We start from the raw sequence: 144,179 nt of genomic DNA, 5'->3' as shown, positions 1-144,179 counted from the left end.
AAAAAAACTCCAACTTTGGATCCCTACACTCTCGTTTCTACAAAGTAAACAAAAGAACTATTTCCATTAGCACAGGCTACGACCTAGTATTTCCAGGAACAGACCATGGTCTCTCCTTACTAGGGCCACACGTGGAGAGTACCCTGCAAAAATGAGACATGATCAAAAGAACGCCCAACAGCCCCATGAGTTAGCCCTCTGGTTCCTCTAACCAACCACAGCAATAACAATGGCAACCAGCTGTTGAGCAGGTATTATGTGCCAACACCCTACTAAAAAACTTACGTCATTTTACTATTCTTACCAATTTCAGAAAGCATTGCTGCTCCCATTTTATATAGAGGCTCAGAGGCATTAAGTTAACTGCCCCAGTTCACACAGCTGGAAAGTGGTAAATCTGAGACTCAGTACAGTTGGTCTGACTCCAAACGTTAAGATAAAGCACAGCCACCTCCTGCCTCAGCAGGGGCTTGTGAAAAGCCACAGATTAGATTCGCCTCAGATCCATTCCGATCTGAGGGGCCTGCTGCTCCCTGAGCTACTCATCTGGCTTAAGAAGCCCACAGCCTCGGGCCTCCACTCCTTCCCCCACAACAGGAACCAAATCCTCACACCCTTAAACTTAGACCGCTGAGAAACAAAGCTGTTGTACAACAGACAACATGGTTTTAAGCTTTGGGAAAAATAATTAAAGATTTTCAGGGCCAGAAAGAATGGATTTTAATTAACCGTGTTTACAGTTCCCATACTAAGATTAACTCTGACACTGTTTCCAGTTCCTAGACTCCCAAAGCCCCATGTTGCCTGGTCCCCTTTGGTCACAGACCACGCCTCAGCTGGGGCACCACTGGTGGCCCCCAGACCGCAGCATGAGCCCAGCACTGGCTTCTCCCAGAGAGAGAAAGCGGAGAGGGAAAGCGACAGAAGCCAGTCCAGAGCCACACAAAGGGGCCCTTCACTCCCTCTGGCTCCTCCCACCCTCTGCCAGCAGGGAAAACAAGGCACTCAGCTCCCGGCTCCGTGGAGACAAGGCCTCGGGGAGACCAGCAGGTGCCACACTTGAGACAATGAGCTTTACATTTCCAGAGCTAGCTTGTTCCAGTCAAAATAACATCTAACCCAAAGGCAAGTGGCCACCCCCTGAGAAATAAATCCGGACAGGGGCAATCAAAGAGGAAGCCGGTAACACGGGAAATGCCAGGCTACAGGAGGGCAAGGAGTGGTGCCCTCCCTCCAGTCCTAGCAGAGTGGCCAGAAAGGTGCAGCCTCCCCCAGGTTCCGGTCACTCAACACCCCTCCATCATCCCTTCCACCATTTCATTCCAGGCAGCAAACAGGCTGATACCCAGCCTTACCTCACTTTCCTTCCTACGATTCTGCCTACGTCCACCAGCCCTTTAAAAAAGGTAAAGAAAACTGTATTGAATTCAGCTAGTCAAGTTTCAAACAACTGGTTGCTATTTTTTAAAATAACCCTTCTTATTCAACTGGGCAATTGGGCTACTTTTAGGGGGTTTTAAAAAATGCCAATGTGTCTACATGTGCTTTGCTTTTACGTCTTTATTTTCCACAGGGTTTGAGTTTGGTCTTGTGGGGGTTTTAATGTGTGCCCTTACCTGTGGGCATTCTGTGATGCTTGTATGGAAGGCCAGGGTCTCTAAAGATGAACCCCTAAAACAGCAGACACACCTTGGCTTTGCACCCTCATAGCCAAAGAGAAAGCCTTCTGCAGCTTCTGTGAGAATATGAGCAAAGTCACAAACACAGGCAAGTGTCTAGAATGAGATGGGTGTCTTCTGGATTCTACAAACCAATGTACTTGTACAGCTTTTTCTGGTCTACTTGTTAGAAAGGAAATTCGGATCCAAAGATCTGACTGTCAAAAGTGCCCAGTGAGTTAGACAAGGCACTTAATGCTGTGATTGTGTGTTTGATGTGGCACTCCCACACACATTCTTTGTGGCTGGAACCAAAACATCCATGTCCAGGTTCTTCTCGGGAAATTACAGTGGTATTCTGGTCTTTTCACTCCTGTTAACACATGTGTACACACACACACACAGGTTCCTCCTCTGAATTCTCTGTGTCTTCACAAGCCCCCCAAAACCTCCATTCCTTTGTCATCTTGTGAAATGGCGCCCCTACCTCTCATGTCCCCTCACTTCACTGGTGTTACTGTAGGTGACTGTCACTAAGTAGCAATGGCCCACACAGAACCCTGATCTCTTGCCCTCACCCTTCAAGCACGTGGTCTGATACCAGTTTGAGGATTTGACTTTATATCCGACCCACACCAGTTTCTCCTCACTGATGTATCAGTGCACTTTACAACAAGAGTCCTCAAAATTCGTGCCTTCTATCAGGATTCAGAATGTATTAGTGGAATTGGCATTCAAGAAAAAAATAGAGAGAAATAAAATCACTGAAGTTCATGGAGCTAGAAAGACCCTCCCGAGGTGGTTAAATCAAGCCCTCTGTGTGCTGGAGTAATCAGAAAAACTGAACAAGTATATGCCATTGCCTGGGCCAGGGCTGTCCCTCCCTCCGGTCCATGCCCTGACCACCTTCTCTCTAACGCTCAGAACTCATCACTGGGATCCTCTGCTCTGGGACACTCCTCTGGTCTGGCTGAGGTGCCTCCCATGTGCATGCACAGTGTATGCAGCTTTTTAAGGTGAGCACATACCACACACTATCAAGATGTCCGGGCACACTCAAGGCAGAGACTGACAGTTTTTCCAATGTCCCCAGTGTCAGCCGGGGTGCCGGGCACTCAGGAGACGTTCAGAGAATACTTACGGAATAAAGGGTTGACTCATCCCCTAGTGATCTGCCATCCTTAGCATCTTTCTTTTCCATCGCTCTCCTCTCCCTCTATTCTTTCTTTCTAGATTAACTGAAGTTCTCAGTCTTAAGTATACATAAAGTCATCTGATAAAAATATGTTTTTCTGGCTTTATACCCTGCTATGGGACCTGGGAAGCCTGAGAAAAGAGCCACTGTGTAACTCTTTCCTGTCCTCTGGTCTCTCCCTCAGGTATTTCCTACGCTCACATTCCCTTTTTGGCCTTTTGTTTCTTGACTTATGTTCATGTTCAGTGACCTCCCTGACCACGCACAGATATGGCTTCTCCCTCTGCATAAACTGCCCGTGAAACTCAAAGGGATACACATTGTGGGGGGTCTATCCCATAGCGGATTCTTGGTTTTCCCTGAAAAAGCCAAGGCATCTCTTGAACTGGATGAAGCTACAGCAAGATCTGACATTCATCACATTTACTCAGAGTCGGGGGCCACATAGGAAGCTGTCTTACCCAGCAGAATGAGCATAACCCCAGCCAGCTGGGCCCGCCTGTACTTGGCCACGCCAGGTTCTTGGCCCATTCGGATGCAGGGGAGAACTGTCAGCAGCAGGAGAATGGCCGGCAGGCCCAGGACGGAGGCTGCAATCATCAGGGCTCGGCAGGCCTGCACATAGCCTGGAAGCAAAAAAGAAACAGGTGGGTTAGACTAAGGGTCCCCTTGGACTGTGCACCCTGCCCCACAGGAATTCCGTGCCACTGGCCTTCCTCCCGCTTGCCCACTCCAGGACTTAGGTGTTAACTGTTGTCCATGATCACGTCACATGTTCAATGTTTAAAGTGACTCAGTGACAAAAAAGGGAGGTTGAGGGATAGAGAGACTAAACAGGGATCCGGGTTTAGACCACTTCTCCAGGTTTTAAGGATGAAGGGGCCAGGAGTCCAATCACATTTTTATATCACCTTGTGAAAGATTCAGAATAAAACTCAAACCTCCCAAGGAGCCTTCTGTGATGGGTGGGCTATTGGTTCCAACCTGCTGTTGACACACTCTACCTGTGTGACCTTGGGCAAGTTATTAAACTGCTGTGCCTTGTCACTTTCCTCATCTATAGGGTACAAATAATAATAGTACCTGCATCTCTCTAACCAAATTCAACTAAGGTTAAGTTAGTTAATTTATGCAGTGTTTGGTATAGTACCTAGCACAAGCTAAGCATTCTAAAAAGGATAGCTATGGTTAACTGGTGTTACTACTCCATTATCATTGTTTGAAAGGCATCTCTCCAGCCCCAGGGATTCCTAGACTGCAGACACCTGGAGTTAGTTAACTCAGTGCCTGCTGTGTATGTAAATATACAATTATAAATGAAGGAATACCCAAGTTGAATAATATGAGAGAAGCAAAACTACCAAAACTTTATACTGTCAAAGGAAATGCCAGGTAACAACTCTATTAAGAAACAGGTTATGATATTACAATATTTATGTAAAATAAGTCTGATCTACTGGGAGACTCTGACAAACTTAAATGTATTGTTTCTCATTAAAACACTCTCCCTCCTCTAAAAAAAAGTTGTATTTATTACTCTTTTGGGGGGTAGGAGGACTCAGACTGAATTAGAGCTAGTAGCACGGCCTCAGGGGGGCAGAGTTCATGAAAAGGTCAAAAATGAGCCCCAGCTTCTGCCTCACATGCCAGGACCCTCACACCAAATCTGGCCAGCCTGATCTGTGCTCCAAGACGCAACTGCAACACTGTCTCTTAGCAAGGTACGCTCTGCTAGAATTCAGACTCCACCAAGGCACTCTTCTGATGACGGCCCATCCCAGCTTCTTCAGAATTAAAGGTAGCCAGTCAACCAAGTATCAACTGACTTGAAGATCTCCAGAGAGGACCCATAGAAAGTCTGGGGCAGGACCTCTGACCACAGCCTTGTGCCCCTCCAGCTTGTAGGAGAGCCAGGGCTGACACAAGGGAGACGGTCAACTAGAAACTGAGGTTCTGAAATTTAGGGTGTGGGCTGTCCACATGCTAGGTGTCAAGGCCACATCTGGAAACCAAAACATGGACACTGAGATCTCTCCCTGTTCCCACCCGAAGTGCAAAGGACAGGGAGAGCAGGAAGGAGTAGGCCCTCCCTAAAACATGCTCCCTCTGTCAGATAGCCTATGTTCTTTGCAAATAAACCACTGAGCACTGAATGCTTAGGAAACTTAATTTCAGGGAAAGGAAGCAGGAAATAATTTTATGCTTCAAAGATTCCTACAAATATCTTGCCTAGCTTTCAACAAAAAAATATCACTACCTTTTTTTGGAGCATCTACCTCTATCAAAAGACTTACATTTCTCATCTCGTGTAACCCCCAAAATAACCCTAAAAGAGAGGGGATTAGTTTGATTTTAACTTTTAAAAGAAGACCACCAGGGTTCCTAGAGGTTAGTAACCTGTTCAGATGACCCAGATCCTGTGCACAGGATCCAACACAGATCCAAGTCTGACCAAGGTCTACCAACACCAGCACTAAGGGAAGCTGGGTCCACACCTGGGTTCCCAAGAACTGCCATTCTAGAAGAACAAAATGGAGAAAGTGGTTGTGAATGCAGGAGTGGCATACATTGTGTACACCTACTATGTGCCAGGAGCGATTCTGGTTCCAGGAGAGGATGCATAGAAAGTAGGAGGTCACCTATATCTTCAGGAATTCCAAAGTGCAGTAGGCAAGGGGCTTATGAGCAATGAACAAAAATCAAGTCAAAGTGTGCTGTGATGGGAATAAGGGCCAAATACCAGGGCAGCAAGGAGGAAGTGGGGGAGGGGGTTGATTCAGACTACAGGGACTAATAGGAGGCACTTAAGGGGATGCTTAAAGCGGGAGCAGCAAAGCTCATCCGAGAGGGAAAGAAGCGCAGAGACAGGCTGCCAGACTGGAGGCCTCGGCCTGCTAGGTCACACCGAGTTACATCGCTTGTTAAGGATACTGGCATATGCGTTATGTTCAAATGCGCACGCCCACAAAGGCTAGCGAGACATAAGGCAATCGTGCACTATTGGCCAGGGCTGATATATCTGCGTGGCAGGACAAAGTTCCGAGCAGAAAATCCGAAGGGGCTCCCGCGACGTCGTCAGTCATCCCACTTGTTTGAGGTTTAAAAAATGAATTGGAACTAATGCTCAGACTTCTTAACCCGGCTGCAAGTGAGGATGGGCCCCTGGCCTCCGTCGCCTCGGGGGAGGGGGGAGGGTAGGAGGCCAGTCACTCCCTCCTTTACCCATTCCGAGACACAGCTGGCCGGAAGGGGGCGACCCCTGGGGGGCGCCCTCCAGGGACGCCCGTTCTTCCTACAGGGGCGGGGAGGCTGGGCAGGGCAGACAGACGCCCCCACAACAGGGGCTCAGGGAGGGAAATAAGACGGGCTCCGGGGCCTGCGGGAACCAACCTGGTGGAGCTAGGTGGGCCCTAACTTGCCCGAACGGCGCGCCTGTCCCACGTCCCACGAGGACAGGGAAACTCGCTGCAACACTTGGCATCTCTCTCTCCCCTCCTGGCCTGTGTGGATGGCGTCTAACGGGAAAGGAGGGCACCTGTGGGAGCAGGCAGGGCTAGGAGATCAAGTACTACTTCTGGTCCGTTGACAGCGGGAGTAGGGGGCAGCCTCGGAGACAGTTATTCACATGGGCTGGGATCCCAGTATGTGTCTAAGTCGTTAACTTCTTAGAGTGACTCTGCCAGTGGCCACCACTACCTTCCCAAATTCCAGACAAGAAAGCTGTGGCTAAGAGAGGTTCAGTTCTTCTACAAAAAGGTGAGACTCATGGTGTCAACAATAAGCCCAACAGGCTTCAAGGGCTCAAAATGTTTTGCCTACTACCCCCTTCCCTGTCTGCCCCAGGGATAAGGGTTTGGGAGCAGCCACTTGTTGGGCGGGGGTCCTTACCCGGCAGGATGAGGATGTCCACCAGGGGCTTGCAGTGGTATAGCCCGGTGGCCATGACGCAGTCAGCCCACAGCCCCTTGGAGCCCAGTTCATCCAGCTTGCGGCATGTAGGGATAGTGTAGCCGCAAGTCACCACCCAGTCATTGGTGGACGTGGTGACGATGATGCCGATCCAGCCTACGAAGCTCGTGACAAAGCCCACTACCTGCAGACACGTGGCCACCATCATCGTTGTCCTGGTGTCCCTGCGCCTCGCCCCTCACTCACTAGCTGTGCCCGCGCCCCAGGCTGGACCGCACCTGCCCTGGTGCCCCTCTCACGCGCTCTCGAGCCGCTGGCTGGCGACAGCCCGCTGCGGGACGCTGGAGGCGGCGTCAGGCCTGGAGAGGCTGTGAGCCCAGCTCCGACGGCGCGACTGGGGCACGGCTAGGAAGGGCACCAGCGCACGGCGCGCGGACAGGAGTGCGGCTGGGCAGCCAGCCCCCGCCCCCTCTTTAAACCCCGAAGCCTCTGCAGCGAGCGCCAATGGGAGATAGCCCCCGGCCAGCCGGCCAATCGCAGGGCGGGGTCCGGTGTGGGCCGTGTGGGGGAGCAGGGTAAAGGAGGGGGCGATCACACCCCCTGGCCGCGCGAGCATCTCGCAGTCCGTGTTGGAAAGTAAAATACCGTAATTCTATCCAGGTCCAAGAAATGCGGAGCGCCAAGAGGGCTCACATCAGGCGCGAGTTCTATTTTGTTGAGAAGTATTGCTCTTGCTGCCTCTCTCATCTCCATCCCTCTTCTGCTTCTTCCCGGCTGAGAGCAGGGACCCTGGTGCTCCCGTGGGCGTCCCCTGCAGTTCCTCCACTGGATTGTAACTGATGAGCTGGGAGTTGCCCTAAGGCACAGACGGGAAGCATTCAGCATACCACAGCTACAAGTTGAAAGAAAAGGATCCTTTCTCTAGTCGAAAATCATCGGAGGCGTCCATGACCGTAATAACGGTGATAACGACAATTGCAACTCATCTACCCAGCTGTGTCATGTACTGTGTGCATGCATTTATATTCATGTATTATCTCGTAAAATATCTCATTAACTAATTCTTCTAAAAACCGTTTGAAGTAGGAATAATTATTGACACAATACCCCTGAGGAATCAGTATGAGAGAGGTTGAGTTGCTCACTTCACGCAGCTGGGAAGGAGTAGATTCCATGGCTCACCACCCACCCTCTCACTAAGATTACCACTTCCTGAAAATTCATAAAGGGCTCATGTGTCCCATTTTTGACACCATGAAAGCTAGGCTGACTCCTCTGGGCTCACTGTAAATAAGTTAATGTCTGCACTCTCCTGAGAACACTGCCTGGCCCAGAGTGCTCTACAAATGTAAGCAGTCATCATCATCATCAACGTTAACCTACCTTCTATCCAGTAATTCAAAGAAAACCCGTTATGTGCATCTTTCCATCATGTAGAGAAGTCCTCCTTAGCCTGTATTTATAATATTAAAGAATTTTAACCCCCTCAGAAACAAATGGCTTATCTTATCCCTCCCTATCGAGCACAAAACCTTCCTACTCAACACTCTAAGACATGAATCTTAAATCATAGGTACAGAGGTTTCCCACAGCTATCCCTAATACTGGTGGTCAGGGCAAACTATCATGTCATCCAAGGAAGACAGGCCCTGAGGGGACCCCAAAGAAATCAAGTGCACAAGAAAAGGCTCTGTGATAGGTGATGGAGTGTCAAATATTCAATATCTATGTGTGTAGCCTGCATACATATCAAGGAGAGCACAACAGTTAAGAAAGAAGGCCAGGGTGCCTGGGTTCAAACCCTGGTTCCACTACTTAACTAGCTGCAGGACCAAGTTACTTTTTACCTTTCTGGGCCTTGATGTTCTCATTTGAAAAATGGGAATAAAAATAGTGCCTGCTTCACAGGTTTCTTGATGATTGAGTTAATATACATACAGAGCTTAAAACAATGTCTGGCACACAGTAAGTGCTCAATAAACCTAGGCTAGAGTTATTATAATATGATGATTCAGAACTCTTGCTTTTGTTGTGTTCTTTCTGTATTCATACAAGTTTGATTGTGGAAACTATGGGGAGGTCTGTCCAGAAAGTATCTAGCCATGTAACCTGAAAAAGGAAAGGCATTTATTGAAGATGATGCAAGAAACATTGTACATACGACAATGACACCTCAGTCCCCTTCAAAGCAGGCACCTTGGGGCCTCACAAAGTCCTCCCAATTGCCATTAGATGCCCCATCATATTTTCCTGAATCTCATCAATGGTCTGAAATCTCTTCCCTTTCAAAGGTCATTTTAGTTTGGGGAAAGGCCAGAGGTTGAAGGGTGCCAAATCTGGACTGTACAGGGACTAAGTCACCTGGGTGATTTGATGTTTCCCAAAAAAACTCTGCATGAGACGTGATGCATGAGTGGGCACATTGTTGTGATGAAGCTGCCAATCACCAGCTGCCCATCCATAGCTGCAGACTTCTGAATCATCTGAATAGTTTCCTCAGAGGAATGTTCAGTCTTAACACAAAATTTGATGCAGATTTGTTGCTCTACTCTCTCAGTCATTTTGAATGCACAGTACACATGCTCACTCAGTGACGTCTACAGCCCCCAAAGTGAAGTCATGGTTGTTCATACACTCCCATTCCAGTTCCTGGGCTGCCAGGTTACACTGATGTTGCCCAAGGCATTCTCATTATATTAACAATGGTTGGACTTTTTCTGGACAGACCTCATATATCCGTTTTATCAGGGAACTATTCCCTGTGTTTGGGAGCATTTCATCACCAGGGTCTACTAATCTGGATATTTTCAGATATTTCCTTACAACTTTAAAAAAACAGCTTTTATTTTAAGTAAAACATAAAATATAAAACTCAAGCAACATCATTTCATTGAAAAAGCATTTATAAAATTTGTGCTCTTGTGACTTCATTAGCATTTGACGTTCTAATGATAAAAATTCAACCAATACCCATAAGAATTCAATATTGCCCAGATTACTCACAGGTCACACTCACACAGCTATTTATAAAGCCAGATTTCAGAACTCAGGCACTAAATGGTAGAAAGAGTTGTCTGCAAGTTGTTAAGATCTGGAATGGAACCTCCTGAGTTCATATTCTGACTTCATCACTTGGGCTGTCTCTTAACCTTTGCTACACTCAGGTTCTTCATCAGTGAAGTGGGGACAGCAGATGCCCCTACAAGGTTATTGTGATAAAACTTAACTTGTACAAAGTGTATAGCACAGTTCCCAGCCCTGTGGACACACATAAATGTTAGCTATAGTTAGTATTATTCACAAGCAGTAAAAAGCAATTAGAAATATGTATTGCCTTTGATAGAGACTAAAGCAGAAATAATTTATCTATTAATGGGAAAGACTGTAAAATGAATGTCTAAATGCTCCCAGCACAGATATAATGGCCACACAAAGGAGGCCAGCAAAGCATGAACTTTTAGATGAATTAACCATAAGTAGAGAGAGAGCATGTCCCCTGAAAAGTTAGTGGGGCAGCCAGGAAGCACAGGCAACTGGGAACCAACAGGCAGATAGTAGAGGAGAACCCTCTACCATCCACAGGAGATGGTATGGTGGCTCCAAGGATGTGGTCTCTTTGGCAAGGCTCTCTGTATAGTGGGGAGTCCCTCAAGCTATCTTAGCTAAGAGACTTTCCCTAAAATCACCCACATTCCTTGGCTATGACTCTACTTCCCAAACCCTCCTTGTGATTAGAATCTGACTTCCCACACAGCATAACTTAACAAACTGACGTTTCAGGCCCACCGTGGTCCCAGGCACTCCATTCATTGTGAGAGTCAGGCTCTCAGGGAGCAGTCATCCCAGGAAAGTGTAGATAGTGAGTCCTCAGACCTTCCAGGGAAAGGTCTTTCCAGTAATTTTCTCTCTTCACATTTCTATAGTATATAACAGAACTACTAAGGTGTACCTGAGACATGATTCCAGGTCTTCCGGCCTTAGATCCAATAGTCTTTCCATTATGAAAAATTAAGTCTCTTTCCTTTGGCGTGGGCATAAGATCCTTAATGTTACTCTTCTTTGAAGATACTTAAAGGGGAGGATTAGAGAGCCAGTCAATGCCCTAAATCCCAGAAGTGTGCTAAACTGTAAACTGCTAACTGTTCTACGATTTACCTAAAATCTACCTTAAAAATGATCAATCAAACTAACAAGTGATTCATGTCCTACTGGCAAATGTGTTTGGCGACAAGCATGGAAAGCCCACGTAGAAAGCAAACCTTGGGCCAAAGGAGTGGGTTCACAGTGACTACTAGTGGTTGTCTTTTGTCATTGCATGGCTGGTAAAGCATTATCTGTGTAAAAGAAACAAGGTTAATGACAACTTCCCACATTCCAATGTGTGATTATTAGATCCAAATAAAGTGTACATTTCTCTGCAGAAACTTTCTTCATACATTAAAAAAGATTCACCTCTTCAGGAAACCAAACATATGAACACAGAGGGCATGTATGAAATTACTTAGGTGAGATAACTCATTTAAAAATAAAGTACTTTTTCCCTGGCTGGTGTGGCTCAGTGGATTGAGTGCTGGCTTGCAAACCAAAGGGTTGCAGATTTGATTCCCATTCAGGGCACATGCCCGGGTTGCAGGCCAGGTCCCTGTTGGGGGCCGTATGAGAGGCAATCACACATTGATGTTTTTCTCCCTCTCTTCTCCCCTCCTTTTCCCTCTCTCCAAAAACAAATAAAATCTTTTAAAAATAAAAATAAATTACTTGTAATAAGACCCCTCACTTGAAAGATAAATTTTTCTGGTGAATTTTAATATTGGAAAATACAAAAATTTCCACATACACACACATTTTTAGGAATATTATAGTATAAATTCATAGTGTAAACAAATGTATCAAACATAGATCTAAAAAAATGAAATGCCCTGTGAGTTTTGGAGTTTTGTCTATTTTGCTGATCGCTGACACCTGAGTGTGGCACAGTGCCTAGCAAACGTCCCCTTTATAAGGGTACTAATCCCATTCTTGAGAGCTCCATTCTTATGACCTATATGTATTTTGCTATGTATAATGCACACTTTTTGCCCAGTTTTTTGAGGGAAAAATAAGGATGCATACTATACATGGATATAATGATTATATGCCATGGGTATAATAATCCCATGCACAATGCACACAAAAACATGGGTGCATATTATACACAGAAAAATATGGTAGTCACCTCCCAAAAGGCCCCACCTCCAAACATCATCACATTGAAGATTAGGTTTCAACATATGTATTTGGGAGGAGACTCAAATAGTCCATTCATAGCAGATGGGAATCTGAAGACAAGGTGCAGGATGAATCAGGAGATGGGAATTAGAACCAGTCTAGAAGTGGAGAAGAAACAAAATAAAGTCCTTTGTGATCTCAGACACCCATCTATTGCCCTTGATACAGTGGCACCGTCTCCAGTAGAGGGGACATGCGGTGCTCAGGTCTCAAGTGGAAAGTCTGATTACCTGGAGATGCCGGCCCCTATCACAGCATCTCCAGGAAGAGAAGAACAGCAGCACCTTCACAAATTCCTTCTGCCTGGAATCTCAGACTCAGCTGCTGGGGGGTGTTGCCAGTTAGGGGTTCCATTTCTTGGCCTTCATGGTATAATTATAATGCCAGTCCTTTAGAAGCCATTTTATTCCAAATTTCCCCTGCTGTAGCTTGAAGATGAAGCAAAATAATGAAAACCTTGTACCTGGAGTATCAGGTTTGAGTCCCATCCAGAATGTTTTCCCTCTTCTGCCTTCAAACAGACAATTCTCTTTATTTGTTTCTCTATTAGAAGTTTCAGAATACTCTGGATGATGTATCCTATCTAATTCAACCTATTAGGTCATACTTTCTGAAGAACAGTAAAAGTCCTTAATTTTAGCTTATACTGGAGATCCTATTTTCTAAAAATGTAATAGTAATAAAGCATGTAAGTGCTAAAGGGAAAAATAAGAAAATTAACTACAAAGCAACACCATTAAATTCTCTTAGAAATTAAGAGCAGCTATTTCCATTCAGCTACCTAGAACATCAAAATACGGAACTATTTGCCCAACTTTAAGTCTTACTGCAAATGTATGAATTATAAAGTGATCAGAACTATCATGTGTCCTTCTGCTATTCATTCAATACAAACTATAAAATCATCAATTATGTTATAAACGCTACACTGCTCCATTAACAAAATTGCTAAAAGAGAAGCCTATGTCTCAATTGTACCAGTTGTTTTCTTTTGTATGTTTATTTATTTGTTTGTTTCTTATATAGATGAAGATTCCACTTTATGAAATTATCCTGAATGGGAACATCCTTGGGCACCAAGATCCAAGGGAAACATTAGAACAGGGTGGTTAGGGTGCCAGGTTGATGTCCTGGCTCCATTACTTAGTGGTTCTGTTACCCTGGGCAAGTTATTTAACATTTTGTTAAGTAACTCGGTTTAGTAACTAATATTCTATTTACTGCCAGTAAAATGGTATTAAGAGTAGTCATTATTTCATAACAGCCATGTGAATCAAATGCATTGCTATATACAAAATGCTTGGACAAGCACCTAACACATAGTAAGTACTCAATAAATATTAGCTTTTATACAAAGAATAGTTAATCATTTCATTGTAAACTTGTTTGAAACCAAAATAATCTTATCCGTCCTGTTACACAACAATGAAAGTCAAGACATTATATAATGTGGTAGCAGATGAACAAGAATTTGAAAGGAAAGCAAATGTCATCTCTTTTCTAACTACAGGATAAGGTGTTTCTAGTCACTCCCCTGTTTTTGCCATTAAGATTTAACAACTAGATACAATTTTTTTTATTTCACTGATAATGTTTTTGCAGAAATTAGCTTGGCCACTGGAGGGCTCTCACAGCCTCCTATTAATGCTATGTAAAAATTATTCCATAAAAAATAACATAAAGAATGAAACATACAAAATACCAGTCGCAAAACTGATACACTCTTTTTCAAAAGTAATCAGCAATATGTGGCAAAAGAATTTAAAATAACCCCAGCTGGTGTGGCTCAGTGGACTGAGTTCCATCTCGCGAATGAAAGAGTTGCTGGTTCAATTCCCTCCCAGTCAGGGCATATGCTTGGGTTGAGGGCCAGGCCCCCAGTAGGGGGTGTGAAAGAGGTAACCACACATTGATGTTTCTCTCTCTCTACCTCCCTCTCTTCCCCTCTCTAAAAATAAATAAAAATAAAATCTTTTAAAAAAGAATTTAAAATATGTATATTCTTTGATCCAGCTTCTAAAAGTCTAAGAAAATTTATTATTACAATGATCAAGTTTTTCAATTTACATTCTGTGTTCTACAATTAAGTAGGCATGTTATAAAATATGAATTTCAATATCCAAATTACTACATTTTATTTGAAAATATCTGTACACTTGCAGAATAGTTTTTAAATATATACAAACATATTAAAAAAATATACCCAGAAATGTTAATAAGCAGGTCCACTGGGCGTTGGGATTGAGGGCTGTTCTCTCATTTGTTATTCAGGCATTTTCCAATTTTTCATAACAAACATGAGTTAATTTTATAATAAGAAAAAAATGTAATTTTTTAATTTAAAATATTTTGTAGTTTTAAGTATTTCTTATTATAAGGGTCTATAAAGAGTACTCATGTCCCAATATACTATGTGGCCATCCTGACGATTAATTAGGTCCCTATCTCATTGGAAATCCTCTTTACCTTCAACATAGTTCAAACCCATTAGGATACAAGACCACACAGGCCTTTTATGACACAACTTTCACAGCAACCCCTCCCCTCCACTGTGCAGACCCCTACCCCAAGCAATGCCCACAGCGGTCATAAAGAATTTCTCAGCAGTTCCTTACAGAAAAACACCACACTTTCTCATTCCCTATGAAGGGCTTAACACCTGTCCTTCAACCTTCAGGACATGACCTTCTCCACTCAGCTACTTTCCAGTCACACAAAATTAGTTAGCCCAAGAACTTCCTATGACCGTTCTGAAGGGTTTCCATGATGCCTTGAATTGCCAATGAATTACCCATATTACACTGTTTAGTTTCTAATTTAACCATGTGGATTGTTTTCTTCTGAAAGTATAATATTGCATTAATCACTAGCTCCCAACATATCCTCACACAGTTCCTTCTGACTATAGTGCTTTCCAACACAGCCACAGCTCTCCCATCCCCCAGTCACATCTCTCCAAGTTCCGTCCAGGTATCATCTGAAACAGGGACACTCCTCACCCTCCGAGGAGAGCTAGATGTACTCCTCATGTTCCCCTAGGCCTCTGTAAAAAACTTAGCCACACTGCTTTGAAATAATCTGGGTAGGTGTCAGGGATTTTTTTCAAAGACAGAAGTTGTCCCTGATATTCTGGTAAGTCCAGTTTCTAGCAGAATGTCAGTGTCAGGCCAGGGCAAATAGTAATAATGGTTTTTGGAGCTAAACACCTTCCCTCAAAGCTAGCCAAACTAAAGTTCCAACATCAATGTATTGAATAAAACTCTGTGGTGTAACACAAGATCATTTGGGGGAAAATTCTGGCTCTATCCTGTAGTAAGCAACCTCTTAGATGACCCCTAGTGACCCTCATCTCCTGGTATTCACAGGCTTGTGTAGTACTTCCCATACTGCTCCAGGGTGAGTCTGTATAAACAATAGCATATGACAGAAGCAATGGTATACCACTTGCAATATTGGGCTATAAAAAGACTGTAGCTAAATAGAAGAGCTGTAAGCAAAGTAAATAACTAGGAAGCTTCAAGCTCTCATTCTCCACAGAAACACCAAAAAGATGAGAGAGAGAGCAAGAGCAAGAATGAGAGCAAGATGGAAGGGAGGGAGGGAAGAAAAAAGAAAAGAAAGGAAAGGGAAAAGAAAGGAAAAGAAAAGACAAGAAAAGAATAGGAAAGGAAAGGGAAAGAAAAGAAAAAAGAAAAGAGAAAAGAAAATAGAAAATAGAAAGAAAAGAAAAGAAAAAGAAAAAACAGTTGTGACCAACTTTGTCATTTTTCTGGGGAATAGTCAAAAATTTATAGCAACCAAGCCAACATCCCAATCAAGAAAAAGCCATCTTCAATTTTTTTTAAGTTTTGGGGGTATTCAATTTGCCCTTTTCCCTACCCAATGCAGCAACAGTCTTGATATGGAAACAGTAGCAGCCCAGTTCCCAATTCTCCCCCTTAAACAAGAGGGAGCAGAGCAGACCATATTTGCAAATTATTGTGTACATCTGTTCTGAGCTGTTTGGAGGACACTTGAACTACTGACACAGGCTAGTCTTCAATTCACCCGCCTTGTAAGTCAGGGGGAAATACCAGTGGGTACTGCTTGTAAAAAATGCAAGGTGGACTACAGATTCACAGGTGCCTGGGGCAAAAGATTGAGGGTGGAATCAATAGACTAAGGACTGAAGGCGAAACAACGAGATTCTTGGGGAAATTAGGACATTTGAAAGCAGCTGTGTAAAAAGGCATACACATGCCCAGGTAAGATGCATGCTCAGAAAAGACCTGAGAAGGCCTTAAGCTTTCAGTTTGGGCTGATTCCTAGGATCAAAGCAACCCAGCTGTGCTGAAGGAGTGCCCCAACACAGAGCCAAGCTCAAAGACCAGGGGAAGTGATTGGATTTTTTTTTGCTTTTCTGCTTCTCTTTTTTAATTTCTTTGTGGGTTTTTGTTGTTTTGCTTTGTTGGGCTCCTGGCATTCAAGGAAACCTGTCAAAACATTATCTGAACATGAGCTATAGAAACAGACATTTCAGTGACCACACACAATAAAGAATACTCTTTGCAACATAGTATGGAAAAATGAACTACCACAGCTTTCAATAATAAGAAAAAAAATTTAAAAATTAAAAAAAATCCTAAGGAAGAAGGAAAATCTGATTTCCAGTTACCATATTACAACTGTCAACTGCTCAATTTTCAACAACAAAGAAAAAAAATCACAAGGCATGTGAAGAAACAGGAAAATATGACCCATTCCAAGGAATAAAATCAACAGAAACCATTCTTGAAAAAGTCCAGACATTGGACTTACTACACAAAGACTTCAAAACAACTGTGCTAAATATGCTAAAAATCTAAAGGAAAACCTTCAGGAAAAACTAAAGAAAATCATGCAAAAAACAAAATGAGAATATCAATAGATAGAAATTACAAAAATAAGCCACACAAATTCTGAAGCATTATGGAAGTCCTAGGAGAAGAGGAAAAGGACAGTAGAGATTTTTTTAACTTTGCAGATTTGATGAAACACATGAATTTACAAATCCAAAAAGGTCAATGAAATGAACATATGAAAAAAGGACAAATGGTGCAGCCTACCAGTCCTCATGTCTGGACCTGGTCTGGTGCAGAGACCTGGTCTGGTCCCTGGGAAGGGACACAGCCAGGAAGGGAGCTATCCCATTGTCCATCACGCTCGTCACACAACGCGTGTTGGTGGGGAACCTGGTGATAATCCATTCCTAGATGGCCTGTTTCTGGGCCAGGGTAGTAGCAGAGCAGCACCCTCCAGCCATCTATTGAAAGTCAGCTATTGACAAACAGGTTAAAATAATTTTTTAAGTAAAAAGTAGAATAAAAAAATTTAAAAAGATAAAACAGTAAAATGAAAAAACAAAATTGACCAAAAAAATATCTTTAATTAGATTGACTAGAAAACAAAAGACACAAATTCTTTTTTTTTTAATTTTATTTTAATCATTGTTCAAATACAGTTTTCTCCCTTTTACTCCCAATCCACCACCCTTCCCAACCCTCCCCACTTCCCTCCCATTACCACCCTCCCCCTAGTTTTTGTCCATGTGTCCTTCAAGTTTGTTCCCGTGAACCCTTCCCAATGTCCCCTGAAATTCCCTCTTCTCTCCCCTGTGGTCACTGTCAGCCTGTCCTCTATTTCAGTGTCTTTGGTTATATTTTGCTTGTGTCTTTGTTTTGTTGTTTAGGTTCCTGTTAAAGGTGAGGTCATATGGTATTTGAAAAGATACAAATTCTAAAACCAGAAATAGAAAATGGGTGCATTTCTACCTATGGTACAGAAATAAAAAGAATTTTAAGAGAATACTATAAACAATCATATGCATCAAATTAGATAACCTTAATGAACAAATTCTTAGAAACACAGAATCTGTCAAAAGCCATTTAGGAAGAAAATCTGAATAAACCCATAACTACTAAGATTACATCAATAATGAAAAACCTCCCAACAAAGAAAAGCCTAGGACCAGATGTCCTCATTGGTTAGTTCTACCAAATATTTAAAGAATAATTAACACCAATCATTCTCAAACTCTTTGAATAATCAAAGCAAAGAGAACACTCTCTAATTCATTCTATGAGGCCAGGATTATCTCAATACCAAGACCAAAAGCACAACGAAGAGAAAACAAAACAAAACTACAGACCAATATCTCTTATGATGATTAATGCAAAAAACCTTGACAAAATCCTAACAAACTGAATTCAACAGCATATTGCACAATATCTAATATATTAACATGTTGTATATGTTAAAATTATACGTTATGTCAAATATATTTCAATTAAATAAATAAAAGCATTTGACAGAATTCAATGATAAAAAAACTCAATGAACTAGAAATAGAAGGGAACTTCTTCAACATGATAAGTATGCCATATATGAAAAACCCATAGTTTGCATCATACTCAATGGTGAAAAGCTGAAAGCTTTCTTTCTAAGATCAGAACAAAATAATAATGCCCGCTTTCACAACTTCTATACTTCTATTCAACATAGTATTAGAGGTTCTAGCTAGAGCAATTAGACAAAGGAAGGAGGGGAGGAAGGGAGAAAGAAAGGGAAGGACCAAACTGAAAAGGAGTAAGTAAAATTATGTTTGCAGATGATGTGACCTTACATGTAGAAAATCTTAAAAGATTCTGTCCTCCCCCCACCCCACACACAAATTGTAAGAGCTAATAAATGAATCCAGCAAAGTTTTAGGATACAAAATCAACATGCAAAAATCGATCATACTTTCTACATATTAGCAATGAACAATTCAAAACAGAAATTAAGAAAACAATTCCATTTACAATACATCAAACAAAAAAATACTTAAGAATAAGTTTGAGCAAGGAGAAAGATTTGTACACCAAAAAAACTACAAAACACTGCTGAAAGAAATTAAAGAAGATATGATAAGTGGACAGACATCTCATGTTCATAGATTGGAAGGCAATATTGTTAAGAGGACAACTGTATACAAAGTGATCCACAGATTCAGTGTGTCCCTATCAGAATCCCAATGGTGTTTTGTGTAAAAGTAGAAAACCCCCTACTAAAATTTACATGGACTCTCAAGGGACTCCCAAAAGCCAAAAACAATCTTTAAAAAGAGCAAATTTGGAAGACTCACGCTTCAGTTCAAAACTTACTACAAAGCTACTGCTTTGTACTAGCATTAGGGCAGGTATATATAGACCAGTGGAATAAACAGACAGCCCAGAAATAAAGCCTCACATACATGGGCAATGATTTTCAACCAAAATGCCAAAACCATTCAATGGGGAAGGACAGCAAACGGTGGGAACTGGATGCCCATGTGCAAAAGAAGGAAACTGGAAACCCTTATACCATATACAAAATTAACTCAAAATGGATCAAAGATCTAAACATAAGAGCTAAAAATATAAATCCTTAAAACAAAAACACAAGCGGAAAGCTTCATGACATTGGATTTGGTGATCATTTGTCGGACATGACACCAAAAGCACAGAAAACAAAAGAAAAACTAAACTGGCCTTCATCAAAATTTAAGTTTTGTGCATCAAAGGTTACTATTAAGAGTGAAAAGGGTGGGGGAGGGGAATGGAAACAACTGTATTTGAACAATTTTTTAAAAAGAGTGAAGAAAAGGTAGCCCAGAAAATGGGAAAAATATTTCAACTCATTTGATAAGGGATTAATATCTAAAATATATAAAGAACTACAACACAACAACAAACTCAATTCAAAAATGGGTAAAGGACTTAAGACGTTTTTTCAAAGATAAACGAATGGCCAATAAGCACATGAAAAGATGTTCAACATCATTAGTCACTAGGGAAATGCAAATCCAACCACAATGAAACAGCACTTCACATCCATTAAGGTGGCTATTATCGATAAAATGGAAAGTAAGTGCTATGAAGAACTGGAAGCCTTGCGCATCTTTGGTGGGAATGTAAAATGAAGCAGCTGCTGTGACAAGTTTTCATGACTCCTCGAAGTTACACATAGACTTACCATATGACCCAGCAATTCCACTTCTGCATGTACACCCAAAACAATGAAAAGCAGGGATTTTAACAGATTATTTATAAGTCAATGTTCATAGCATTATTCACAATAGCTAAAATGTATAAACCCAAAATGTCCATCAATAGATGGATAACCAGAATGTGGCACATTACATATGTATGTGTGTGTATGTATATATACAATGGAATATTATCCAGCCATAAAAAGAAATTGATACATGCTACAACATGGATATACCTTGAAAATATTATGCTAAGTGAAAGCAGACACAAAAGAAAAAATATTTTATGATTCTGCTTATATGAGGCAAATGGAGGGACAGAAAATAGAGGCTCTCAAAAGATACAGGTGAACAGGGAGTTGTTCCAGATAATAAAAAAAGTTCTGGAAATTTTGAGTTACACAACATTGTGAATACTTACTGCCAACTGAATTATACTGTGATCTATATTTTGTCACAGAAAAAAAAATTGGAGGGTCTGGTAACTGGACTCTAAGATGGTTCCCCAATGATCCCTGCCTCCTGGTATTGACACCCTTGCATAAGCCCCTTCAATGAGTATTGGCTGGACTTAATGGCACATCCTAATAAGAAATAGGGTAAGGCAAAGTAGGACATGAGTCTAGGTCATCAAAAATGGCGGCTTTACTCTTTTTCTCCTTTGAGCCACTCACAGGCGGGGAGCCATCCACATTATGGAGAGCTCCATAGGCAGAGCTGAGCACAGAGGAACTAAGTGCCTGTCAACAGCCACGTGAATGTGACCTTAGAAGCAGGTCCTCCAGCCATGAAGCCCTCAGACGATTTCAGCCCCAGGGAACAACACAAGTGTACTCCAACTTGCTCCTGGATTCTGCCCCTCAGATACTATGTGCAGTATTTGTTTTAAGCTGCTACATTTTGTTATACAGTGACAGATAACTAATACCAGAAGTGGGGATGTAAAAGTCCAAGCATCATGAAAGAGAAGAATCACTAAAAGTCAGTATGCATAAAATGTCATGCTTTTTTTTTTAAAAAAAGGCCTTAACTACCGAGTGTGTAATGAATCAGACTTTAAACTGAAAAAGAAAAAGAAAATGTCAATTTTAAGGGATAAGCTTACACAGGATACTAAAATGGCTTGAAACAATTTATTGGCATTAAAAGTTTTTATTTGGAATTTAATCCACAATCTGTACAAGTTATTTACAAGGCATGAAAATGGAAAACAGCACAAAATACAATTGAGGTATAAGCTAAGAGCACAGTATGTCATGTTTCAATAAATATAATTCAAAATTTGTAAACTAAGTGACCAGATAGATGAGTCTTGTTTTATAGTAAAACCATATAAAATATTTTATTTCACGTGAGGTAGAGGACAGTTTTGTGTCATGTAATACAACCAACCACAGCAATTTTAACCATAAAACTGTACATCATTGGCAAAATTTTATAATGAATTTATGGTCAATGTAGTCAACAATTTAACAGTTGCAGAACAGGTAATTTCATTTACTGCCTTCACAGATTAAAAAATTCAGAAATAATTTAGGACTACTATGTTGGCTTAAAATTATGAGGATAAACAAATATGTATAACAGGATGGTTAAGAGTAAGTATATTTTATTTTTCCCTAACTATAATTTCCCACAAGGTGTCCTAAATTTAGCAATTTAGTAGGACTTTTTTTACTAGAACTACTTTAAGTATGCTGTGCTTTATTTTCAAGTGAGGTATGTATATTGAAGAAAATCATAAATTTCTTTTACATTCAATGAATTTAATACCCTATTTTGTTTTCTGGGCTTAACTTTTAAATTTCAGTGTTTACATTTGATCACTTTCTAATTCAAAAACAGTAGCACTATATAAGACATTTAATTCTATTACTAAAAAACAAACAAAAAAAACAAGCCCCAATTGCATTATGTAGTTTAAAGCCATTTAAAATTGATATTTTAAAAAAGACTGTCCTTTTAAACAAGATACATTGTAGAATACCTATATAAATTTTTCCAATAATGGAAATGCTTAAGTATTCTATACTAGTAAAAATTAAGCTGTTTAAATCATTCAATCCCACTGTGTCCCTTATTGCTGACAGGTTCAATAAAAACTATTAACAAGTAGTTCCAAGCACAGAAACAGATGTACAGTATAAGCACAACTTGTCATTATATTTTTCATGTCCTGCCGTGCAGATTAAATGTATAAAAGCAAATAAAAATGAGGATTCTTCCTTAAGCAATCAAAACACAGTCTTTTCATTGAGAAGAAAATTTTAGAAGCTGATCAAAAACCTTCATCACCAGCTTTCCAATTGATTTTAGGGAAATATCTTGAGCATGTTTCATATTGCTCGTTTATCATTTCACTTTCCTTCAGAGTCCACAGGTATGCAGATACATTGGTTGTTCTGTCACTTCTAATAAATGAAGAACCTGCATATATTGTACTCAGTCTATTTCACCTACTTTAGTAACTGGTTTGTAATTCGATATGTACAAATGATTTTCTATTCCAACTAGTAATATATTAAATATGCTATAAAATTAGTTCAAGAAGCATAAAACATCCTAATTTTCATGGACACAGAAATTCAAGCAAAAGAATATGCTTTACAAAACTAAATCACAAGCCAAACTTATGTTGTTGGTCAAATCCTTTCATAGCATTAAAAATTAATTTGTGAAATCAGGGTGGTTTGGAGCTTCCTCAATGACAGCAGATTTTACATTTACTACCTTTATAGATTTTGTTTCTTTTCCTCATAAAGGTCAGAGTACAGGAACTGTGATCACCCAAGTTAAACATCACCTATCACCCCTAAGCTAATACTCTATATTTTCTTCCTTCTAAAGATGCTCCAGCACTCTGATAGGCCATTCCTTTAATGCAGCTTTTTAAAGTTAATATTTTCATATTTTTCCCAAGAAGAATATTATAAAATCTGAGGAAAAATCTGCTTGCCTAATGAATAGCACACAAAAGCAACACCAAAACAAACTTTAAGATAGCAATCAACACACAAAATGAGCATGCAAAGAATAGAAAAGTTTGTAAGGGTAAGATAATTTAGCAGAGGCCACTTTTAAAGTACTACAAAAATCTCTGTAATCTCAAGCTATGTGGTGCAATTTAACTTAAAATTACTTTTCACTAGAATAGGTATATTTACAATTGACTAAAAAACTATTCTCAAGGAAGTTAGACAGAAATCTATGGCAACATCAATGTATCTTTGGGAAAATGACTACACAATTTCATGTGACAAGTTTTCATCATGGGAAGGAGTAGAAAAAATATTTCACTCAATTCTAAATTAAGAGTTTATGATAATTCAAAGGTGTTTAAGCACTGCTTAGAATTTTAAAGTAACATTTCAAAGATTAAGCAATTTAGAAATTGTGGGTTGAAAATTAAGTAAGCTTATCGTTTACTAAATAACATAACTAGGAAGATCTTGAGTGAATTAGAAAAATAAATGAAATTATAGGGGCTTAAGTTTGTCTCCCAAAAAGCTTAGCTGTGACACAACTAATTCACAACCAAAATGAAACTTTATCATAGAATGTCCTTGATTTTTCTTTCTGCGTATCTAAATAAAGGTGTGTTATTTTAAACATTGCTCCTGTACATCATTTTTTAAACATTTGTTCCTCCTTGAGGAGATTCCAAAAATCAACAAATTAAATTGCAGGATTAATACAGTAAAATCTAAATGTCAAACAGGAAATGCACATTTAGATCACATTCTAGTGAAAAACTATACTTTGAGAATTCTTTTAGGATACACTAGTACCATTAAGCAAAACATGAAAATAACTTGTTAGGTGATAACCTACTGGGTTTTGAAGTTCTATACCATTACAGTACCTATTACGTATGTGGGGAATAGTATGTAAGACTAGCTTATTTTAAAAATAGATTCAGCTCTCAAGTAATTTCATTTAGTACCTTAGGCAAGAACATGAGAACATAAAAATCATGGGATAATAGTATCAATTGTAGCTTCAGGAAACTGCCTTTAAAAAATGCATACTAAAAATTTTACCTAATACCTTCTAAGCCAAGAATTAACAAATACCAAATTTTGTCATTAAAGGACGACACTTTTCTGTGCAAAAAAAAAAGTGCAGATGTTGCCCTTCTCCCAAACTATGTGATTCCTGTCTTCTAAAAATTATCTAAAAATCTTTTAGTAGCAGATAACTAAACTTCCCTATATTAATCTATCATAAACTATATCAGTTGACTATAAATTCCTGATTTTGACATTAAGTAGTAATTGAAATGGTCCATTTGTGCAAATTTTGATAAGACTTAACATTTAAACATACAAAAGTCAAAAATAACCTTCAAGGAGTTTAATATTTTACAATTTAAAGGAAAACAAAGGCATCAAGGAAAACAAGTCCATTATATAAATTTCAGTAAGCCCCATAACTACATATAAAAACTGTACAGGAAGATTATGAATTGTATAAAAACTGATGTACATCGATGGTATCAGTTTTTCTCAAGAACAGTAACATTTCAACACCACTATTAACAACATAAACAGAAGTCCAGAAATTTTTACATTTATTCCCTCTCCTGAAGTTTCTGTGTTAAAAAAAATCTAAATATAACCATATTAAAAAAAAAATTACAACTGCCTCTTCTGTTTAGCAGCGGGATTATAATGAAGCATATTATCCTTCCCCATTATGTCCATGGGTGTGCCATAACCTCACCACTAAAATTCTTTTTTTGATAAAATCTCTCTCATAAAACTTTAAAAAGTAGAGAACAGAAATTCATTCCACAATATGAATAAGATAAAAACAAATCTTGCATATAATAATGAGTATAGTGTATCAAAAAAGATTGTGTTAATGAAAACAATGGAGATTCAACTCCTTGAATATTTCTATATATTTGAAATATGATGCCACCATTGTACCTAAACTTGAGTCTGAAATATGGGTAACAAAACTCACAACTATTTTCTATCACTCAATGCAGCTTTCAAGAAGTTGTAATCTTACAACTGTTAGATTTGCACTAGAAATATAGGCAGATTATCTAATAGTTGAAACAGAGTATTGTTACTAAGCTGTTTGGGGAAAAAGTACAAAGAAACATACATTTTCATTCATTTGGAAATGTAAAAATTTATGTACTAATATATAATCTCTTCACTTTCTCTGATCTACAAATGGATAGAATGCCTAATTATCTTCATGCAGGTAAATTGTTCAGAATTCAACTAGCAAAGCAAACAAACAAAAATAAACTCTGTCAGAACATACAGATGAATCTCTTTAAAGGTTTCTATACTTTAGCAGTCTTTGATTTCAAAATTTGCAGCTTTAACTCTTTTATCATCATCTCTAACTTCTGTCTTGCCTCCCGTTCCTGTCTGAGTTCATCTTGGAGTTCTTGTCTGTCAGCCTCAGCATGGTCCAGTCTCTGTCTGAGCTCTGCCAACTGTGTGATTTAAAAGACTGTGTCAGTTTCCATTCAGTTTCTGTTTCCATTTAATACTCTCATCACTGCAAAGATTTACCTTCAAATTACTCTTTACAAAATGAACTATGTCACACATATACAATTCCTTAAATATCTAATACTACTAATCTGACTTTGACTTGACACTGAATGAGGGAAAAAACAATGGGTCAAGAGAACTAAATTCCTAGGGTATTTTGCCCTGCACTTTAGTGTACCTCTCATCATCACAGCCTGCTCACCTTAAGTGTTATTCATGTTCTCTAAGTTGTGAGCTCAGTGCTTTTAAACATAGTGGGCAACAGTTCATGTTTGTTAATTTGTCCATTTTAAAGCCAATATATTATATTAAAATAATGTAATACTTGATATTCCAATATCTAGAGATTAGCAATTTTGGCAACTAAACCACAGAAACCCAATAAAAGTTTCAAGTAATAAAGCAATCAAAGTCAAAAAGTCATCTTGGTTTGATAGAAGCATAAAGCTGTTTAACAGAATTATCCATTTTGAAATCTAGCAAAATGAAATGAGCTTGATAAAATTAATTTATTTAATAGAGAAGGTAAGAGCTTCAACTTCCACGTTGAAAGGGCAACACTACACAAACTGAGTAATTCTTACCTGTGCCGCATATTCAGCTTCTTTGTCTTTTTCTAAATTCGAGTCACAGGTACATTTTTGCTTCATTACCTGCTCTAATTTTTTCTCTAAGTCTTTCTGTTCAACACAAAATTCTTCCATCCTTTGAGCATGTTCATTCTGCAAAGATTCAAGCTCTTTCTGTAAATTTTGCTGTTCTTCAGTGAGTTCTTTCATTGCTTTTGAACTACTCAACATTTCAACTTCCTGTAATACAAAGAATCACAATACAATTTGTATTTTAATTCCAGCAAATTAAAAAATTTCAATTCAGGAAAAAATACTACATAAAATACCTAAAATTCAGGTGTCATAGCAACTCTGTGTAAAAGTGATTGTCTTGAAAAACTTTTCTCTAAACATTTATAAGTACATTAACCCTGGTGGGGTAGCTCAGTTGGTTAAACATCGTCCCATATGCCACGGTTGCAGGTTTGTTTCCCCAGTCAGGGCACAAACAAGAACCAACCAATGAATGCATTGATGGGTGGAACAACAAGTGGATGTTTCTTTCTCTTTCTCACTCTCTTCCTCTAAAATCAATTTAAAAATTTTTTAAGGTATATTAAAATTGCTTTTGAATGTAAAACTGTGAATAATCTTAAACAAGTTTGCAGCAACTGGTTTTGACTTTTCCTAAGAATATGCACAAGTATCTTTTTATAATGGGATATTAAATTAGGTAACTATTTTACCATCTCAAGTTGTTGCTTCTTCTGCAAAATGGAGTTCAATTTTTCCTGCTGTTTTACATAAGTTTTCATTACTTCTTCCATGATTTTTCCCTTATCGTCCTCACAAATGACATCTCTGACAGGAAGTGGAGATGAAGATGAAGCTGCAGCATCATGGTCAATTCCCACCTTGGTTGTGTCTCTGATTGAGTTGCAAGTGGTAGACTCGGGTTTCTTTTTACTTACAGAATTATTTGAGATTGATGGATCTTAAGAGGCAAAAATAAAGTAACAAAGTATGAATATCACTCTGTTGAAATGTCAGATCAATCCATAAATGAAATTAAGAAAATTCCATTTGCAAATGAAATTAAAAAAAAAAAAATACCCAGGGGTAAATTTAACAAAAGTAGTACACAACATGAACAATGAAAACTAAAAGACACTGAAAATAAATGGAAAGGCATCTCATGTTCATGGATTAAAAGACTTAATATTGTGAAGATGGTGTCATGATCTGAGTGTTAGTGACTCCTACCCACCTTCCCATTCATGTTGAAATCCTAACCCCTGATGTGATTGTATTAGGAAGTTTGGGCCTTTGGGAGGTAATTAGGTCTTACGGGTGGAGACCCTATGATGGGATTTATGCCCTCATAAAAGAGACTCCACAGAGCTCTCTCATCCTTCCCATCATGTGAGGACCCAGTGAGAAGATGGCTATCTATGAACCAGGAAGGACGACCTCACCAGACACTAAATCTGCTCATATCTTGACCTTACACTTCCCAGCTTTTAGAAATAAATGTCTGGTATAAGCCACCCAGTCTACAGTATTTTTGCTACAGCAGCCCAAATAGACTAAGGTAGCTAGTAAACTAAGTTAATCTACTTTTTCAATGCAATACCTATCAAAATCCCATCTGGCTTTGCAGCAGGAATTGACAAGCTGATTCTAAAATTCATATGGAAATGCAAGGAATACAAAAAGGCAAAAGAATCTTAAAAATCCCCAATTTCAAACCTTATTACAGAGCTATAGAAATCAAGACTATGAAAGAAGCCAGACAAGAAATGGCTACACATTGCACTACCCTTTTATATTAAATGTCTAGAATAGGCAAATCCATAAAGACAAAAAATGGATTAGTATTGAAAGAGGCTGGAGAAATGGGAGAATGAAGAGTAACTGCTAATGTATTAAGGTTTCTTTTGGGGTGACAAAAATGTTCTTAGTTATGATCACTGTACAACTTTGCGAATTTATTAAAAACAACTGAATTGTACATATTAAATGTGTAAATTTTAAGGTAAATTATAATCCAGTAATTTAAGTCACTAGAATACACTAATTTGTGAAATAAAATATAATGCAAATAGAACATAATGGTAACAGTAATTAAGTGCCGTATTTAAATCCAAAGAAAACTAAGTTTTAAAACTCTCGAAATTAAAGTACAGAAATCCCCCACCAAGAATCTCAACTATCTATGAAAACAGTTAAATGACTAGAAAGACTCTTCAACTGCTCCCACGAAGCTGAAATACCTGTCATACTTCCCTAAGCTATATGCAAAGCCCTGCTGCTACATGGAGGTTATACACAGGCAGCATTTGAGCGAACATATCTTGTTTGGCCCACAGTATTATAAAAGGCACTGTAACTAGGCAGCTTTTTTTTTTTTTAGATGTCCAGCCAGCCTTCTGCATTTGTGCCATCTGCCTGGCTCCCACAGCTTTCAGTTTTCAACCCTTCCTTATACCATGACTAAGTTTCCCTGAGTCCTACACCTAACTACTCTTATATATACTTCCTAGCATTGTAAGTTAAATGGTTTTTCAGTTCACAGCAAATTAGAAATACTTGAGACATAAAGATCTTCTGAAGAAATCTGACAGCCAAGAAAAGGCAGGAGGGGGGAAAAATAAACAAAAATCGGTGGCAGTATGAAGCCATGCAGCCTATATAGCTATCTCATTAGCCTCCATAGCTACCATCATTCTAGAAAAGTACAGCAATTGAGGTTATAAGTAGTCACTCAGCATTTTTTATAAGAAAAGCTTCAGCTATTTGAAAAATTCTCTTAAATAGAAATCCTCTGGAAATGCTAAATGTGTTTATTAGATATTTTATTTTAAATACCTAATACTTTTTAAATACTCACCTAAACGGTTACATAATTCTCTGCTTGTTTTTAAATCCATTTTCTCCTGTTCCTCCAGTGAGACATCTGGATAAGACACTGTTTTGTGATGTTTCCCACTACTGTGGGGCTTCTCTGACTGTCTTGGTATGGATCTACTTGCCTCTGTCTTTGTGACCTCTTTAGGCTGGGATACAGCAGAAGTGAGTGACACATTTGGGGCAACCACTTTATCACACATGTATAAGTAGTAGCTGAAAACAAAGAAAGGCATAAGACACATTACATGTAAGTAAAAAGTAAACGTGTTACATCTATTTCTATGGTTAAACAATTTTTTTCAATCAAAACAGACAATATAACTCAGAAAATAAGGGTCAAAACAGAAAAGAATTCTTGAAAAAGTCAGTGTTTTAAACAGTAAAAGCAAAATCATGAGGAATTTTGTTATTTTACAAAAAGTAATTTCTAACACTAAAAGGATACTCACTAGAAAAACACATCAGTTTCTTCTCCTTCCCTCAAAGCCACCTGAGAACTAAAAGCATGAAGCACTTAACAGCCCTAAGTAGGTAAGGTTTATGCCAGAAAGAAAACACTATATGCTTCTGTTTTCTTGCCCATCACCCTGTAAAGCAACAAATCCTTGCTCTTTTGTTATGGTGAGGCTGACTCAATCCCACACAGCATGGCTACGGCCTGCATAGGCCCAATGAGCTCTCCACACCCTTCCTTCTTAATAGCTCAGGGAGAAAAGAGGCAGCTTCTGGGCAGCCCTCCTTGTATCAAACCCCACAAAACAGTCTTCCTAAAATATTTTAGTACTATCTATGTATTTGATAAAACAGCAATAATAAATTGTGCAAAACTATGATCAAAGGGCCATCTATCAATTTTGCTTGAAGTCCACATAAAATTGTTCAGTATATCATCTGAGAAACTCATAGAACAGATATGAGCTATGTATTTAAGTACCACATTAACTGTAATTTGTATAAACTTTAGCCAAAAGATACAACCATTTAACTTGATATACTTTAACATGACACTTTATCTCCTAATCTCTAAATAATCTCCTCTTATATATCATTTTCTTTGTATAGGATACATCTATTTTGTTCCTTTTTATCAACTAGATGAATTCTAAGGATGAAAACTCAGTATTCTGCTAAGAAAACTGACAGGTTTAATACTGTCCAAAGACTGAGTTCAAATGAAGTAAAATGGAATTGTGCTAATGTAAATAAGACTGAGATTCTTCATCACTATGCTTGGTGAGAATAAGGTACATAAAGATTTCTTTTTAAAATATCAAAGTTGTACATCAAGATTTTGAGGAACTGGTTTACCTCTTGAAAGGAGCTAAGGAAATTAAAACAAACTTTCATTTTTTACTTCAAGCAAAAATGAAATTACCTATTTCTAAGAAAAAACACATAGAAACACAAGAAAACGTTATTTAAAATGTTCAACACAATTTACGATTCATCTCATGGATGAACAAGAAAGCTTAACGCTAACTAATGAATTCCCAATGCCATAGAATAGTATCCAATATATAGATGCTGGCTGAATATATAAATGAATGAATAAATGAACAAAGACTAAACTAATGTGACAATACCCACTCACCTAGGGTGTAAAAATGCATGTGTCTGAGAAACATGGTCGCTTTCCTGCTTTATAACAGGATACCATGACGGTAATTCCATTCCTGATGGTGAATCTATCTGTAGAAAAATGTAGAAGGGAAGAAGTTTATTGAAAGGAGATGTGATAGTTAAAATTTTAATATGTCAACTTGACAGGGCCATAGATATCTCTGGAGACCTGAAAAAGAAGGTTATATTAAGAATCATCTTCTACTAAGGCCATCTTTCCTTAAAAGTACCATGTCTGGTCACTTGAAATTCAAAGAGACTGCTCATCCCATCATGAAAACAGTTTCATGTTAACAGGGATTACCAGAATTGATTTCATCCAATGTCATACTTATGAAATGTTTTGAAAATCCATTTTAACTAACAGTATTCTGCAAATGTACAGCACTGTTTCGGATTCTTCTTCATTCTGCTACAATCAGCTAGAATATAATGCATTTACACAGTACTTGTTAGCATATAGATAACATTCTATAGCAGTAAGCACCCTGCCAAACTGTGAAACCACTTTGTCTGCTAACACCCACAAGAGAACCATATTTCCTCACAAACTGTACCTGTCAATAAAGGAAAAGAAGGTAACTGTCTACTTATTGAACATCTATCTGATAAGAACATTATACAACCCACTTAATTCTAACAAATACATCATTAAGTAGATATCATGATCTCTATTTCACAGATTAGAAAGCTGAGGTTCAGAAACTAAGAAAAGAAAAGAATAACCTGTGTTACTAGCTTCTCTATTATTTTGGTTTGCTTTATACTTTGTCCCCCTCCCTACATACACATTTCATATTATAGTAATTATCCTGCCTTTCTGGGAAAAGGGTACCTTAAAAGGGGGCAAGCTTACTAATGGAAGAGGAAAGTGGAGCTGAAAGAACACCTTGTGTAGGTGAGCAACAAAGATAGGAAGTTAACAGACAAATCTAGTGAAGTGAAGGAGAAGGGAGTTGGGGAGGAGAAAAAGGAAGGACAAGACAAAAAGGAGAGCTGAAAATCCTGACCCTGCCTCTGAAAGGGTCTGCCTCTGCAACCAGGTCAAGTGCATGGAGAATGACATCCTCATTTGATGATGCATGAACACTGCCCTCAGGGGACAGCCACCACCAAGAACTAGGAAAACTGTTTTGCCTGATGTCCTAATTTCCAGTTCAGAACCAAGAAACTAAGTAAAACAGAATGGAAACATCTCCAGATGCTAAGCAGTTGTGATTAAAACAAAACCAAATTCATAAAACTGTCCATGGTTTGATTAGGGAGATCCTGCTATTGGAGGAAACCAATGAGGAAGAAACTAATCAGGAAAGGAAAGGCCTGACAAGCAACCCACTGCCCCAACACAAGGGGCTGAAGACAGAAAGAAAACAGCTTTTGGAGCACACATTATACAGCCACCTGACCAATCAGGAGATGATTTAGGGCCAATTAAAAGCCAAAAATAAAAATATAGTCATTTGTATTGGTAGATCAACATTTTTGTTAAGAACTATTGGGCAAGGAACTTGAAAGACTAACAATACCGTAAGATCATAGGAAAAATAATGGTATTTTTTTAAAGATTTTATTTATTTATTTTTAGAGAGGGAAGGGAGGGAGAAAGAGAGAGAGAGAGAGAGAGAGAGAGAGAGAGAGAAACATCAATGTGCAGCTGCTGGGGGCCATGGCCTGCAACCCAGGTATGTGGCCTGACTGGGAATCCAAACTGCGACACTTTGGTTCGCAGCCCATGCTCAATCCACTGAGCTACACCAGCCAGGCAAGAATGGTATTTTGAAAGGATTTAAGAGTTACATATTCAATGAGGACCTCTAAACTCTATGAGAGTAAAATTTTTTTAACTCTACAATCTTGATCAAATATTCTAAAAAAGTTCAGAATCTGAGGCAAAATCAACTGCTTATTAATAAAGAAAACTATTCACTAGTCTGCGTAGTTTCTCAGCCTACAGCTTAGTTCTACCAGTAAATTAGAAAAGGAAATGACTGCTGGCAACAAAAATACTCAATGACAGATGCCTGGTGACAGCTGAGTGTAAAGAGGGGTGAAGTACAGGACGCAAACATAAAAAACTATTCAAAAAGCAATACAATTTGAGGGCTTTACTGAGGGCCAAAACAAATGATTTAATATATCTCAATTGTCTCCTACCAACATCACAACAGAGTAAACTGATATTTAAGAAGTCTCCAGCCAACACAATAAATTATATTGTATGTTATACTATATAAATAGTATATCACATATAGAACATACCCATGTACCACATAAAAAGATCAAAACTATATGACATTTCAGAAATAACAAAAAAAGTTTAAAGTTTTAAAGCACACGGTTAGCGCTGAAAAAAGTAGCTTCCTTATCTAGAAAATTCACTTAGGCAGAACATTTGTCACCCCAACACTGTAAGCTAAAAGAGGTGTTAATTAGCATGGATAAGCTCATGCTAACACATCAATGCAATGTAAGATCAGCTTGAATTAAATGAGAATTTCTTTTCTAGAAGTCACTTGTTAAACTCATTATTTAGAAAATAAAGTAAGCTCCACTTTAAATTCATTTTATATTTAAAACAATCATGGATATACTGCTCAAGAAATCAATTGCTACTAGATTTTAAAAATTCAAATTACTAAAATCATTTTACATATTCAAAAGTTTTTCCTATTATGAATAACTGGAATCTCAAATCCTTTAAGATTTTATTTATTTCTTTTTACAGAGAGGGGAAGGGAGGAAGAAAGAGAGGGAGAGAAATACCAATGTTGAGAGAGAAACGTTGATAGGCTACCTCTCATATGCACCCCAAATGGGGACCGAACCCCATTGGAGGTGCTTATGAGCATGTGCCCTGGCTGGGAATTGAACTGGCAACCCTTCGCTTTGCAGGACAACACCCAAACAATTGAAACCACAGGTCAGGGCTCAACTCTTCAGAAAAGCAAATTCTTCTTCAAAGATCTTGACTTGAAATCTAACTCAATTTTGATCACTTAAAAACTCTACAGCTTGATTTGTGTAAGTTTTACTTTTACTCAACTTTTTACTTTTATCTGCTTTTAAGTTTTACTTGACCCAAACTCAGTTTATCTTTACTTCTATATGATGTCTCTACACTTTAGATGCCACCTTAAGTAAATGTTAGAGCATTCATATTCAAGGTGGGACAAAAGTAGGTTTACAGTTGTTTGTATGGAAAATAATACAATTAATAAATAATAATACAAGAATAAATTGTGTTTTGCATACTTCAAAACCTACTTTTGCTCTAACCTTGTATTTTTAAACATCCATCCCTCTCTAGTTTCTGTCCTTTATTTGATTTCCCATTCTCACACAATCCCACTAAGAGTCACAGACTAGGGGTCCTGAAGGAATCTTCCCTAAAGATCACCTAGTGCAGTCCCCTAGCCAATGTCTGAATTCCCTATTCAAAATCCCTGACAAGGGGCTGTCTAGTCTCTGCTTGAAAAGCATCTTGGGGTCAAGGACTGTCTTTCTTACTTACTTTTACATTTTCAGTACCTAGCACCATGCCTGGCATGTAGTAGGGATTCAATAAATATTTGTTGAATGAATTCTGAATAACAACATAACTCATTAACTCCCAGGGTGGCCTTTTACAAGATTATGCTGCTATCAAGAAATTCACAAATAGACTCTTACATTCCACATCCTACTCTATGAGGTACCAAAGAGGCCAAAGGTCTTTGAGATGTATTTTTAGAGATCAGATCTACAAATTAAATAAAATAAATGGTATGGAAATTCATAATGTTAACCATAATAAAATGTTGGGAGCTAATTCTACCTAATATGCTCGAGTAAGCCATAAACACATTTAGAACAAATTATCTTAACTGCATGTTAAAAATAATTAAGAAAAGCACATATTATACAACAGAACATTCACAGGCATGCCAGATTTTTTCATCTATTCTGCATTTGTTTCTACATACAAATTAGGTCTTCAAAAAAAAGAACAATATAAATGGCACAGCAGTAATGCTACTACTGATCAGGAATAAAAATTAAGATACCAAGAGATGAGCATTTGCAATCGTTTATCTTACCTTTCAATATGAGACTAATTTATTCCCTTTGTGTATTTAAACATTAAAAGAATATATTACATTACTTGGCAAAGAAGTGAAGTAGATTATTTAGTAGCTTAAGTTAGAGCCCCAACATTTTAAGATGCTTTTATCACCCATCTTCCCCACCATTATCTACCACAAATGAACAGATGGCATCCTCAACTGAAATATAAGAAAAATTTCAGACACTTCATTTTCTTCTAAAGGTTCTTTCTCTAAGTCATAAAACAACCAGTGACATCTATGAAAGTAAATTTTAAACATTTCCAACATTGAAGAGGTTGTTTTAAATAAGTAAAAACTAGAGAAATGTTTTATTGAAAGTTTCTCTAAATTTCAACTTATTGTGCTATATATATATGCCAGAGTCCTTTGATAATCAGATTTCCTAATAAAGAACCACTGTATTTTGATAGTGCTTATTAGTCTCACAATGAAATAATTCAGATAACTTGATTTCATTTACAAAAAAACCAACAGGCATTTTTGTCCCTACTTCTAAGATACAAAAGCAATTCCACCCACTCAGTACTATTCACATGCAAACATTCCAATTGTACTAAAACCAAACAAACAAACTTTAAAACTCCTAGACTTATCTTCAGTAATAAATTTTGCTTTTAGGTTGCACTCTGTTTTTAATTACAGTAACAGATGAACATTTATGACATTTAATTAAGTCTAATAACAAACATCAATGAACTAAAAAAATCAAGACAATGCTTCAAAATATTGATGGGATTCCCAAATTCCCACCCAAAAATCAGAATTAAATTTTTTAAAACATATGGAAAAAATATTTTTGAAAATATAAAACATACCTACTTACATTTTGGTGTTTATAAGACGGTAAGTATATGAAGCGCTAATAGACTGCTAAATTTAGCAGTCTATCCCTTTAATGGTGTGATTACATAAGAAATAAAATATATGGCATATTAAATACATATTACAATATAAATCATTCCAAACCTTACTAAACACATGACTGAATACATAGTTAAGTAGTAACTCTTTAGCTATAAAGTGAATATACCTGTTAGTGGTCAATAAATGATTTCAGAAGGACACAAAAGATAACCTACCAGACAGCTGCCAACAACTCTTACTGAAAGAAACTGAATCTTCAGTTTAGGATCAGGTTTCCTCAGTGCTTCCAATATGTTGTGAATGAGTGTTTCAACAACTAAAATAGGAATAGTGTTACAAGGTAGCAAATAGCTACTTAAGGGATTTTAAGGCTTAAGTCTTGTACCTCATTTCCTTGTAATTATTAAAATTAATCAACTTGATGCAAAACTAGAACAGTATGATCTAAGTACCTTCACTAACTTAAAGACAGATCTTCAGGAGTTACAGCAATACCTGCTGTTCTCACACACTAAAATATCATACCACCTACCTCACAAAGCCAGTTTTAGGTTTACAGTGCTTAAAAATGCTCCCAGAAAAAACAAAGGCTCACTTTCTTGTAATGTGCAACTATTAATCTTAAATCCTTCGTGGAAACAAAGCCATGTTAAGTCAGTAGTAGAGTATCACTCCCTTTACAACTTGGAAAAAATAAAGAACTGACTTTTTTAAAATCCCATTAACTCCTGGAACTCTTAAAAATAAAATTTTTGTAATTGATTATGTAGTGCCCAAACCATTTAACATTGCGATTACCTGGAAATCTCCATTCACATGACTTCCACTAAAATATTTGTTGTCAGTTTCAATCTGTATAAATATAAGGTTTTCCTCCCATTTCAGCATATATGCTTTAAAAAATTATAATCTCAGGGTTTTTTTGCCTTCAACTAATGTAAACTGACATTGGCAAATTTTACATTAACTGATTTTACTATATGCAATGTACCCTATTTTTTACTGAGTCATTGTTTTTAAATGCTGGTAACCCACTAAATTGACTGCAAGACTCTCCTAGCTCTTTCTCAACTGGGATTCTCCAGAGAATGAAGCCCAAATGCCCCAACACATCCATTGTATACAATGAATTAACTTCTCTTCAAAACATCTAGAACAGGACTATATACCATCCCTGGAAGAAATGACAAACCATCACTCAGAATCATTTTCTGTAGGGTCTAATTCTCCTCTCATGGAACCCCAGATGAGAAAGGCTGCATAGATAACAAATTGCAATTTGAAAAACACTATTCTAAGTGAACCGTCTTAAAATTGGCCCCAAATATTACTATTTCAATTAGTCCTGTATTAATAACACTTGTGCATTCTATAGATGCTTCTGTACAACAGATTTACAAAGCATTACATAGGTAAAGGAATAAATTCCAACAGTAACTATCACTCCATAATAAAATTCAGAGTTTTCTTTTTTCATTATCTACTTACAATTAGGCCTATATTACTTCCATAATCACACCAAAAAATTTTTTTAACATGAATTAAAACTCCTAGTATTATTTACCAAATGGTGTTTAGTAAATTTCTTACAAGATTTTTTATTCTTTGTTCCTATACAGTAAATAAAATACGCACTTTTAATACTATTTGAAATCTCAAAATTCATTCATTATCACAAATGAAAACAGCCACTTTGCTTTAAAACTAATCCTATCTTCCTCTTTGAAAATCTTTGGTAACTTTATACGGCAACTAAGATTCTTCATTCAATTACCCAATGCTTTATTAAGCATCTACCACATTCTAGATTCAGAAACTAGATGAATTCCTGCCTCAGGGCACCTCCATGTAGTCTTTACCCACTATTTCTGTGACCCATTTGTAAGTACAGAAATCAAAATGACTTTTAATTGTCTTTCCTATTCATTCCTTCTTGCCTACAATGGTGGTGTAATACTTTATTTAGTGATTGCAGAAAACTACACCTTAAAAAATGTTTAAGGTTTAATTACATATTCTTTTTGCTTTTTGTAATCTAATAAAATACTTAAATTATTTTATGTATTTGAACCCTCAATAGATCAAAATTCTGTATGGGAATAAAATACAGGTTTCAAGCCATTACTAAAGCTATTCCCAAACTAGTTTTACCTCTTTTTGAACAAATTGAGTTCTGGCTCCACAATCACTTCCCAGTCCCAGAATTCTAAAGAGATTGAAATTAACCTAATTCTTGATTACTTCCTTATTCTCCCAGTGGCATAAATTACAATGTATGCATAGCTATGAGAACACTATTAGCTGACTACACAATGATTCAGACCTATACTTTTTTCTTCCTTGAAGTTTCATTTTTTCAAACCAAAAGAATAAATTTTTAAGTTTTTAAAATCATAAACCTTTTTAAAAATATTAACATTTTTAAATGTTTTACCATTTTTTAATGGTAAATGAATACAGACTCTGTATTTCCCAAACCATAAGGGGGCACTATTCACAAAGCCACTGTAAAGATTTCACTGAAATGTTCCTCCTATAACATAATTCTCATAACCAGTTTTGCATTTTCTTCTTGCATACTTCATTTTAGTTTAAGTAAGTATCCAACTAGTGTAACTACTACGTACAAACAACTAAGAGTGAGATACATTTGAACCCAATACTCACCAAATGTCTTAGAAATAACCACATAATTCTAGCTAAGTCAAGATGCTTGGGAAGTAAAAAGTCCCCAAATACATACTAGCAAATATTTCAATAGTTTAAAACACCATCTTGCAGTTCTAGACTCTTAACTCCCAAAATGCGTCACATCCATTCTCTCATTTGATCAGCTACCTATTCAACAGTTTATTCTCAAATCATGTGTTTATTAAAGGTTAAAACATCACTTTTCCAGAAAATTCCAAATATTCTAAAATAAAGTGTGGTATTATCAAAAATGTATTTAACTTTTTTTTTAAGTTTTTTTTCACTGAGTGCCTTTGACATGTCAGGCACTAAACTATGTTCTGGGAAAACAGGAAATAGCCTCTAAAATCATGAAGATAATTATTAAATTTTGGAAAGTTATACAAAAACATTCATACTAGTCCCTCATAAGAGCACAAATACTTTGATTCTAACCTATCCTCACCTGATCAAAAATTACAGTAATAACAAAATGCAAACTATATACTGATACAACAAATCATCAAATCTACCAGTCATTACTGGAACACATTTTGTCCTAACACTACCTTTTGTAGTTAGTTGCCCATTTCCCTGATATATTTCCTTGCTTCCTCAACAAGGAGGTGTATTTACTTCTTAAAGAAAAGTGTAAAAGCTTACAAGAGGGAGAGCTTTTTTGTACGATTTTTCCAAAGATCTCTGCAAAAACTAACAAAGGAAAATGCAAAACTAAAAATAGTAAGCTTTAAGAGAAATGTTTTTAAGTTGGTATCTTTAGGTCATCTATTTGTATCACAGATAATCTATAAGACTGCTTTTCCCTCAGCAGAGTAAAAGCTGTATTATTTTTCTTACCTAGTAATCAAGTCTAAATGTTAGAAATCTAACTATTTAAAAATATATACACTTATAAGAACATACACTCTTTAACTTAGTGAAGACTATCAGATACATGCTATAATAGTAAAGAATCACCAATAATTATCAAATTGACAAATGAGCTTTTCTAATGTGCTTCAAAATGATCATAAAATCACCCTTCAAATTTTATTTATAAATGATCACTTTGCTTAATAACCTTTACCTATAGACAGAAATATGAGTCAACAAAATTAGAATTAGATCTAATAAATAATACCCACTGAGGACTTGGAGAAAAATCAGGAATATGATATTCTTGTATATATGTGTATACTATAAAATACAATTATCACTTTTCTAACAAAAAGTACAAAACATTCAAATGATACCAAAAGAAAAAAAGTTTTGTAACACCATTTTGCAAAGCAACCTAGGCATATATACTAAAAATCAAGTACATTTTTTGTGGTGGTGACCTGGGTAAGGAAGTTCAAAATATATCTTTAGCTTCTTCTACAAAGAATACAGTCAGTTTTTCACTTAGAACACTGACCTTAACACCACTTATTTCTCCCATCTAAATATAGCTAGTATCTATGCAAATTAAAATAGCTATTAGCTATGCAAATAGTTTGGTGATAATTACTAATATAATTTCCATCCTTAGAAATAACAGTTGCTACATTTCAAACAACTGCCTATTTAGTTTCAGGTTATTTTTAAATTCAGAAACAATACTTTGACTACTCAGAGATATAACATTATATTAGTACCCACACTAAACAGAGTCCTTCATATGAAATTAATACATCTAGTATATTTTTTACTTTAAAAAAAAACACAGTCAGTCAGCATTTTAAAATGACCTTCTTCGGGGTCTAATTTGGTTTGTTTGACAACCAACTCATAGAAAATAATGACAATTCCCTCGTCAGGGACTCTCTCCTTGCCTCCTTCCAGTTAAATACCTGAGTCCATATACAAGTTAATACAGATTTTAAGAACTATTTTACAAAGCTGTATTTTTTTTAAAAGTTAATGTTTCTCAAAATTCAGTTTCTGCTACTGGATTAGCTTTAGAGGAAAAAAAGTTAAAATTCCTAGAATTCAAGTCAGAAGACCTGCATTGAACTCCTAATTCTACCACCTACCAGTCATCTGAGAAATCTCGTTCAACAGACCTTCAAAAAAAACCCACCTCACTGTTTTGAGGAATGAATTTTTTAAATGTGAAGTGGCAAGCACAACAAAACCACCACTCAAGTATGTATTACATGCAAACTCCCCCAAAATCTCCTTTATTAAGGGTTACTAGAAATGTTAAGTTCCCTAAAATTGCTTAAAATCCATATACAATTGTCAACAATACCAAAATACACCAGTGGCCAAAAAAGTAGCAGCAAAAAGATGGGGGGAAAATCTCACATCTTCTCCAAATAAAAACTGAATTCAAATTATTAAGTTCTGAGACAATAAAGGGCCATATCCAAATGAAGGATGGTTTCAATTTTAACCAAACCCTAACACATTCAGTTTCACTTAAGTAAATTCATCATCTTTTTTTTAACCTTCATCATGGTTCTCAGATATTTTCTCACAAACACAGAGCAGAAACATTAGGCAAAATAGTTTATCGCAAAAATGTTTATGCCAGAGCAACAAAGACTAAAGCAAGAATATCTGACAAATATTGTGGTCACCAACGGACTGTCAAGGTAGAATCCCTTCATAGCTTAGGGCAAGACATCATAAATATCAAAAGGGACATTCCATATTTTGAGAATAAAGATAATCTCTAAGCAGAAGCTTCACCATGGGACCAGGCCAGCTGTAAGCAAGTCCAGCAATGTGGTTTGAATTCAATCCTGCTTCAAAATGTTATAACTGCACCTGAAAAATATGAACTTACCTAATAGCCATAGGCAAGGAATTTTGAAGGCATGCCAACCCTCTTTGAAAAGCAGTAAGTAATCAACTAGCCTGACTTAAAAGTTCAAAATTATCTTCATGGTGCTTCAAAAGCAAATCACTTTCTTGAAACTCCACTCCACTAAATTTCACTCAAAACCTCACAGTGCTGAGATGTCCCACCCGCTACCCTCAGGCCAAAAGCGGTCCATGTGTCTGAATGCAACCCAACACAAAACTGTAAATTTACTTAAAACCTTTTTGTGCTCATCAGTTCTCATTAGAGCTTCTGTACTTAATGTGTAGCCCACGACAACTCTTCTTCTTCCAGTGTGGCCTAAAGACATCAAAAGGTTAGACATCCCTGCAGCTTAAAGGTACCATAATAAAGCACAAGACACCAAATCTTAGATTCTAGCCCAAGTTCTTGTCTTGCTGTGGCCAACCTTGGCATTTAACATACTTCATTCATTTCTTTTGTGAAGTAGAAAGGGCAGAAATTATTTCAAAAAATGAAAACCCTGTGGAAAAATTAAATTGTTAAAATGGAACATGGCCAACCTTTCACTGTACAAATCAAATTATACATGTAAAACTGCTCAAGAACAATGCTTGCCACATCTTAAATACGCAGTATTAACTATTACACTGATTTTAATCAAGTAGAAAAATATATTTAAAAATCATACCAACAAACCAAATATTTAGTAACCCAAATCGTATTACCCAAGCATTCAAACCCTTAGAACAAACATATTAGTTCAGCCTACCAGATAATGCAGTGGGATAAATAAGTTTAAGATCTCTTTCCTGACAGATTTTCATGTTAACATTTAGTCTAATATAGTTTATTTATTTAGCTGTGATAATTTTTAATTATTTTCTTCAAAAAAAATTTTGTTTGGTTACTAGAATCACAAATCTTTCACTTCCATTTGTTTCCCATTTCTGATCAAGCCTGAGTACCCACATTTATAAGCAATGTCAAAATCCTAGACATACAATTGAAAAACACTGCTTAGAGCCCATCTCCAGAACTGTTTTGACTAGCTATTACACCATTTGCAAATGGAGAACATCAAAGTGTAAATTGCTTTGAATCCTAGGGAAACAACAGATTTAGTCATCAAAAAGCAGGGTATGTGAAAAAGATAAGACATCACTGGAGAAAGAAGCCCCAAACCCTCTACTCCCTGGCTATATAATCTCAAGAAAACCACTTTATCTCTGAGCCTCAGTCTCTGTATCTGTAAAATGGGAATAATCTTAATCTTCTCACTAGGTTGTTTGGAAGCTCAAATGAGCACACACATAGGAAAGCACTTTTATAGCCTAAAATGTGTGATATAAACATATTAAGTACATCTGTATATTTTCTTCTCACATGAGCCATAACAGTTCCTTAACACATTATAAACTTTTGATCTCAAAGTAAACTATTATTGTTACTCAAAATTGCTGTTTTTTAAAAAAAACTTGCCTTAGATTGAGTTCTCTTTCCATTTCTCATGCTAAACTTCTCCTTCATTTCTTCTAAAACTATCTTCAGTTTCTTTTCTTCAGGTGTTCCTAAGTATTTTTGGTTCACGTGAAGATAGCAATGCCATTTGGCTGATTCAAAGCCCCAGTGGCAAGTCCTTTTGTCAGGTGATCTGTGGGAATGCATCACAAAAGTCTGGGGCGCAAACATTCCACAGCACTCCAGACACTGAATGCACGGAGCATCAGGCTGAACATAAAACTGGGGTGCAAACAGACCCTGACATTTGCCCAAGCATTCATGTTCCACTTCAAAGGCACTGCCAGTTTCCTTTAACTGAGCCAATGAGTTTTTAGCAGGAAGTATGCTACCATTTTGAGGAAAAGTGCGTGGCCGCAATAAAGCATTACATAGTCTCTGTGCATCAGTTAATGTAATCAGCCCACAGGATGGGGCATTGAATGGAAGTATTCCCAGGACCTTTAAGATATGAAGTTGGTCTGAAGTACATCTTGAACAATAAATGTACAATTCGTCACACACTGTATTTATTTGCTGGAGTGAAAATTCTCGGAGAACAGAATTTAAGACTTGGGGCAAACAGAGTCTCTTTTCTCCTCCAACCTGAAAACAAGAAATAGACTCCCCTTCCAACACAGTCTGGGTGAGTTCTGTGGAGCTATCAGAAGGGATGAGCAGTGGACCAGGAAGAACCTGAGGAGATGGAAGAGGCAGAAATACAGGTGACATGTTTTCTTGGGAATACCGAGCGGAAAATGCTGCTGGTCCACCCAGAGAGCTCTGACTGCTTAAATGGAATTGCGCCAAAGTATGTTTCAAACTGGGATTTAAATGAAGAGGTTCAGGCATCGAGGTACAGGTTTGCTTGACATGCTCTCCATCAGTTTCCATCGGCGCTTCATAGTCATCCAAGTGTTCCTTCTTTACTGTTGGCATCTTGTTTATCAACATTTTTCCATTTGCATGAATGTCTGTCATCCTTTTTTTCACTGGAGGGCTGCCATCACCTCCCATCCCATTCATTTTTTTATTTGAGCCTTGAACCAAGGAGAAATTTGTGTGTAGGTTTTCCATTGGTAAAAACTATTGTGTTAAATAAGTGAGTCTGACACTTGCATTGTTATTTAGCTGCGTATTTGGAAAAGAGTAATGTATACCAATATGTATGGTAACTTATGTATGGTAAGTTACATAAAATTTCTATGGTAACTCATAGAAAATTTAAATTTCCAAAGAGAGATCCTAAATTACTCAACAGGTTTTGCAGCTGTTTTGGTTCTACGCTTATACTCTAGTTAATTTCACTGCAAATGCTATAAAATTTGTCTCTGATAAGAGAATTTTAAGAGGCACACCTCTGAGGAAGCCTTCGTTTTTTTTTAAATTCTTCAGAAATATGTATTAAAATAAAGTTACCAGTTCTCTCAAGGTTTCCAGGTTCGATGCAATGGTTTGGTTTGCTTTTAACAAAGCAAGTGGAAAGTTCGTAAGATTACTTGCACATAAAACCTAGACACAAACACATAAAAATGATGCACCCAAATTTAATTTTTGGCACAGAGACCCCAAAAAAGGAAAAAAAATATCTTCTCTAAAAGTGATGATCTGTTGGTCTGTGTTGACAAACTGAAGGCTTGTATAAATTCTCCCACCAATAAGAGCCTCTGACTCCACTTGAACTTCTACAATTAAAGATGATTTAAAGAAAAATTGCCCAGTTATTTTCAAGAACTGCTGTTCATTCTTCTTTTAATTAATCTGGAAGAGAAGGGGGATGGGGGAAAGTTACATTTGAATTTGCTCCAGAGGCCAAAGGGTCAGTTTGAAACCAGTTTCTTAATCTTAAACTGAGTTCACTTTACCAAAGGTGACACTTGAGTGATTTCTTTAACTGTAACACCAGTTAACTAGAAGAACCTTCATTTAAATAGGAAAGCAATCTGGAAAAAAGGTAAAGGGAGCAGTAATGTCCCTCACAAGGGAGAGGGCTACTCCAACTCAGAATAGGAAGAAATTCAAACAGATCATCTCTCCCAAAACTCAGTACCAGAGGCTTCTCAGTTATGCCATTTTAACTAAAATAATCCATTACTTCATCTCCTTTAAAAAAAAAACACCCAATTTCATCCAAAAAAATCTGATATAACATTATCTATCACATGTAAGGAAGTTACAATTAATTCATTTAGCCAGTATATGCTATTTTTCTGGAATGAATGCAGGCAAAAATTAACTTTCCTTTAATAGACGGGCTAATTTGCTTACTGGAAGCCAAAAAGCTATGGCCTCCATGCCTGGGACTCTCTATCCTTGAACACCACTAATCCGGGACAAAAAGCACAAGGCAGACAGACCTCACAAAGAATGCAAATGGAGGAAGAGAAAAAAAGGAAAGATTCTTCTTCCACTTCTTTTCTGAGAGAAGATCCAAAAGAAATCCAACACATACAAATTTTTCCCTCCCAAACTCCCCGCAATTTACCGTAAAACAGACCCAAAGGGTTAAGAACCAAGGCCACTAGCCAATGTACTGACTTTCGGCCACCACAGGAACACCTCAGCCAACGAAAACCAAGGAAGAGAGCAGAAGGCATGACCTAGAATGGGGGAGTCCCCCAAAACCTGAAATCCTCCGCCCACGCAAAGCTACCCACCCATCTCAAACCCGAGGGGGAGGAAGAGTGGAGGACAAGGCGCCCAGAACGCCTTGGGGTGTGCAAGGGGGTAAGGGGAAATGGAGGAAAAGGAGTCCTCCAACCCCACCCGCGATCTCGGGACAACCCCAAGTGCCTTCCTAACACGGCCTCACTGCGGAGGCCGCGCAGAGGACTGTGGAAATCCCCCGCGCACCCTCTCCACGGGAAGTTCTCGGGTGTCACCCCAGCACCCCTAGGGCTATACCTATGCTTCCCCGGGGCCAGAGGGAAAATGGTCAGGGAGCTGGTGGGGCGCCGAGCCGGGATCCCCACGCCGCCGGGCGCCGACTGATCAGGTTGAGCCCGGGGCATCCCCGCGGAGAGCAGACGGACCCGCGGGGGTGGGGGGGGGCAATGACGGGTGTCCCAGTCTCCAGGGTTCCGACGGCTCAGGTCAAGTGCAGCGACCTTCCCTTGCCCATGCCCACCACCCGGGTCATTGAGGCATGATCCCCCGTAGGATACCCGCCCCGCGCCCCCCATGGCCCTGACCCCACCCGGGACTCGCGCATCCGGACCCCCGACTCCGGCCTCCACGCCCCAGGGGAACTCGACCAGCTTTGTTAATTCCCCGCTACCCCTGCCTTAGCCGTCGGGCTCCTCAGGGGTCGTGTGCCTCCCGCCGTCTTAGCCGCGTCCCCCCACCAACCCCCAGTAAGCCGGGACCGCACCTGTGCCCGCCGCCACCGCCGCCGCCGCTCGCCCGCTCCCTTCAGCTGTGCCGGCTCGGCTCCGAACCCCACACACATCGCTACACACAGCCCTCTGACGTCACCGAGCCCTCGGCCCGCCCACGTCACTGCGGAGACACACGGCTTCCCGCAGACGCCGCCGCCGTCTCCGGCCGCCCGGGGGAGAGCAAGGGCGGCGCGGAGGGGGAGGGAAGAGGAACGGAGCCAGCGGCGGCAACGCGCGCGCGCGCGCACACATGGGCCCCTGTCGCTGCCGTCTGGCGTCTCCCAGCTCCTCGGGGACGCGCGCGTGCCTTCCTCCGGCCTATTGTAGCTCCTCAGGGCTCCCCCGCCCAGTCGCCCAGTCGCCGTGCTCGCGCGGACCTGTCCCTCCCCCACCCCCCAGGCGCGCACCCCATGCTCCTGGCCCTGCGCGCCGTCTGGGCGGCTGGCGCTCGATGCTGTCTGCGGTGCGCTCCGAGCAGACAGGATGTTCCCTCCCCGCCCCACCCCCACCGCCACCCTCCCTCCTTCCTTCCTCGAGTCGCCCAGCCCGCTGTCTGGGGCCGCCACCGCCCCACCCCCGCCCCACTCGCTGCTCTGAGGTGACGGGCCAGACCCGGGGGCGCCCTGGCCGTTCGGTGGCCACGCTACTGGGAGAGAGGGGGCAGGGCGGCCACACGGTGCACTGTGCGCGACCCCAGCAGCCGGCTGGGCGGAGGCTGGGCACGTCCGGCTGAGCGCCCCTGCCCGAGGTCAGGCACGGGCGACCCTCCCCCCGCGGAGCTGCAGCTGGTCTGCCCCGCCCCGGAGGCAGCCGGGTGGCGGCCGCCCTGCGGCGCCCCCTGTGTGGGCCCAGCTCCCCGGGGCGCGCCAGAACTGCTCCCCGCCCCCGCGGGGCCTCCCGCCTCCGGCCGCCCTGCCAGCTGCCTGCGCTTCGCCCCTCCCTGGCGGCCCCTGCCTGGCCGCGCAGCCTCCGCCCAGACGCCTTCCCCGGGCTGACCTCCATCCGCCATCGGGCCAGACCCGAGTGCCGCCTCAGGTTCCGGCGAAACCCGGGGGAAACTGTGGCTCCTACTTCTCAGCCTTCCTCCCCAGCACACTGCTCTCTCAGTTCCAAAATAGAGGTAGAAACTACATGTTTCTACAGTGCATAGCGAGGGGTTTTTGTTTTTTGTTTTGGAGGGAAACTTGAGACCTGGAAAGATACGATTTAGGAGCTTCCGGCTGTGCCCCTCGTGATGGTCTTCCTTGTCAGTGTTCCCAGGATTAGCAATTAGCATATACAACTCTACGAAGCTGCCCCGGCATATTTAGAAAACAACAAGAAATCCCATTTTCTCCACCCCACCCCGAGATTAGGAACAGAAATAGTCCACCGAGTCACAGCTCAGAGTTCAGAAGGCTCAAGCTTCAACCCTTTTATTATTTTTGCCCATTTTCGAACAATGTCGTCTTATTTTACTGCTTCGAGGTGGCTCTTACGGGGTCCATATTTGGAGGCTGCCGTAGATGTTTCTCCTTTTCCTCCCAACGGGCCTACCCAAGTCTCACAAGCCTCTTATTACCCCCACTCTCAAGTTCCTGTCCTTAGGCCCCCACCGCAGTACTCCCAGGTCGTGCCCCCTCTCCCACCCCCCACCTTCCCCTCCTTCTAGACTGTCTCCCTTTCTGAACATGAATAATTCCACAGTACTTCCCATCTGTTATTGCCATAGAGACAGAAGCTCGGCAAAGATAATGATGTTCTGTGCAGAGCCAGTGGGGGGAGAACAGCATCTGCGAGTGTAGGGGTTAGACTCTCTAACCGCAAGAATATTCAGAAGGCTGGGCTGAAGATGTGATGTGGAAGACTGGAGAGTTCTGAGACTTGACATCCGGTCAACTCCGGCGCCTGGCTTGTGTCTGGAGAGAAGAAACAATTTTTAGAAAGCGAAATGACACTTTTTGGTATGTTTCGTACTCATTTTACCGGCCATAAAAATAATTACTTGCTAGCAGGTCAAAAGGCCTAAGGACCAACATAAATTGAACAGTAAATAGACTTTTAAGAAATCAAACACATCATCCCCTTCCTGTTCTTTTGATTTGCTTTCCCCAGTAATCTGTTTTTGGAGGGAAGTATCATTTTTTTGCCAGGGATTTTATATACAATAGTTTGAGAAATAATCGCAGGCAAATGTGGCAAGAACCAATCAAGTTTTGAGGGGTTTCTTTTACATTATTCATCAAAGTATAAAATGTAGCAAGTTAAAATTCACTTTGACTTTGAATTCCCAATATCTTGGCCTCAAAGGTACAGGTTTGAATGCAATTGAAGCAGGGTCATTTACACAAATATGTTGCAGATAGGAAGGCTCACACTAAGCCACATTTTTGCAGACCAACTTAAGCATTTTCAGAAATTACCAGTAAAATTAATTGAATAGTATGAATTTTTAGACACCAAAACAAATGATAATTATTCTTTATCTCAGAAACAAAATTGAATGGACAAACAGAATATAGGCCTTAGAAAAAATAAGCACTGTGATGTAACGAATATTGTGGTTCCCACATACTGATGGTCTTGATTAGTGTTGAATAGTCAAGTTAAATATTGGTTAGTAAAGAGCTGTCAGATGGGTTTCCCAGGGACTCTCACTGCACCTTCTTGACTGCCTGCAGATGCTGAGCAACGCTACCTACCGTGAGAATGTGTGCCTGTGTGCACATAAGAATTCCAAATGAGTGAGGGAGTGAGGGGACCCTACTCATAGTCTCATCTTCCATCAACTAGTACATATGAAAGATCCAAACTAACTGGTCCTAGGTAGTCTAATTTCTTCAGTAATTATATCCATCCGATAATAATAGAAACCAAGTTTAGGGGTTATACATTTCAAGACCAGTTCTGCTCTGTGACTTGAGAAATGGTTTAGGGCAAATGCTTTCCTCTTGTCCCTTTTTACTGATCTACTGATAATAACCTACTAATTTTTATTGAATTTATTGCAGTGACATTGGTTAATGAAATTATATAGGTTTCAGGTGTACAATTCTATAACACATCATCTGTATATTGTATTGTGTGTTCACCACCCCAAGTCAAGTCTCTTTCCATCACCATTTATCCTCCCCATACTCTGTTCTACCTCCCCTCATTCCCCTTTCCTTCTGGTAATCACCATACTGTTATCTGTATCTGTGAATTGTTTTTGTTTTGTTTCACCTAATCCCTTTACCTTTTTAACCCAGCTGGCAACCCTCCTTCCCTCTGACAGCTGTCAGTCTGTTTTCTGTCTATGAATCAGTTTCTATGGTGTTTGTTAGTTTATTTTGTTCATTAGATTCCACATATGAGGGAAATTATATGGTACTTGTCTTTGGCTTATTTCACTTATGACCTACTAATATTAATTATGAAGAATATGAAAATAAAAGGGTAGGGCAAAAGAGCAAATATTCAATGTAAAGTATTTTTATGTTTATGTAAGAGGGGGAAGAAAAGTCAAATAAGTGTTAATGGAACATACAAACACTTGCTTGCGTTTTGTTTACACCTTTGCTCTTTTCCAAGGAAGAGAAATCAGTGTGGCTTGATGGTTCTAGTACTTTCTTTCCCCCTTTCCTTGATCCTCAACAACAAATTTTTTTAAACTTTTTTAACAAGTGCTACAAATTTCTTCAATTTCACGAAAGAATCTCAACAATTTCCTTTTCCAACTCATTTTTTTCTGTAGCTTTTCATTTATTTCTACTCATCAGAATTACGATGATGAGCAGAATAATGATGATGCTCTTTAACTTTCTCACAGCACTTTAATCTTTTTCCTACCTATCCTCTTCCTTGTGCACTTTACTCCCCATGTTAGTTTAATAATACTGTCCCTGCCAGTGCAAAGTTCCTTCCCCTCATTGACTAGGCTTTCTCCTCAGGGCTACTTTCTCCTCTGCCAAGTCAATACTGGGTGTACAAGATCCCAATTCCCATTTTCATGCTTTAAATTAGATGAGAACCAGATGTTTAAGAACTATTGACCTCTTGTTCCTGAATAGTGTCAGTTGTTTTTTTTTTTTTTTTCCCCAGGTTTTAACTTGGTCTCTGTGGAATTGGAAGGGAAGTAAGATGAAGAAAGCAAAAGGAATAGCCAGAAACAGTAAAACAGAGAAAATGCATGTTAGAAATCTCTGAATTTGCAATGTTTAAATTGCAAAAAAGTGTAAAATCAGTGAAACCAACACATTAAGTGTATTTCTTTGGCAATTCTAGGAATTTCATGAGTGTTTAGAAAGTTTGGCAAAGTTTGATTTAATGCAAATCAGCGATCTTTTCTCTGTGGTTGCCCCTAAAAAAAAAAAAAGGAGTAATAATTAGCCCTGATGTTTAAGCTATAATTCAAAACCTGCAAGTTGAGAGGTGTTACCTAATATGTAGTGCTGGACTATAAGTAGCTCAAAGTGCTTCACAATATACAAGAAATTCCGTTTTTAACAAAAGAGAAGCCCAGGCAGAGTTTAGGTCACATGCCAAACCACTTTGCTGATCAGGGGCAGAACAAGCGTTAGAAACTAACGCATTTGACCCACATCAGTGGAGTTTCTGTTCTCCATTTCCTCATTCCTCTTAGGGGTCATTCAAATTAGATATAAGGACAGATTCAGATTTGCCAAAACAGAGTAAATATTGAAACTTATAGGGTGGGTAGGTAGCATTATATCAAGCATTGTGGTGTACGTATTTACCACAGTAATACTTAACCCCTACTATGCGCAATATTCTCTGACATTTTATTCTGCTGTATTGTTTCTTTGTATTTCAACTCACAACTAATGTATTGCAACCTACAGTTTAAGAACAATGCGTGAGAAAATAATAATGTTAACATTTATATAGTGAGCCCTGGCTGGTGTGGCTCAGTAGATTGAGCGTTGGACTGCAAAGCAAAGGGTCACTGGCTCAATTCCCAGTCAGGGCACATGCCTGGGTTGCAGGGCAGGTCCCCAGGTCACCAGTGGGGGGGAAGGGAGCACATGAGAGGCAACCAGACATTGATGTTTCTCTCCCTCTCTTTCTCTCTCTAAAAATAAATAAATAAATTTTTAAAAAAAGAAACCCCAATTAAAGAATAGCAACATGGCTCTCTCCCTTCCTCTCTCTCAAATCAATAAAATTAAAAAAAAATTTAAAAACATTTATATAATGTTTACTATCTCTAAGCTCTATTCTAAGCACTTCACATATAATAATTCATGTAATCCTCACAACTCTCTGAGGTAGTAGCTACTATGACCCCACTTTATAGCTGAAGAAATTGGTACACAGTTGTGCTCAAGATCACATAGATAAATCCATCCACTTGGACTGTGAAAAAGATTATACATGATTTTCAAATCTGAGTTCTATGTAGGCCTAATCGGGTTGTAAAAAATATAGGATTAAAGTTTAAATTATAAAAGACCCCAAATAGACAAAGAAATTCTGAGAAAGGAGAACACAGCAGAAAGTATCACATTTCCTGATTTCAAGCTCTACTATAAAACTATAGTAATCAAAACAGTATGATATTGATATAAAAACAAACACATGGGCTAATGGAATCTAAAAGCCCAGAAATAAATATATAAACATATAGTCAACTAATATGGGACAAGGGAGCCAAGGATACTCAATGGAGAAAAGACAGTCTCTTCAACAAATGGTGTTGGAATAATGGGATAGTCACATGTAAAAGAATGAAACTGGACCCATATCACACCATTCACAAAAAATAACTGAAAATGGATTGAAGACATAAATGTAAGACCTGAAACCATAAAACTCCTAGAAGAAAACACTAAAATAAAAAAAGTAATAAAAACACTAACTTGAAAAGAAATCTGTACCCCCCCCCCATTCATAGCAACATTATTTACAATAGCCAATAGCCATGGACACAACCTAAATATTCTTCAATGAATGAATGAATGGATAATGAAGCTGTGGCATATATATACAATGGAATATTATTCAGCCATAAAAAAAAAACAAGGAAATTTTACCATTTGCAACAATATGGATGGAACTTGAAAGCATTATGCAAAGTAAGTCAGACAGAGAAAGATAAATACTGTTATGATCTCACTTATATGCAAAATCTAAAAAAGAAAAACCAGCCTGTTGCAGCCACCGACCGGCAATAACCGCGGAACACTGCAGATGGCTCATCGAAACACGAGAAAAACATACACAGAGACAACCAGGTCCTGTGGGGAAGTAGGAACAGAACGGCCACTCTCTCTAGTGGGGAGTGCCATGGCCACCCTCCCTAGGGGAGAGCGCCCCTAAGGGAGAGCGCCCCGTTCTCCCGCTTGAGCAGGCTTTTATTGGGTTCATTTACATAAGAATTCAGGTAAAGCTCATTACTCATTGCCAGGAAGTAAGGATCAAACAATAGATAATAAGGAAGTCTGAGGGCCTATTTTGAGTCAGGGTCAAAGAGCTGTAAAAACTTTAAGGAACAACTTACTTCTTCCTTGGACCCTTATCATTCAATTGAGAGCATTCTAAACAAAGCAGGTTTCATAGGATCTTACATATTCTTTCTTAGGCCTGATCACCTGGGGAACCTGCCCTTTCCAGCACAGGGCTGCACCACTCTCTGTCATTGTTTCAGGCTTAGGTGGAGCAAGGGAAGTAAGGCAGCCAAGAAATTAGGAGATTTTCTCGCAGGCAATGAGGACTCAGACTATGTCAAAGCCAAGGGGCAATCGTCCATCACCCCCTTTTGCTGTAACCCCCAAAGTCCTTCCTTGGGGTCCTCCCACATGATCGTGCCTGTCTTAGATCGTTCCCCCCTTGGGGAATCTTACCTGTCATTGGCTAACCAACCAAGCATTGGGGGCCAGTTATGGATGAAGTAGTAGAAGCAGCACTCCTGCCAGGGAGATAAACTTGTCTCCTTGGTGGTTTATGGTTCCAAGGTCATTCCCTCAGCCTTAGCCTTGGTGGGGGTTACAGTTTCTGATACCAGACAGGGCAGTTCCCAACACCAGCCCTGGCTGGTGTGGCTCAGTGGATTGAGTGCTGAACTGAGGACCAAGGTGTCGCCAGTTCAATTCCCAGTCAGGGAACATGCCTGGTTTGAGAGCCAGGTCCCCAGGAGGGAGCCCATGAGAAGCAACCACACAGGGATGTTTCTATCCTTCTCTCCCTCCCTTCCTTTCTCTCTGTTAATAAATAAATACAATCTAAAAAGTAAAAAATAATAAAAAATAAACTCAAAAAATAAAGTCAGACTTGTGGTCACCAGAGGATGGAGTGATTGGAAGAAGGTGGTCTAAAGGTACAAACTTCCAGTTATAAGATAAATAAGTATTAGGGACATAATGTACAACATGATGACTATAGCCAACACTGCTGTGTGATATATAGTAAAATTGTTAAGAGAGGAAATGTTAAGGCTGTGATTAGAGACAAATATTTTCTTTATTTTTTCTTTTTATTGCGTCTATATGAGAAGATAAGTAAATGTTAATTGAACCTATTGTAATTATTTCACAATATATGTAAATCAAGCCATATGCTCTATGCATTAAACTTCTATATTCCAATTATTTCTCATTGAATCTGAAAAAAAATTTAAGTTTGGTATATGATTTGAGGGTCACTAAAGATTCTGTCTGCCCCATTACCTTTCTGACATAGTGTTTGAAATTCCCATAAGGAATTTATCTCCACTAACATCCAAGTTAAACTGATAATGTATTACTTAGAAGGGAATAAACATTTCTTATTATTATTATTAATTTTTAAACCTCACAACTTTGCCTCAAGTTACACAATATTATCTCCACTTCTCAGATGAAAAAACAGATATTCGGGGTTTATCTGAAATATTTGCTACAGTTTGCTATATATTACAGATTAATTGGTCATCTAGCAGAATCCTATTTTAATCATACACAAATGAAGCAACTTGGATTAGAGGAGAATATGGAAATAGAGTGTATTCATTATATGGCTCAGAAGGCAAAGCCCAGGTAAGGGACCAAAGTGGGTTGTCCTGAGCCACCAAAAGGCAGAATGAGAACTGTAGTGGCCTCCCATGGGGTTGGTTGCCCAGTTCTGTGTCTTTTCCTAGCTCTGGTCCCTCCCTCTGAATCACAATGACCACAGCAACAAAGCTTCATGCAGCTGTGATTGACTTTGCCCAGATCACAGCCAGCTGGACCAAGAATAGACACCAGAGCCAAGCTAGGCGCACAAGCACCTTCCTAGAGATGTTTGCAGTGAGCACTGAAAGAGTCTAGCCTCAGCCTGGCTAGTGTACTGAAAGGAGGAAATATAATCTCAGGAGCTATTCGTGGTCATACTTGTTGTACTTGCAGTGAAAAACCATTGTAAGGCAGTCTGCTGAGAGAAACCCATATGAGGCAGATGCAAAGAGAGGATTAGATAGAGTGCTGGTAAGACTCAAGTCTTAGGTTGCAGTTTGTCCCCAGGCTGAGCTCTATGCCTGTGTTTGGATGTACCTACAATCTTGAACCGATTCCTCTTTTTTTCTTGAGCCAATCAGAGCAGGATTGTTTCTTGCAACCAAATGAGTCACAAAGATACGGAAGAGTGGGGTACTGGCAGAAAGATCTGCCTACTTTAGTCTTATGTATCACTGGACTTAGTTATAACTGACAAATCTCACTAGCATTAGATATATCAACCAAAAAAAAAAAAATCAAACACTCCATTTTTTTGCCTGTGGGCATACAAAATATTTAAGGATTGTTTTGCTTCTTTTAAATGTAGGCTTCTCCAGGCCAGTGCTATTCAATAGAAGTTTTTGCAATGATGGATATATTCTATTATCTACATTATCGAATAGGGAGCCCCGAGCTGCATGTGGCTATTGAGTACTTGAAATGTAGCTAGTGCAGCCATGAAACTGATATTTTTTTTTTATTTAATTCTAATATATTTAAGTTTAAATAGCTACCATATGTGGCTAGTGGCTATCATATTGGACTGTACAGCTTTATAATTATCGAAAATAGGTTTTCTGTGACAAGATGCACATAGTAAACTTGGTTTTCAGTGTAAAGACAAGAATCACAAGAAAACTGGGAGTAGCACAGAAACACTAGGGGCAGCTATGTAGGGCTTGGCCCAGTCATTGTAAACTGCATCCCTTCCTCCCACTCCACACAACAACTTGGGAAAAGGATATTAAGAGGGAAAAAGGGTAAGAATTGCCTGTAAAACAAACAAAAAGAAAGAAACAAAGAAAGGAGTGAAGAAGGGAAGGAAGCAGAGAGAGGCAAAACCATTTTGAAGAGAGAAAATGGTTCTCCAGTCAGAGTAAAATTTAACTGCACGCATTGACAAATCAACAAAATATGTGTATCCCTCAGAAGTCATAACTGGTCAGAAAGATTAACAAGGCCATCTGCGTTGTGAAAATGCATGCATCAGCCTCAGGGAGCCAGAAGGCAAATTATGCATTTAACCTCCCTTATTCTAATATTTTACCCATGAAACAAACTTCTGATTATAACTGGGCTACCCAAACCACTGGCATTGGGGAGGTCTGTGCCAGTGCAAATGTCCCGGTTACTTTCTAACTGTAAATAGGTGCATGGCATGCTGGTAGTGCACACCAGATTCTTTGAGTTTGATTAGAGTGAACCGGCTCACAGACCAGATCTGATCTTGTTTGTTGACAAAATCAAGTATCATAACCTTCAAGGCAAAGGGTCAGGTTCTAACTCAGATAACATCAGCCGGTCAGAACTGACAGGCAGTCAAATGACCTCCCTACATACTGCCTAACCTGTCCCACGAATTTGTCTTCAAAGCAGGATTCCTGAAGTAGGATCAGGAGAAACTCTAGGTCTCCTCAACAGACTCTGCATGAACCAATAAGAATAGGAGAACCTGAGGGGTTAGTAATGGAAGACTCTTAGACAGATGGAGAAAATTAAAAAGGATGGATAGCAGGAAAAAGCAAGGGCCGGCAGCATTCTTATTTGGAAGTATTAAGGAGACAGAGTTGAATATCCTCTTTAAGAAAGTCATTTGGGGAGGGAGTATAGGGGTTTAAATGGTAATGGAAAAAATGCAATAATTTTTTTTAAAGATTTTATTTATTTATTTTTAGAGAGGGAAGGGAGGGAGATAGAGAGAGAGAGAGAAACATCAATGTGCAGTTGCTGGGGGCCATGGCCTGCAAGCCAGGCATGTACCCTGGCTGGGAATCGAACCTGCAACACTTTGGTTCGCAGCCGGCACTCAATCCACTGAGCTATGCCAGCCAGGGTGAAAAAATGCAATAATTTAAAAAATAAATAAATAAAAGCTACAAAAAGAAGTCATTTCATGATACCCAGAACTGACTGACTAAAACAAAAAGTAGCATACACATTTTTTTAATTGGAAAAGTTTTTGAAAAGGAAAAGATTTTTGGCCTTTTGTTCCACCCATTCATGCTTTCATTGATGGCTTCTTGTATGTGCCCTGGCCAGGGTTGGGACCTGCAACCTTGGTGTATCTGGACGAGGCTCTAATCAACTGAGCTACCCAGCCAGGGCTAACTAGAAAACTTTTTATTTTTATTTTCTCCCATCAAAAAAGAATCCATGAAGTCCCCAAAATGATTTTTCTCAGTGAGATTTACCTACACCAGAGGTATCTGAAGATCTTGTTAAATATATATGCCCTGACTGGGTACATCAGTTAGGTAAAGCGTTGTCCCAATATGCCAAGACAGTGGGTTGAATCCTCAAGGCACATACAAGAAGCAACCATGAATGCATAAATAAGTAAACAACAAATCGATGTTTCTCTCTCTCTTTTGCATTCTAGCTTCCCTAGCAGCAGTCAAGCCCCCCTAACCTTTTCTTGAAATAAAAAAAAAAATTCTAGAGATTTGAATATTTCACAGAATAACATTTAAATCCCTTCATACACAGTCTCACAAATTAACAAGGAAAAGAACAAGGTCACAAGGCTCAACTATTTTTGTAAGCTAATTACAGAAGTGAAACTTTTTATCTCTTATATGTTTATATATGAAAAGAGAACGTATTATACTCTTGGTGTTTGGTAAGTGAAATATTGAGAGTCTAAGTGAAATGTAATGATAAAATATGTCAGTGTAAGTAGCAAAATTAATTTTTTTTCATACCCTTTGACTCGACAGTTACTCTTCTAGAAATTCATCCTACCAAACTTAGCAAATGCTTATATATACTTTTGCGTTTTATATATAAAATATAAAAGTATATTTTATACTTTTTTACACAAAATGGATTGGGAGTGGGGATCTGAACCATATGCTAGCCAAAAACCTGAACTTAGCCTGACCCAAAAAGCCTGGCCCAGATGGGCTGATACTCATTATCAACCCAAGGCCAATGAGATTCTTCTCCTTTTACAATTTAACACACAGGTGGCAAACACAAAGCCCGCTGGCCGAATCCATCCCTCCACCTTGTTTTATCCGGCCTGGTACCTTGTTTCTACCTGGCAGCAGTGCTGAGCTCTTTGCTTAACTGTTAAGGAGTAGTTACATTTGTACAGTCCTGAAATTACATTCGGCCCTTTGAAGGCAACCTCGAGGCTGCCTTTTATAAAATATAAAAGTATATTTTATATATACATGTATCAGTGTTGTTTACAATACAGAAAGATTAGAAACTTTTAATATGAAACACATCAATCACCATGCATGAAACTCCTTCATTCTCTTCTAACAGAATCCATCCTGCAAAGAACAGTCCCTTAGACTATTCTTTGAGCAAAGGGTAGTCACAAAATGGATTGGGAGTGGGGATCTGAACCATATGCTAGCCAAAAACCTGAACTTAGCCTGACCCAAAAAGCCTGGCCCAGATGGGCTGATACTCATTATCAACCCAAGGCCAATGAGATTCTTCTCCTTTTACAATTTAACACACAGGTGGCAAACACAAAGCCCGCTGGCCGAATCCATCCCTCCACCTTGTTTTATCCGGCCTGGTACCTTGTTTCTACCTGGCAGCAGTGCTGAGCTCTTTGCTTAACTGTTAAGGAGTAGTTACATTTGTACAGTCCTGAAATTACATTCGGCCCTTTGAAGGCAACCTCGAGGCTGATGTGGCCCCCAATGAAAATGACTTTAACACCTCTTATTTAACAGAAAATTACAGAATTGGCCAACTGGAATTGACATACACATTATTCTTTATAAATAAATTATAAAGTTGTATATTAAAACCTCAGGAAGTAAAATGATTTGCAAATATGCCTAATAAAAGTATAAAAGTTAGCATATTTGGGGGCTATAAGATGCACTCCACCCCCAAATTTGAGAGGAATAATGGTTAATGCTGCTGTTGAGTTCTGTTTACAGTTACATTGGTGAAATATTGTTATTTATGTTATTAAATATTTTACCACATTTTTTTGTTTCAAAAGTTTTTTTCCTATTTTCCTCCTCTAAAATGTAGATACGTCTTATGGTCTGAAAAATACGCTACTTCCCTAAGCAAAATATTAATGCCCCAACCAGTGTGACTCAGTTGGTTGGGCATTGTCCCACAAAATGAAGGGTTGCTGGTTGATTCCCAGTCAGGGCACATGTCTGGGTTGCGGGTTGCAGGTTGCAGGTTCAGTCCCTGGTCAGGGTGCATACAGGAGGCAAAAGATTAATGTTTCTCTCTCTTTCTCCCTCCCTTCCTCTCTCTCTATAAATAAATAAATACTTAACTTTTTAAAAAAAAGAAAGAAAAATATTAGCAGCACTGTTGTTTTATCCATTTTTGTCTCAACCATTTTTACCAGTTAAATTAGTTACAGGAGGTGGTTAACAAATTCTTTCCATTGATAGTATGGGGAGTAAATATTGGTAATAAAGCCTTATATTCACAAAGTTAAATATCTTGGACTTTAAAGCTCAATAGAATTGGCTTCTGTGGTATATGAATATTGATTGCTCTGTTACCAAAATCATAGACTGCATTTCTAATAAATAGATTTTCTTTACACAGGTCATATAGATTTTAAAGAAACCTCGCAGGTTCATTAAAGGTTAATAGAAATGTGAAATTACTGCCCTGAAGTTCCATTAGCCACTTTGTTGATTTTAAATAAATCAACTTGTCAAGTAAAGCTCTATATAATATTTTCCTCGTGTGTTTTAGTCACATACTCCTGGATGGACAAGTGCCAACAATTCAGCATGTTTTACACATTTAAAAATAAATAAAATAAATACTGCATTACCATAATCTTAGGAAAATAGAGAACAACTTGCCCATAAGTGTTACAAAATTACTTAATTGACAATTGTTCACATTGAAGTAGACTCCTAAGACCCTCCATGAAACATACACTGCAGGGATCGTGGTGGGCCAAAATAAATAGGAAATAAAAGTCCAGTCTCCTGCAGGCCTCTTTAACTCCACTAGAAGTCCCACACCTGCCTGAATGTTCAGTTGAGACCTCTACCTAAACTGGAAGATCTGGTGTCACCTCTTCTGGTTTGGGTCTTTGCTTCCAGAAAGTGATGCCTGCTATAACACCTGCTCCATTGATTGTCCACATATCAAAGTGTCAGAAATATGCATCTGCTGTTAATCAGCTGTATCCAGTTTCTGCCCTTCAGTATATAACTTCTCGGCACTTTAACTCTTATCAAAGCACAGTTGTGAAGAATGCTATTCCTCAAAGATTGCCTAAGGCTCAAAGGCCATCCACTCTTATAGGCATGCTACTATATTCTGTCCCCTTTTTCCTTGGATCAAATCAAACCATCAGAAATGTTCATACTTAAAACAAGGAGAGTTCCCCTCCTCAGGAAGATTTTGGCATTATGCTCTCCATCAGCATAAGAGATTTTCTAAGAAAAAGCCACTTGTCATTTACTGAGATATGACAATACCTCATTTGTTGAGGATGACAAGGTGTTCGCTTTATGAGGACCCAAGTGAGACATTTCTGTTGGGCCACAGCTGTGTTGCTTCTGACTTACAAAATACTAAAAAGGTTGTTACTAACCATGTTTTCTTCCAGCTCCTTAGAAGCTCAGAGCCTAATTTGTGCACGACCTCTAGCTGCAGTTGTGTGCTGACTCTACGCCCAGTTTGATTTGATTTCCCGCCTTTATTTCCCATTGCCCTCATTTCATCTATGACACAAAGAATGAGGGTGTGAGGGAGAGAAGTTGGAGGTAAAAGAAAGAGAGATCAGAAGTTCTGGTTAATTTATGGCATGTGTGGATTACTTGCACATACCAATATAAAGGCAATGACCCCCTTGTAAACACTAAGATGACTTTCAAGGTATTTGTACAAAGAGAGTCTCTGAGCTACGAGAGAGAGAGAGAGAGAGAGAGAGAGAGAGAGAGAAAGAGTGAGAGAGAGAGAGAAAACCCTGTTACTATTTTCATTCATTGTGTCCACATAATTTGGTTAAGGAACAGAAAACCACTTCATTTACTTCTAGTCACTTAGCAGTGGAGGATTTCAAGGAATACTGTAACTGGAACCAGGAAGTCCTGAGGCACCTGGATAGCCTGGTACCACCTGCTTTCCTTCTTACTTTGACTTACACGTGACTTCCTTTCACATGAGCTCTTTCTATCTTCTGCAATTAAATCATCAAGAAGCAGACTCTCATGATCACCGAATATCTTTCTGAGCCAGGTTATGTGGGTCAGGCCACACCGGGAGTGACAGTCCTGGGTCAGGTAACCACCTGTTGCTTAACCTGCTGGAACAGAGGGTCATGGACATCAAATGTGACTGCCTGGAAGAGCCTTTGGGCAAGGCAGCTTCTTTGGAGGAATACAGACAAGCCAGCACTGACAACATCTAGTATGCCAGGGAAGAATTAGAAAAAAACGTGCTCTCTCCCCTTAACACCCACTGAAATTTGGGACAGCCTTCGAAGCTGGAATCAGTTCCCAGATCTTCTGCAAAGCTCTGTCCATCTCAGCCTTTCCATATCTCACAATCATTTACATCTATCACCTTATGTCTTAGAATGCAATTTTAGGGTGTTAGATCTTCATCTATATTATAAGATCTGGTAGGACGGAAAGTGCACTTTATTTGTGTCTGTATCCCCCCACAGGGCCTGGTGTAGTTCCTTTCTATGGTACTCTCAGTAAATATTCGTTCTTGACAATGCAGAAGTTGATATAGTCAGCCTTCCTGATCGCCTCCCAAATAAATCAACAATCCTATCTGGTGAGTAAGACACTGAAACACACCAAAAATCCTGTTTTGTTTTGTTTTGTTTTGTTTTGTAATAGTTTCCTAGCACATTCTCATATTTTCTCTAGTATTTAGGAAGAATCTCAGAATTATTTTCAAACTGAATAAGAATCAACCAGTCACAAGGAAGACAGAAGAAGTAGGTTTCTGGCTTCTTCCTTAGGTCCACCCCCTTTACTCCCTTTCAGTGACTGGGAAGTCTAGATATGCCCTTTGCCTGCATGTTTAAAATATGCCCTTTGGAGCCAATCGATGTGGCCACAGACCTGACTGGGGCACTTCTGACTCTCCAGCAGGATGGATTTCCTGTGCTGGCTGACACCCTTGGTGTACAAATTCTTATCGTTAAATCAACATAGGCTCCCTAAGGGATTGCTTTTTTCCTGGTAGTACATTTCCTACACATTCTTGCTTTGTCAGTTTGGTAAGTATAACATTTTTTAATCCACTCTGACTAGGTGCTAGAGTTCTCTACTGACAGGTGCTGAGTTCTCTCATTCAAAGATATGAATAGGGCCAAAATTGTCCTTCCAAGAAAAGTCGAGATTCAGCTCAGGTAAAGATTTAGGTCTACTGCAGGGATCATGAACTTGGCTCAAGGATATAGCCTGGAGCTGTGTTCTTTTTGCTCTCCGGGGTTCACTAGCTTCTCCCCCAACCCCGGACATGGAATTTGAATGCCTTCAGATAGGGCGTGTGTTCTTTGGTTTACCAGGGCCCTACCACTCCCTGTCACTGGCCCTGGCACACATTTTCACACTTAGCACTTACAATCATTCACAGTGGCCAGCTGCCCTGGATCTTCTTGGGCTTGGAAGACTGAGACTAACTCCATGGGCCCACACAGAGCAGGCTCTGCGGCAAGCCAGAGGGGCCTGGGCACCTACACTAGCTTTCTGACTCTGAGTACAGAGAGCCAACCCTGTGGGACAGTGGTGTGGGGGACAAAGAAGCAGGTGAATTAAGCCTCTCTTTACTTTGGAATATATCTCCAAACAACAAGAAGTCCTTTTAAACCACAGTCACAATGCCTTCGTCATAGATTAAACAATTAACAATAATTCCTTAATATTACCAAATATTTAGTCAGTGTTCACATTTCCCTGGTTGTTTCATAAAGCTTTGCTTGTTTTTATAGTTGGTGTGTTTGAATCAAGATTTACATTCTATGCTTGGGTGTGTTTCTTGAGTCTTTTAGCCTGTAGATGCTCCTTTTCCCTTGACATTTCTTTGTGGAAGAAAGTGTATTGTTTGTCCTGTAGAGTTTCCTATATTCTGATTTTGATGATTTTATCATGTTCCTGCTCCCTCTGTTTTCTTTTGACTGGTAGTAAAATCTAGAGACTTGATCAGATTATGTGCAATTTGTTAGCAAGAATATTTTACTGGCAGTGTTGCATACTTCCTATTTACATCACATAATGTGTTTGTCTCTCTTTTCTGTAATATTAAGATTAATCAGACTCCAAGATGGAGGTGTAGGTAGACATACTGAGTCTGCTCACACAACCAAAAGAAGGTCAACAACAAATTTTTAAACAAAAAACAAAAACAACCAGAACTGACAGAAAATCAAACTCTATGGAAGTCCAACAACCAAGAAGTTAAAGAAAAAACATTAAACAAAAAAGGAAGAAAAAGACACATTCATCCAGACCAGTAGGAGGGGCAGAGACCAGCAGCCAGGCAGAGAGGACTCACGGCAAGGCGGCGGCTGGAGGACTAGGGTGGGCGAGATGGCAGCTGGCTGACCTGGCAAGGCAGTGGCTGGCAGACCGGGTAGTCCCACATTCGATTGCGGATAAACTGGGAGGAACAACTGGGGACTGAGACAGGCCACACAACCCAGAGCTCCAGCGTGGGGAAATAAAGCCTCAAACCTCTGATTGAAAACACCTTTGGGAGGTGGTGGCAGGAGAGACTCCCAGCCTTACAGGAAAGGTCGTTGGAGAGACCCACAGAGTCCTAGAACATACACAAACCCACCCAAATGGGAATCAGCACCACAAAGACCCAGTTTGCTTGGGGGAAGCGGCAGAAAGGACTGAAGTCTGAGAAAGAGTAGAGCAAGCACCATTGTTCCCTCTCGGACCCCTTCCCCACATACAGCGTCACAACCCAGTGACTGGGTTGCCCCACCCTGGTGAACACCTAAGGCTCTGCCCCTCACTACATAACAAGTACCTGAGATTAAAAAAAAAAAAAGCCCAAATGAAAGAACAGATCAAAGCTCCAGAAAAAATACAACTAAGTGATGAAGAGATAGCCAACCTATCAGATGCACAGTTCAAAACACTGGTAATCAGGATGCTCACAGAATTGGTTGAATTTGGTCACAAATTAGATGAAAAAATTAAGGCTATGCTAAGTGAAATAAAGGAAAATGCACAGGGAACCCACAGTGGAAGGAAGGAAACTGGGACTCAATTCAATGGTTTGGACCAGAAGGAAGAAAGAAACATTCAACTGGAACAGAATGAAGAAACAAGAATTCAAAAAAATGAGGAGAAGCTTAGGAACCTCCAGGACATCTTTAAACGTTCCAACATCCGAATCATAGGGGTGCTGGAAGGAGAAGAGGAAGACCAAAAAATTGAAAACTTATTTGAACAAATAACGAAGGAAAACTTCTCTAATCTGGCAAAGGAAATAGAAGACGTTCAGGAAGCCCAGGAAGCTCAGAAGTTGGACCCAAGGAAGCACACACCAAGGCACATCATCATTAAGTTATCCAAGATTAAAAATAAGGAGAGAAACTTAGAAGCAGCAAGAGAAAAGAAGACAGTTACCTACAAAGGAGTTCCCATAAGACTGTCACCTGATTTCTCAAAAGAAATCTTGCAGGCAAGAAGGGGCTGGAAAGAAGTGTTCAAAGTCATGAAAGACAAGGACCTACATCCAAGATCACTCTATCCAGCACAGCTATCATTTAGAATGGAAGGGCAGATAAAGTGCTTCTCAGATAAGGTCAGGTTGAAGGAGCCCATCATCGCCCAACCCTTATTATATGAGTTATTAAAGGGACTTATCTAAGAAAAAGAAGATAAAAAACATGAATGTAAAATGATAACAAACTCAGTTATTAACAACTGAACCTGAGAAACAAACACAAAAACAAAAACAAACTAAGCAAACAACAACTATAACAGGAATAGAATCACAGAAATGGAGATCACATGGAGGGGTATCTGCGAGGGAGTGGGAGGGAGAGAGGGGGGAAGGTATAGAGAATAAGTGGCATAAATGATAGGTAGAAAATAGACAGGGGGAGGTTAAGAATAGTATAGGAAACATAGAAGCCAAAGAACTTACATATACAATCCATGGACATGAACTAAAGGGGGGGGGGATGCAGGTGGGAGGGAGTATGCAAGGTAGAGGGGAATAAAGGGGGGAAAATGGGACAACTGTAACAGCATAATCAATAAAACATTAAAAAAAGATTAAACATTTTAAAAGATTAAAAGATTAAAAGATTAATCAGTGTTTTCAGGTGTTGTTGGCCTGATCTATGTATTATAAAGTTCCCAGTCAGTTTTCAGCAAATGATTTCAGTAGCCACTGATGATCAATGAATTTCAGTAGCAGTTACAGTATAATTTATTCCATCCTCATTTATTATCTGAAAATGTTTTTTTAAGAAGAACTCTCTCTTACCACCTACTGGTTACCTTTAGGTATAGTTTGTTTTTCAGAAAAGGCAGGATGTTGATTTTTTTTCCTTTTATTTGCCAGTTTTCAGAATCATGAGCATCTTTTAAAGATTGGGTTTTTGGGTTTTGATTTTTTTTGTTTGTCCTTATGCACCCACGGAGTTCAGCATATTTTACCTATCTCAGTCCATTATAGTCTGTTTTTGCTCAAACTGTGTTCCACTTTGGGCCATGGGGGTTGCTTCGTCTTGGAACGAGTGACCCACAATCACGTGTGTTTATTTCTCATATGATTATGAGTTACTTTCCAGAACTTAAAAGATGGTTTGTTCTGAGTTAGTTAAATCTGGTATTTATAGAACAAAATGAGTGTAGGGTAAGTGGAGGCAGTCTGGCTTCCTCACGCAGGCGTCTGGGTGACCAAGGGAAGCAGTGTTCCCATAGCCTTGGAGGGGCCTGAGAAGTAGTGTTCTCGTAACAGCCTTGCGACTGGGTCCGATAAACTGCTCCGGTAACATGAAGTGGGCTCACATGGGCAGACTTATGTTATGTTATATAATTTTCTGGCTTTTTTCTGGCTTTGTTCACCTCTAGTACTTAAGCAAGTAGGGGCTTCTCACTAGGGACACACACAGCTTGGAGCGTGCGTGGCTCAGCCACCCGAAAATAAAGGCATGTCAAGCATCCCCACGGCTCCATGCACTTTCTTCCGTTTCCGAAGCTAGAGTGGACCTGCCTGGCCTTGACAGGCTGCAGCACAGTGCGCTCTGGCATTGAAGAGGACTACCTTCTGCCATGAAACCCAGCGCGGTGCAGGGCGGGGCGGGGTGGGGGGGGGCAGCGGGCTGGAGCTAGCTCCGACTGGTGGAAGGCTCGCGCCACTGGTGATGCGCTGGTCATGGTTTTCAGATGCTGCTCTGACTTTCACTCTACAAGACTGAGGTTGGCAAATGTCGCGTTCCCACTACCCAATAAGCAGCCCTCTGAAAAAATAATATCTGTACCTCCGTTAACCCTTATAAAAAGTGAAGTAAACGAAAAAGTCACCAGGAACCCACAAGAGCAAAAAAAAAAATGCAAGAGATAAGGCCAAAGGGAAATGCAAGACTGACAGTATAGGGAAGCCCCAGGATGGCGGGTATGGTCAAGTCCAGATAGGTGCAGGGGGATGAGAGACGACAGAAAAATGACACATTTTCTAATGTGTGAACGAATGTGAGACCCCATTGTGTAGTGAGAACGTTTGAAGATGAATGAGTCATAAGTAGGTAAATAGAAAACTAAGCAAAAACTTTAAGGTACTTATTAATTCCAGAAAAAAAAACCAAAAAGTTATTTAAAAAAGGAAATCATAATGCATTATCTCGCTCTACTGTGGATAAAATTGGCATAGTTATAATACTGTAGGCTATTAATAACCAAAATTATGGAAATGTGATATAACCAGGAGGAGGGGGTAAAGTGTGTGTGTGTGTGTGTGTGTAGGAGAGTTGAACTTTCATCTTCCATAATTAGATGTCCTTAGATAATACATACATCTAAAAACCTTCAAAAATAGTAAGAATACCTTATTTAGAATTATGGAGGTAAAATGCAAGAAAACACAGCTTGAAAAGTTACAGGTGGTCATTCCCAGGAAGTGGGAATCTGGATTGTGGAGGTGGAACAGAGACTTTTATTTTCATTCCCATTTGGTGTTTTAAATTATGTACATTTATAAAGAAATTTTTCATTAAAACTTGTCACGTTTCTATGTCTCTTTAATTCAACTACTTCTGCTGCCAGGAATTCAATTTCAGTCGTGACTTGGAGTCCTCCCCCTCCCTGAGGTCATGCAATAGATCCAGACGGGCTCCTGTGTCCTAGAACATGTGGGGCAGGTCCTCTGGGCTCCAACGCATGCAGGCCCCCACGCCTTGCCCAAGCCCATACCCTCTTCAGTTCTCGGACTAAACTTGGGCAGAGGAGTCTTCCACTGCTGTCAACACCTCTCATCAGAAAGGCGTTTCACCTCTTGGGGCTCCACTTGGAGTGGACTCTCCGCACCTACTTACAGAATCCAAAAACAGGCAAGGGTTCCTCTCCTTCCTTATTTCCTGGCACTTTTCTGCCCGCTCTCCCCTTTTAAGCCTCTAGAAACGCAGCCTGCCCCCCTTCACTGTAGTGGGGGTTGGTGGCGGGCAAAGAAGGCACCAAAGAGCACCTAGGGCACGCTTTCATCTCTCCCCTTTAATGTTTGATTCGAGGAATTGACATTTTCCCAACCTTCTGTCAAGTTCTGTGAAGAGTTAGCTTCCAGACTAGATCTCATTGCCTCTCACTTGGCCCCTCTGTTTGCCCACCCTCGAACAAAATTCCAGGTGCAGCTGCAGCTAAGGGGAGCCTACTGTTAGCCTTTCTTTCTTACTGGTGTTGTTATATGTGTCATATTTTACTTTGGCTGTACTCGTGTAGTCTGCACATTGTTACAACTTGTATGGTAATTTTGTTTCTCTCCAATGATAATCACCCCCACCCCCTTACTCCCCAAAGAAGTGTGATAAGTGTGTCCTTTGCCTTAAGAGCCAGTTTCAAAATAGCAATTTCCAAAGGGGCGCGAGTGCACCCTAGGGGTACACGTGGTGATCACTGGGGTACGGGAAGGAGATACCAGGATCTCTATTCATGTTTGTTTTCTATTTTTGTGTGTTTTCTAATGTACACAAAGCATACTTGTCAAATAAAATGTTTATATATTTGGGGGGTACATTCTCACACTTTTTAAAAACTGATGAAGCATATGAGACAAGGTATTTGAGAGTTATGTTCTAGGGCATGACTATCCAACAGAAACACAACCATGAACCACAAATGTAAGCTCCATGTGTGACTTTGTCTTCCATAGCCACAATTTTTTTAAAAAGTAAAAGAGGTAGAATTCATTTGAATGTATTTTATTTAACCCAATATGTCTAAAAAACCATCTCAATATGTAATAAAGATTAAAATTACTAGTGAAATATTTTACCTTTTTTTAAAACTGACTCTTCAAACTCTAGTGTGCAGTTTATAGAGACAGCTCATCTCAACTCAGACTCGCCTCAAGGCTGTCGCCCAATAATAGCACACGTGGCTCTCGGCCGTGTCGGGCAGTGCAGCCTGGGGCGGTCAGCGGGCGTCTTCGACGGGTCCTGGCTCTAGAACTGTTTCTCACGGTGGCAGATCTCCTGGGGTTGAGAGAACTGTGCCTGCCTCCTGCAGCATGCCTAACATGGCAAGGAGAAAAATAAAATTCATTGACCATCTACACTGCACTTAAGTATTTTTTATGTCCATTTCATTTCATGTTCTAGCACCAGCTTTGAGAATAGCAGGCTTCTTCGCCCAAAGCCCTAAACTGCAGATTCTTCTGCATGACACTGCATCCTTTCCTCTGAAAGCTACTGAACTGATCCCACTCGTTGCTGTGTAATGCTGTTGCCTGTTGAGACCTCTTTCATAGAGCAAGTGGGCAAAGTCTGTGCAGTCGGAGCACAGGGCAGTGGTGATCCCCTTCCCCACCCCTAAAAGAACAAACAAATGCAGACTTTACCACCAGCTCCCCCACTCAATGCCCTCCTAGACTCTCCAGCTGCACATTGTGCTATTTCCCAGTGTGGCACTTTCCAGGCTGGGGCTCCTTTATGGGAAGTCAATCTGCAGTAGATTAATTAAACACTGTATTGATTTTCTGTTCTCTGAGGTACATCTAAAAGGGTTGTAGTCTCAAAGTCCCTTCTCTGAGTTAGTTGAATATTTCCCATTTGCAAATGTGTTGCTTAGAACTTTGTCAGATGGGTTCTGATAACCCAGACATCTTTCCACCACCGCTACCACCACCTTCATCACTTGGCATAAAATCTAACTTCCTGCCTCTCTGAAAAGACAGTCATGGCAAGAAAAGGGGGAGGTAGTTCTGCTGGTTTTCAGGTCATGTTGATTTAACACTTCATGACTTATGCATCCTGGCTGTCTTGCTTGTAGGTTTTCATCTTTGCATCCTGTGAAAATACCTTGCAGGGGTGTTGTTCCTCTTAATCAGCTAATGTTTGTAAGGCGTGTTACAGATGAAGGTGCTGTGTCAGTGCTAAATACGAACACCTGGGTCCCCTCAAGCTGTCCTTTGTCTGCCTGCAAAGGGGTTTTCAGAATAACATGAATCATGACAGATCTGCATTTGGAAAAAGGCTTGGACATCCCCTGCCCCCCACTACATTTGAATGTAGATCATTCGAATACACATACTTGGGGATTAAGAGTGGCCGCAAACACAGGGCATTTTATATTTGCACAGGTTTCTGATCCTGATACAACAGTGCTTTCCCCCCATTCATTCCAAGGGCTGTGATGCTGGGGAGGGAGAAAAAGAACTTTTCCTGTGAATTGTGTTGCCTTAGTGGTAGGCCCTTCACCTTCCCGGTATGGAGCAAGTAATGTCTTTTTATTTTGTTCAGTGTGTGGGCGACTGAAACAATTTAGCTGAATTCCCAATGTGTCTGAGTAGGAAACCAAATTCATTTAAAATTACAGCATGTTAAACGAGGTGTTGAGTAATGTTTCATGAAGAAAAATTTTAAATACCAGTTTCATTTGCTTTCGTTAACATGTTCACTAAACCTGAGTTTATCAAATGTCTACACGTGTAAAGAGTCATGTTAAGCAACCTTATTTTTGAGGTGTTGATTTCAATGGCCCATCCACCCTTGAACACAAACAGAAAAGGTTTTCTTTTAGAAGAGTGAGTGGCTGTCCAGTCTTTGCTGTTTTCTAACCCTCTGCCTTCAAGCTAGGTTTATAGTTTAAATAAGAAAACTGGTTGACATGGAGCAGAGAGAACTTCAGGCTTCTATTTTAACAGGTTTATGAAACATGTGACTTTTTGGTACCATTTGTTATTTTATAAACAAAAATTGAAATATAAACTTACAGTTTAAAACACACTTTATACTTCCTCTCAAGTCCACTAAATGGCGGTTACCTGCAAGTAATTTATAGTCATGTTAATAATGTTATTTTGGCTGATCCAGATCTCATTCTAAGACGATAGCAAATGATCCTTCATCTTGTCATTGCTTTTGAATGTGAGAACATCTTAGGTTTATTCTTAATAATCAAAATTCCTAAATGCTCCAACAGGATCTTCAGTCAATGTAAATTTACATAACTCATCTTCCACTCAACTTGTTTTTCTATAATTAGTGCAGCCGTCACCAGGGAGCCGCATGCTTGTGGGCAGGTAGCTATGGGTACAGCAGGCAGGCTTCAGTCAAACGTCTCGCCCTAAACCATCCATCAGCCTGTTCCCCTCACTTCGGATGAGCTGGGTTCTGTTAAGGAGGAATTTGTTTCCTACCTAGCAGGCCTGCCTTTTCAAATTTCGACTACCATCCATAACTTACAATTCCTTCTTCAGGTCTACTTTGCCAAAAGATATAAATAAATGAGTCTCTGAAGAATTTCTTGGTCAGGCCAGTTTCCAGCCTGCGTACATATTTCTCTTTATAGCTGCTGTGTTTTTTTATCAAGACAGACCCTCATTTCAAAATGTAATTATAATGCTGTTCAAAACATCACCAAGCCGCATGATAAGTACAATGACACAGCAAGCTTCAGGATAGTAGAGCAAGTGTACATCTTCACATTGTTCTAGCACATATAGTCTTCTTCTTCACCACTCTCAACCACCTTTTTCTTTAGCTTTTCACGTCATCTTTCTCAGTAGTGCTATACATTCAACTTTTTCAATTGTCTATTCTATCATTGCTTCATTTGTAATACTTATTTCAAGGGCTGAGTAGCCAACATTTTAAATCTTCACAGTAAAAAAAATTTCCCTTAAAATAATAAATGGACGAGGGAAAAGCTAGTATTGATAATGAGTGCTTAGTCTGCGCTAGGTGCTGTGGAGTAAGCAAACAATTGTGTATGGGCCATGATACTTAGGACATAATAACATATTCACTAAATGTAGACCAAGGGTTTCCAACTCAGATGGGAAGGTGGTGGCAACTCACCTACATAAAAAGTTCCATTACAAGGCTGTTGACATATGTGCAGTGACAAGTAAAGGATTCTTACTGTGTGTGTTTTATCTGTATGTTTTCTGAATTGCCTGAGCCACAGAAGATCTCCAGTTTAGGGAACTCCTCACAGGAGGACAAGGTGAACCCAGAAAGTGAGGCCCTAGGCTAAGGGTCTTTGAGTGTGCACAAAGCAACTTCAAGAAGGCCACACCGGCAGTAGGGCAGGAGGGAGGTCACGTGGAGCTGAGAGAAACAAGAGGAGAGCCAAGTGCTGAAGCCAAGGTTGTAACAGGCAGAGGCCTAGGCCTGGGCCTGGGCCTAGGGCAGGGGGATGAGGTCTCAGAGCCCCACGCTATTGTCCACATTAAGAGGACCAAAAGAGGCCTCACAGGACACATGAGCCAAAAGCTAAGGAGTCCAGCAGGTAGCTGAATAAGGAACCAGGAAACTTGGTGGACAGATCCCGGTAGCAAGGAGGGACCGAGAGCCTGAGCAGGGCCCTGCTGACTGGCAGCAAGGCACAAGGGCAGAGAGAGAGGGAGCTGGAGTGCAGCTGAGTGGGGAATCGAGGAGGGAGGGTGAACAGGACTTAGCAGCAGCAGCCACCACGACAAGAGGAGGCTGTGCTGGCGACCTTCTGAATGTCAATTCAGGACTTCCCACCTGGTCCATCTCAGCCTGAAACATATGCTGATGCTCTTCCAAAGGTCAATGCGAGGCTTCTCACCTGATGAGAGTCAGTCCGAAAGAAACTCATCCCGCAGCATGGTGGAAGCTGCTGGGAGGCCACCAAAATCTGCCTCCTCTTCCTGGGTGCACAGCCGGCCGACATTCCCCACCCTCCTTTGCTCTAGGAAAGGCCACAGGACTGAGCTCTAGCCAAACTAATGCTAGCCCAAGTGAGGCAAGTCACTCCCATGCCTGGCCCATAATGCCTCCCACTCAACTAAGCCTCCCAGCCTTTCCCCTTCCTCTGGTTTGAAGATGGAAGGGCCCCCGCTCAGCCTGGGTCCCTCCCTGCTCTGGATCCAGAGCATCTGTCCTGAACTGTTAAGAGTGGAAGATCATAAACTACTATCGTCTTACAGGTCTATTTGTTAGAGCAGTGTAGCCTCCCCTAAGTAACACTCAGTGAGACCAGAGGTTTACCAAGGCCCCAAGAGGGTTATTATGGAGGTGATGCCCCAGGCCATCGCCTTTATGTGTGTGATATGAATGACCACCTATGCATATGCATAAGACTGTTTCCATGGTAACACTAGGTCCACTAGTTTGCATATCTGTCCTTTGTTTGGAACATAGAAAATATTCCTACAGATGCATCAATCTTTCCTATAGATGGTTTTAGAAATGGCAGTTACGTCCTCACACCTATACCCGTTGAACCTACAATGCCAAAAGCAATAGTTCAGCCCAGTCCACCATCATTTATCACACCGCCTTGCCAGATGCCAGAGAGCGCAGAAAACAGGAACCTGGGAAGGAGAAATCAGAGGTTGCTTCTAACAAAGCAAAATTAATAGAGAGGGACTTTGTAATGTTACTCCAGGTTTCAAAAGGAGACAGATGTTCTTGTAGGTGCAAGAGTCACGCCAGCAGGGAGAGTATGAAGCCTAAACGTAGACCTGGAGATGTAGCCATAGGATATTAACCCTCACAATGCAAGAAGTCCAGTTTTTTAAAAAAATAAATTTAGAAATGAACACATTAAAATAAAACAAACAGAAACAAAAAGCAAGAAAGTTTCCCTTCTTTCCTCCCCTCCTCCACCCCAGAAGGCCCGTGTTTCCTTCGCCTATCTTAGCAGCAGACACGGGCTGAGGGATAAGAAGAGCAGTTACTCAGGGGGTAAAAGAGTTGGGCGGGGGGCGGGTGGGCAGAGGGGCAGGGGATTCTGCTGTTGTGGCACCCATGTGAAGACTCCCAAAGGCCCAGGGGGGTGAGCCCCAGAAGTTGTGTGAGCTACCAGGGCCAAGGATTCTGAACTAGATGTGCAACGCCTCTCTTTTCATCCCCACCATCCGAATCCTAGGAAAGCCTATCACAAACAGCCTGGAGTACAGAACTCATTGAAAATTCTCCTGGGTTCTTGGAAGCTTGGCAGAGCTTCAGAACTAGACCCTTTCCCCCACCCCCACGGGCCCATAGAAAGCTCTTGGGTTAACCCCAGTGGGCTCAACGCAGAGACAAAGGACACAGCATAGGAATCACAGTGCTGGAGGAAACATGTTCTCTGGGTCTTTGGGTCTTCTCCCAGGGAAGAACTGAAGTCTCCCTCTGTTGGCCAAAGAGAAGAAGCAAAACATCCTGTTTACCTCCAGAAGTCATCACAAAAAGTCATCCTGTCAAGGGTTCCTCTGTCGGGGGTGGAGGAAAGGAGGTTGAGGTCCATAATTCTAGAACGGTATTTCCCAGATTTGCCATCTACATTAAACTTGACTCCGAGTGGCTTTTGAGTGTTTCTGAGAACCAAATCCACCCTCAAAGTATAAAATGTGCTGCCATTGAGGATTTCCAATGCTGTTCACCTGGTTAAGGGGACAGAGGCAGTATAAGAACCACCTTTGTCTTCAGGAGAATCTGCATTCAGGAGAATTCTCCTACGCTAAATTTTTCTTACAAAACAGAAAACGAATCATCAGCTAAAATCAGCCTATGCTTTTCAGTCTCTGCAATATTTCAGGAGTCTCCTTTCCCTTGCTTGTCACTCGCTATGCCCGAGTGATTGGGCCCTTCTCTAAACACTTCCGTTTGCATCAGTGCTGGGGAATCCCAGAAAACCCCAGCATGATTCACGTTTCTGACTGCAGCACGAAGTTTCTCCAGCCCAGGCCAGCACTCAGTGTGTGGGTGAAGGCCTTTTCCTCTTGCCAATCTCTAAACTTTATTGAAGCATAAGAATCATCTGCATGGTCGACTAAAACCTGCAAGTTTCCCTACCAACCTCAACTCTTGGGGAAGCCACAAGCCAGTGGGAACGAACTCTCACCCATGACCAGAGCTAATGGTTGTTCACTCTCGAACTTATTTATTCATTTGATAAGTATCTCTGGAGGGTGTCTGTGCCAAGCGTTGTTCTAGGGCTGGGACTGCCATGGTAATGAAGCTGACAGACCCCCTGTCCTCATGGAGCACACGGCCTGGGGGAGGGGGCAGGTGGTAATGAAAGAAACCAGCAGATACACGATCATACATTGTGAGAGATGCTGTGAAGCAAAGCGCAGCGACACAGGAGCAGAGGGACCCACTAGACACTGTGGCCTCGGGCTGTCCCCGCTGTGGAAGCAACACACACCCCTGAAGGATACCAGGTGCCAGTCCCGAGGAAGGGCAACGAAGGCGGCAGTATCACAGGCAGAGCACAGCACACGCCGAGCTGCTTCGGTGGCGACAAGCGTGGCAGAAAACGACTGCTGAGAAACCAGGGACAGGATCTGCTGTCTGACTGCACGTGGGACCCCTGGCCCACTGAGACACTGACGTTGTCGCAGATGGCGGGCCTCAGGGCAGTGCGGCGCGCCAGGTGCCACCGCTCCCTCCAATGAAGCGGAACAAGCCGGAGAGTGTGGAACGACAAACGGGCGGAGCCATAGAGCATGACCCCCGAAGCAGACGGGTTTTCACACACAGGCGGAGGAGGAATGCTGCGCCGTGGCGTGGAGGAACCGGGAGGCTGCCGAATCCCGCGAACCATCAGTGGGAGGGCGGCAGAAAAAGCAGTGGCCTCAGGGGAGAGTCGAAAGGGGAAGGAAGTGTACGAGGCTGAGAACACTGGTGTTCACTCACCCAGGCCGGAGGGTCCCCGTGAGCACAGGAGAAATGTAAAGAGGGTGGAGGGAAGGTTGGGTTGGGGAAGGTGAGAGCAAAGGACAACGGCAATGAGAGTGCAGGGCCGGCTGCCTCACTGCGGTCACATCTGGGTGTCACCACAGATAGCCTGCAGAGGCGTACAGCTAACTCCAGCCTGTTTAAAAGAGCTAACCTCGGCAGTCAGCGAGTGAATTACAGGCGTGTGTGTGTGTTACAGAAGACATCCTAGTTTCCTGGCCATCGGCAGCATCCTGGACTTCTTGGGAGGGAGTCCTAGTTAGGTGAAGAGGCCAGCCTCGGATTATTTCATTAGGTAGGCTCACACCAAATGTTAGACATAGGAACACCTTCTGATAGGCTACCACACAGTTCTGAGTGCTTGAAAGAAAGGGAACCTGGACTGTCTGAGAAAAGTGTATTTCGTAGGTCTAAGAAATGGGAGGGTCAAGCATGGGTAGATAGAGCACGGCATCCTAGGAAGAGGCGGGCAGGGTGAGGCAACCAGGTGCAGAGCAAGGACAAAGCAGACCCACCGTGATGGCCATCAAGGAGTCAGTTAACAAGACTGAGTTTGCACACCAGTGCACTGGTTGTGTGTAATATCTCAGGGGACTCAGGCCTTGGAGCAAACTTTATATAAACTGTCTAGGGAGGCAACAAACACTAACGCCATATGCACCTTGTAAGTTACTTAGCTTCCCTAAGTCTTTTTGTTTTCATTTGTTGAATAGGGATCATAGTACATATCAATACAGATTAGTGTTCTCAAAATTTAAGTTGAGACCAGCCGGAGAGGCTAGCCTCACGTCACACCTACAAGGAGCTCAGTCCAGTGGCTCTGGAGTGGGAGGCATGGCCAGAGGGTTGTTGGGGTTAAATGAGGTGTGCAGAGTGTTCGGCATGGGCCTGGCCTGTGTTGGCTCTTAAAATCCATGAATGCTATTCCTCTTGGGGTGCACCTAACATCAAGGAGCAACTTTTGGGGGAAACCTTAACCTCCTTTGTCATTGCTAAAAATCAAACTGAAGTAAAAATGCCAGGCCTTATAACTATAAGGCGCAAGCTTTCCCTTCTATTTCAAAATACAAAAAGTAACTCATATTTTTAAGGATGTCTACTTGGTCAGTGGGCAGATTTCATACATCCCAGTTACTCTTACTACTAGTTACAATGTGCAGATTATAAAGTGGCATCAATAGCACAACAACCTAAAGAAGTTGTTGATGAAAAACCTGTGAAGGAGAAGGTGTGAGATTTAATGCAATTTACAGCACATTGTACAGTCAGTTATTTTGGGCAATGAAGTAAATGCCTGGAATTGAAGGATGGTGGGAATTAATTTTCAGCGAGATTACCAGCAAAATGTCTTTTCTTTGTAAACTGATTTCAACTACCTCTAGTACGAAAGTTTTGTGCAATAGCAATGTGGGTGCCAAAAAATATTAATACTTCCCTTCCCACCTTCTAAATTCTTCAAGGCTGGGCTACTAATCAAATTATCAGAGACAGAGTAACAGGAGAAAATCAAAGTTGAATATATGTGCATAGGGAATTCACATAGACAAGATCATTCCATGAAAATTCCAAAGACAGTGAGGCAACATTGGATATCTGGACAAAGAAGAAAAGTGGGAACGGGGTAATTAAATTTCATAAGTAAGAATGGGCAACTTACAGGTAGTTGAAGAAGAATGAAACACACTGGAGGAAAATCCTTGCTAGGCAACTCAGAAACAACGGGACACAGGGGCTATCCAGCCTAGGCTGCCCCAAACCCTCTTGTTTACCATTTGTAATTCAAACTAGGCTGAAGTGGACATCCAAAGATCTCCTTCCTGAATCAGCTTTTCTCTGTCTGAATCTCACGAGCAGGAAAGGAAGGGGGGCTATGTCGAAGGCTCTTTCTGAATATTTTCTCTTCCTTCTTCCTTCCTCCCTCCCTCTGCCCCTCCCTTCTTTCCTTCCTTTCTTTTTTCTTTCTTAAGATTTATTTATTTTGAGAGAGAGGGGAAGGGAGGGAGATAGAGAGGGAGAGAAACATCATTGTGCAAGAGAAACATCGATCGGTTACCTCTCAAATGTCCCCAACCCGGAATCTGGCCCACAACCCAGGCGTGTGCCCTGACTGGGAATCGAACTGGCGGCCTTTCCCTTTGGGGGGCAATGCCCAACCCACAGAGCCACTCCAGTCAGGGCCTTGTTTCTTAATAAACAGCTTAAAATTAAAATCCCCAAAAGTAGCTTCAGGGTGGCAAAATTTTGCCCTTCAGCAACACAGTCAAAATTTTTCTGAAATCATGTTTTTAATGAACAATCTGAGTGTCTACAAACATTCATGGATCAGCCTTTGAATGACACTTGTTAATGCCATGCAATATTTAATATAGGAAGTCCCACAACTAAAGCATGTGGACAATTTCTTAGATTTTGTTTTAATTGAATTCCTCTGTATTAAAATAATCAAGAACAGCCCTGGTTTTATGTTCAGCTAAAGATATCTTTCACAAATGGAACAGTACCCAGAAAGCATAAAATATGACGACACTCTTGCTCCCTATATCCCCAGTGCAGGGCACACAGTAGGTCCTCCTTTGTGTTTTATAAATACGGAAGGTCTAACACCCAGAACGATTAAAGAAAGTGAAGCAATTCTGTAGAATCAAAATATACACGATCAACACTGGTAAAATCTTGGAACCTCTTGGTAACCCGCCTGTCGTGAACACACTGCCTCCTCCAGAGGAACAAGGTGCTGGCAGCTCAGGCCTTCTCTACAGCAAGACTGGCCCCTGGTGGTGTGACGCAGACAGAAACACCATTCTGAGGGGAGCAGAGGCACGACCGTCCCCTCCCATTTCCATGTTTTTCAGACCTCTTTACTTGGGGTGGAATGTTAATTTTTACTTTAATCATTGGATAAATCCTCTACCTAAAGAGATAACATACACACAGTTTTGTTTTAAACTTAAGCCAACCTTCCTAGAATAAATTTATTCCTTATATCATTAAAAATTCCTTATGATAAAACTTTTCTCGCCCTGGTCAGTGTGGCTCGGTTGGTTGGAGTGTTGTCTTGTAACCAAAAAGTTGCAGGTCCGATTCATGGTCAGGGCATGTCCCCAAGTTGTGGGTTTGATCCTGGTCCCAGCACCTATGGGAGGCAACCAATGGATGCTTCTCTCTCACGTCAATGTTTCTCTCCCTCCCTCCCTCTCTAAAAGCAGTGAAAAAAATGTCCTTGGATGATGGGGGGAACAAAACGCTTCTAAATCCTGCAGAATCAGTATAGTGCTAGATACAGTCAGTATAAAGTCTCCAATAAATAATACATGAGTTAAAAATTTAAACTTAAAAGAAAAATTTAGCAAAACATCAAACCATTGGCACATACTCAGATTTCCTCATTAAAAGTTTCAAACTGGGTAAACTTGACTCAAACTGTTCAAAAATGTATACACCTTTCATAATCCTTAAATTTTAAAATCTGACGTTTAAATAAAAACCTAGAGACCCTAGAAAAAATTTATTTGGAAAAAAACGTAAAAGGCCATAAAAAGTGTCAGAATTGGGCTCTTGTACTTAGGTGCATTTGACTCCTAAGTACATTTTGAATGTAAACAGTCACCAGTAGTCACCCACATTGCAGACAGTTAATATCATGTAAGTTTTAAATCTGGTTATGTGGCACTACCTCTAGAAACCCAGCACTTTCCTTTTATGGAAAACACACACACACACACACACACAAAGCATCTAATTTTTTCAAGGATTTTGCTAGCAGCTTTCAATGGGCTCTTTCTCACACAATTAGAATTTGCTTCTGGCTAACTAGACTTGAATTAAAGCTCACTGGATTCCAGTGACTCCATCTGTCTTATTACAACTTTCAGATAGCCTGGGAAAAGTCACAGTACACAGCCACTTAATTCTTAGATACTTGTAATTCCATTTTCTTCTATAAAAACATTGAAAATAGTAACTGGGGTAAAAAAACCACTGTTATGCCCTGGCTGGTGTGGCTCAATGGTGTGATGCTGGCCTGTGGACTAAAAGGTTGCCGGTTCAATTCCCAGTCAGGGAACATGTCTGGGTTGTGGGCCAGGTCCCCAGTTGAAGGTTTAAGAGAGGCAATTGATTGCTGTTTCTCTTTCACATCATGTTTCTCTCCCTCTCTCTTCCTTTCCCCTCTCTCTAAAAATAAATTAAATATCTAACAATATTTTTAAAAATGGACACAACAGACCCTTAAAAAAGACACCATTAAGCCTATAAGGCACAAATTGCTACATGAAGGTGAAGTGTACTGCCACATTTCACATCCAAAAATCACTCTCAGATTCTGAGCTAGATTCATTTTAATTACAAAGTCCAGAGATGGACTATACAAATTTAATCTAAGCAGAAAAATTGAACAATTCCTCTTTCCGTCCCCATGTAAAATCCATATTCCTGAGCTCAAAAGCCAAAAATGGTCATATGTACATACATATATATGTAATATACAGGATCTAAGATTTCATTCTTACTGCATATGAATTCTGAAAGCTTTGTGGAATCTACCATAAACCTGAAAAATGTCTAGCACAGATTAATTACACGTTAAGTAAAACTGACAGGTTTTATTGGTGAAGCTGATAAACTATCATGACCACATAATGTATGTTTTACTGCATTTGTCTTTTATCACTGTTGTGAAGATGAACATCTTCCTCAGCTGTTTTCCATCTCAAATGTCAAGGGTACAGGTCCTATCCTTTTATTAGCCTCATTTAGCACCACGGATAATAGATTCCAAGTATATTCTGGAGCAATAAACTCTGAATACAAACTGCTAAGACTGTCTGGGATATGGCTTTATACATTTAACTAAGCCCTAAAGTCCTAGAGCCGAGAAGGGTCACTCCACAAAGGAGACCATCAAACGCACTGGACGGTTCACTGTTGTCCAGGTCCATGAGTCATTCACACATGTTCTTTGACTAGTCCCTTCCCCTTCTCTCCACCATTCCCCGCCTCCCCTCTGGTCACTGTCAGTCTGTTCCATGTTTCCATGCCGCTGGTTCTATTTTGCTCACTAGTTTGTTTGTGTTCATTAGGTTCCTGTTACAGGTGAGATATGGTATTCGTCTTTCATCAACTGGCTTAGAGCAAAATTCCAAACCCTTAAATTCTCATTTTTCTTTTGGAATACATTTTGATATACTGTAAATAAGTTTCTGGTCTGTTACATAATTAAAAATGTTCCAATCTTGATGGGTATTAAACATTTTATTTGAAGATTTTAAAGTAAAAAAAAGGCACACAAATACAAGACTACATTATGATGACCACGGCAGTGTTCTACATGACAAAAGTCAAAACAAAATTTAAAAAGTGAATGTATAAAGCAAAGTACCTGACAGCCAATTCAGGCTGCATACACATAAAATGATCCGACCACATGCTTATACAAAATAAATTTTTTCTCAGAACACCAAAATTCCAACCATTCTATCAACTGCCTTTTTCCCCTGGTGAGTATTTTCAGTGAACTTCTATATAATATAAAAATAATGGTCATGGCACTTAAACAGAACACAATTAAAAACATATTTGTAATGCAATTCTGTATAAAATATACACAGTAAATCTTACTAGTTTTTTTAAAAAAAGATTTAAAAACAAAAGACCGCCCTGAACAATAGTTAAAACCTCATCACAGAAAATTGTTCATCATTTGCAACGTTACTGATAGAAAACTGATGGACTTTTTTTGAGAAGATACCCAACTTGAAAAAGTCATTCATTCAAAATGTATTTAAAATAGTAGATAAAAGAGTAACTCATTGCCTACCCCTTCTCAAAGTGTTTAATCATGAATACTCTTTCTAATATTTAACTACAGGACAAAATAAAAGAGTAACTCAAAGTTTTCTCAAAACGTGGTTCGAAGACCCAACAGAAACCTAGGGTTGGCCCTGTAATGTGCTTTTACATAAACTTATTCCACACTCTAAAATTTTAGAACTAATGCCCTAGGGGAAACAGTACCACTTAAAAGCAAGGTCATAACATACTTCTGACATAAGACGTCAGAATTTTCCGTAAGTTTACGATTTGAGTGAATGCTGCTTTTTGTTTTAAAACAAGTCTTAGGTATTAAGAGAAACATATATGCTTCTTAAATAAACATGTGGATGTATATAAACATTTTTCCTTTGAGGTTTTCATTGCTTTCAGACTTAATTATTTAAAGAAGAGAGTACATGGTCAGAAACTTTGGAAAAATTATATTTCTAATGAAATGCAGCATCCAAAAAGAGATATTTTATTAAGTGCCTATTGATTTTAAATCTTTCTAAGTTGAAGATTCAATAGCCTTCCCCCAAATTAAATTTTACTAAGAGTGGGCAATTATAAGTAATTTAGATGATTATGGTTACTTTTTAAATCCCCTTTCATAAAAAAATGTTTACAATAAACAACAGAAAGATGCTATCTCTGGCATCCTTTTAAATAATACACTGCTAAACACTAATATTAGGAAAACATGATCTTAAGAACGCTGCCCCTGAAATGTGTTCTACTCTGCATTCCATGTGTTACCTACTGAACACAAAGTCACCTAGAAGAGCTGGGAAGGGATGTGCGAGTGCATGCAAGTGTCAACATTTACTCGTGGTCCTACTTTCCACGGATTTCACTGAAGACTCCATAAACTGGGTCCAAAAGTATGGACAGTGTGTTTGGGGTAAGAAATAAGCATGTTCGATACATTATTTGGAAGATAAATTCATGTATACTATAAGGAAAAATGGTATACATTCCGTCTCCACTGGGTAAATGGAATGTTTTTACAAGTTTAGTAATAAGTAAGTGCCTCCTTATTTAATCCAATCACAAAAAGCAACTGTGTGATTTACTCTCCAATATGAAATAAATATTACCATTGCACTTTTTTGTATCTACTTTAAATTTCTATTTTTTCCTTTCTATATACTGAGACATTTTCCATTCAACTGCATCCTGTATCCTTTGATGTACATTTGTTAAAATCCAGGTAAAATTCTGGTTAAAGTGACATATTCAGAAGCTAACCCCTTAATATATTAAAGAAATCATTTGCATCAGTTTTTCAAAAATAGCTAATGATTTAGAATCTGATTCTTAATAAAATGTACCTATCTTTTTTCCCCAAGAAGCATCTGTATTCCCCAAGTCTAAGCAAGCAATACGTTTTATTACCAATCAATTTAATAATGTTGCCTTAAAAATGAGTAATTATCCAAGGCAATATAAAATTTACAGTTGAATTTTTAAACAAAAAGAATTCAGAAACTAACAGGTAATATAGTAAGTTGCTATATTTTGATTTATTCTTTTACTCCAAAATTAAATACTTAAATGACTTAAGGAAGAATGACAAAAATCATGGGAGGCTTATGATGTAGTAATGCCTGTTGCATGTGCTGTAATGCAACAGACACTTTTTAAAAGCAGTGGTAAGTAGTTCCTTCAAACGAAAAAGACAGCTTTGTTTATCATCAGTAGACTGCTGGGTTACCAGTATTCTGACATGATTGTCTGGAAACTAGTCTCAATTTCTTTTCATAGTTAAACTTGGATGTAATTAACTGACTCTTATAGTCAACAATACAAGGTATTGAGTGCTTTTTTTGTAGGTGGCAAATATCAAATGGTTCATTATATCCAAGCCGGTAATGAGTCGTCCATGCACTGAACAGCAACACAAGCAAAATGCACAGCTGAGAAGTGAGGATCAGACGCACTCCTCCGCAGACATCAGAAGAGGATTGATGTACTCAAAACCCTCAAATTCGGACTGATCAATCTTCCTCACAATATCACTGTTGGAACAAAAGTAAATACGTTTTCATGATTGAGATTTCTTCAACTTTTTATTTAAATGGTAAAATAAGATTAAGAAACAAAAATTAAGGTTAATTCATATAAATTATGGAAAAGAAGTTTAACAATTCTAGTTAATGTTAACTTTTGATCTGAATAGCATTCCTAATTACAGGTAAACATCCAGGTCTGAATTAGTATTCAATTTAGTATTCACCTCAATAGCCAGGTGGGATATATGGTGAAGAGAAGGCCCAGAAGAAGTTAACTGAAAGGAAAAGGCAACAGGAACGAGTACACTGAGAGACCTGCAATATGGAGAACACCCCAGACCGGAGCGAGTCACAGGGAGGGGAGAGGCTGCCATTCTGCTACACCAGGCTTCTAGTTAACATATACGATTGAGTGGTATTACTGAATGTTTTCATATTTAATGTACACATCATACTGCAAAGCACAAAGTTACACAGGATGTGGTCTTATCCTTCAAGGAGGGGAGGTACCTTATATAACAGAAAGCTACAAGAGACAGCAGCATCTGCTAAGTTACTGGACGAGCTAAGTCCTGTCATAACCACAGTTCGAAAGAAAAGGGTGGTGGCCGCTCGGACAGCACACATACTAAATTTGGAAGGACCCAGAGGAGACTACCACGGCCCCTGTGCAAAGATGACACACAAATTTGTGAAGTGTTCCACATTTTTTGAGAAGTGCAGATTGGCAGTTTCAGAACAGTCCCGGGGGGATGCGGAGTACAGCAAGGGAAACATGGTCGGGAACACTGTGGTAACTCTGTATGGTGCCGGCTGGGTACTGGGAATGTCCTTGTAGAGTGTGTGATTGTTTAGCCACAGTGCTGTACACCTGAAGCTGATGTGAAATGATTCTGAATATAAACTATGATTAAAACAATTTTTTTAAAGATTCAAGGAAGCAAAACAAAACAAAAGGTGACTTCTAATTGGAGAAATCAAAAAAGGGGGCATTCACTTCATTAAGCACATACTGAATGAAATTATGAAATATTATGCTAGGTCTGGGGAAATGCAAGTAATTTATTAGAGCTGGAGTCCAGGAATAGAGGGTATTAAAGTGGCAAATAATCCTAATGACTAGCTCAAAAATCCAGTAATGTTTACTCTATGGGTTTAACCTTGATCTATCAAAGATTGGGGTGCATTTAAGATAGCTCTGAGAGGTAGGAAAGATTTTGGTAGGTAAAAATTGAGTGGGAACATAGAGTAAATGGCACAAGCAAAGGTTGACAGCACACTATCAGGGAATGGTGAGTAACCGGGACTGATCAGAACACAGTGCAGTGAGAGACATGAACAGAAAGTCAGGCTACAGCAGATGGTGGGAGGCCTTAAGTGCCAGCCAGGACAATAGATTTTACTTGCCAGGTAATGCAGGAGTTGCTAACAGTTTGTGATGGAAGGATTTAAAGAACTGGAGTGGTGCTTCATGAGGTGTCAGAGTGGGTTGCAAAGCAAAGGAGTCCAATGAGGAGGATGGCATAATATTCAAGGTATGATCTGAAAGAGGTCTGAACTGGGCTTACTTATGACGATGAGAATGGAAAAAAAGGATCTGATATAAATGATGAAGTACAGGTAAAACAGACATGAACTTGGCAGCTGAAGGGATTATGCAGTTTTTTTAAGGAAAAGGAGGGATCAAAATCACTGATATTCTGAATCTGCATGCAGGAATGCATTGTGGTACACTGAGCAGAAAACAGTAAATAAAAACAAGAGACTCGTTAAGAACAACAGAAAGAGACCATAAAGGGTCATTACATCAATTTCAGACTTCGTATGTTTGAGGTGCTTGTCTGATAAGCTAGGGCAGATACTAGACAAGCGAGTGGAAATGCAGCTCAGGGCAGGAGCTAGGTGCTTCAGAAACCATCACTCATTTATTCTTTTTTAAAACTTTTGTTTATTGATTTTAAGGAAAGAGAGGCAGCAGAGAGTAGGGTGGAGAGAGACAAGAAGACATCAATTTGCTGTTCCACTTATTTATGTATTCATTAGTTGATTCTTGCATGTGCTCTAACTGGGGATCAAACTCACAACTCTGGCGTGTTGGGACAACACTAACCAACTGAGCTACCTGGGCAAGGCTCATTTATTTTTCATAGTAACCCTGTTAGGTAGGCAGTATGAGAAGAAACAGGCTCAGAGAAGTTATGCAGTTCACACGCAGATTACCCAGCTGGGAAGAGGTGGCATCTGGATTCAAATTCCTATCTTTTAATGAAACCTTTTAAAGTATTCTTTCTAAAACACAATGTTACTCTGAAATAATGATTTTGGTACATATTTGTCTCCTCTGGTGGACAGCTTTTTGCAAGACTGGCCTACGTTTTGATCATCTTTGAATGTCTAGTACTTAGAATAGTGCCTTTTGCTCAGTAATTGTTAGCCAGGTTAGCTAGGAGTCATTTTTAATAGCTGGTATCCACGCTACAGGGCTGGCTGAAATCTCCAAGGTACAAACTGCATATAGCAAAGAGAAGGTTGTCATGAACAGAACTGTGGAACATGCTGCTCTCAAGGGGACGGGGAAAAAAGATGACAAGTGGTCATAAAGATGCAGTAGAACCAGGGTGGGCAGTGCCAACCAAAGCAAGGCCATGAGTGCCTAATGTTTTTTTTTTTTACAGACATCGGGGGGATGTCTACAAATGCCTTACAATTTAAAAATTAAGAAGGTAATCCAACCTTCGGGAGCAAGTTAAGTTTTAAAAGTTTGTTCAAGTGTTGGCAGTAATGAAGTGCAACACAATCAGTGTTGACTATTTTGAAGGCATTTGATAGAGACACTGCCTATTTTTCTATTATCATGTGCATCTATGAGCTATCTTTGAAAAAGCCTGCACATGAAAAGAAAATGAGAAAAATAATGTGGTGGTTCAAAGAAGAGCTAAGATTCAGGAGGAAAAAAAATTAGGCTATCTGAACATGTTTATAAGCAGAGGGCAAGAAGCTGAAAAAAATTTTTAAAAGGTTGAGTAATCGAGGCAAATGACAAAATAAAATCCTGGAGGAAAATAAGAGAACAGGTCCAGGAAAATAGGAGAGCACCTCTTGCAAAAGAGGGAAGGCTTCCAAGAATATGGAAGAAAAGGCTGAGCAGAGTTAAGGAGCAACCCTGGGATGCGCGGTGGCCTAATGACGGGTGCACGGGGAGCAAGTTCACTCAGGGAGGCCTCAATCCTTGTCATCAAGTTAAGGTTAGACCGTTAAGAGTAATGGAGGTGGGGTGGGGGGAGGCGTGTAGGACTGAAGGCTTCTAAAATGCAGAGACAATTTAGGACAGCTGCTATGAAGCATGAGATAAAAATTAACAGATGTAAATGACCACCAAGCTGTAAGGCCTCCTTGAGAGAATGAACCTGTAATGACAGGTAATGATCAGAACACCCCCAAATTATTCTAAACCACATTTTAAAAAGATTTAACAGAAACACAAAAAATATGTCAGATCACTGCTGGCTGGACTTGATAAGTGGCTGTAACCTTTTTAAAAGGCAGTTTGGCAATATACATCACAAACTTTAAAATTTGATGCCCTGTGACCTAATTCCCTTTCTAGGATTCTGCCTTAAAGGAATACTCGGGAACTCACAGACGGCCATCGCCAAAATGGAAAACAGTGCAGCACAGTGGGGAGAGGACAGGCCTCAGTCACTCGGATTTGGGTCTGAGTCCTGGCTCTGCCACCTGGTTGCTGTGCAACTTTACTTAACCTCCATGAGCCTCGGTTTCCTCATCTGAAAAATGGTGATGATGATAACTAGGTTTACAAGGTTGTTGTGAGAATTAGAGATAATGCATGTAAATTAAAGTAGAAAATGGCAATTATTGTCATAATTTAAAGTGAATATAATAGATTCAAATATCCAGTAACAAAGTGTTTACATCAATTATGGTATAATCTAATGATAAAACATTACATAGCCACTAAAAATGGGACTTTCAAAGGACTTTATAAATAAATCAGTCTATAGGATTACTTACTCGTCATCTGGAGTGAGCTGGACAGGTTCATTAGTAAACTGAGAATCAAAGTTGTCCAAACCAAATTCCCCAGAAATGTTTGGTTTAAAGGGAGGTACCACTTGCTTTTGCTCCATCTAGAAAGACATATTGGATGACAGCTTAAGCTTGCCTTCTGAGAGAACTTCCACCTCTACGTTTCTCTTCTGTCCTCAGATGTTTCCCACTCGTATACAGTGAGTCCCTACACTAGCCTTTACAATACTCACAATGATGGAAATAATTTACAAATCTAAACACTGACGTAGATCTCAATGAATATTATAACCCGCCCCATTAAACTAATATTCTAAGCTTCTACTGTTTTAAAAGCTTCTCAAAAAGCACATTAGAGAGTGGTTTTAAGCAATTTAGGCTGTGATACACTTGTTTTTCAGACTTCTTCCCAAATAATAAAATTTGGCCCAAATATAATAATAAAATCTAATACAGAAAACAATTATAATTTACGTACCATATCCCAATCGACATTGCGGAAGAATGGGTGTCCCTGAATATCGGCAAATCCTGTTTGAGGATGACAACCCAATCGTTCCTTTGGGTCCTATGGTGGAAAGAAATGTTTCAGAAAGGGGTGACTATCATGCTTCAAAATACATCATCTTCGTGACCTGTGTTTTGTGTCTACTGTATCATTCCTGCGTGTCTGAAATCAGAATGGTCTTTCATTTCTAGGAGGTACAATACTAGATTCGAATGGGTATCTGAAGCCTGTGACAAGATTCCCCATGGCTCTTTCTCCAGCTAGTTTGTAATTAAAGCGGAGCCAAGCCATCTTTCCTTGCTAAAGAAAAATGGGAGGAAAAAGAGACCAGCAGAATCATTAGAGCGGCATGCAGCTATGTCTTTGGTGTGAGTTACAGTAATAGTCAAACTCTGCAAACCCCCAAACTTCACACATTTGTTCTTAGCTCAGTTTGGGAGCCCCATGCCCAATTACAGCAACAATCTATACTTAGTGTACAATAATGACACAACCGTCGTTATCTGAATTGCTGGACTGAAAAGGGGCCTCAACTTGGCTTATTCATTACTGGAAAATGAGAACATGTTCCCATTTTTCCCCCCAATAAAATGCATTTTATTTTGCATGTTAACACCTCTTACCTTCATTTTTCATTGTGTTAAAGCTTAGGTTTCCCATTTAAATCTTTCCTCATTAAGATTAAAACAAGCTTCAATTTCTTATTCATCATTATCTTTTTTTTTAAAGATTCCATTTATTTATTTTCAGAGAGAGAGGGGAAGGGAGGGAGGAAGAGAAACATCAGTGTGTGGTTGCCTCTCTCACATGCCCCCTACTGGGGACCTGACCTGCAACTCAGGCATGACTAGGAATCGAACCAGAGACCCTTTTGTTCACAGGCTGGCACTCAATCCACTGAGCCACACCATCCATGGCAAACTCATTATATTATCTATTTATTTTAGATGGTAAGTGCACATTCACCTACATTCTAATCTACCATTTATTTAAAATAAGCTTTGATTGCCAAGATCATTATGATATACTAAGAGGTATACATTTGGTCTTTATCTTAGGTTCCTGACCTGAAGCTTCTAAAACCCTTGTAATTTCCCGAGAGACAGGAGTCTCTTTTCTTACTCATACCAAGTCCCTTTCAATCGTTCCTGAGTTTACGCTAATAAGGTGACTCTTGGTGGGCCTCTAAATAGCTTCAGGATGGGGTCTCACTGCCAGGGAACCAGCCACGTAATTAAAAGGGTTGGGCCTTTCAGCCCAATTTCCAGAGGGGCTAGAAATCTGAGCTCAATCACCAGTGACCAATAATTTAATCAATCATGCTTATGTAATGGAACCTCCACAAAAATCTCTGTCCCATGGGGGTCACAAAGCATCCGGTGGGCAAACACGTCTACGTGCCAGGAGGGCGGTGCGCTCCAACCCCACAGGAACAGAAGCTCCTGTGCTAAGGACCCTTCGGGACCTCACCCTATGTACCTCTTCATCTGGCTGTTTATTTGTATTCTTTGTAATACATGGGTGATAGTAAGTAAATGGTTTCCTAAGCTGTGTGAACCATTCTAGCAAACTAATGAATCTGAAGTGTGTGAGGGAGAGGGAATCCCCAACTTTATTAGCCAAGCCAGACAGAACTGTGGGCACCCAGTACTTGTGACAGGCATCTGAAACGAGGATAGCCTTTTTTAAATTTTAATCTTCACCTGAAGATGATCACTGATTTGAGAGTGGGGATTGGGGAGGGACAGAGAGAGAGGGGGGAACGTCAATTGGTTGCCTCCCATATACATGCCAACCGGAGGCTGAACCCACAACCTAGCTATGTGCCCTGACCAGGGACTGAACCTGCAACCTTTAGATGTACAGGACGACTTCTCAACCAAATGAGCTACCCAGCCAGTGCTGAAGTGAGGATCATCTTGTGGAATTGAGTCCTTAAACCTGTGGAGTCTGATGCTAACTCCAGGTAGGTAGTGTCTGAAATGAATTGAAATGTAGAATACCCAATTTGTGTCTTGAGAGTTGGAGAATTAGCTGTTGCTGTGGAAAAAAACCTACATATTTGTCTTATAAATACTGTAACAACAGCTTAGAATCATAACTTTAGATAGATCTTAAAACTCTGTAGCCCACCATGTGCAACAAACAACTGAATGCATGCAGATTTGTCAAGAAGCAAGAAAATTCATTTCTTCTGAATTTTATCTAATCATAGAATTTTTAACATGAGACTTTGCAGAGAACACTACTGCACCATGTGCTCGATAAGAAAGATATTCTATGAATACTAATTCAAAGGATATTGAAAATTGGAGCAGAAAGTATAATTCAGTCTATCCCCAAAGACGCACTTTTTCCCTAATTGAGTACATGGTCTACATCATTTACATTTTAAAAAACCGTATGTAATATCCAGCTGGGGATAAATTATATTGGCAAAATGGAAAGAACAACTCATTTCAGTATCTAATGCTGTCAAATCACTCTTGGGTGAAAAGACAAATTCCAGATCTAAATTAAAAAATTACATCCTCTAATATTTTGGAATTTTGCATTGCTTGAAACTCTACTTACCAGTTTCATTTATATAGAAATAAACCACTAAAGATTTTTATACATGATTTATACCTTGTTAAGAAAATTCTTCAGGACACTTGCTGCTTTTACAGACAGAGAACGTGGTATGCGGATTTGTTTTTCCAAAATAACTAGAAAGATAAAATAACGGCATTATATTTAACTTTCACATGGTCTTAATCTTAATAAATTTTTATTATGAGATGTTTAAGGCATTTTAGCAGGGAAAAAAATAAGATATCACATACACTATTTAAGTGTGTCGTGTACTTTCCCAGTCCCATTTTTGTCCTTCTTCCTACGAAATAGCCTCTAACTTAACAGTTTTCAATCATTGACATGCATATTTTATTCTTTGACTACCTTATTATCCCTTACTTCCCTCATCTGTAAAACTGGAATAGAAATAATACATGCTTCACAGGATTGTTAAAGGTTTAAATGAGTTAATATCTAGAAAATGTCTGTCACATATTACTATTTTGGATTTGACTGCACCCCGCCAAATTATTTTTCAAAGATGTGTCGACTTTCACTCCTGCCAGCAGTCTGTATGAGTTCCAGCTGCCCCACACCCTCAGCACTGGTATTGTAACACTTTAAAATGTTTGCCAAATGCACAGAGTACAAGAGAGGAGTTCATTAATGTTTCAATAAGCATACCCCTAATCACTAGTGAGGCTGAACATCCTTCCTCATATTCTATGGCCATTTGGGTTTCCTAATTACGTGAAATATTTATTCATATCCTGTGATGGCCTTTAATTATTAAATGCAGAATTTTTAAAAAGATTTTATTTATTTATTTTTAGAGAGGGAATGGAGGAAGAAAGAGAGAGAGAGAAACATCAATGTGCAGTTGCTGGGGGTCATGGCCTGCAACCCAAACATGTGCCCTGACTGGGAATAGAACCTGTGACACTTTGGTTCACAGCCCGCGCTCAATCCACTGGGCTACACCAGCCAGGTAAATGCAGAATTTTATGGCAGTCTTCACACTTCTTTGGACTGTGCTGGGGGTCCCTGTGCTTGTCTGCTTGTTTCTGTTCTGTTTAATTCTTTGTATTCCCAATTGCAAAGCTTTTTCTTCTTCTTCACTTTTTAACACCGCGTATCTGCTTGGTACTCCTCATTTTTCCTATATTGTTCTTGAACTTATGTACTCAGCCTTGGGATCCTGAAAGGCTGTCCTCTCTGGCCACAGGATTCCCTCCTCCAATCCCTGTTTGCAACATGCAATCTGGAGGAAACTATGTTTTTGCATGTGAGAAGCCAACTGGCAAATGGGACTAAAGACTAGAGTAGGATGTATATTAAAAAATCGAAGCCTCATCCATTGAGGAGTACATTACCCAGATTACTTTCTACTTTCTTACTCAAAGTAATAATCGGAGCCATCCTCATTCATGCTCTAGCAGGGGTGTCCAACTCATGGCCTAGGATGGCTATGAATGCGGCCCAACACAGAATCATAAATTTACTTAAAACTTCTGTTTTGCTCATGAGTTTTCATTAGTCTTTGTGTATTTAATAAGTGGCCCAAGACAACTCTTCTTCTTCCAGGTGTGGCCCAGAGACGCCAAAAGGTTAGACTCCCCTTTGAGTATGTTATTAACCGAGAATCTCTGCAAGATACGGCAGGTTACCTTGGAAGAGATAATCCTCTGTGTTCTGATCAGGGTTATCAGAGCTCCCGACAATGTCAAATGGAGACCTTCCTGCCATCATCTCAAACATCAGGACTCCAAGGGCCCACCAGTCAACACTGAAACCTTCAAAGAAGAAATTTTAAACCAATAATTTACCTAACCTGCATTCTTTCAAGTCAGTAATTTGAGATGCATTTTTACATGATGAAAAAATAAACATAATGAGAAAGTAAACTCTAATTGCATTATAACTATCATGATCGGCATAGATACAAGCATATTTCACTTATTAACAAGGGGGGATACCTAACAGATAACTTTAAAAATAAAATGTGAAAACTGAAACATTAAGTTTCTTTTCCTAAATAAAGCTGTAATTTCGGATTCACAGCCTGTATCTAATATTTTGTTTTGAGGATATAATTAAATTGCACTTGAGAATAACCTTCCGGGGTCTGAAACTTCATTTTCTGCTAGCTAACTGAAGATCCTTGAAGGACCTTGGAATCAGAAGTACCCATCCTCCTTCACATCTGCTGAAACCCAAAGTCCAGAACCAAAGCAACCAAAAGTTTTCTTGCGATAAGCATAGCCTCCAGTCCCTGACAAGCTGTCAACCTTCCCACCATCTTTCAGGTTCCTGGCAGAAATACCCAAGGAAACCTGAACAATCTTCTAGAGGTTCATGACTCTGGAGTCACGTGGATCAAGTTTAAGTTCCTACTCTGTCACTTTCTACTGGTATGAGGTTGGGGAAGTTGTTTAAACTTTCTATATATTAGTTTCCTCATCTGTGAAATGGGAATAGTGCTTACCTTATATGATTGAGAGGATTAACTTAGATAATACATGTAAACTGCTTAGAATAGTGCCTAGTACCTTTTAGTGCTTGTCACTAATAAAATATCATTCCAATTTGTACCCCCAAACACTGCCACAGTCCCACTGTCTCCAATTTTATAATCTGCTATTTAATGTAGGTTTTAAGAGGATCAAGAAAGTTTATATTATTAATAATATCAGCACTGAAATACTACAGTGCACTATAATGCAATTTGCATCACATTTAACCACCCTTTTAGCACATAGCTAAAATACCACCTATTAATTTCTTACCATAATCTTCTCCTCTTAAAATTTCAGGAGCAATGTAATTGGGAGTACCACAGAAAGTGCTGGTTGTATCTCCTGGCCGTAATCCTTCCTTTTATTAAAAAAGAAAAAGAAAAAAAAAAAAGAACAGTAAGACCCAAAATTCTGTTTTACACTCACCTCTTTTATCTCATCTATATAAGCTCAGCATCTGTAGGTAATACATTAAGCTTAAAATAAAATATCACTAGCACAGTTTCCTTTATTATTAAAATCATGGATTTAAACAGCTTAAAGAAAACCTGTCCTCACTGGATGTTGATAAAGAGTCAGTTCAAGTAAGATAAAAATTGCATTTAGAATAATTTATATTCAAGTAAAAAATTAATAGAAAAACTTAAATTATACTAGAGTAAAAGGAATATTTTGTGTAGAAAAGAAGCACTTTAGACCCCACTGCTTAATACAACCTCTACTGGCATTGTGATGTTTCCCTTCTAGTTGTGGCTCCTAAGGCATCAGTTTTTTGATTTTGTATTTTAATAACTATAGGGTGGAGAAAATTAAGGCAAAGCATACTAATATGTACCAAAAGAGAAAGTACACAATGACAAATGGAATAATCAAGAAGTTATAATGAAGTATGTATATTCCTAACAACACAGCCTCAAAACACAGAGAGCAAAAAGAGACCAAATTGTTAGGACAGTTTCACAATCCCTGCTAGGGACTGAATGTTTGTGTGCCCCCCTAAATTCTTACGTTGAAGCCCTCACCAACAACCTTGGTGTGCCAGGACAATGCTCTAATCAACTGAGGTTCCTGATATGTCCCTCCAGAGGCATTTTGGGCATGGTATAAAAATCTTTCTTTAAATTTTAGTCTACTATATATATACTTCTACAAACATCTGGAAGAAATATTTAGTAATATGCTGTGACCCCTAGGATTACTTTGTGATTCCTCATAGGAATATAGAAGCTATTGTATACACGAGGAAATATGACTGTGACTTGGGTCGTTTTGTACTATTGGCAATGGCTGGACAAACAATTTAATAATAAATGGCATATATTTTCAGGGCAAAAGTCAGAGGCAAGGACGCAGTCTGTTAACTGGTAACAGAGCTACGCTAAATCATTCATTTGGTGACTGACTACCTAAACGTAGGCCCATCAGCTTAATTACCTACAGCATAAGAAAGATGTTATTAAAATAGCCCTGCTGATAAAAAAAAAGTTAAAGGCACATTAATTCATAAAATGGTCAGTTTTTAAGTCCATAAAAATCAATGCTCATACAATATTTCAAACATAAGCCTGAAGATATTCATTCAAGTTTTCATATATGCCTCTAGTTTTCACTATTCTAAAAACTCTTTATATAAAAGCATCTAGTGAGAAAGTGAAGAAATTAATTAAATTAATTAAACCTAAAGGACATATTTCTGGAGAAACGATGTAAAAGTTTTTTAGTGTTTACATTTCCCAAGGAAAAATCTACAAGTAAATGAAATTCACACAATATTTTCCAGAGGCCAGAGTTTAGGTAAGTTTAAATACTGTTTCTAAGTCAACTAAGTAGCTCCTGAAAAAGGAGAAAAGGCAGAAAGAGAGGTAGGCAGGAGAAGCAACTGGCAACCCTATTGAGTAAGAACTCTTACTTGGTTGAGAATCTCTGGAAAAATGAGAATGTGTAATAAACCAATATGATTTTTCATTAAGAGTAACAAAAGATTAAGTAACTTTTCTCTAATAATATATTCCTGGCAAAACAGGATCCCCAAACTTTGTAAAATAAAAATCAAAAAGACAAAAAAGAAAGAGAGGTAGAGACAGAGACAAAGTCTTAAATCATTTTTGTGAATTTCACTGTTTAAGTAATGAATACCCATAATAATAACTTAAAAATATATAGAAGTAAACAGAATATGTAATGTTGTATAACAGACTAACACATAATAGAATGCATAATAATACATCCAGAATTAGATAATTCTATACCTTAAAACTTTACTTAATGTTATAAGCATTTAACACTGTTAGGAATTTTTGTAAACATCTTTTTATATGACTTCATATGCTATGTTTTATAGTCATTCCATAATTTCCTTAATCATTCTTCTTACCAGTGGCCATTTATAGATTTTCTGTGCTATTTATCACAAAATACAACAAAAAATTTTGGTTTTAAACCTACCCTCACAGACAGAAATATTTACTCAAAATATCCCAGAAGCAGTATTACTAGAGCAAAGAATACGACCATTTTCAGGATTACTGACACATCCCCACCAAACTGGTTTACAAAAGATTTTAACAATATATACACTCACCAATGACATATGAGAATACCCATTTCATTAAACTCTTCCTTGTATTATAATTTAAAAAACCCATATCTAGGATGTCAGAAACAGAGCTCACTATTGTTTTAATTTGTACACTTTGTAACAAGTTTAACATTCTTCATACTTTTTGTTCAGCTTTATTTTCCCCTGATAAATTATGACTCTTTTATTATTACCATTTTTCTTTTGAAATGAGGAGAAAAGCACTTGGAAAGAAAGAATAGAAATCAAAAGGTATCACAAATCTGAGTGATGGGTACACAGGGGTTCACCTACTAAATTTCTACTTGTTTACAATAAAAAAATTGCACAATAGAACATTAAAGGAAATAAAAATTTAATATAAGATAAAGGCAAATATCTGAGTTTTGGACATAAAAGCAAAAATCCTTTAAGTAAAGATTTTGTTTTCTAGTGTTGCTGAACAGATAAGGTTAAATCTATAGTACTATTGAACCATCTTACTCAGCATTTAAACAATTTCCAGGCTCTGGAGGCACTTTCCTCAGGTGATTGTGGGAATGTAGTTCACACATTTACATCCCTGTTGACTTATGCTGGGTAAGAATACTTCTGTCCCAGCTACTGTGACAAGGAGAGTAGCTCCCTATACATTTGGTGGGAAAAGACTGGACCTTTAAACAAAACACTGTTACAAAAAGAATAAAACACCAAGAAATAAAGGACATGTCCTGGGAGTAACTAAAATTCTTATTTTGTTCTATTATCCTTTACATCAGATAGTTACATTTTAAGTATTAAAAACAGTTAGATTTCCTAGGGAAATCTTCAATGTATCATCAAGAGTTACAATTAAATGGCAAAAACTGGAAGGTGATATGTAAGTAGTTGTGTTTAAGTTGAGGGACTGCAGATAATTTTTATTTTCAAATTTTTGACAGTATTACTCTCAAGAAAGAGAAATTAACTCATCATAACACATATAACAGAAAACATGGAATTTCATAAATGGTTAGAAAATAAGTACAGGGTGGGCAAAAGTAAGTTTAGAGTTGTGAGCACGTGAAACAGAGTTTATTCTTGCATTAATATTTATTAATTATTGTATTATTTTCCATATGAACAACTATAAACCTACTTTTGCCCCACCCTGTATATTTGTTTTTGTGCTACAATTTCAAAAAGTATCCTAAACAAAGTAGCAATCACTCCCCATCTTTAAATGTGAAGTTATTTTACCAAAACAAAGTTTAGGAGTAGCTGAGGCCTTTTGAATAACAAGAACTCTTCTCACCTTACACATGCCATAGTCAGTGAGTTTAATGTGTCCTTCTGAGTCCAGCAATACATTGTCCAATTTCAAGTCTCTATAAATTATCCCTCGTTCATGAAGATAATTTAATGCTAGACTGATTTCTGCAGAGTAAAACCTAAAATAGAATGAAAATACCTCATATGATTCAAGTTTTTAAATACCAAACACAAACTGAAGTAGCACTGTAACACTGAGCCCCAGACACAACGATAAAAGGCCCAGTGTAAATTAAACTCAGACTTTTGATGAAGTTACTGATTTGAACATCTCAATCAGGGGTTTTAAATTTGGATGGACTCCAGGTAGCCCAGCACCTACAACGGCGGGTAAAGGTGCGTGTGTCTGTGCACACATACGTCCTCTATCCATAGAGTTTCCATAGCTGGCTGGCATCGCTTCTCTAGGGACCAAAGACTTCCCCAAACACTAAGACCCACTGATTGGTCTAGAATGAAAAGAAGACTAAAAGTTCACTACTCAAACGATAAAATCCATATCAAAATTCCTAGAAAAGGAATTGGAAGAAATTATTCTATAACCACAACACTTAATATATTTTTTAAAAGTTTTAAAACTGCCACCAAATAACTGCTGATAATCAAAACTTTTGACCTGAATAATGAAAATGAAACACCCCAGCTGGTTTATGGCTGCTTTGATCAACGTTATCACAGCCTTCTTTGGAGGCACAAAACATACAGCTACTCAATTCTACGAAGTAGGAGCTTGAGGCCTTATTCTGTACATCGGTTCTTAGAAAAGCAAAGATGGTACAAAATCAAAATTGGAACTTTCATACAGTGAAACTGGACTACTTTTCCTCACATTCCACTGAACAAATACTGGCAATGTTCACAAAACAAAATATTTGTGGCTTTGCTGTGAATGGTGACCATTTGATAAAGCTAAATAAACAATACACATACAGTAAACTTAAAAAAAAAAAAAAAAAAGCAGTTTGGCCCTGAGGTTAGATTGATATAATTTATGCCTTTTCACAAAATTAAAAGATATTGTCTCTTTTTGACAAGAAAACAAAAATCAATGAACTAGCAAGATTTTCACTAAATAAGTTATTTAAAAAATAAAATCTCCAACCTTTGTTACACACATGTACAAACGCATAAGCTTCATTTTTCTCATTAGTCTTGTGAAGCACAAAAGAGTGATAATTAGTGCTAACTATGAGTAAAAAACAAAACATGGCACTGATGAACTAATCTTATCTACCAAGACCATAGTCCTTCCTCTAGTAACTCTTCCAATATATGAACAATTTATAACCTTATATAATAATATCAAAGAAAGGGCACTAAATAAGAATTCAATGCTCTTTGCTCCTATTCATCAATTTGTATGGGACCAGACAGAAAAGCCAACAGCAGACAAATTCAGAAATTCTAATTATAAGAATAGTCAGAAATACATATAGTGGCTTAAGAGGAATTATTTTATTACTCTCAAGTGTATATAAATAATAATCTAATGAAAAACTGTGAGAGATCACTGCAAACCTAATTAAGATGAGTAAGTATTTGTAAATTCATCAACTATTTCAGAGGCTGATAGTGAACACACAAAATGTTTTTCAATGATTGGGTTTAGTTGACCAAAGGTTTCTCCTTTAATACTGTTTATACCTTTTAATTGCTCATAATTACGTTATTACATATAGAATGTTATATATAGTTATATATTATAATGTAAACTAAGTTTTAGCTTAGCTTAGCCTCTACATGACTTACAGAGAATTAGCTAGTATTAAAATAAATAATTTATCTACTGCTTTCAACCACTGGCATAAAAAGAGCTTCCCCCAAAAATCCAACACAAACAAAGAATAATCAAAACACTTACCTGGCATGCTCTTCAGGCAGTTTTCTTTGTCGCTGCATGTGAAACATTAGATCTCCTCCGTTTACATACTCTATGACAAAGAACAATCTAAACCGCAGGAGAGAACACAGGAAACCAAAATCAAAATAAGGCAGCATAACTCTGCATTTTAAACACCATGGAGACCAGTCAAAACACAGAGCATTCTATGATTTCCCATTAACAAAAATCCCAGCAGTTTGGTGGAAACAAGTGGTAGATGGAGTAGAAAGCTATTTAATCACAGAAGGTACAACAAAGTAAGCCAGCCTGATAATAATTCTGACCTGCTACTTCTATAGTACACTCACAATCCAGAGCCTCTCCCTCCCACCCCAATTTTAGCATTTTCGAGATAAGTCATTTCAACTGCCCCTTACAGTAAAGAAGTTAGGATTTCTCCCCCTAGTTAGACAGTGGGAAACTTTTAAGTTCTAAAACTAAAATCTTAGGGATACTGAAAAGTAGATCTTCACTGCCATACTAGTACCTGGCTATTTTTTTAAGCAGGTAATTTCCTCATGCTAATCCAAACAGATTATCACTGACTGGAACGTGAGTAGCAGGAAATCACAGCACAATACTGTTGAGTCTGGTTGTCTCCCTGACTTCCACTTCAGGAATCAAAGTAAGAAGGGTTCTTACTGTGTGATCCACCAAAGCACATAAAGCCAGTAACCACTCCATTATCCTCCAATCTTACCTGCTTTCTGTCTGAAAGCAAGAATGCAGCCCAACGAGAAAGGGATGATTGGATGCCTGCTCAAAAACATGTTTCTCTGTCTGTACCCAATCAATATCCTATTTTAAAATATGAAAAGAAGTCTTTATCAAACTCAAATATCATTAAAACTACGATATATTTGTTGTTAGCAATTCAATGATCACAAACGCAATTATTAACCAACTAAGCTAAATATCAAAAGAATGAATAATAATGCAACAACAATTTATATACAAAGAGAAAAATACCACTAGTAAATATTTCAATACTTTGAAATGGCCTAGAAAACTTTCACAAAGCTCAATCAAGTACTTTCCTTTCATCATAATATGGTTTGATTTTTGTTTTTAAAAAACCTAATAATTATCAGATTTCTTAAATACATCTTATATAATCCATCTGAATCATTATTTAGAAAAATAGACTGAACTAATGTCACAAATGTTAAGGTCTTCTCTGAAATGGTACACTTATGCTAATTTAACAGTTTAGAACTAATAAAACACTGTGCTCACCTCATCATCATTGACAAGCTCCTTCTTCACAACTTTCATTGCATAAATACGATCTGTTTTTTTTAATCGCACCAACAGTACTTTGGCATAACTCCCTCTTCCTATTACCCGGAGCAAATCAAAATCCTGAAGACCTAGACTGGATGAAGCTTTGCCACTTTCCCTGGTGTTCATTGCCTATTGAGAGCATTTATATTAAAGAGTTAACAACTTGGAAGTATTTTGCATAATAATTACATTTCTAACACCTAGTTATACTTATGATTTAAAAGATATTTTCAGATGTAAGTTCTTAACAATTCTTTTCTTACAGCACTCCAAATAGTGCAATCTAACTACTCAAGGTGAGATAAATTCGCAAGTTCAGGTCAGAGGGGTACTGACAGCAGCGGAGAGTGAGCTAAAATCTGAGAAATGTTAAAGGATGTCTTAAAAAGCATCTGGTAAAACTTTGGGGTATAGAGACAAGCAATGGAGATGCATGAATGAAAGTGACACCAATTTTGCTGACAGGGAGAGTGGAGGTACCATTAATAAAAAAATAAATTGTGAGCATAGGATACGACGGACAGAGTTGTTGAGATAATGAGCTCGGTTTTTCATTCTGTAGTTAGAAGTTCCAATGGGACAGAAATATGAAAAGAGTCTGCTGGGAGTCCGATATATGAAATCTGAGCTGACGAAAGGACACAATCACAAACACTGGGAGCTGGAAGCAGACAACGAGCACAAGGCAGTGCAGTGAACGGCAAACCTGCCCTGCACAACACCAAGGCTCCCCTGGAATGACAGTCAGCCTTGAAATTCACTTGTAACTAGAAACACAGGCTTTCAGTAACCTATAGAGAAGACTGAAGATAATGTTTTATTAGAGAGCCACAAAATTCTCAGCATACAATCAACAGTTCCTCCCATAAAAACTAAGTATGAATTTCCAGAAGTGAAAGAGTATCAAGAAAAACAAATAGCAAATTTTAAGAAACAAGCACACACACACACACACACAAATATATATGTTTATATATAATATATATATATGTTATGAAAACTGGAAAAAGGATCAAAAGAAGGATCATTAATACATGAAAATTTAAAAATAATAATCTGATGTGGCAAAAAGGATAAATAAAGAGGGGTGAAGAAAAATCAGATTAGGGCAGATTAAGAAAGAAGAACATGCTCAGATGATAAGGCAACGTCCAGACTTTATATGGCTCACTGAAAACTATAAAAGAGAACCAAATGGCACAAAAGCACAGAACCTTCAAAGGAAATGCGAGGATACAGGGAAGGGACAGAAGCCAGAAAACAGGAACGTCACCATCAAAGGACCAGGTACCACCCTTTGTTAGCCTACAACTCTATGTTCTGCAAAAAGAGCCCTCAAAATAAGAGTAAAATAAAAACCTTTTGAACACAAACTAAGGAAATCCACCACTGGTCAGCTCTCACTGAAGGAAACACTGAGTTCTTCAAGAAAGATGATCTCACATGGGAGGACAGACACACAAGGAGGAACGCAGAAAAAAATAACAAAATGTAGATAAACCTAAATAAGGACAGACTGTTTAAAAACACTAATACATACACACAGAGAATTTTAAAATAAGACAAATATAGCACCAAAGGCAGAAAGGGAGAGTAAATTTAAAGTGTTCTAAGTTCCTTGCATGTCATGGGAGGTAGGAAAAGTATAACTAGTAATTTTTAGTGAATTTAAATAAGTTAAGGATGTAAATGCAACCTCTAGAACAATCAGGAATAGAACAGCAAAAGAAGGTCACACGAAAGGGTTCTGGTCAAAATGCTGGGGTAGGTCAGTGCTGACCTCGCCTCCTCCCGTGACCACACTAAAATCTCAAATGAATTGCAGAGCAGTGTACCTGAAGACTAGTCAAATGGAGCTCCAAGAACTAAGAGTATAAAGAAGAGGCCACATAGAGGAGGCAGAGAGGTGAAAGAGGCTGGTCCCACACCCACGCCTGGCAGCTGAGAATCAGGAGGGATATCCCGGCAGCAGAGGCCCCACTTAGGAGGGGTCCCAGCGCCCCCATACCGGCTCCCTCACCCAGGAATCCACTGCCTGGAAGAGTTGTCCCTGTAACAGCTGGCTGTGAAGCCCAGCAGAGACTCTGTGCCAGTATGGTGAGAAGGAGGGCGGCTGGAAACCTAGGTATCCTTGTAAAGGGGCCCACACATAGACTCACTTGCTCACAGGCACTCAGAGCAGCTCGAAAGGCACCAGAGACAGACATGGAGAGAATGAGTTGTGTGACTTCAAGGCGAGGGCTGCCATGGAGCCCTCCCCTCATATAACCTACAGTGGCAGTCAAGTGCCAAATCTGAATCTGCATTAACCAGGGAAACATCACTCACCCAACCCTGGTGACTCCAAGACCTCACCACACCCAGCTCCGTGGGGACTACCTCCAGGTCAGACAGAAGGCTGCTAGAAACCAGCAGTCCTCTTAAAGGGCCCATGCACAGACTCAACTGCTTCCAGGCATTCACCCTGAGCTTCTGTGAAGGGCCAGCAGCTCAAAAGGCACCAGAGTCATATGGAAAGAAACTGAACTGTGTGGCTTTGGGGTGAGGGCCGCCACTACTTGTGTTGACCCCTCTCCTTACCCAGCCTGCAGGGGCAGGTGGGCGCCAAGGAAAATCTGCATTAACCTGGGGAACACTGGTAGCTTCACCCTGGTGACCGACTGAAACCCCATTCCACCCAACTGCACACTGCCTTGGCAGCGCCTCACAGGCAACCTCAGCCTCTGCTGAGAGTTTTCTTAAAGACTTCCCAAGATCTGCAGACCCCAGGCAGCTGGTGGTTAGCCTTGGTATGCCCTGTGCCTTTGCTGAGTGGCCTCAGGCCTGGTGCGGGTGGGAGCCAACCATGGCTTACACCTTGGCCCCTTCCACATACCTCTGGGCCCAGCACATGTAGCTGTCAACCTCAGATGACTTTGTATCTCCTACCAAGTGTCCCTGGGCTGGGCATAGGCAGCAGGTGGCCTCCACCTGCACCAAAGCTTCTCCAAAGAGGCCCCAGAACCAACATGCTGGTGGCCAGCCTAACAGCACCACTCAATTAGCTCCACAAATGGCATACACAAAGGGTGGCCTTGGCAGGAACCAGAGCCCCGCTGGGGCGAATCTCACTGTGGTTGTGGCCAGTCTCATATCCGGTCAGCCAAGGATCGGCCCCATCCATTGATAAACCAAGGCTCAACGACAACAGAAAGGCACACACAATCTACACAAGGGACACTCCTGGAGCACCGGGCTCAGGTGACCAGGGAGATTATGTCACTGTGTTCCACAGGACACCTACTACATAAGGCCACCCTGCCAAGTCTGGGAGACACAGCAGATCCACTTAATATACAGAAACAAACACAGAGAGGCAGCCAAAAATGAGGAGACAAAGAAACATGTCTCAAATGAAAATATAGGAGAAAACTATAGAAAAAGAACTAAATCAAATGGAAGCAAGCAATTTACCAGATACAGATTCAAAACATTGGTTATAAGAATGTTCAATGAACTTATGGGAAGAAGATCAACTCAATGAGAACTTCAACAAAGAGATAGTAAACATAAAAAAGGACACAGATACCATAAAAAAGTCAGAAATGAATCAACAGATTAGATGAAGCAGAGGATCATATCAGTGACTTAGAAGACAAAGCAGTGGAAGACACCCAATCAGAGCAGCAAAAAGAAAAAAATATTTTTTTAAATGAGGAAAGTTTAAGGGGCTTCTGGGACAACATCAAGCATACCAACATTCACATCATAGGGGTACCAAGGAGAAGAGAGAGAGCATGGCCTGAAAACCTACTTGATAAAATAATGACAGAAAACTTTGACCAGGCAAAGGAAATAGACATACAACTCCAGGAAGTACAGAAAGTTCCCAAAAAGATGAACCCAAAGAAGCCCACACCAAGACACATCATAATTAAAACGCCAAAGGTTGAAAACAAGAGAAATATTTAAAAGCAGCAAGAGAAAAGTAGCAAGAAGAAAGCCGTTAGTCACCTACAATGAAGCTACCATAAGACTGTCAGCTGACTTCTCAACAAAAACTTTATAGGCCAGAAGAGGTTGGCAAGAAATATTAAAAGTGATGAAAATTGAGGGCCTACAATCAAGATTACCCAGCAAGGTTATCATTTAAAATTGAAGGAAAGATAAAGAGCTTCCCAGACAAGGAAGAGTTAAAGGAATTCATTACTACCAAACCAGTATTTTGAGAAATGTTAAAGGAACTTCTTTAAGAATAAGAAAAGAAAAAGCAAGCATGAATAAAAAAAATGAGAATAACTATATACCTATTAACAATTATTTTAAATGTAAATGGATTAAATGTTCCAACCAAAGGGTGGCTGAATGGATCAGAAAACAAGACCCATACATATGCCATCTAAAAGAGACCCATTTCAGATCAAAAGGCACACACAGGCTAAATAAACATAAAGGGGTGGGAAAGATATTTCATACAAATGGAAACAAAAATAAAACCTGGAGTAACAATACTTATATCAGATAAAACAGATTTTAAAACAAAAGCTATAACCAAAGACAAAGAAGGACAATACATAATAAGAAAGGGATCAACCCGACAAGAGAGTATCACCCTGTAAACACTTAGGCACTGAAGGTAGGAGCACCTAAATTCATAAAGCAAATATTGACGGACATAAAGGGTCAGATTGACAGTAATACGGTAACTGCTGGGAACCTTAACACCTCACTGACATCAATGGATAGACAGTCCAGACAGAAAATCAAGGAGCAAACAGCAACCTTAAATAACTTATTAGACCGGATGAATTTAATTTATATTTTTAGAGCACTTCACAGAATATACATTCTTTTCACGCACATACAGAACATTTTCCAGGATAGACCACATGTTACGCTACAAAACAAGTCTCTATAAATTAAAGAAGTTTGAAATAATATTGAGCATCTTCTTCAACCACAATCATATGAAAACTAGGTATCAATTACAAAAAAGATAACTGAAAAACACACAAAAACATAAGAGTCTAAATAACATGCTACTAAACAATAAATGGATTAAACAATGAAATCAAGGAAGATATCAAAAAATATCTTGCAACAAATGCAAATGAAAACACAATATCCTGACAGCATCACAACTGTGAAAGTAGTTCTAAGAGGGAAATTCATAGCAATGCAAGCTTATCTCAAGAAACAAAAAAAGCTGAATTATACAATCTAATCTTACAACTAAAGGAACTAGGAAAAAAACCCCACAAAGTCCAAAGGCAGTAGAAGGAAGGAAATAATAAAGATCAAAGTGAAAATAAATGAAACAGAGTCTAAAAAATACAAAAGATTAATGAAAACAAAAGCTTTGAAAAGATAAACTGATAAATTTTTAACCAGACTCAAGTCAAAAAGAGAGAGGACCCAAATAAATAAAATGAGAAATAAAAGAGAAGTGGCAACTGACACCACAGAAATGCAAAGGATGATAAGAATATACTACAATTATATGCCAACAAACTGTACACTCTGGAAGAAATGGATAAATTCCTAGAATATACACTCTTCCTAGACTGAGTCAAAAAGAAACAGAAAATCTGAACAGACCAATAACTACTAATGAAACCAAATCAGTAATCAAAGGACTCTCAAAAAATAAAAATCCTGGACTGAATGACTTCACAGGTAAACCATTCCAAACATTCAAAGAATTAACACCTACCCTTTTAAACTACTCCAAAAATTCAAGAGAGGAAGTCTCCGGAACTCAAGCTATGAGGCCAGGATTATCCTGATTCCAAAATGTGACAAAGACACTACAAAAAAAGAAAATTATAGGCCAATATCCCTGACAAACATGGATTCAAAAACCCTCAACAAAATATTAGCAAACTGAACTCGGCAATATATTAAAAGGTCACACACCATGATCAAGTGGAATTTATTCCTGGGATGCAAGTTTGGTTCAGTATCGGCAAATCAATTAATGAGGTACACCACATAAACAAATGGACAGAAAAAGTATATAATCATATCCATAGATGCACAAAAAGCATTCATTTATAATAAAAACTCTCAGTAAAGCGGAAACAGAGGAAAGATACCCCAATGTAATGAAGATCATATATGACAAATCATAGCTAACATCATACTCAATGGTGAAAAGTTAAAAGCTTTTCCCTTAAGATCAGGAACAAGACAAGGATGTCTACTTTCACAAATTTACTCAACACAGTACTGGAAGTCGTAGCTATAGCACTCAGACAAGGGGAAAAAAGCATCCAAATTGAAAAGGAGGAAGTAAAACTATGATTATTTGCAGATAACATACTATATATAAAGAACCCTAAAGATTCCACCAAAAAACTATTAGAACTGTGATTTCAGTAAAGTAGCAGGATACAAAATTAGGAAAAGTTTCATTTTTATACACCATAATAAACTATCAGAAAGAGAAATTAAGAAAACAATCTCATCTACAACTGCATCAAAAAAATTACCTAAGAATTTAACCAAGGAGATAAAAAAAAAAAGACCTGTACGTGGAAAATTACAAGACACTAAAGAAGATACAAATAAATGGAAGCATATACCGTGTTCATGGAGAGGAAGAACTAACATCATTAGAATGTTCATACCATCCAAAGCAATTTATACATTCACTACAAACCTTATCAAAATACCGATGGAATTTTCCACAGAACTAGAACAACTAACCCAAAAATATATACGGAGCCACAAAAGACCCCTCAATAGCCAAAGCAATCTTGAGAAAGAGTAAAGTTGGAGGTTATCATGCTGAGAAAACTGGACAGAAACATACAATAAAAATGAAACTAGACCACCTTCTTATACCACATGTAAGACTAATTCATGCCCTGGCTGGTGTGGCCTAGTGGATTGAGTGCTGGCCTGCAAAACTGAAAGGTCACTGGATTGATTCCCAGTCAGGGCACATGCCTTGGTTGTGGGCCAGGTCCCCAGTTGGGGGTGTGGAGAGGCAGCTGATCGATGTTTCTATACCTCTCTTCCCCTCTCTCTAAAAATAAATAAATAAAATCTTTAAAAAAAATTGTAAAAACAAATAATTCAAAATAGTTTAGACTTCAATGTAAGACCCCAAACCATAAAATTCCTAGAATACATAGGCAGTAAACCATATGACATTACTCTTAGTAATGTTTTTGTTGACATCTCCTCAGGCAAGGGAAACAAAAGAAAAGGTAAACACATGGGACTGCATCAAACTAAAATGCTTTTGCACAGCAAAGGAAACCATCAAGAAAACAAAAAGATAAACTATCAATTGGGAGACTATTCACCAACGATATATCCAATAAAGGGTCAATACCTAAAATTTATAAAGAACTCATATAACAAAACACCAAAAAAAAAAAACAATTAAAAAATGGGCAGAGGACCTGAATAGACATTTCTACAAAGAGGACATACAGATGGCCAATAGACATATGAAAAGCTGCTCAATGTCACTAATCATCAGAGAAATGCAAGTTAAAACCACGATGAGGTATCATCTCACACCTGTCAGAATAGCTATCATCAATAAATCAACAAACAAGTGTTGGCAAGGATGTGGAGAAAGTGGAATGCCTGTGCATTGTTGGTCGGATTGCAAATTGTTGCAGCCACAATGGAAAATAGTGTGGAGGTTCCTGAAAAAATTAAAGATAGAACTATCTTATGACCTCGTAATTCAACTTCTGGGTATATATCCAAAGAAATCCAAAACACTAATTTGAAAAGATATAGTATCCCTATGTTCACTGCAGGATTATTGACAATAAGCCACGTATGGAAGCAACCTAAGTGCCCACTAATAAACGATTAAATAAAGAAGCAGCACATGGGTACAATGGACTATTACTCAGCAATAAAAAAGAATGAAATCTCACTATTTGTGACAGCATGGATGGACCTAGAGGGTATCATGCTAAGTGAATAAGTCAGTCAGAGAAAGACAAATACCATATGCTTTCACTTGCATGTGGAGTCCAATGAATGATATAAATAAAGAGACAAAAACAGAAACAGAGAACAAACTGAAGGTTGCCAGATGGGAAGGGGGTTGGGGGCTGGGTGAAAAAGCTGAAGAGATTGAGAAGTACAACTGGTAGTTACAAAGCAGTCATGGGGATGTGAAGTCCTGCACAGGAATCTAGTGTCTGGTGCCAGGTGGGTACCAGATTTAGGAGGAGCACTTCGTGAATTATAAATGTCTAACCACTATGCTGTACACCTGACACTAATAAAAGTAACATTGAATGTCAACTGTAATAGGAAAAAATGGTTAAAAAAAGAGTATCAACCAAGCTAAAAGAGGTGAAAAAGCAATAATGAGTAATTAACCCAAAAGAAGGCAAGAAAAGTACCATAAATAGGTGAGATACAGAAAACAGTAAAATGATAGATTTAAACTTACAAATCTGTAACTAGTTTAAATATAATTACAAAACAATGCTGGCCATGTAGTGATGATTGTTTTTACTGGGTAATTGATAAAGGAGCTTTATTATACAATTTTGTGCACTTTTATTTATGTTTGAAATTTTCCATAATAAAAAGTTGGGTTTTTTAAAGGTAACCAAGAATAAAACATTACCTGTTAAGCATTAAAGTATGAACGAAAATTCGTGAGGCAGTAGGAACTACATCTTTCATGACCAGAAACAGAGTTTTAATATTGAAAAACAGAGGTATAAACACTACGGAGCCAACGGGAGCGACTGAAAAGGGCTGCCTCTCAGAAGTCACAGTAGAAGTGAAAGGTGTGAGGCATGATGAATCTGTTTTACTATAAGCTCTTTTCAAAAATTTGGTTATTGTTTTAATTAACATTTGTAATTAAAATTTTATTTTGTTTTAAAAACTGATAAAATGTTTCATAGTCAGAAAAAATAGTAGCAATTAAGATGCTTAATCATTTATACTTAAACAATTAGCCCATAAAATGGAAGGATCTATAAGTATATTTAAACAATACTGCAAGCATTCTAAATATTGTTCTTAAATATATTTTGATTATATTATCTTAATATAAAAATAAGTTATTCTACCAGACCATTTCTTAATTTAAATGAATCCAATAACAATTATTAGATTAAATCAGAATAAAACACTACAGACATTAAAAAATAATTCCTGGTCTAAAATCTAAGCAAGTCAGTTTGTTACATTTTTACATTGTCAGGTCTCAGGAAAGAACTAATGGCATAATGTACAATAAGACTAACTTACCTCCTTTTCTTCACCAACTTGGTCCAAACTCTCATGACTTGAAGGATTATATGGAATTACTAAAAACCCAATCCCAAACATGAAAAAGAGAAAAACAGCGTCCATTAACTGAGTTTGACTTAAAGATTTTTCTTCATTGATCATTTTAGTTTTTATTTCTGATCTTCCTCATTTAAAATTAAGTTTCTACTAATAAAAGTGTATGTAAATATGAGTTAAATCTTAATCTTTTTAAAAAGATTTTATTTATTCATTTTTAGAGAGAGGGGAAAAGAAGGAGAAAGAGGAAGAGAGAAATATCATTGTGTGGTTGTCTCTCACACACCCTGTACTGGGGACCTGGCCTGCAACCCAGGCATGTGCCCTGACTGGGAGCTGAACTAGCAACGCCTTTGGTTCACAGTCCATGCTCAATCCATTGAGCTATAGTAGCCAGGGATAAACCCTAATCTTGAATGAGGGTGAAGAGAGCAAGAACCAATCAGTAGCCAAGTACTGACTTTACCAAATATTTTCTCTATTTTAAAAATATTTCTCTTCTTTACAAATTAATCGATTCCTTCCATAAGGGGACTCTGTAAACTCTATTTAATTACTTTAGTATGACTAAGGCATGGAGGTAGAGAGTCTCTGGGTTTTCAGTCCTTGCTTCTTTCACACTCAAAGTACTCCTAACTGCTGTACCACACGGGTCAAGCGAAGAACTGACAGAAACTGGACTCTAGGCTTCTATTCCTTGAAGCCACTTGAGTCCCCCAGCCAAAAGCCTACATTTCATGTAACCAGCTTCTTCTATGAACAAGAGACTGCACTGTGTCCTTTCAGAAAAATTCCTTGCTTTGCCTTCTTGATCCATCCCATATCAGGCTTGTCTGTCCCATTTAACTGCTCTTTAAATTTACCAGGTACACATGTAAGGTTTTGTATCTATTTGACATGTGAACTCACATGATCTTTTTTGAATTTTTTATACTGTACCTCTGTATTTTTTACATACACTCTACTCCTAATAATAAAGCTTTTAATTAGAAAAAGATCAGTTTAACATAGTCAACATGGCCCACAAAAATCAGTATGTTTTCATTATTGAAAAAGAAGAGGTTTGATAAATTTAAAGAGGTCTCAAAAGAAATGTATCTAAATTAGAGAAAATAATCATTTTTTTGTAGTTTACATAGTTGTCTTTTTAAAATGTCAAACATGTATGTTAAATATTGCAATGATATTGACAGTGAAAATATGGTTATCTAACTTTTATTTGGGGAGAACAGAAACGTTTTTAACTTGGGTGAATGAGCCTTCTAAAGAAATCTTTGCAGGATGCTTTGTTAACAAACAACGGTTCCTGACAGCATCAGTCTCACCTGTCTGGGGGTGATCTGAGTGCATGGACGACTGATCCATTGGCATCATTGGTTCCTAAAAATATTCCCAAAGAAACAGTAACTCAGTGGATTCTTTTTAAATCCCAATATCTCTACAAATCCAGGAACATTATTTTGATAAGACACAGAATATTAAAATTTAAGTTTGAAAAAATATAACTTAAGTGACAGTTATATTGCTATATTTAATTTACTTTTAATCTTATAATATGAAATCATATAATATTCCTGTAAATGAGGTAATGTCACATTTCACAGATGACAGAAGAAACAAAAGCTAATTTCAGACCAAGTAGAAATCAAAATTAAACACCTGTATACTCTGATTTCTCTTCTACACTACCTAATCTTCTTTTGAGCTCCACATATTCACTTTAAGTGAATATGGCTCCAAGTTGTCTATTAACCTCTTGAAATTGTATGTATAGTTTTGTGGGCTTCCTATTTTTCTGCAATTTCTTAAAAATGTCAGTGACCCCAAAAAGGATAAGGAATACCTCCTAGAAACTGACTTAACCTACTGTCAATAACCTCAGGATAATGCTAACTCAAACCAAAGTGTTACTATTTTATTAATCTTGCACCCAGGTTTAATGAATACCAGCAAAAAAAGATAAACTTCAGAAGGAGCCTTAATTTACTGTTATATAATCTAAAGGCTGCCTTAAAGATAAGCTCATGAATCTTTCAACATATTTAGCACCCATTCTAAATATAATTGCTAACCCTGTTTCTCTTTTCTTTTACATTTATAAACTCACACAAGTCATCCATCACCTAAGAATATGCACACAAATACCTATCAACAGTAACCTGTAAAAATTGTGTTCACAATTTTTGGCCTTCTGTCTTTCCTTAAGATTGGATTTTCACCTCTTTAATTTGTACAAGCCCACTTCTCAGCTTATACGAACTAGCTACATAATTCTAATACCAAAGAGATACCCCTAATAACCTACTTTCACAATGTTCAAAGAAGTTATTATGAATAAACACGGTATAATCATTCTAGAAGAAAATTTACAGAGCTGCATCCAGATCTTTTTAAAAATGCACATTCTTTAACCCAGCAATTCTACTTCTGGATCATTAAGGAAATAAAAAGATTTATTTACCAGACAGTTCATTATGACTTTCTTTATAGGAAAATTTAGAAAACTCATCTATTTGATCATGAAGAATGGGTTAAAAAATTATGGTATAACTTGTAACAAAATACTCTGTTGAAAATGATAAGGCTATAGATAGCTAAAAATGACCAAAACATATTGTTCAGGAAGAAAAATGGGTTAGAAAATAGTACATATGTGGTATCGTTTTTGTTAAAAAGCATGTAAAAGAACAAGACACATCCGAATATTATGTGCCTTCTGATAAACACTCCACTCTCTATAAAGAAGTCTCAGAAGCAACCCACAAAATGCAACCCACATGGAAGCATTTTAAATGTTTATATATATAAATCTGCACAGAAAAAGTTCTGGAAAGATACACACAAATGAAAATTACCTTTAGATGGTAAATTTCATGGGGGATTTTTATTTAGTTTTTCTTTATATTCATTTGTGTTCTCTATTTCTTTCCATAATGAACATGGTTTAATTACACATTTAAAAGAGAGTGAAAAATAAAAAATTTTAATACAAAAGCTCCCCAGTAATCTGACAATTTAAATAGCAAATGTGAGGACTCCAACTGTTCTCACCTGATCTCTGCTTGGTGTCAATTCTAGAATAATAGAGGTTATGAAACTTGTGAATTTAGCTTGAAGAAGAGAAAAAAATCTCTTACATGGCTCCCCCTACATCATCCTAATTTAGACCAGAGAATTCTGTATCAGGCTAAACAGAAAAGTTTACTATATCCTACAGACAAATTTGTAATGACAATTCCCAAATTCACAATACATAAGCTGGACCGAAAGTATGCTTATTCCATTCTGTAACAACACTGTTGAGCGTTGTGATTCCTTACCACCCTCCTAGTTTAGTGTGTGTATTAACAAAGTAGTGTTAACGCACTACTAGTGTTAATGCTCTATTGCATTACAAAGATGCTCTATTGAAAATAAAGAGACAACTGTGTCTTACTGGTGGCAAAGAATGGCGCCCACATTCAATTGTGACAAGTTTGTGGCACTTCTTATGAACCAGGAGTTTGCAGTTGATGCACTTATATCCCTGGCGTCCAAGTCCCCATATTCGGTCGGTACAGATGGCACAGTGGGCACGCTGGAAAGAGTAATTCAACAGGATTAGGGGGAATAAAAAAAGAAGAAGAAAGAAGAAAGAAAACAGAAGAGGGTGGATCATAATCATTCCCTAACAGTTTTCTCATAAAACGGCGTAAACGAGTGGCTTTCTTCTCTAGCTCAGTTCTCTTCATCATACATGACTTTTCCTAAGCTATGATGGTTGGGGGAAAATAAACAGAAAAGAGAGCTTGTTTTAAAGAGTTAGTGGAATTTGTGACTATGCTGTTTTCTGCTGTAAGTCCAAGAATTTTCAGTCTTCATATAATTAGGTTCAGAGTAATAAAAATAGGAAAAGCCAGTTAAAAAACATGGCAGAAAAAGCTATACAAGGACTCTCAAGCAAAAATAAACCTTCCAGACTGTGCAGAGGTCAAACCAAAGCCCTGCTCCCTTAAAAAGCAGTACCTAAAGTACTGCTTTTCATTTCAGTATAAAAAGTACCTAAAGTGACTTTTCATTTCAAAGCTTTTTAAATGTCAGTGCTACTGGGAAGAAGAATTTAGGAACCTCCGGTGGTGGCTTCTATTTACACTAATGAATTAGAACTAGTTTTAAAATGGCAACGGGAGTCCACAGATTCATGGTTATCAAGAATAGTTAAAACCATGAGCTTCTGGAGATAAACTGCTTTCAAATTTTGGCTCTGCCACTTACTAGCTTTGTTATCTTGAGCAAGTTATTTAACTGCCTGTACCTCAGGCTCTTCATTTGTAAGATGGAAATATGTAGAACCTATCTCACGAAGTTGTTGTAAGGATTAAGTGAATTAATATACATTGAACACGTGGAAAAGTGCCTGGTACAAAGTAAAAGCTAGATAAGTGTTTGCAGTTATTATTTTCTAAACAGTGAAAATTAAAATTACAATATTAAATGGTTTGTAAAATGAGCCTTATTTTCTGGATGTCTTGAATTATATGAAAAAATCCAACTGCCACCCTAGCTATAAGCTAGGGTGCCTATATAATTAATCATCAAATCAGGAATATTTAAAGTGAAAGGAGATTCTATTAAAAATTACCTCAAGAAACCAAGTGTACTGTAAACACTGGGAATGTTAGGTAAACTTACTCCTTTAAAAGGGAATAACAAGACTACCTTTCTTTCATAATAGGGGAAAAAACAGGTATCTCAAATCAACATTCAACAAACTAAGGTTTTACCCTGTTGAAACGCTTGGCTTGAAAAGTGTGGCCATTTGCACAATAAAGCTTCCTCCAGCGGCGTGCACCTCGGCGGTAGATGGATTCTGAAGAGAGGTTAAGTTTCAAGAATGAACAACTGTGAGTAAAAATCATTTTATTATAATTAAGTCTATGACTTTTTTCATGGTATTGATTGCAAGAAAAAATTTATACCGATAAAAACCTGAAAGTGAAAAAAATAAAACAAATTCATCAAGAGACTAGATGAAAACAAAGCCCATGAAGTATAAATGTCTCAGTAACTATTATTGCTTTTCTATTTTTTCATTTCCTCCCAACTTCTAATTTTGAAAAAATTTCAAGTCCACAAAGATGAAAGAATAAAGCAATAAACACTTGCATTCTTCACCAAGATTTACCAACTACTAACGTTTTGCCACATTTTGCTTTCCAATTTTAGTGTATGTGCTACTGAAGGAAGAGGTTGCTTTCCTCCATATTTACACACTTTTTTCCTGAATCTCTTCAAAGTAAGTTGCAGATATAACACTTCACCCTTAAATTCCCACTGCCTGAGATTAAAGACATTCCCCCTCATTCCACTTAAGCACAATGCCATTACCACATCTTAGAAAATTAAAACTTAGTATTACCTAATATACAGTTCAGATGCAAATTTCTCTATTTGCCCTCAATGTGTCAATCACAGCTTTCTTTTTCTCACAGGGTTCTAATCAAGATTCAGGCATTGCATTTGGATGCTATACCTTTTTTGTCTCTTTAATGTATGCTAAAACATTCACTCGGCCATATTTGTTATTTGTTTTTCATGAAGTAGACTTTTTTTTTTAAGTCTAGGAAGTTGTCTTAAGTCCCACCTTCTAGATTTATCTGTTTCCTCACCAGAGTCAGTACTAAATACTTTGGCAAAAGCAATACACAGGTGACGTGCATTTTTTACTGCATCACATCAAGGGATACACAAATGTTGGATTGTTGACTCCCATTACCGGTGTTCACTCTGTTAAAGGCAGTGATTGCTAATTCTCTTTATTATAAAGATACATTTTCTTTTTTGTAAGTACTCTTACAAATATCTAAGGGACATTTTGTAACCATGAGAATATTTTCTTCCCTATCAATCTTTCATCCAATGGTTTTTACAGTAATACTTTTCCTAAACAAACTAAGAGCTCCCACAAAATCAAATCTAGATCACCTGCATAGTTTTCATTAAGTCAATCACTTTTTGATATTTGTATATGTGTATGTGCATAGTCTATTAGTTATTAATAGTAATATTCCACAACAGTTGTTAGTACTGTGGAAAGATTCCATTAGGTTTGTAAACTCATTTTAAAGCAAATGTAACTCTGAGTCTACTATTTAAAACTAAGATAGAAAAGACCTGCTGAAATGCTCTGAGTTAGAAACCTTGAGATAGTATTATACAGAACCTTAAATATAGATGTTTTATTTTTAATTATTTATTCTGTTAGGAGTAACCAAGCAGAAAGTTACTGTTAATAATATCTTAACCCAAAAGAAACCCTACTTCAGAAGCTTTCATGAACTACGAATTGATACACTTAAATTTAAACATGTTAATATTGGCTAGGTACTAGAAGAGCCAAGAGACCACATTAATTCCCAGTCTAGGGCACATGACTGGGTTGCAGGCCAGGTCCCCAGTAGGGGGTGCGCTAGAGGCAACCACACATTGATGTTTCTCTCCCTCTCTTTCTCCCTCCCCTCCCCTCTGTCTAAAAATAAATAAATAAGATCTTTAAAAAAATAGTTTTTATTTACTGATTTGAGAGAGGGAGACAGGGAGGGAAAGGGAGGGGGGAGAGAGAGAGAGAAACATTGATTTCTTGTTCCGCTCACCCATGCATTCCTTGGTTGATTCTTGTATGTGCCTTGACTGGGAGTCAAACCCATAACCTCGGTGTATCAGGACTACACTTCAACAGAGCTACCAGCTACCCAGCCAGGGGCATAAGCTTGCCTATTTAAATTACATCAGGCCAAACAGTTGTTTGACTCTTTCAATTCATTCATTAATTATATCCAATAGCTTGGACATTCAAAAGAAAATCCTGTAACAATTCCTAAGGATGTATGCTAAAGTATTTAGAGGTAAAGTGTTATTTAGAGGTCAAGAGGTATTATGTCAGTTACTTACTCTCAAATGGTACAGCAGGATAAATAAGTGTATTTCTCATGTATATACACATATGCATATGTGTGCACACATACCAATACACAGATAGAGCAAACACAGAAAATGTTAAAAATTGGTGAATCTAGGCAAAGGATACACAGTTATCTTTGTTTTAAATGTTGTTTCAACTTCTCCATAGGTTTAAAAATTTCCAGAATTAAAAACCCAGAGACATGACTTAAAGTTAACTTAATTTTATTTCAAAAGTGTAACAGATTATTATGTCAGTGAATTATGACTAAAAACAGCCTTATTTAGATCTGGCTAAGTAGAGTTTAGGCTGTTGTTAATATATACTAAACTAAAGAATGGAAAAGAAATCAAATTAATTAAAAGTTTTATTTCTAATTTCCTTTCACTTGTGCCATTGTATCATAAATAACTTTATTCAAAGATAGGAAGTATATAAATACTCACTATCTTCTCCTGGACAGGGCATTCCAGGACGCTCTGGTACACAAGGAAATACTGAAATAAAAGAAACTAAAATTAATACAGCATATTTAAAACATACAAATTACACAGAATTTGAAATCCAGGTATCAAAAAACTGACCCAAATTTCAACCTGACCTTCTCTTGGCACAAGATAAATACATATGGTCAGTATTATTGTTCTGAAAAGATCCACTTTACCAAGGCTATCTAAAGACAGTTTCACGACAGTGAGCACCCATAAATAATGCATTAGAAGCTCAAATCTCACTCCAATCCCTATTACATCATTATTCTTGTCCTTAGAGAAATCACAATTTCCTTACATATTTGTTGTAGTGATAAGTTTACTGCAATGAAGAAGTAAAATTAAATTACAAAAATGTATACAAACACGAACATAAACTTTACAGTTTTTTTTAAAGATGTTTTAAACTAAACTTAGGAATAAATTATCACCAGAAATAGTACCCAAACCCCAAAATGTTAAGTTTTATCTTAGAAACTATATATTTATAAACAATGTAATTCAGACCATTATTTATAAAGAGATAAAGAAATAGTATGTTTACAAACATTTAGTCCACTATTTGTGGTCTGTGATGTATAATGGGACAAGGTTTAATAAAGAGCACAGAGTTAGGAAAGCACAGTTCCTTACATACCATTTTTTTAAAAGTTGAAATGTAAACTAACTGCTGAAAACAGATCTCTGATATAGTATAAAAAGTAATAAAACTTAAAAGAAACTCTTTAATACTATTGATCAATTGTTTCTTTAAACATTCATTGTAATTTTATTTTAAAAAGAAAGAGATGACCCCCAAAATGCAAGCCTTCTGAAGTTTGCCAGGATCTTAACAAATTAGATGACGGACTTCTTGGGAGTCACTATGTCAAATTCTGAAGGCAGAAAAAAGTCAAACTACTATTTTTTCAAAAACACATTGTATAGAAAAGTACAAAGGAATTATAACAAGGTATTGAAATGATTCATTATACTTAGGGGAGATTTATATCTGTTTCTTAAAGAAACAGATATAAACTCTTTAAGAACTCTTTAAGAACTCTTCTTAAAGAGTTCTCTGGGTCTCCTAAAGCTCCACAAATGTCCCATAAAAAACTGCCATGTAGTACATTACTAATGCAGTACATTACTCGAGTTCTACATGAGATGAAAAACTGAGGAGTGGCATGGCTGAATGACAAGAACACGGATCTGGAATCAGAATTCCTCGATTTACAACTCAGGCCTCCATCGTACATGGTGTACATGTCTACAGTTACATGGTGGCTGAGTTTAGGTTTCTTCTCCTATATCACTACCTATGTTTCAGGCTTACTGACCTGTAACACACTAATGTCTATAATAACTATGTAAATAGTTTCACTGTTACCCCTTAAACAAAAGAAAGGACATTTAAGATACCTTACTTTTAGAGATCATTATTTGCATAAATTGCAAAACTTCAAGGGGATGACTTAGGTTCAACTGGGCTCTCAATTCTTAACCTCTATGCTAAAGTTTGCTGTGAAACACTAATTTTTAATATTCATGGAGGCATACACAAAACAAATTTCCCAAGATTAAGAAAGCTGATTGACTTTGTCTTCTCTAGCAATTGAGAAGCTACCGAATAAGGACAATCACATAGCGACAAGGGATGGAGATTAAGAAAATGACATCAGCCCTGGCTGGTATGGCTCAGTGGACTGAGTGCCAGCCTGTGAAGCAAGGGGTCACTGGTTTGATTCCCAGTCAGGGCACATGCCTGGGTTGCAGCCCAGGTCCCCAGTAGGGGGCGTGTGAGAAGAAACCACACATTGATGTTTCCCTCCCTCTCTTTCTCCTCCCTTCCCCTCTGAAAATAAATAAATAAAATCTTAAAAAAAAAAAAAAAAGAAAATGACATCAGTATTATGTTTTAAATTGTCGAGAACATAGGGTTTTTTTTTTTTAGTTATTACTCTAGAAGAGTAAGACATGACTGCTCCTTTACCATGAATCAGGAGTTCAGAATCCTTATTTAGCTCATACAGCCTAAAGGCTTCTTCTAACTCCAACTGAGATGACACAGTACATGGGTCTCCTACAAAACATAAAAAGCAAAGCAAAGTTCACTTTTTAAATCCTCCAAGTGTGAGATTAGTAAACAATGTCTGTTACACAAAATCTTGAGGAATTACATATATGTGCATGGAAAAGTATTTGACAAGGACAAATCTTTAGATATTTATTTAGACAATTCTATTTTCTAAAGTAGGTAATATAACTTCCACTTCTATTTCTACAAAACATTACAAGGGTTGTAGATAACCAATTTTATGTAAACCCATTTATATAAACCCATTTAATTCTCAATAATGTACATATTCAAAATACAGCAAACAGAATCTACCACTGACCACCTTTTCGATTGCCCCTGCAATATGACTAATGGCCAGAGACAAGTTTTCTGTTACCTGTTTCTTTAAAAGAGGAAGTAAAAATAGTTCCATTTCCACCATACAGTCTGTTAGAGGTCTCCATGTTGTCACTTTGTCAAATTCTTGCTTTCACCTGAGAGCCTGCTCAAGAGACTCACAGAAAGGAAGTGTGGCTAATAAAGCCCTCTGGCCTGAAGAGCAGTACTATTTGAGATTTTAAATGTCAGTGTATAGATTTAGTAATCTTAATACACAGAGAGGGGAAGGAAGAAAAACCCTCCCCTTAGTCAACCAGGCAAAAAACTGAGTCACCTCTGGCAATCAATAAGATGACACATCTCTTTGTAGGATGGCATTCCTCGGTGAAAAAGTCATTTTGCACATAGTTAGGGACTGAGCTGGACCCTCAACGCTGCTGTTCTTTTGATCACTCCTGTGGGTGCAACAAAAGTTACCACACACTAGGTGCCACCAACCCCGTCCAAACCTCAGTCCCTCTGGGCAGAGAACTTGGTCTAGTACATGGGAGAGAAAAACAAAGTCTTCTCCCGTCTTGCTATCTCAAAGAAATGAGAGTTTCTGTTCTTTTACAGAGCTACTTCCTTCCACCTTCTCTGGGTATTATTCCTTTAGCCTTCCTTAGTTCCATTTTTATTTTGCCTTTCCTTCCACAAGCTCTTCTCAGGCAAAGGCATATTTGAGTCTCCCTCTCAAAAACCTCTCCCTCACCCAAGAAGCACCGAAAACCTCTCAAAGTGGTGCCCTGCAGTACTTTGCACCCAGGCTTTCTCCCAGATCCCGTCTCTCCGTGAGACTTCCGCAAAATTACTTGTTTGAGCTTCCATTTTCTCCTATGTAAAAAGAGGGTTATTAGCTATATAGTAAGCATGATGGGAATACTAAAGATCACATATTTAAAATGACTCATAGTATGCTTGATCCAGCAAGGGTATGGCTTTTACCATTGTACTTTGATCAAAAGCCATAAATTGAATTAACTATGGTTAAAAGTATTATAACCATATTTTAAAATATCAATTTTTCCTTTTTGCTAGACATTGCCTTTTTGCCAGACAAGTATCTACTTGTTGTTGGCTGAAACCTGTACCCACTTTTAATTTTATACCTAGAGACTGATACTTTTGAATAACCACAAGCAAGCATGGAAATAAAAGTTAATAATCGACATTACGTATATTCAAATCTATTTTGTTTTTATTAGACTGAATGTCTTTGGCTCAAGTATTACCTTTTTGGGCCAACTGTTTAATGCCTGATAAAGGAGGACGCATTACTCAGAAGTAAAACATTCCACAGCGAGTCATCATGAAGCAAAGATGAAAGGAAAAGCTATTTCTTAAAGCCCACTCTCTTACTAAAATCTGAATTCACACCCTGAAACAGGCACACACCCAAAGTGAGATCTGCTCAGTTCAATCAATTTCAGGATAACGAAATTTGTATATTAACTAGAAGAACTGGTCTTTTTTCAGTGTATCTACATTTTCTTCTCACCAATAAAAAGAAAGAAGCAAATCAGAGCATTGGACCTCAAAATGTTTCATAAATGTGCAATATCCAGTGAGTTATGAGATAACCTGACAATATGCAGAACATGAAACATATATAACTCTAGTTATATTAGTTATTTCAACATATGACTGAATTCAGTGCCCCACCTTTAAGAATCAACATAGCCTAAAACCAAAGTTGGTACCCTTTAACATTTGACTGAGACTGCACCACCAAATGCCTCTCTCTGATGCTTAAGCCTGCCACAGATTTACAGAATCAGTGTCTGTTCCTACCAGGACCTTCCCACTACCTCTGGACATCGGATTCAGAACACTATATACCACTTGCAAAAGTCATTGCACTCCCTACTCTAAAGGGTTCTGTTGCTTAAAGTATAGATCTGTAAAAATTCTCCAAGAATGCTATGGTGTTTAGGTGGTAATCCTTTCAATATTGGGCCCTATCATAATAGTAATGGATTTCTGGCTTCTTACTTCCTTTTTCTGGGAGGTGGAAATCAGTGGTTAGAGAAGCACATGCTATCCTATCAAGCTACCCATCCTCAACTTCCACTTCTGGAGAAGACGAAGTAATTGGAACCGGTGTTAACCCTCCACCTAAAACAACAAAAAAATACTAGACAAAATAAATTTTAAAAATAATTAAAGATATTGAAAATCAAGCAACAGAGAATTAACTGTTCCCAAGTAACTTAAGTGCATTCTGGAACAAAGCTCAAAAATATAAGAATACAAAAATATTCAACACCCAATAAGGTGAAAGTCACAATGTCCAGAATCTGGTAAATATAACCAGGCATGTGAAGAAGCAGGAAAATGACCCATAACAAGAGAAAAATCAATCAACTGAAATTGACCATGAATTGATACAGAACAAGGAATCTATAGACATGGAAATTAAAAGAGTCATTATAATTATATCCAATATGTTTAAGAATCTAGAAGCATTAAGTATGTTAAGTAAACATGGAAAATATTTAAAAAGACACAAATGGAACATCTAGAAAAACTATAATGTCTACAACGAAAAAAATGAGATAGGATTAATGGCAGATTAGACATTACAGAAGAAAAGTTTAGTGGTTTTGAATTCACATCAATGTAAGTATCCAAAATGAAATGCAGAGAAAAAGACTGAAAAATGAATGGTATTACTGAGCTTTACAATTTCAAGAGGCCTAATATGCACATAATTGGACTCTATAAAAGATAGGTATGGTAATAGAAAAAAAAATTTTGAAGAGACAATGGCCAAAAATTTTCCAAATTTGATAAAAAGTATAAATCCATGGATCTAAGAAGCTCAACAAATAACAAGACAAGAAACATGAAGAATACTAAAGTAGGACTATTATTATTAAATTGCTTAAAACCAGTGATAAAGAGAAAAATCTTAAAAGCAGCCAAAGAGACACATTACATTGAGAGGAACAAAGATAAAGTTCATAGCAAATTTTGTATCAGAAACAATGCAAGCTAGAAGACAGTATAGTGAATGAAAAAACACTCAACCTAAAGTTATTTACTTGGGAAAATTACCTTTCAAAATTAAAGATGACCTAGAGAAATTCAAAGAGACAGAAATTCATAAAGAGAGTAAATATAAGACAGTTTACCAGAAGCTAGAAGAGAAAGGATGAGGAGTTACTGTTTAATGGGTAGTTTTTGTTTGGATGATGAAAACCTTCTGGAAATGGGTAGGGGGGATGGTTGCATAACAATGTAAATGTGCTTAATGCCACTGATTTGTACACTTAAACAAGGTTAAAATGGTAAATTTTATGTTAAGTATATTTTGCCAGAATAAAAACAGAATTTAAAAAAAGAAGTATTCTAGTTCTCATTCCACATGAATCAAAGTCAAGAGATAATGCCCAGTCAAAAAAAAAGAAAGTTTCAGAAGCAGTAAGTGCTGAAAAATGGCATTTATATGAATTTAAAAGCATATAAAAACACTATAATTTGTCACCCTGACTGGTGTGGCTCATTGGTTGGACGTCATCCCACAAAGCAAAAAGCCACCAGTTTGATTCCCAATCAGGGCACATGCCTAGGTTGTGGGTTCAGTCCCTGGTTGGGGTGTGTACGAGAAGCAACCCATCAATATTCTCCTCCCTTCCCCCTCCCTAAAATAAAGAAATAGCCCTGGCTGGTGTAGCTCAGTGGATTGAGCATGGGCTGGTAACCAAAGGATCGCCAATTTGATTCCCAGCCAGGGTACATGCCTGGGTTGCAGGCCATAACCCCAGCAACCGCACATCCGCACATTGATGTTTCTCTCTCTCTCTCCCCCTCCCTTCCCTCTCTAAAAATAAATAAATAAAATCTTAAAAAAAAACAAAACACTATACTTTGTCATTTATATAATGGAATAGTGAGAGAAAGCAAATCAGTGGTTGCCTGGCAACGAAGGGATAAGTAAAAGAATAGTTTGGGAAGGGATACATACAATGCCAATGGAGATGGGGATGCTCACGAGAAGGACACACCTTCCCAAAAACCAGAGCACAGGCTGAGTCTGGGAGCTCCAGTGCCCCATGAGGCTCCTACAGCCTCTCCTGCCTCATCTCTCAACCCAGCCCCACCCACTACTGCAAGGGGTTTCTCCCAAGTGGGCTTTAGTCTGATCCTTTTGCCTTTCGGGCATTTACACAGCCTCGTGTATAAATGGTAATAACCTACACAGCCTGGTGTATAAATGGTAGCAACCGGAAATTACTGGGTAGAAGAATGTCCAGAGCACGGAGGAGGGGCAAAGGCCAGAACTAAAAGTACTTGGGGACTTTTCTAAACAAGCTGCCTTCTGCATGGGGTACTCTACGCCTGGGAGTACAGGGAGATTTTCCAGGGGCCACCAGACATAGACAGTTTTAAAAAAGCATCCACTTCCAGATCCATAACTTCCATATAAACTCCTTTCTAAACACCATCTGCCTGAGAATGTGCCTGCAGTGCAGTACCACACCTCATCTTTCCCAAAATTTTCTTTTCCTATTTTATAGAAAACAAGCATATATACCTGACGTATAACATATACCCACACAAAAACCAGTAAATGATCACCAGAGCACTTTTATTTGTAACAGCCAAAAAATGGAAACAGCCTCCATATCCATCAACAGATGAATGGGTAAACAAATTGTGGTATAGCCACATGATGAAATACTACTTGTTAATAAAAAGAAACAAATACACTCAACCCATATATCAGTAATTATGCTAAGTGAAAGAAGCCTGACCAAAAAAAGAGAGAGAGTACATGCTATATGACTTCATTCCTTTAACTCTACAGAATGCAAACTGATCTATAGCAAGAGAAAGCAGATCAGTAGTTGTGTGGGATGTAGGGGTAGGACTGAGGAATTGCAAACCACAAGGAAATGTTTGCGGTACTGGATATGTTCCATATCTTGCTTGTGATGAAGATGTCCCAGGTGTCAAAACTCATCAATTTGTACGCTTTTAAATGTATAGTTTGTTGGATGTCAATTATACCCCAATGAAGCCATTTTATTTTTTAATTTTTAAATTAAATTTACTGGGGTGACATTGGTTAATTATATCGGCTTCAAGTGGACAATTCGATGACACATCATTTGTATGTTGCATTGTGTGCCCACCACCCAATAAAGTCATTTTTAAAAGAGATGAAATAAAGACACAAAGAAGCTGAAAGAATTCATCACCCGTAAGCCTCCACTGCAAGAGATGTTAAAGGAGGCAGGAAGAAAATAAGAGTTACCAAACAAGATCTGCTCGTGGGTACTTAGGTGTTTTTTCTTATTGATGTTGATTTTCATTGTTTAATTTCCAGGTCTGGAGCCATAATACTGCTATCAAAGTAGCTGAAACAGCACTGACTATACATTCAAAAAGCTTTCCCCTTGCTGACACGACTTCCACGGTTAGTATATAGCGTGGGCTGATAAAGTATGAAGAATGATTTACTTTTTTACTTATTAACACACCAGCTAAAATTACACCAGACTAAAGATGTTTAGAAAACATCACATAAAAGATGTTCCTTACCATCCTAAACGTGGTTTTGTTACATCTTGGCATGCAATTTCTTCCCCTATGAACACATCAGTTTTAGAATGCAAGCCAAGAAGTCTAATCTGCTAGAATTCAGAAAACTCCATACTCTTCATGCCAAAGAATGCATATGTTCATTTTAAATTTCCACGAATCTAATTTTTTGAAACAAACAGGACATGAATTTAAAGAGCTACATCCAAATAATACCTTCTCCCACTCTGCAAATCATTTTCAGCTTTTTCCCTCACAGAGTCTTTTACGGGGTATAAAAAAGAGAATTCACATATGTTAGTGGTAAAAGTCTAACAAAGGTACAATATTTTTGGACACATACCATTTCAGGAAATTTACCCTACAGATAATACAGTATAGGTGCCCCCAAAATATATGCACAAAGATATTCTCTGTGCCAGTATTTTTGATAGACAAATTACAATCCAAATACCCATCAAAAGAGAATTGGTTAAATAAATTAGGGTACACCCACGTCATTTAATACCACAAAACATTTAAGAGAAACAAGATTAATCTTCACACACTGGTGAGGAAAAATATTCACGGGATGTTAAGTGAAAAAGCAGGTTAAATAACAGTTTGTACAGTATCAGTCTATTAAGAAAGAAAAAAATTGTTACCATGTCCCTTCTAGTTGTATATTCATAGAAATAGGCATAATCAATTCATTTATAGCATCTACTTCTGGGGATCTGAGGATCCCCAGAGATACTTTTTCCTTCATAAATCAGTATTTTTGTAAAAAGTGTGACTGTTCTTAATAAAAACTTTAATGAAAACAAAATATCCAAAGGCTACTTTCTACTAGAAGAGAAATGACAGGAAAAAAACATGGTGAAATTTAAACCAGGTAATCAGACCCTGAATAAATTAGAAATTTAGAAAATATTGTTAGGTTGTAAATATAAAAAGTATGTCCTTAAGGAAAAATGGCCACAATTAAAATAAAACATGATAAATTAAAAGACACATTATCATTCTCTGGTCCACACTCTCTCACAGCATGAGAGAAAGGGGGTTATGATTGTTACAAAATTACTATTCATTCTAAAATCTTTAGTTACATTAAGCAAACCAGTTTTCCCACATGTACATCAAAACAAATCAGTAACTGGTTTTGGACACAAGGAAAAAGGGTGGCTGTCATAAATGTTGAAAGAAATGAATAAGCTTATGATCTTTATTTGTTCTAATATAAAATCCCACAATAATAAGTTTAGCTTTTAGAACAGTGTTTCTCATAAACCAGAGAAATAAAATTATAGTTCTGCCCTCCACTGATCCTAGAGAAATGCCTATATGGCTAAAAACAAAGGACAAAATTACAACTGAAAAATAATTGCAAGGAACCTAAATAATTACTACTGGCTCTGTATGCCTAAAATTAAGAAAAGACTGATATTCAGGGTAAGAAGGAATCAACAGACCTTAATGGAAAGTTTAACCTTTTACTTAAATGAGGCAAAGGCTACAGTTTTGTTGTTTTCTCCCAGAAAATGAGGACATTTAATAGCTATTTAGAGAGAAAAACTATGAACTGCATTATAAAAGATAATTTCACCAGATAATTAAATTTACTATGTGAATCTGTTAGTTAAAATATACAACTGCAAAGACAAAAGCAGAATTCACTGCCATTCCCAATGTTTAAATCTCCAACAACAGACATAAAACTACACTGTAGAAAGGTTTGATATTAACATTTTATTCAATTCACAGTTTTTCTGTGCACACTATTACTGAGTACTGCTCTAGGCACCAGAGTTCCACAGTGAAAGACATGATCTCATGGAGCTCACATTCTAACATACAAAAAAGAGGCAAAGTGAATAGGGGTAAAAGGCTTCTTGGAGGACATGACATGGGAGTTAAGACCTGAATGACAAGGAAGAGACAGCCACGTGACAATCTGTGAAAAGAACTCTCTAGGCAAAGATAATACAAAGTATAAGGGTACTAGAAGATATTTTAATGGAATGTTGATTTTTTTTAAATGAGATGTTATTTAGTGGTTCCTATGTGCTCTACAACGTGAAAACTACTGATTGTGAAACCTCTAAATGGCAAAGAAATAACATGAAATGATCAGAACAGGGTTAAAATGAAAATAACAATGGCTCATGGTAAGATTCAGTGTATTGATACTAACTATATTCTATTACGCATATGCTAAATTATACAGTATCATTTTTGGGCTGGAGACATACTGTAAGATATCCACATTATTTTTAATTAACAATATTTAAACTAACCTTGTGATAGAACAGGTCAAAAAGTGGTTGAAAAGATAAAGATACTCAGTTTTACTCTTAAATAACACAAAATTTAACATGCCAAGCTAGCACTGCACTTATCAGATTTTAAAAAGTGCCAAGGACTCACAATACCTGAGGATGGTGAGGGCAGAAGGGAAGGGATGCCCTCATCCAGTGCAGCTGTGCCATGCAGGGGCAGCAAACTGTCACTGCCTACCAAATCGATGCTGTGCATATTCTGTGAATTTGCTATACAGAGAGTCCCATAAGACAGCACAAAACTACATATAGAAACATTTGTTACATACTGCTCAATGTAGTGAAAAACTGAAAATAATCCAAATGTCCATCAATAAGGGATTAAATAAATAAATCATAAAGTATCTACACTATGAAATAACATGTAGTGTTATAAAAAAGGTAATGGTGAAAACTGATGCACAATGAAATGAAAAAACATCCAATACACTATGTAAAAGGAATATATTGGTTAACAGTTTGTATACGATACATTTTGTTTAAAAAAGGTGTACTTATCAACAATGCACAGAAATAAGCATATGTGTGTATGTATTGAAAATATCTTATTTTCAGTATTAGCGGTTTCTTCTTTTAGGACTGGGATTGGTGAGGGAGGAGAGAAGCAAAAGAGCAAAGATGTCTAAATTTCAAAAACATCTGTGCTAGTTTTTTCCCCCAAACAGTGAACATAGATTACTTTAGAGAAACTTTAAAAACATCTTTAAAAAGTGAAAATGGGTTTGAACTTATCTGTAGCTTGAAGGTAGGATACTATCTTCCCAGGGCTCTTCATATCAGGGAACATAGAAATGGCCAAAAATATTGAGCTAAATATTATAATGACATTCCTTAAAATGAAATTCCATTCATATTATAATTAACAGAAAACCACTATACAAACTAGGATATCAGGGTATCTTTTAACTACACTTCAATGACATTCCATCACATAAAACAAAGTCTAATGCGGTTTGCAAAGCCTGCAGAGTTCCAAGCCTCTCAACATTTAATATTCATGCAACTCACCCGTAGATCCTGTTAAAATGAAGATTCTGATTCAGTGGTTTGTGATGGGGCCCGTTATTCCCTTTCTAGCAAGTTCCACAGACCACACTTTGAGTAGCAACGATCTAGCTCAAGTTCATACCTCACTGCTCTCCACACTTTAAGTGAATTACTGCTTTTCCCTACATGACATGTTCTTCATACCTCTGTGCCTTTTTATATCTTATTCTTCATTGTAAATGGTTTTCCCCTCACCTCCTCCAACTAAAAAACATTTACGCTTTGTTATAGTGTAGTCCAAACAACACAGATAGATACTTCAGGTATGTTATAGATGCTGCTTCTTTTGTATTCCAAGGCCCCTATGCATTTATGCTGAACTTACCACATTTATTATTCCCATGACCATCTCCGTATGAGACTCTACATCTGGGGATAGAAAATACCTATCCTGGGTACACAGATATTTAATAAATGCTTCCTGAGTACAAATCACAAAGGTATAGAGTTTCTGCCACCATCTTTGAAAGAATGTTTGTCACAATCACTTTCATTCCATAACAATTTCTTTAATGTAATATTCAGTAAAAAATACTATCAAATTATTGAAGGTCTGTTAAAATATAAGGCAACACACTCAAAATTAAAGTAAAATGTAATAATATTTGATGACAAATTTATCTTATTGCTGGAAAAAAGGTCACACTAATTTCACTATATTTTAGGGTAAAAAGGGCAAAACAAACATGGTATCCTTTGGTTTCTTTCAATTTAAATAAAGAAAAATAAGAATGGCATCAAACTGCTAGTATACTCTCTCCCCCTTAAATAAATTAGGACTTCTATTATATTTTAAAAATAAATGACAGAATAGTATCTTAAAGTAAACACTCACACTTGCAGCCCTCTCTCCACCACTCACCTTCCTCATCGATCCACTTCATGGTGAAAAGCTGTTCATTGTCAAAAGAACACATGTCTCGAACCTCACTGCAAAGGCCCTCAAAGGAGATGGACGGTTCAAAATGTGTTATCATGATATCCCTGAAAAAGAAAGGGAGTGTTGAGTTTGAGAATGACCAAAATGAGTAACGCTCCACACATTGCTGGTGCCTGACAATTTGACAGACTTCAGCTGTTTCGTGTGTGCATCAGCATATACAGCTCCCAGCAAACTAACGCTGTCAACTAAAATTACATTGGTGAGAAGCCTCAATTTAATCTCCACCTAACTGCTCTCACAGATGGTAGTCTTGCCTTTGCTTTCATGTTCACCTTCAGAAGATCACTCTTTTATTAGGCATTGTACTCCCTAGATGAATAGCTTCTGCCTTACATTTAACAGAAAAGGGTTCCAATTACTAGTGCCAGATCTCCTCCTCTCCAAAAGTCTACGCTTTGAACAAGAGATGGCCCTTCAATAATTTGACAAAGATCTGTCATGTCCTTCCTCAGCCCTAACTTCCACAGGTTAACCCCCCTTGAGACAGTCAACCATTCCTTCCCTAGCATGCATTTTAGATCTCACACCTTCACATCCACCTTTTTCCAAAAAAATTCCCATTTGTCAAAATTGGTTTTCAAATGATTCATATTTTAAGGGAGATACCCCCCAAAACATAAGAATGGACATAAATGTGTAAGCAACAGTACGTAAGTCCACCTAGCTGCTACTCCTGTAAAACCTAAAACTGTTTTAGAGGAGAAGCCTGGGGTTTCCTCCGAGGAACCATGAGAAGCCTCCATATGATGTAATCACGCAGTAGCCAGTCACAGTCTTCCTTCTGAAAGTACCATAAGTTAAACAGATGGGATGACTCAAATTTAACACATATAACAATCTCTGTATCACACTTTGTTCTAAAAATGAATGGTTTTCCAAAAATGAATGTGGTTCGTGTCCTTCCTCTGTTTTAAACTCTTCAACAAATGCCTTTCATATCTCATTCAGAGTAAAATCCAAAGTCCCTAGAAGCCTACAAGTCCCTGTGTGAACTGGCCCTGGCTACCTCTTTTACCACCTGACAGATACACCAATGTTTAAAGTCTATCACCTGCCCTAGCTAGAATGTTCTCTTGGTAAAAGTTCATTATATTCCTAGTGGCCAATATAGTGCCTAGAGCAGAATGGTTACTTGGTAAGTTATTTTCTGAAGAAACAAAGGAGATGACACTGTGTTAGGAACGGTGAACAAACACAGGATACTTGGAATATGGAGCGGGAAATAAGAAATTTAAAATTTTAGTCATCTGCAAAAAAAATTAAAACTGCAATCTTAGGGGCTACTGAAAGTAAACAGAGAGCCAAGCATAGAAATTGAATAGCCTTTTCTTAATAATCACTCTCTTCCTAAGCATCTCATGGTTTTCTGCCCTGCCTCTTAACTCTCGTAGCAGTATGCTTCTCTGGCTCTCTCTCTACTATTCTGAACACTTAGGTCTCCTTTTGTCTTCAATCACAAGACATTCTTTTAAAAAAAAAAAGATTTTATTTATTTTTAGAGAGGGAAGGGAGGGAGAAAGAGAGAGAGAGAGAGAAAAACATCAATGTGCGACTGCTGGGGGCCGTGGCCTGCAACCCAGGCATGTGCCCTGGCTGGGAATCAAACCTGCGATACTTTGGTTTGCAGCCTGTGCTAAATCCACTGAGCTACGCCAGCCAGGGCACAAGACATTTTTTATCCCAGCTCTCATATTCATTCATTCACTTATTCGTTCTCTCTCTCTCTCTCTCTCTCTCTCTCTCTCTCTCTCTTTCTCTCTGAAATCTACTTCACATTTCATGTTTTAACTATTATCTCTATGTAGGGGTCTCCTAAGTCTGTATTTCCAACACTCTGTGGTATTTAAGACTCTTGATAATCTGGTACTAATTTCTAGCCTCAACTTTATGCCATCATTCCCAACACTCTGCTACAGACATCTATCTGGTTTAACTCACAGTCCTTACACAAAAGACCCTGATGACCCAGGCTTTCCTCTTGTCATTTCCTCAGTTTAAGGTTCAGTTTATGGAGGTGGCGGGGGCATACATCTTAACAGGCACTTCAACATCAACTTCCATTAAACTTTCTTCAACTGAACAAGCCCAATGGCCTGTACTTCTAAACCTGTCCAACATGTACCTTATGTTCCACCTTTTGTTACTTAACTCACCATATACTGATAACACATCCTCAACTACATTGTAAACAACTGGAAGACAAGAATTTTGGTCTTTTAAATATATTCACATAACTATTAACATACTTAGGACTCAAATTTCTTAACTAAATGTAGAAGAAATACTTGCTAGGAGAAAACTCATCTTCTAGAAAGTGCACTTATGACAAGGAAATATCACTGTTTATGTTTCTATTGCCTATAAGCATTTTTAAAGAATACTGAGTATGTTCCAGATGTTTAAACAAACTTTATCTTACATGACCTTCAAAATAACCATCAAACTAGACATACTAATGCTATTTTACCAATTTAAAAGCAAAACATTTTCAACTCTAGAATATTTACCAGAGTCTCACAGTTAGGAAATAATAATAGAATATTAATTCAAATCCAAATCTCCTAATGATTCTCATAGTGGACACTTTAATCTGACCTTCCCCCTCCCTACTCGCCCCCAGAATCACCCATTAGCAATGGATATATTCATTATACCAGCTGCTGGGAGCATTACAAGCAGACAATCCCCCAGGTGCGGGCCTCCTTCAGTGACTTCACTCCTCGTATATGGCTACAACCCCTTCCTAGAAACAGCCCACAACCAATGGCTCATTTAATGTGGGAGTATAAAGGTCCCAGATGTGACCCGGGAAAGCTCTGAAGTGTGAACTCATCTTCAGAACTCATTCCTGGAGGGTCAGCTGAAGTTTCTGTTGAGACTTCAGGGCATGTTGATTCTTTTCTACCTAAGCTTGCTTCCTTCCCTTCCCTTCTCTTACACAGCTGTCGATTCCAAGAGCACTCCCAAATCAACCTCCTTCATGCTAAATCTCAGGCACCACTTTCCACAGTAGCTATTATCAGATGATTTTTTTTTTTTGACAAAACCATAATGGATACAAACAGTCAATCACACCTTTAAGAAACTGCCTAATGAACAACTTAATCCTTGCTTTGGAAATTAAATTAGTCTACGTTAGTACCTGAAGCTAATTTCTTTACTCTTCAGAGAAAATACATTGCCAGCATATATAAATTATACATATTTTAAGTCTCCCACAACTAAATGTAAAATCCATTGAGAGCAGGTACTGTGTTTTGCTCACTGCTGTATCGCCAATACCTAAAGCAGTGTCTGGTCCTAAACACCTGAAGCAGAGTAGACATTCAGTTAATGTATATATTAAATGAATGGAAGTGTCCCGTGTTGGGCTCTAAAGAAAGTATGGGAAATGTAAAAATAAAAAGCACCCCAGAAAGGAGAAAGGGCATGCAAAAGGCAGCAGAAGTATAAAGACCATGATAGCTAAAGCCAGGATGCTTTACCAGCTGTGTAACCTTAAGTGAGATACTTAACTTGTCTGTGGCTCAATTTTCTCGTCTATAAAATAGGAATAATAATAAAATAATGCCTATTCTATTAGGCTAGTGCCTAGCCTAATAATGCCTTAGAATAGTGCCTAGCATACAGCATACTCTATATGTTTAATAAATTTTAAAAATATATATTCATGTAAGTAAAACCTCATTAGAGATAAAAATAATCTAACCTTCTAAAAGCAACACACAGGCCCTGACTGATGTGGCTCAGCTGGTTAGGTGCTGACCTGCAAAGCCAAAGGTCGCTGGTTCGATTCCCAGTCAGGGCACATGCCTGGGTTGCAGGACCACCCCTGGCTTGGGTATAAGAGAGAGGCAACAGAGGGATATTTCCTTCACACATCGATGTTCCTCGCCCTCTCTTTCTCCCTTCCTTCTCCTGTCTCTAAAAATAAGTAAATAAATCTAATGAAAAATAAAAGAAAAATAAAAGCAACACAGAGATGCTTCTGGTTTAACATGGTAGAGGGAACATACATCTTTATCCTAAGGGTCCACTGAAATGACAACTTACCAAAGTCTTTCAAACAAAAAAAGGCACAAGCAGCAGACCAGAAAGGATGAGAAAGTTCTAGATGACTCAAAGAAGAAAAATTTATCCTTTGCAACAGTATGGATGGACCTGGAGAACATTACATTAAGTGAAATACACCAGTCAGAGAAAAACAAATACCATATGATTTCACTCGTATGTGAAACATAATGAACAAACTGAACTAACAAGCAAAATATTGACATACTCAGAGAGTAGGATGACAATTAGTGGGATTCGGGAGGTTACAGGGGTGGAAGGAGTGAGCAAAAAGGAAAAAAGACTCATGGACATGGACAACAGTGTAGTGATTGCTGGGGGGTGGAGGTGTAAGGGGACTAAAAAATAATGGGAAAAAAGTACAATAAAGATTAAGTAAAATACCTGGCTAGCATAGCTCAGTGGATTGAGCGTGGGCTAGGAACCAAAATGTCCCAGGTTCGATTCCCAGCCAGGGTACATTCCTGGGTTGCAGGCCATAACCCCCAGCAACCGCACATTGATGTTTCTTTCCTTCTCTCTCTCTCTCCCTCCCTCCTCCCCTCTCTAAAAAAAAAAAAAAAAAAGATTAAGTAAAATACAAATTTTAAAAAAAAGAAAACAGATGGGATAAAATTGACCCAGAAACCATACCAATTCCAAACAACAAAAGAGGAACCTTTAAAAAGGGAAGTTTTATTGACTCAAGATTACTTTCCCTTCTCTAAGCATCTAATCACAGCACTTGGATCTTCAAGTGCATCCATTAACATAAGCACTCATTATAATTTTTTTTGAAATTGCTTTAAAGAAAAAACTATCAATTAAAGAATAGAATCATGTTATAAATTTTTACAATGTAAAAATTACTAAGAAAAATCATGATATGAAAAAAGTTAAAGAAAGCATAAATTCAAAAATGTTTCTTTCCTAGTGGAAAGTCAATACTATAGCTAGAATTAGTAATTTAAAAATAAAAGCAAGAAATAAGGGGAAGAAAAAAACAACCCTAATAAAAAATGGGCAAAGAACTTGAACAGACATTTCTCCAAAGAGGATATACAAATGGCCAACAAGCTTATGGAAAGATGTTCAGCATCACTAATCATTAGGAAAATGCAAATGCAAATCAAAACCATAATCGAGTATCATCACACACTCATTAGGACGGCTACTATCGAAAAAACAGAGTAACAAGTGTTGACAAGGATGAGAAAGAGGAACCTTGAGCATTGTTGATGGGAATATAAAAATAGAATTCCCATATGATCCAGCAAGTTCACTTCTGGGTATATATCCAAAAAAAATAATAAGCAGAGACTGTATGTATCAGATTTTTGTACATCCATGTTCGTGGCAGCATCATTCACAATAGACAAAACGTGGAAGCAACCCAAGCATCCATCAACAGATGAATGGATAAACAAAATATGATATATAAATACAAAGGATTACACAGATTTAAAAAGTAAGGAAATGCTGACACAGCCTACAACATGGATGAAACTTGAAGACATTACGCTCAGTCAAAAAGGCCAGTCATAAATAGACAAGTGCCGTATTGATTCCACTTACATGAGGTATATAGAGTAGTCAGAGTCATAAAAACAGAAAGCAGAAGGGTGGTTGCCAGGTGTTGGAGGGAAGGGAAATGGGGAGTCATTCACTATGCAGAGTTTCAGTTTTGCAAAATGCAAACTTCTGGAGATTGGTTGCACAACAATACCAGTGTAGCTAACACTACTGAAGCGTACACTTTAAAATGGTTGAGATTGTAGGTAGATTTAATAAGTTTTTTTTTTACCACAATTAAAAAGAAAAATAAAAGCAGGACAAGATATATTATTTAAATTACAAATGTAATCACAAGAATTAAAAATATTCACCAGAGAAGGCAATGAAGAAGTATTAAATTTCTCAACTTTTATATTGATCAACAGATACAATAAAACAAAACAAAATTTAAGAGTAATAATTCTGGGTAGTGGAACTGGGAACTGGGGTGAGACTAGAGATGGAAAGATGGGTATTGTACTTAGACCCTTCTAAATAGCATAGATTATTACTTATTTTTCTACCATGTAAAGGGATGATTATAAAACTAACTTTCTCATAAAAGAAATGTAAAAAATAGAAAACAAATTTTAAATGTCTATAAAGCATTATTTTAAATATTTTAAAATTTTATTTAAAAATAGAAAACAGTTCTTCTAATGACATTAAAGAGAATCTGCTTACCTTAAAGCAATTTTCCTTTCAAAATACTCTCAAGGTAACTAGTATGAGGGGTAACGGCTGTGAGAAATGTATTTTAGATTAAATTGGAAGAGAAAAAAAGGATCCCACAGAATTTCTTTGGCAAAGAATAAGTGTGACATTATCATTTTTGAAAGCCAAGGGGAAAAAAATCAGTTAGGATCAGGCATCCTCAAACTATGATTTTCTTATTAAGGCCCACGTGGAGTTAAAATTAACACATACGTATGCATGTCTATAAACAATAGGGAGTTTTCAAAAATCTTATTTTTCAAGAGCTAAAAAATATTTACCAGAACATACCAATGTTTTTATTTTTATTTTTTTTATGAATTAAAAAAAGTTTTAATCCTCACATGAGGATATGTTTATTAATTTTAGAGAAAGGAAGAGAGAGAGAAACATCAATGTGAGAGAGAAACACTGATCAGTTGCCTCCCACATGCCCCTGACCAGGGATCCAACCTACAACCTAGTGTGTGCCCTGACTGGGAATCGAACTGCAAACTTTTGTGGCATGGGACGATGCTCCGACAAACTGAGCCACCTGGCCAGGGTAGAACATACAAATATTTTTTAAACAGCTGAGTAATCCTTAGAAAATATAAGTACATACTTCTTAAAGGGACTCAATGAAGGAGTCGTGCTCTATCAACTGCCACTCCTTAAGTTCCAGGAACTAAAACATTTAAGGGAGTCTTATATAAACACTTCTGTAAGGAACTAGGAAAATACCACGTTCATACATTCCACAATCACCAGATCCTTATCATAGTACCAAAGCTAAAAATGAGCTGTAAAATAAAGATATTACATTTTAAAGACATAAAACAAATTATGCATGAAAACATTTTTTTTCTTGTTTTAACTTCAGTGTTAGCATAAATTACCTCCTACCACTGGTCTTTATCAGAATAGCCTGCTTCACCACAAAGACTCCCAAAATGACAAATTCAGATACGATTTTAGCTGAATTTTTTTAAAACATGAAAAAAGCATTTTTAATTTTGCTATCGGGCTTCAGAAGACAAACTGCTTTGAGCATTATGTTCCTAAGTTCTAAAACATAGAATATAAAGTTCTTCCTTAGAACTAATTGCTTTTAGAAATAAACTAAAAGAACCACATTCAGCCCTTCTGCTATCTCAACATAAACTTTTCTCCTAAATTAAATGTACAATCAGAAATAAAAGTCTTATTTGAAATCACTGATATAATAGATTTAGGCAGGATTATCCATGGATGGTAAAACCATCGGGCAAAAGGTTTTGAAGGAATAGAATATACATACAATTTCAAAGTATCACCCCTCAAATTACTTGTTAATTATAAAAAGCCATAAAGCAACTTTCATTCTTAATAATCAAGGAGATAGAAAATTGACTCAAAACTGTGAAATATGAATCTGACAAAACAAAGAAGTAATCCTAAGAAAGCCCTACCAATACAGTAAAAGGGGAAAGAGAAACTCCTCTGAAGGGTAAGACTCGGCTTTGTATTGTGGCTTCCTAAGCTTCGATGTTATCATCCATAAAACAGAGATAATGATATCTATCTCTAAAAATTAAACAAATATAAGTTTAAAACATGTATCACAGTTCTTGGAACATGTGAGTACATCACAAAAATTAGTTCCCATGCTCTTTAACATAATTCAAAGGCAAAAAGAAGACTGAGTATCTTTGAAGATAATTTATTACATTTTTCTAACTATTGATCATATTTCATTGAATAATTGATCACTGCTAAAATTCAACAATCTGGAAAACCTAGCCAAATGGTTAAGATAAGGAAAATAAATGAGATACATAGAAAGGAAGAGGCAAAACTTATTTGCAGATGACTTTATCTACCTGTAAATTCTAAGACAGTTAACTAAGAAATTAATATAACTATGCCCTGTTTGGTGTGGTTTAGTGGATTGGGTGCTGGCCTGTGAACCAAAGGGTCGCTGATTCAATTTCTAGTCAGGGCACATGCCTGGGTTGTGGGCCAGGTCCCCAGTAGGGGGTACAGGAGAGTCAACCACACATTGATATTTCTCTCCCTCCCTTTCTCCCCCCCCTTCCCCTCTGTCTAAAAATAAATAAATAATGTTTTACGAAAAGAAATTAATAGAACTAATAAGGTGGCCAGTTTGACTTAAACATACAAAAAAAGGATGGTATATATAATAGATGGTATATATAATAAAATAGAATAAAAGCAACAGAAATTTATAAAACCAACAGAGTTATAAAATACCTAAGAATAAACGTAACAGGAAATGTGAAAAACCTATGGGAGAGAAACCTTACTGAAAAACATGAAAAACATTAATAAATAGGTATTAAAACCATATACTTGTAAGTCAAGGCTGAATATTGTAAAACTAGCAGTTTTCAAATTAATCTATATTTTAATGCAATTCCAAATCAAAATGCCAATACAATTTTTTTGGGAGGAACCTACAAAAACCTTCAAGAAATTCATCTGGAATTGAAAATATACAAGAATAGCCAAGAAAATCTGGACACAGAAAATTAATGAAATGGGTCTTTCCAAAACATATATCAAAATTAACTATAATAATACAATAATCAAATCAATTATGTTTGGTTTGATGTTTGGCAAAATAAGATTTCTCACCAAAAATCAATGAAAAATAAGAATAAAGTACTTACACCCCTCTGAAAAATTTAGTATATGTGTGTAACAAACTTGTCATTTCAAATTAGGGTAAAAGAGCAACCTATTCAACATTAATATTAGTAGAATACATTTTGGGAAAAAAAGTAAGTTCTATCAGTATACCACAAATAACTAAACCCCCAAATACCAGATTTATTGAAAAGAAAATCACTTAAGCAACATAATTAATAAAAGAAAAATACAATATTTTAAGATGAGAAACACATCTACCTAAAAGACCAAACACAGAAGCCATGAAGAAAAGGACAGATTTAAGTAAAAATGAAAAGCTCCAAACAACCAACAGGTCAGAGAAAGGCTGGCAACTTTTAAACAGACAAAATATCAATGTCCCTTTGAAGAAACAATTCTTTTTTAAAAAGAAAAGAATCCAAGAAAAAAATGGGCAAAGACATGAGTAGACAATCCAAAGAAGAAATGCAAATAATCAATTATGTATAAAAAGATACTTGATTAAAAAACGCATTTTTTGCCAAACTTATCTGCAAAAATTTAAAAGACCAATAACATGAAATGGGAGCATAAGGAAATGCTTCATCCACACAGTTGCTGGGAATATAAATTCCTAAGTTTTGGGAGGACAATATCACTTTTAAAGCAGGCACATCTTTGACCATGTTTGTAAGAATATACATTAAATAGAAGAACGTTGTCAGCATGATTTGAAACAGTGATTTAATGAAAGTAACCTTATGTGTTCATCTATCAGAAAAAAGATTAAATAAATGATAGTACAACAATATTGTGGAACACTATGTACCACTTATAAAGAAAAAGACAGATGTATCTATCTATTACCCACCTATATGCATGTATATATCTGTTTAACTGTCTACCCTGATATGCAAAGATTATAAACAAAAAAATCAACTGCAGAAACGTGAAAAATATGTACCTATTTAAATTATATGATCTAGAATATCCTAAACTATTATCAGTGGCTACCCTAGGAAGTGGGGAGCTTTCCACTTTATGTATTTCTGCATTTAAAAATTTTAGTTTTAGTGCCTTGCCTTTGTGATCTACAACAGACCACTGTAGAGTGGAATTTTTGTTTCTAGTGTCATTCTCAGCCACATTCCCGCACAGGGTCAGCTGTCACACACAGTGCACCGCGTGCACACACACAGTGATTGTTCAGTAATTCCACACATTTCCACCTGGATGCCCTCAAAGTACCATGAGCTCAAAATTCGGTTACTTGTTCCGGTAATTAATTACCTTCTCTCATAAATCTTTTCCTTCTATAATCCCTAGGCTCCCTCAAATAAGAAACCTGTGAATCGTCAGGCCCCCCCCTCTCTTCCCCACAGGCCGTCAGTCTTCTGATTCATATTGATTCTACCCCCTAAAATCACTACTGAATCCATATCCCCTTTTCCATCTCCTCAGAATGTTATCACCTGGACTACTTCCAAAGCCTCCAAATTAGTCTTATCCATGGCAATTCATCCCCAGGTTCCAAGAGTGATCTTTGTAAAAACAAAAATCTGATCTTGTGTACTCAAAATCTTCGCCAATGAGAAAAAGTCTGAAGCCTGCAGTATGATTTTCAAGAGTCTTCAAGAAGTAGTGCCTGTGAACCGTCGTCAAATTAACCTCACATCTCAGCAGTGCCCACTTCATACTTTATGCCCTAATAAGGAGTACATAACAGAACTAAACAACTAAACTGCTCTTAGTTCCCCAAACACCTCGTGCAGTTGTGCAATGCCTGGAATGACGCCCCACCCAACATCAACATCCATCTAAAGCCTCACAGATTTCCTTCTCTAGGAAGGCTTCCCTCACCTCAAACTCCTCCCCAATATCCATCCCTGCAAGTACCTTACACACACAAACACACATACACAACCCTTAATTAACTCTATGTCTTTCCTCCTACGAGTTTCTTAGTTCCTCAAGCGCAAAGCCTTGTATTATCCACCTCTACATCCTCTGTGCTCAGTACCATGTGCCTGGCTTATAGCAGGTTATTTCTTACACTGAATTTAAACACACTTACGTAAGTAATAGGTGAAATTGGAAACAAGACTGGAACTTTTAAAATTCAGGCTTTAATTAGGCTCATTTCAATCATAAAAAACAAACACTCAAGTCACCTTAAAAAGAGATCTGGGAGTTGTATTAGAAAGCTATCATGGACCTGACCTCTAGGGGAGAATTCTTCTGTAGAGAACTGCTTCTTTCTCCCCTGCTTCATCAGGCCTTCAATTTGCACATGGTCGGTCCTGGTTTCACCAGCCTCCCCCTCAATTCTTCAGCATTGGTTCTCACTGCTAACAAGCAATTTATCTCATATAATGTAATTCAAATTTCTGAGAGGGCTGTGCTGGTTTGGGTTTTTGGCACCAGGCCACCAGGCCCTTTCTCTCTCTCTAGTAAAGCTATAGATCCCTATGGTTAGGTACCATGCCTCAAGCTCCAGGACCAGTAACTAACATTCCCCCAACGCTCAACTCAGTATATTATTTTTATTTCCTTTGAACCATTACTGAAGTGTATTATTTTGCAATACTTTTAAAAACAAGTCTTGCCAAGACCTGTTGACAGTGAAAAAAAAAAAAACCAGCCTATTTCTTCACTGAACCAGCTATATGTTCCAAATGTGCAATGAGTTAATGATCTTTTTATGAGTACATGTGAATACGGAGGATCCTCTGGATTGTTATAACTGCTCAACAGCAGTGGTTTAAAAAGCATATTTTGCAAGCTCTTTACAAACTTCCCATACACTTACAATGTAAAGAATTGAGCAGTCCGCACATTTCCTTGTTAAATCTGATTCCAAAATATCAAGTGACTTTATATAAGGGTAATCACATCCAATGGCAATCTATCACTAACCAACAAAACCTGTTTCTCTTCCTTCAAACTGACACCACTAGGTAATGATTAAAGAAGGAAGGCCACTCACTGACAAGCTACCATGACAAGGAAAGAAAGGTCCAGGCTATAAGACAGGCACCCTTAGGTGGTCCCCAATTAAATCAGATTCTCAGTGCCATTAATCTCCTGCTTAAACACTAGAAAAAATCTAATTAAATGTCTGTTATATCTAGGAGACATCACATTTGCACAAAACAAATTTAACAGAGTGAAAACACTATATAAGTACACATCTTTGAAAGGATTTCAATTTATGCACGAAACGCTAATTGGATATTCAACATTCACTGGAAAGAAATATTATTAGAAGGATATAAGGGGAAAGCTCTTCAATAACAGCCATTGGGATCTAAAGGAAAATTATTTTTTTCCCCAATGCAGATTGTCTTTACATTTCTTGATAAAAAGAAAAGATTTTCTATTTTAAAATCAGGTAGGTGTTCTAGTTACCCAACCTGTTTATTAACTATTCTTATTGGTGACTCATTTTAGTTTCATCTGAAGTAATGAGCAGCTGACTGTAATATCAGAACCATCAGTTTAGACTATTGTTCATAAACATAGTCTTCACAGATCTAATTTCAGAGGACAGAAATTGGTACAGTTCATAGTGCTGATGTCTTTAAATAAGGCTTAAAATCAAGGCACTACTAGAAAGCTTCCACTGAACTAAAAGCACTGAAAGGCAAGGGGTTCTTTCATTCCTAAGCAAAACTGCATACTTTTTTTTAAAACAAAGAAAACGTTAACTTGAATGTCAGAGAAAGTTTAGTCACGCATTAAAAAGGTTATGTGGCCTTTTTAAAAAAATAATTGAAGCAATAAGCCAAGAAAATATAATACATTCCTAAAGTATAGCAGACTTTGATTTCTTTCCAAATGAGAAGCTTACAATGATTTTAATTTACTAATTAGGCCTATTTACATTTGTCAGACTAATAGAAATGGGAACAAATAAAGAGGCACCAGTTTCTCCATTTTTCATAGTTGGGATCATTGGAAACTATATCAATTTAATAGGTCAGGAATTTATATTATTTAAAATCATAAAGGTAAACCAGAGAACAAAAAATAATAATAGATTAGCAATCAAAAATTGAGAGGTACCAGCATGAGAAAAAGTAAAAGTGCACCCAATTTCTTATCTTTCAGAGTATCAAAAGATATTATCTAAAGTTAATAAATCACAAAACAGAACTATAGTTTTTAAAGTAATAAAGGCAACCTCCAGAAGAACCAGAAATAGACTGTCAACAGCAGTTAACTTTGGAGGCTGGGAGGGTGGAACGGGGAACATTTTTTCTTTTATATCTGTACAACTTGCACTTTTCTACCATGTGTGTATATTCATTTCTTAATCTAGTTTTTAAGCTGTCAATAATCGGATACCTTAAAAAAATGGGTAGTATAGTTCATTCTCTGTACCAAACAATTCACGGACTGTCGCCTTTATAAAATGGAACACTCTAAAGTGAAACATCTCATTTATCAAATTAAAGGTAAGATAAGGGAAGCAAAGCTTTTTCCCATAGTGCAAAGGTCACAGCTGACCATTCTCAAGTCCACTGTGACAACTACAAACGTTTAAAAAAGCCTACACACAGTTCTTAGTATTGTTTTAAAATCAAGACCTCCTTGATCAATTTAAGCAAAAACACTGATACTGTTCAAAATAACACCTGTAAACTCCTCTGAATACAGTCAAGCTAATACACACAGGTCATGGAAACCAAAACTAAACTAGTATGTCTTTACATCAAATCAGTAAGACAATTGGAGGCTTATATTTGCTCTGAAATCAAAACGAGAGGCATTTTAAAAGTTCACTATCTTCACTGATCCTTTCAGGAATGTAAAAGTATGCTTTGTAATTTCAACCTTCTAGTGTTCGAGTGCTTTAAAGCAATTTACTTCTGCTTGGACAAGCAGTAAGAACGCCAAAACGGTTGGGTTTTCTGTTAACCCTTAGCTTCAAACTTTGATTCTCACACTAACATGTTAACCTTTCTAATTTTCATAAATATAGTTATATCAAAGAAATTTCAAAACACAACTGAATTCACTGAATTCAAGGGAAAGGGGACACTTCAGGTGACTGATTACAGAATATAACTTAATACAACGATCTGAGGGGCTGTATTATTTCTGGTAACCACAGTAGTTACAACTTAGGTAATAATATGAGTAAAGGTTATAGATTTTCTAGCTGTGCCCTAGGCTTTCTCCTCTCACCTTGCTTTATCTCACTCTACGAGATGGTCCTTCAAGCAATAATGACTAAGAAGTGTTCACAGAATTTTACTTTACACATCCACAGTCTAATCTTGGAGACACACTTAAGTATCTAATGCACATCCCTGAAAACGCATGAGCTCTCCTCTTAAAAAATAACCCCTATGTCTAATTTGCTGGCAGCCTGAACATAGTCCATATAGACTTTGTGAGCTCTTCCAAGCAATCATGACTTGGGGAGCCAGAGGCTTTAGGCCTGTTGGAAATCAAAAGGGCCAGCAGACTGAAGCAGTCCAGTCTTTTAAGTCGATAGCAAACTTAGCTCACTGAAACATCGACCGGAATCAACTCTCAACCCCAAATACTTCCAGACTTAATGACGTAAACCCTTGTAAATTTCTTACTAAGCGATTCTCTGGAACCCACCAGGTGGACATACTCTCTTCCAAGGCTCCTCCCTCGGAACCTACTCTGGACCCTCAGCCGCGCGACTCCCAGACGCCCTGCACCACACCTAGGGGGTGCCCCAAGCTAGCGCCCCACGTTCCTCCCCCAACTACTCGATCACCCATCCCGAGTCCCCAAAGTCGCCCCCCCAGACCAACCCGCCACAACATTTCCAGCCCCTCTCCCCTAACAGGCCAAGTCTAGATGGCTTTTCCCCTCCCCTCCCATCCCTTATCGAAGCACTCACCCGCGGTAGTAGGCTTTCACCCGGACCTGGTGAGAATGGTCCCCGAAGCCGCCGCTCGCGATCGAGTGAGACATGGTAGTGCTGTCCCTCTGGGTAGGCATCTCCTTACTCCCCCGCTTCAACACCAGAGGCCGAGGGTGCGGGGGGCGCGGCGGGGCACTCCGCTGCCTGAGCCTCCCCCAGAGCCGCGGCTGTCCGCTCCCCTACCTGTCCTCCCCGCCCGCGGCGCGGACCTAAGGGTCGCCTCGCCTCGGCAGCCGGAACCACGCGGCTCCTCCCACAGCCCGCGGCCGCCACCGCCTCTACAGCTGCCAGGAGCCAGCACGCCTCCTAGGCAGGGTCCCTCCCACCTCGCAGGCTCGAAAGGCCCACATTCCGGGGGAGGGAGGGCGCAACCACCGAGCCAAGTCCTGGAGCCTCGACGTCCGGATGAACCATTCTTACAGAGAGCAAAGAGAAGGGGGAGAGAGAATGGGAGAAGCAAACCATCACACCAAGTACGCCGAGAGACGGTCTTCCGGGAAAGCCTTGTGGGAGAGAGTGAGAAGGTTCTAGTAACCATAGCCCTCTCCCTATAGGGAAAATGGTAGGAGACAAAAGCTGCGGCAATCACCCCAGTTTCCTAACTTGGTCGCGTCCGTGGTCCGCGGATTTGGGAACCCGGTAGATTTCCGGAGCGGGTTTCTGGGATTTGGAGTCCCCAAGGGATTCTGGGACGTGAGGTTCCTTAAGTGTAGCGCGCTCTGCTTTCTCGCCGACCGTCTGTCTCCAGCTTGCGCCCGAGGAACCGTCGGTGCGGAAATCCTCAATCCAGCAGCTTGGGCATCTCAAATCATTATAGACGGTCTACACTTTTTTTTTCTGTGATGAAAGCTCCCTGCCAATTGCACAAGTCATCTCAATTATGCAGTGCTTATTTTAGGAACAAGAATTTTATTTACCTGCTCGGCATAGAAAGAATTTACCTGCTCTCCCATGGAAAGAATTAAACAATGTAATAAAAGAATGTAGTAAAGGAGGAAACTCAACTAGAAAATACGACGGAAGACAGAATTTTCTTCTTTTGAAGCCCTTGTATATTGCCTAGTGCACTATGAATATCCAATCCATCCATCCATCCATCCATCAGCATTTTTGTTGTTGTTGTTAACTGACTAACAAAGAATTATAAGGAGTCCGTCCTTGTAGGGTAGTCCCTGACGTTCCACAGGTCTTCGCTCTGTCACATACTGTAATTAAAGGTGGCATG

General features: G+C 38.5%; 3 protein-coding genes, 1 long non-coding RNA gene and 1 other non-coding gene across 5 annotated transcripts in view; 1 reads left to right on the top strand and 4 right to left on the bottom strand.

The window, feature by feature from the left end:
* Positions 1 to 7,206, bottom strand: part of CLDN11 (claudin 11) — a 14,254-nt gene extending 7,048 nt beyond the window's left edge. The window contains exons 1-2 of the mRNA XM_028504529.2: positions 6,742 to 7,206; positions 3,315 to 3,479 (exon numbers count right to left, since the gene is read on the bottom strand). Coding sequence (XP_028360330.1) covers positions 3,315 to 3,479; positions 6,742 to 6,970 — 394 coding nt within the window. The 5' untranslated portion in view covers positions 6,971 to 7,206. The remainder of the gene's footprint in view (positions 1 to 3,314; positions 3,480 to 6,741) is intronic.
* A 13,982-nt stretch (positions 7,207 to 21,188) lies between these two features.
* SKIL (SKI like proto-oncogene) lies at positions 21,189 to 46,181 on the bottom strand. Its single transcript, XM_028503119.2, has 7 exons — positions 45,937 to 46,181; positions 42,549 to 44,327; positions 30,628 to 30,725; positions 29,017 to 29,249; positions 26,873 to 27,120; positions 26,160 to 26,384; positions 21,189 to 25,514 (listed from the first exon to the last, which is right to left on the bottom strand). The coding sequence occupies exons 2-7, from the start codon at positions 43,641 to 43,643 to the stop codon at positions 25,359 to 25,361; spliced, it is 2,055 nt and encodes a 684-aa protein (XP_028358920.1). The 5' UTR covers positions 43,644 to 44,327; positions 45,937 to 46,181; the 3' UTR covers positions 21,189 to 25,358.
* A 33,718-nt stretch (positions 46,182 to 79,899) lies between these two features.
* PRKCI (protein kinase C iota) lies at positions 79,900 to 143,282 on the bottom strand. Its single transcript, XM_028504365.1, has 18 exons — positions 142,931 to 143,282; positions 128,038 to 128,159; positions 117,820 to 117,909; positions 115,803 to 115,853; positions 113,180 to 113,265; positions 111,853 to 111,993; positions 109,742 to 109,796; positions 108,378 to 108,436; positions 99,105 to 99,281; positions 98,569 to 98,666; positions 97,848 to 97,934; positions 95,970 to 96,105; positions 92,389 to 92,476; positions 91,270 to 91,395; positions 89,675 to 89,754; positions 87,017 to 87,106; positions 86,524 to 86,639; positions 79,900 to 82,497 (listed from the first exon to the last, which is right to left on the bottom strand). The coding sequence occupies exons 1-18, from the start codon at positions 143,029 to 143,031 to the stop codon at positions 82,410 to 82,412; spliced, it is 1,791 nt and encodes a 596-aa protein (XP_028360166.1). The 5' UTR covers positions 143,032 to 143,282; the 3' UTR covers positions 79,900 to 82,409.
* LOC114491187 lies at positions 83,093 to 83,202 on the top strand. The gene has a single exon (XR_003683998.1). It is a non-coding gene; the product is annotated as a U6 spliceosomal RNA (small nuclear RNA).
* LOC118498808 lies at positions 100,310 to 102,566 on the bottom strand. Its single transcript, XR_004901275.1, has 2 exons — positions 100,639 to 102,566; positions 100,310 to 100,472 (listed from the first exon to the last, which is right to left on the bottom strand). It is a non-coding gene; the product is annotated as an uncharacterized LOC118498808 (long non-coding RNA).
* Positions 143,283 to 144,179: the final 897 nt, after the last annotated feature.

This window comes from Phyllostomus discolor, chromosome 2, assembly GCF_004126475.2.
Source record: "Phyllostomus discolor isolate MPI-MPIP mPhyDis1 chromosome 2, mPhyDis1.pri.v3, whole genome shotgun sequence".
NCBI lineage: Eukaryota > Metazoa > Chordata > Mammalia > Chiroptera > Phyllostomidae > Phyllostomus > Phyllostomus discolor.
This window is presented reverse-complemented; position numbering and strand designations above follow the sequence as displayed.

Excerpts from the sequence above, each read along its gene's own strand:
- SKIL (XM_028503119.2), bottom strand. The coding sequence starts at position 43,643 with ATGGAAAACCTACACACAAATTTCTCCTTGGTTCAAGGCTCAAATAAA. Across the intron at positions 29,250-30,627 it reads CATGCATTTTTACACCCTAG|CTACTACTTATACATGTGTG; the intron begins GTGAGTGGGTAT and ends CTTTGTTTTCAG. Across the intron at positions 26,385-26,872 it reads AGAAGCAACAACTTGAGATG|GAAGTTGAAATGTTGAGTAG; the intron begins GTAAAATAGTTA and ends TTTGTATTACAG.
- PRKCI (XM_028504365.1), bottom strand. The coding sequence starts at position 143,031 with ATGCCTACCCAGAGGGACAGCACTACCATGTCTCACTCGATCGCGAGC. Across the intron at positions 117,910-128,037 it reads GAAGTGGATCGATGAGGAAG|GAGACCCATGTACTGTGTCA; the intron begins GTGAGTGGTGGA and ends TATGTTTTGTAG. Across the intron at positions 92,477-95,969 it reads CTGACTATGGCATGTGTAAG|GAAGGATTACGGCCAGGAGA; the intron begins GTGAGAAGAGTT and ends TTTTAATAAAAG.